The sequence below is a fragment of the Acinonyx jubatus genome, chromosome B1 (genome assembly GCF_027475565.1).
Source record: "Acinonyx jubatus isolate Ajub_Pintada_27869175 chromosome B1, VMU_Ajub_asm_v1.0, whole genome shotgun sequence".
Classification (NCBI taxonomy): Eukaryota; Metazoa; Chordata; class Mammalia; order Carnivora; family Felidae; genus Acinonyx; species Acinonyx jubatus.
In genome coordinates this window covers 146,273,050-146,417,228 of record NC_069382.1, presented here as the reverse complement: position 1 = coordinate 146,417,228, position 144,179 = coordinate 146,273,050, and the positions used below count along the sequence as shown (strand labels likewise).

Sequence of the window (144,179 nt, the reverse complement as noted above, 5' to 3'; positions counted from 1 at the left end):
TTGAAATGAATTACAAATTTGAAGAAGGAATCCTTATTCTTTTAACACTCACAGTATACAAAGTACTTTGAATTCTCTGAACCCTAGAAATGATAATAAGCATAGATAAAGGAATGAATTTATCTACTTATGAATAGGATAAATAATGAAGTGAAGGGTAGCAAATGCTACAAAATATAATATATAAATGGAATTTATTTCTAAATATGGGAACTATTAACAGTTAAAAAGTCAGCAAATCTGAGTCCCCTTAAAAAATGTAATTCTTTCTCCTTAATAATTCACTTCTTTTCAAACCAGATTTCCATCATCTTACTCACCGACTAAACTTTTTCCATGGGAATTCTTAAACATTCATGTCTTAGATGAACAATTGTGAGCTTTTTTTTAATTTTCTATTAAATATAATTTATTGTTAAATTGGTTTCCATACAATACCCAGTACTCATCCCAACAAGTGCCCTCCTCGATGCCCATCACCCACTTTCCCCTCTCCCCTACCCCCCATCAACCCTTAGTTTGTTCTCAGTATTTAAGAATCTCTTATGGTTTCAATTGTGAACTTTTTATCCTCCTTGGCACAGAGGCTATCCGCTGAGTAGGACAACAACACATAATTCCCATTCATTGGGCTCTCCAAAACTTTCCCCTTCTCCATAAAATTTTTTCAGTTACATACATGACTCCCTAACTCCTCCTCTCAGCCCATTCCCAGGCTTGGGAATCACTATCTGATATCAGTTCTTATTTGCCCCTTGTAGGTTTCTGTTTTTTATTGTTTCAAAGAGGTAACAATTCATTTCCATTTATCACTTTCTTCGCCAGTGATCCTATTTATGCTTAGAATATGCTCTGCTTTATTCCAAGGAACTCAAGAATTCCCTCTTCCATGTTTCTTTCTTTTCCAACATGCCAACAGACAAAATTCAGACTGTATAATAGTTATTTATTAAGTATATATATACAGATTTATTTAATGAGCTTCCATAATTTCTTCTGTATCATATCTTTGAATGTGACCGTCCCTTGATTCACCATAATAAAATGTTAGTGATTTGACAAATTCACAGTCCATAGTTGGTATGGCAGCTCTCTTGAGCAGCTCTCTTACAAATGTTGACTCAGGAAGTTCCACTCTCTCAGATTCTTTGCTTACAGTGATGGGACAATGGAGAGAATGTATGAAAGATAGTGAAGGATCTTTAAGAAGCCAGGTCTGGGAAGTGACACAAATGGCTTCTGTCCATGTTCTATTTATCACCTCATATTGGTGCAATCTAGCTGATCTAACTTCAGGAGACACTATGAACTGTAGCATTTCCATGTGCCCAAAAGAAGGAAATAAGGTTAATGAGCATCCAGCCCAGTCCGACTTTCTGGCCACTCATTATCCTTTCATTCACCTTCCCATGCATGAAACACATTCACCTCCATCACTAACCCAAAACTTTTAATCACTAACTGCATCAACTTGAAATCCAGGCTCTCAGGTTGCCATGTAGTCCTTCCCGTCTGATCAAGATGTGATGTCCCAGGCTCTGGAGACCTACTGAGCTAAAAAGACTAGGAAGTGACCCTCACCTAAACACATATCTAATTACAGTGGTGGAGTAGGGATAAGATAACCACAATCAATACTTCCATTTAGGAGACTAAGAAACACAGCAGTTGCTGGTTTGAACCAATTTTGAAATCCCACTGGGCAGACACTGCCCTGGGGAGAGGGAAAATCTTGATTAGGCTCAATTATGTTTTCTGGGGAGAACTCCACTATCCAATGTTCTCAACCTCTGGAAGCCTCCTCCTTATCCATTACTTTCCTTGACTACATTGGGCTTGGGTATTGGGCAGCAAACCCTGTTTAGGGAATGTACAGATTTAAAAGCCTGCCTACTGCTGCAAATTTGGGGATCTGCAAATTGTTTTAAATCCTAATATCAGAAATGTTTTTTATTGTACTTTTTTAGTTTCATTGGCAAATAATTTCTTCAAAAATTTAATACTTTTGGGGGTTTCTGGATAGCTCAGTTGGTTAATTAAGCATCTGACTTCAGCTCAGGTCATGATCTCATGGTTGGTGAGTTCAAGCCCCACATCAGGCTCTGTGCTGACAGCACATTCTGTGTCCCCCTCTCTCTCTGCCCCTCCCTGGCTTGAGCTCTGTCTACCTGTCTCAAAAATAAATAAATCTTGAAAAAAATTTTAATACTTTTCAATCTCTTTCCAATCAATTCCATGTGCCGGTAGCCACACCAATAGTTTTTTCTAGACATGATTTTGCAGTCTGACTTGTGTTGTTGCTTCACCCTATGATTTCCTTTTTACTTAATGGCAGCCACCTTGAATCTATCTTGAGCAAATTAGGACATACTCATAATCTGATCTTTTCCATGAGTCCCTTTATCCAACCATCAAGTTGTACTTAACTTTTTTCATTCACAACTTTTAGTAAGGCTAGCTCTTAGCCTTACTATTGTTTAGGGTTTAGACATTAGGACTTTCAAGCTTTTAAGGCCCTGAATTTCTATTCTCTCTTTCTCTTTCTTTCTTATCATTTCTACTTATCAGTTAGCCAATTTTCTCCTGGGATCATCTCTTTTTTTAACTATACTTTGCCAAATGAGCCAATAGTCTCCCAAAACACTGCCAACATTTGGTTTTCCAAATTCTTCCTGTAGAGTTTCCAAGCCCAATTGGCACATGGTCTGTCTTGTAAGGAAAAGCAGGTAACAAATGTACTGAAAATTTTGCCACCATATAACATAGCTACCCAGTAACTATTTCTTCACTATCCAGAGCCAATAGCTGAATCAGTGTCACATATTTTAGGGTTCTGTTATGGCAGTACCTCACTTCTGTTACCAATTACTGTGTTAAAAGGAGTTAACTAGGGGTGCCTGGGTGGCTCAGTTGGCTAAGCATCTGACTTCAGCTCAGGTCATGATCTCACAGTTCACAAGTTCGAGCCCCACATCAGGCTCTGTGCTGACAGTTCAAAGCCTGGAGCCTGCTTCAGATTCTGTGCCTCCCTTGCTCTCTGCCCCTCCCCCATGCGAGTGCACGCTTTCTCTCTCTCTCTCCTTCCCCTGCTCATGCTCTCTCTCTCTCTCTCTCTCTCTCAGTCACTCAAAAATAAATAAATCATTAAGAAAAAATTTTTTAAAAAAGAGTTAACTTGCCTCTTTGACAATAAACCTTCAAATAAGAGGAGCAGAACACAACAAAAATTGGTCTCCAGTTCATAATGTGCCCCAGGTAGCTCTTTCAGGTAACTCTACTCCAAATAATGACTCAGTTTTGGATTCCTTTCTTGGTTAGGGTCTTCAATCATACTTTAAGCCACTTGAACAGAAAGAGAATGTGAGGTAATAAAAAATACGTATATTGGACTCCACCCCCAATTCCTGGCAAAGAGCTCCTAAAACCCTTGTAATTTCCTAAGTGATAAGAACACTAGGTTCATCTCTTGTTCTAATATTTATCTTTGACCCTATCCCTGACACAAGACTCCTAAAACTCTCGTAAAGTGATAAGAACACTGCGAGCGTTTTTTGTTCCAGTGAGGCAACCCTGGGTGGGCTTGTAGATGGCTTCTGGATGGTGGTCATGACCAAGCCATGATTAGAAGCTTAGAATTTTCACTGCACACCCCCCCCCCCCCACACACACACCCTCTGCCTTCTTTAGAGAGAGGAGAGGGGCTGGAAATGGAGTTAATAATTGATCATGCTTATGTGAGAAAGCCTCCATAAAATCTTTATAGTGTGGGGTTCAGAAAGTTTCCAGGCTGGCAAAAACCACATGGGGTTAGTGATACACCCCAACTCCATGGGGATAGAAGTTCCTGTGCTCAGACATTCTCACACCTCACTCTGTGCATCTCATCTGACTATTTATACACTTTATCACATCCTTTAATAAACTAGTAAACATAAGGAAGGGTTTCTCTGAGTTTTGTGAATGGTACTAGCAAATTAATCAAACCCAAGGAGAGAGGTATTGGGACCTCTGATCTATGGCTGGTTGGTCAGAATCACAGGTGATAACCCTGGGCTTGCAACCTGTATCTGAAGGTAGAGGAGCAGTCTTGGACTGAGGATTTTGCCTGTGAGATCTGATGCTATCTCCACATACATAGAGTCAGAACTGACAAATTGTAAGACATTCATCTGGTGTCACAGAGAATTTGCCTGATATTGGGAAAACCTCCACATATTTAATGACCAGAAGTGTCAGAAGTAAATTGTTCTGTATGAATAATAAAGGAGACTCATAAAAGAGAAGCATATAATAGGGAAGAAATGGGTTTTTCATTACATAGGGGGAAAAAAACCCAAGGTTTTCCCTTTAGAGAGTACATACAAGATTGAGGAGACAGTTTTGTGGCCAACACTGGAAGGGGCAAGCATCACCTTCACTCATTGTCCATAAATCGGTCACTTGGCCCCAATTAATGACAAGAGAGGCTGTGAAATGTAAGCTTCCTGTGTGCTTAGTAAAATGAAAAAGTGTTGCTTAGCATGTAGCCACACTATGATAAAAAGAAAAAGCCCTGGACTTAGAGCAGTTATATTTGAATCCTGGCTCTTAGTTCTTTCTAAATGTTTGATCTTAGCCAAGTTAATTAATGTCTCTTAATCTTTGTTTCCCAATATGTAAATACTATTCAGGAAACATATCTTTAGGGGTGCCTAGGTGGTTCAGTCAGTTAAATGTCTGACTTCAGCTCAGGTCATGATCTTGAAGTTTGTGGGTTTGAGCCCTGCATTGGGCTCTGTGCTGACAGCTTGGAGCCTGGAGCCTGCTTTGGATTTTCCCTCTCTCTGTCTCTCTCTCTGTCTCTCTCTCTCTGCCCCTCCCCCATTCACACTCTGTCTCTCTCAGTCTCTCAAAAATAAATAAACGTTAAAAAAATTAAAAAAAGAAAACCTATCTTTATAAGGTCATAAGGATATGTAATTTGATTCTATATTTTATTGGTCAGGGTTATTAATACCAGTAACAGAAACTGACTCTAATTTTGGCAAAAAGTAATTTATTGAAAGGATTTTATATAGCTAAGAGAATTGCCAGGAAAACTAGAGCACCACAATCTGAAAGGGGGAAAGTACAAAGGATACTAGGCACAAGTAAGACCAGGGACCTATGGGCCATGAGGATCCTATTCCCACCGGTGGTGAACATCGGATGCCACCACCCACACAGCCACCCACCTCTTGGCACTGGATGCCATATGCCACACTGGCTCTACTTCTACCAATGCCATAGAACAGGATGCTGCTGCCAATGTCACAGTAGATTCTTCACCACTCCTGCCCTTTTGTGTCACTAGTTCCTGATGCAAAGTTGAGAGGATACAGCTAATTAGCTGAGCCCACAACATGCTCCTGTGCCATAGCTGAAAAGGAAGGTGGGATATAGAGCACGTGACTTTAGGGCTTCTGTCAAAGATGCATGTGGTGAATAATTCCCCAAGTATAAAAAGGGGATTTGCACTTGGGGCAAAGAGAACAACAAAAGATAAATATTTACTTAAGACACTTATTGAGCTGTATCTGACAATTTCTGTGTTCAAGGGATAAAAGCCAATGAAATAGTTCCTGCCTCTAAAAAGCTGTATATGGAAGTATTTTATGAATTTGAAAGCTCTCAGAAACTGAAGATCCTGATGTTATTGTAATAATTTTAATATCAAGATTATACTAATAGATTCTGAAGATATTTTTAAAGATTTATGTTGACGTATCCATCTAATTTCAACATTACTTTATTCAAACATATAAGAGCCTCCAAAATTTGACTTCATATGTACAATACTATTTTTAACTAACAGATTTTTTTTCTTAAATATGGAACCCTTCACGAATTTGAATGTCATCCTTGCACAGGGGCCATGCTAATCTTCTCTGTATCATTTCAATTATAGTATATGTGCTGCTGAAGCGAACACTAATAGATTTTGATGAAGGTTAGCCAATAGCAACTCCAAAGTTACAAAAATACACTATGTGAATGACTTCTATGACTTATTTCTCTTTAGCCAGTGAAACTGCAATTCCTAACATTATGCCCAGAATTCATGATCCCCAAAGACCACCAGGGAGCTGAGTCTGATGCAAAAGCAAAGAGCCTTTATTCGAGCTAGCTCGAGCTCAATCCCCTACCTGCACGACGCAGCGGTGAGATGCCGGAGAGAGCCAGCGAGTTTCAAAAGCACAAAGGTTTTATAGGGGTCTAGGGGCAGTTGGTGAGGTAATGGCTGTGGCCTCAGCCGATTGGCTGGGGAAGGGTCGTGGCCTCAGCCAATTGGCTGGGGAAGGGTCGTGGCCTCAGCCAATTGGCTGGGGAAGTGTCGGAGTCCCATTACGCAGGTCACCGGGCATGTTTTGATAGGGAAGTTTGAACGGGTGAGCGGGAGGTTACTCAAGGGGAGGAGGTGTGGTCTGAGGTTTCTGCGATTTTCCCGGAAAGGGACCATGTCGGGGACATAGTCACTCAAGGTGGAGGACACAGAACAAGATGGAGTCGGCCGGCGTAGTTCCGCTCTTTCACTAATGTAGCAAAAGAATTGCCTATATTTATATGGAGTCATATAAGTCATATGACTTACATGAGTCATATAAGTTATTCGAACAACTTAAGGGAGAAAAGGTGAACAAAATAGAAAATAATGTTGCTTGTTTTCTATTGTAAATAGAAACTTTGGAATTTCAGATGTTTCATTAAAGAACATAGTAGTTTTCCTACATTATGATATAAAAGAACTGTGGATCTCTGAAGAGTATTTCTTCCGACAGAGAGCAAAGGAAATGTTCCTCTCCCAGAGCAAAATTAGTAATTAACATTCAGTGAGTAGAAGAAGGAGCTTCTGAAAGTACTACCGGTTATTCTCAGTTACCTTGCCTATTATGGCAACGAACTAGGGAGTTTGTGACTTAGCCTGCCCCAGAAAGATGGATCAAAATGGGAGGTAGAACCAAGTCTCACAAATCCTACTTCTTTGGGAAACAAATCGTAAGGAACAGCTAACAACAATCAGCAACCAGAAGGCAAATGCTGAGAAAAATAAGCAGGAGCTTCTAGTTCCAGCATGATCAGATCTAAAAGGGTTAGCTTGTTCATCTGTCTTTGGGTGAAAATAATCATTTTTGCAATCGCAAAATCATTTTGAAATGCAATATGTATAAAAATTCACATGAAATAACCAGAAAAAAATACACATAATTACAACGAAACTAGGAAAGCAGCATTAGCAGCAGCATTTACAGAGTGACTGCAAATCAATTCACAATACTAATCAGTTTCATTAGGTAATCTTTCTGAATCTATTCCTTCTCAATCCACCTGGTCAAAGAAATAACTAACCTAACCTTGTTCACTAGTTAGAAGGTGAAATAAACCGTTGACAGCTAAATTATAATGATCATGAAGTGATATAATAAGCTTTTTCTTTCTCAAATGGTAATGTCTATATTTCCTCACCCCCCAAAACAAGCACATTCTTTTCTTTAAACTTTTGAAGCACTTTAATCTGTAGCCGAAGACATTCTTCAGATTCCCTCAGATGCAATTTGGCATTTTTCTCCATGACAAACATTCACTATCCCATCAATTAAGGAGCAATCAGTGATATTAAAACACATTGAATATAGTTATACATTCTGCATGGAAGCACAATATCCTCTTGATTTTTACATCCAACAGTTAAGAAAATGTTATTTCAGCTATTTCCTCTAATAGGCTGTGCTGTATATTCAATTGCCTTCTTTCTTTTATGATTGTTCAAAGGAAACAAGACAGTAAGAATACAGAGCACAGGGTAAGTGCAAGACAAATAATTTTGAGAGGCACTGAGCTCCAAAGAGAATCCTCATCCAAGGTCATTAATGATGATTAAAGAAAAATAAAATGATAGCTTCAACTTAAATAATTCTTAATGACAACACATTAAAGTCTGTTAATGCAGTTTAAGCCTCACTTATACCAATTAACAAGATAATTGCAAAGGAAAGTCCTATTTTTTCCTATGGAAAAAAAATCACCATATTTGTCATGGTAAAAGGTAAGGACTTTGATGAATATAGAACATCATTTTCTTTTTTCTACATTTATGTTTACTAATATAGATGCATCAGTTAGGGTTTTATAGCTTGTCCCATTATTATCACTTGCCAAACGAAAACCAGAATTAAAATGTAGCTACTGTGATATTTATTACCTTCCTCTAACCCTAGAAAGGATTTAAGAGCAGGGGATCATCAGAAGCTTAAGGATTAAATACGCTCATTTTCAACACTGATTTCCGTATTCTCTCTCAAATGACCCTAGTCCTCATACCTCAGGTTCTACTATCAAGTTATTTTAGACTATCAAGTTCACAAAATGGAATTAATCACCCTCTCCATTTCACTGCACATTATCAGTATCTGTGCAATGCCTTTCTCTTCTTACTTGGCTACTTTTATTTTATTATTTTTTCCATTCATCTATCATCTTCATCTCTCTCCCACTCTAGTATATTTAATATGTGCTTACTAGTCTGTCATTTCTGCTTATTTAGATACATGCATATCCTTAAAAATAAATGTAGTATTGTTTTCTAGGTGTGTGCATTTGATCTCCTTGACGGATATTCTCTTATAAATCTCATAGTTTCCTTTTTCCCACTTGTCATGATATTTAAATATACACCTAGCTACATATTAATATAGAATACTAATTCTTAGTGCTGCATGTAACTTAATTATATGTCTATCTCTCACTTTACTTCCCATTTACTTCCTGATAAACATTAGGCTCCCTCCATTCTTATTACCACAAACACTGCTATAAAAAGTGTTCTTAGTGACAGTTGCAAAAGACCTAGCATATAACTACTACATCATAGAGAGTATGTAAGTATGGTTAATTTACCAAGTACTTCCAGGTTGCTCTCTGGAATGATTGCACCAGATAACTCTCCCTTAAGCTGTGTGGGAGGTTTCTCATTTCCCAACATCCTCACCATGACTTAATATTATTAGACTTTCTAATTACTATTCTAATTTGCATTTTTTGATTAGTAGTATGGGCAAATAACTCTTCAGGTGTTATCAGCCCTCTGGGTTTCTCTATTTATTTATGTGTTTTCTCTTTTGACAGTAGAATGCAAACTTTATCAGTGCTATTATTGACTTCATCTTCTTTCCTGTTTGGTTTTATTAGAAACTTATCTAATTAATCTTTTTAAAGAAAAACTAGCTCTGGATTTTTACAGCAATGCCTGGCACATGGATGTTCAATACATATTGAATGAATGATGAGTAAGTGAACACATGACAAATGAATGTCTTTTGCTGCATAATAAACAGCTGCAGAACTCAATGGCCCAAGAACAAATGTTTATTCCTCTCATGGGTGTGCAGACTGGTCTGCTGTACATTGTGGCTCTGCTGAGATCTACTGGGCTCGGCTCCAGCCTGCAGTTTGGTTGAGGTTGGTGATGAGGAGAAACTCTCCTTTAGATTTTAAAAATATGTTGCTTAATAGGTTCCACGTTTTAAATTGCCTTTCTTTAAAGTATAAGAAATAGTACAGAACATTTACAACCCAGGAAGCCTAACAAAAAACCTTGCAGGCTTCCTTGTCAAGAAAATATCTTGAATAAGATCATAATTGATTTTTTTTTATTACAACTTAATATTCCCTACTTACATATTCTGACTTCCAAAGTAAAGAAGACTCTCCAGGGGTGCCTGGGTGGTTCAGCCGGTTAAGCATCCAACTTTGGCTCAGGTTGTGATCTCATGGTGCGTGAGTTCGAGCCTCAGTGCTGACAGCTCAGAGCCTGGAGCTTGCTTCAGATTCTGTGTCTCCTCCCTTGCTGCCCCTCCCCCACTCTCTCTCTCTTTCTCTTTCTCTCTCTCTCTCTCAAAAATAAATAAACATTAAAAAATTTTTTTTAAGTAAAGAAGACTCTCCAATATGCCAAATTGTTTTACTACAGACTGTCTTAATCTCTAGGAATATAACATCTACTCAAGGTTTGATATAAAAAGAGAAAACAAGTAAAGCATGTTTCAGGCATTTGTATGCAAGTCATCAAATGTGAAGGCATATCGCTATTCTGCCAGTATGCACGACCATACCAGTTGGTAACATTTTGACACAACTCCATTGGTAAATTGGCTCTACCCTGAGTCCCTCCCCACTGCCTCTCCACTGCCCCAGCCTGACCCAAATATACTCATAATCCCCAGGTGAAAAAGCACAGCCCCCTCCCAGGACGTGCTGCAGCACTTCGGCTGGTGTCTGCACTGATTGGTCAGTGCACTGTGCTATACTGTCTAAATATTATTTTATTTTTCAAATGTTTATTTATTTATTTTGAGAGAGTGAAAGAGAGAGAGTGGGGGGAGGGGCAAATAGAGAGGGAGAGCTGGAGAAGACTAAGCAGCATAGAGCCCAACCTTGGGCTTGATCTCAAAACCCTGGGATCATGACCTGAGCCAAAATCAAGAGTCCAATGCTCAGGGTACCTGGGTGGCTCAATCAGTAAAGCATCCAACTTCAGCTCAGGTCACGATCTCGCAGTTTGTGAGTTGGAGCCCCACATCTGCTGTCAGCACAGAGTCTGCTTTGGATCCTCTATCTCCTCTCTCTGCCCCCCCCCCCTCAAAAATAAACATTAAAAACAAAAAAAGTCTAACTCTTCACCAACTGAGCCACCCAGGTGCCCCTACTTATTATATATTTTAAATATCACCTCCGATTGGTAGGACATAGTGCATATTCACATGTACAACTTGAATTGTAAATAAATTCATGGTAGGTGTTTTTGGCCTTTGTTCCTCCGATAAATACACACATATACATATGACAAGTATGACACGTATGCTTACTCTCTGGAATCTCTGGGGTAAAGAAAACAGTCCAGTCTTGCTTTTCCCTAAAGTTGTTTGTATTAAAGATGCCTCTGGCAGTTTCTCTTCCAAACACAATGCAAAGCTTTGCTTCTTTCTTCCTTTCCACTCCTAGTTACCATCTGAATTCATTCCTTTTCTTGATCAAACACTTCCTCCTACGGTGTTTTCAAATAGTATATTTGTGTGTCAGCCTTCTGAGGTCTTGTGTATCTTACAATAACTTATTCAGCCTTACATATAATTAATTGGATAAAAAGTTCTAGCTTCCAAGTTCTCTTATTTCAACACTTTCTCTGTGCTCTTTCTATCTACAAACTGATATTATTCTTTTTTCTTAATGTTTATTCATTTTTTTTTTTTTTGAGAGACTGAGAGACAGAGCACAAGTGAGGGAGGGGCAGAGAGAGAGAGAGGGAGACACAGAATCCAAAGCAGGCTCCAGGCTCTGATCTCTCAGCACAAAGCCGGATGAGGGCTCCAACTCAGGAACCAAGAGATCATGGCCGGAGTCGGAGTCGGACGCTTAACCTACTCAGCCCAAGTGCCCCTATTATTTTTTAATCTCTCAAAATTCTGTCACTATGTCCTTTTTAAGTATTATTATTTAGTTTATTTATGTATTTTGAGACAGACAGAGACAGTGTAAATGGGGGGAGGGACAGAGAGAGGGTGAGAGAGGCAATCCCAAGCAGGCTTCGTGCTGCCATCACAGAGCCCCATGCAAGGCTCAGACTCACAAACTGTGAGATCATGACCTGAGTTGAAACCAAGGGGGACACTTAACTGACTGAGCCAAACAGGCACCCCTGTCACTGTCTTAACTTCTCTTAGTTTTTCAGTACAACTTTGTAACTTCCTTTGTAATTTCCTTCTGGAAATTTTCATTGACCTGATCTCACTGCTTACTAATTTGTTTCAAGAACATTCATTCTGATAAACAGTATCCACAAAACAGTAGCAAGGTATATCTGATAGTGCCTTTACTGTATTATTGCATCTAGCAGATTTTTCATATTCAATATCTTCAATTGGTCCTTCATAATTGATTTTCCTTATTCATGTTTCTAATGTTTTCCTTTAGTTCTCTATTATTTATTATGCTTTTTAAAAATTCTTATTTGGTCTGATCCATTCATTTGGTTTCCTCTTTTAAAGATTTATCCATTTGCTTACTTTCTTTTCATAGTACTTTCATTCCTTCTACTTTGTTATTTTTTTTCCTGTGTCCCTTAGGATCTGGAGTAATATCTAAATGATTTAATAACCAGATAGCATGGACACTAATCCTAATAGAATATTGAACTTATTGGAAGAGATAGATGCCCACTGTAACTACCTGATATAGTCTCAATGCTGAATGTTAGCCCAATGTGGGACTATCAGCTACCTTTGCTAGTTATACATACCATCATATGCTGATTAATATCTCCAGATTGCAAAATTCTTGGTTAAGTACCAAAACTCTCTGCCCAATGACCTAATTCTGATGTTGATTTGTCCTAAGTTGGTTGGTAGCATATTTTTGAAATCTTCTCCCTGCAATAATTAAAATTCTATTCACATTTTATTATGAACAAGATTTTTTAAGATCATAAAACATTTAAGATGTTAAAACACTTTCAAGAAAAGCCTGCAGTTATGAATATTCTGTTTATTATCCGGCAAGGGTATTATTTTTATTTCCAAATTAGATGATCTGACCCAATGTCAAAATTGTAATCATGGATTATTTCACATTGTTTGTTTGTTTGTTTGTTTGTTTGTTTTGTTGAGAGAGAAAGAAAGGGGGGGAGAAGGGGAGAGGGAGAGAGAGAATCTTAAACTCCATGCAGAGCTCAATCCCATGATCCTGGGGTCATAACCTGAGCCGAAATCAAGAGTCAGAAGCTCAATGGACTGAGCCACCCAGGAGCCCCTAGAGTTTTTATTTATGTCAAAATTTAACAAAACAGTGGTGAGCTTTATTTGACACTACAACACTTAACTGTTCTCTTTTAAAATATTTGGCTCTAACACTCAAGTGTCAGACTATTGCTTCTTAGGAACTTGCTTTCAATTAGCCTATCTTGCCACTAGATGGAGAGTGATGACCTTTGTACAGTCTTGTGTAACTAGCCGGCCTTAAAGATAGCTATTTAGGGGTAATGCATATGTATGGAGTCTTGTTTCAATCTAGCAAAAAATTAATATTCTAGTTTCAAGGGTGGATTTAAAACAAGTTGTTTCCCCTCTAAATCACTACATATGAATAAAACAAGGCTTCTTTTTAATTCCTCCTCTAAATCACCCTATATTTATGTGGGAAGAAAAGGGAGAATTGTTAGCCCCAGGAATAGTAAGTAATCAATCAATTGATGGATCGATCAATCAATCTCTTAATATTTCAGTCTGGATGCTGTACATGCTGCCTGCTAGGAGAAAAAGATGTGTGAACTGTTGTCCTGACAGGCCAAGGGCTCCCCAGAATTGATCCAGCCACATTAATCAGGAAAGGATAGTGACTCCATCAGCCAATTCTAGCAGGTGGAATGACAGCTGTCTGTTTGGACCTTTCAGGCCTTCCTGAATCAAAGAGCTCTTCCCTACAGAACTTCTCTCCTTTCAGAACTCTTACTGTTAGTGGCAAGACATTCAGAGCCTGGACTCATGCACAAGTAAACCACAGACCTCATCAAATTATACTGATAGATATTCAGACACTTACCATTCAAGTCTAGCATTTCCACCCAAATTGAGGTGACTGCATCATAATCAAGTTACATACTCTTACTTTTAAGTTAAAGCCTATAGGCTCAATGAAGTTTAATTTTAGAAACAGTAAAAGAAGAAACTTTCCTTAATACTTACTTGAAAGACAGACAAAGGATTGTGTACCTACCAATAACAGGGCTAAAGTAAGTGGTCACTAGATCTTAAAGTTACAATAAACATCCAAAATTTGTTTGCATGAGCAAAACAAATGTTACATTTCTCATTACTTCAGATAATGAATAAATGCATTGTTGAGAAATACTAGGGCAACGAGTGACTGTAATTCACTTATGGTGAGAATTAAAATGTTCAAACTCACTAGCAAAAGAAATTCTTAGTTAAGCTTTGTTTTTTGCTTAACTCTATCCCCAATGTGGGACTTGCACATTCGACCCTGAGATTAAGAGTCACATGCTCCATTGAATGAACCAGCCAGGCACTTCTGAAATTCTTAGTTTTTAATTGATGTGTCATTTTTCTTTTTAAAAGTACAAACTCATTAATCATGATTGATAAAGTTGGCTGTAAAGAATATAAACTGATATAAGTTTCCAAGAGGGCAATTTTGCAATAATTATGAAAAACTTCAACAGAATTCATACTGTTTGACGTAGAAATTTCACTTCTAGGAATTTATTTAAATTATCACAAAATGATAAATATGTATCAATATTTAAATTGTATACAAAATTGAAAATATGTATCAATCTAAAATCAAAATTCAAAGAATTGTTGAATAATTTATGATTCAGTGCTCTACTTCATATGAACCTACTTCTAATCTTTCTGTGTCTTTGAGGTTGGAAGGTAAAAACTACACTTCCCAGATGCCTTCACTGTTATGGCTGTGGATGGGTTTGTGTTCCACCAGTCAGGGACACTGGATCCACAGACACAGGACTCACAGCAGGGGCTGTTTTTGGTGCTGCAAACACAACAGGAGCCTGCATTATTCTGTCTCTGCCTCTTAGTTTGATGACTTCCCGGTGTCAGTGCTGCCTCGGGAATCAGGAATTAGCGGGCAAGTGGAAGTTCTTATAAGAAGTTCACTTAGTTCCTGCCATTCCAAAGAGTTTAAGCCATCGCACACCCAGTAATAAATTTCTGCTTAACTTAGGTAGAACAGTCTGCAAGTGAACCATATCCAACAACTCATTATACGGTGCAATTATGACACATCAATTTAAAAATCTCATTGTTGTGAGATTGTTGAGCACGATGGTCAAGAAAGAAATCTTTGGACATTTTGCAGTGCAATTTAGTAAATTTATTTAAGTAGCGCAGGGCAGGACTTGTGGGTAGTGATGAAGTTTTGGGGTGGTGGGGGGTTCGGAGCCAAAGGCCAAGAAAGAATTCTTGAAGGCATCTTTGGTGCAAAAAGGCGATTTTATTAAAGCACAGGGACAGGATCCATGGGCAGAAAAAGGTGCACTGCAAGTGTTGGGGGGGTAACCGTTTTAGGGAGTCGGGGGAGATAAAGTCTGGAGGGAGTTTCCAAAGAGGCCTACCTACTTTCAAGCTAAGGTTGTTTTTCCCTCTAGTAAAGCATTAACATTAAGACAGTAGGGAGTTCCTGGACTTCAGACCACAGATGGGACTGCCTCTTTCTTGTAAACTGGTGGACACTCCTATAGTTTAACCTTTGTTTATTTGTCCCTTCCTGTTTTGGGGTAGCTGGTAGTGTCCTAGGAATATCATACATGTCCCACCTGGGCAGGGGTGCTGTTAGCCTGGACTTTGCCCTCTGCTTGCCTCACACTCCCTCATCAGGTAGAAAGAGCTGCACTTTTGCTGTATGTAGCTAGTGCTTATATGCTTAGTGTTCAAGGGGGAGGGGATATGCAGGGAGTATTAGATCTTAAATGTCTTCTTCAAATTTCTACTCGTAAAACTACTTTCGGAAGATTTCTCTGGTGCTTATCATTCAGTTCCATATTAACTATCAATGAGATTACGTAAACAGTCATGAGACCCTTTAAGACTGTAGCAACCAGTACATATTTGATCCTTATCGGATCTATGCAAGCTATAGGTCAGCCTTCTGGGCTAAAGGTGAACATTTTTCTGCTTCTATCCCTCATCAACATTGTCAAAATTAAGATTTAATGAGGTAGGAGTAAATGCCTAGCTTTTTTTTTAACGGGCTCAATTTATTTTCCACTGATTTATCTATCATTACTTTCGCCAAAAACTGTTTTCTTAAAGGGCCTCTATGTCTTTAAGAGCAAACATTTAAATTTGTGTATTAAGTTCAACCTGGTTTTAGGGAAAATTACAAATGATTTTCTAACTCAGGGCACTAAAAAGATTTCCCTTCTGCTGTTCACCTTAAACCACTATTGCTATTCTAACCAATTTCCCTCCAAAGCATTTGTTTTTAGGAGTAATGCGGGTAATCATCTGAGGGAGCCTGTCCTTCAATCTTAAGACAGATTTGCTCAAACCCACATAAACGGTGCAAGACCCGCATATCTCCTGCTTCCAATTGTTCAGCGAATTCTTGGGAAGAAATGGAAGGTGGGAGGGTGGCTTTGTTTTTTTTTTTTTTTTTTTCATTTTTGTTAATCCTGAACAGTGAATCAAGTGGTCTTCTGCTTGTTATTTCCATTCCTTATAGGAGGATAAGGGAACAGTACAGAAATGCCTTTCCCTCTAATATAAATTACACTTGCCTGTGTCAAATGAATTAAACAAGAAGGCCATTAGACTGAGGTGGCTCTAAATGCCCTGTGGGCCCAGGTAAGCAAACCTAACCCTAAACTGGTAAATGCCTCAAGGTTACTAGGTCAAAAGCTAAAGACAACCAATCACAAACAACTCATTAGGCTTTAAGCTACAGACAGTCAATAATTTCCTTACATTGCTTCCGCTTTTTCCCTATAAAATCTCTCCCAGCTCCTATGGATGGAGCACCCTACCTACTTTTGGCTTGGCACTACCCAAATTGAATTGATTTTTGCTCAAATAAACTCAAAATGTTTACTCAAATGTATCCGTTCTACAAGATAATTCAGTCATCATATTTTCGTTTGAAAACTTTGTAAACCTGGGACCACACCAGTATGTTCTGAATATATTTGTAGACACCTTTGGGATAAAGGCTATGCAATGTAGGGGCGCCTGTGTGGCTCAGTCAGTTAAGCGTCTGACTTCTGCCCAGGTCATGATCCCGTGCTTCCTGGGTTCGAGCCAAGCATCGGGCTCTGTGCTGACAGCTCATATCCTAGAACCTGCATTGGATTCTGGGTCTCTCTCTCTCTCTGCCCCTCCCCCACTTGCACACTGCCTCTCTCTCTCTCTTTCTCTCTCTCTCTCTCTCTCTCAAAAATAAATCAACCTTAAAAAAAAAAGACTATGCGATGTAGATCAAAGCTAAGGTCAGTCATTCAGAAGATGGACTACAAGGACTGCAAGGCACTTTCTAAAAAATGTCACTTATTTTTTTTCTTCAACCTCTAGAAACGACTAGAGGTAAGAGTTAATCCTGTAAGCCACTTTGCAGGTCTTTCCAGGCTGCCATGACTAGGAGGCATTTTGGTATGCAGGCTAACATGAGATTAAGACTGGTTAGTTCTGGATTCAAGTTTCAGTTCTTTACATACTTTTGTTTGGCCAAATAAGTTAACCTGTTTCAGTTTCTTCATCTTTAAATATGAGATTATATGAATACCTTCCTCACATGGTTATTACAAGGATTCGGTGAAAAAATGCATGCAATTCCATTTTAGCATTTAAGAGTATAAGGTCCAGGGCACCTGGATGGCTCAGTCTGTTGAGCATCCAATTCTTGGTTTGGGGTCAGGTCATGATCCCAGGGTTGTGGCATTGCGCTCCATGTCAGGGTCCACATTGAGCATAGACTACTTAAGATTCTCTTTCTCCCTCTGTCCCTCTCCCCTATTCATGCTCTCTCTCCCTCTCTTAAAAAAAGGAAAAAAAAAAAAGGAATAAGGTCCTAGATGTATGTAAGTGGTGAAGAATTTGGCCCAAATTGAATTTATATTGCTTACAATCCTGATTCTTCTTTTATAATCATTATCTCTGTTAATGACATCTTTTAGATGCTTGTCAAGAACAGATATTATTTCCTTCTCTGAGCTACATATAATTTTGGTTCTTTTAAAATAAGCAACAAGAGGGATGCCTGGGTGGCTCAGTCCTTAAAGCCTCTAACTTCGGCTCAGATCATGATCTCACAGTTCATGAATTCCAGCCCCATGTCGGGCTCTGTGCTGACAGCACGGAGCCTGAAACCCACTTCAGGTACTGTGTCTCCCTCTCTGCCCCTCCACTGCTTATGCTCTGTCTCTCTCTCAAAAGTAAATAAACATTAAAAAAAAATTTAAAATAAACTAAAATAAGCAACAGGAAGAAAATTTCAGAGCAGCAATAATGGTAGGACATGTTACACAGGGATTTAATAAGTAAATACAAGGGAAGTTTAAAATAAAATGACTAGTAATAACAAAATAAATCTCCACCTTATTTCTAGATAATAGAAGCAGTGTGAACTCTTTTCTCTTTCCACCCAAGTAAATATCTAGTCAGGCCCAAGAAGCCTGAGCACTTATTGTGGGCAAAACTTTATGTCCTACTCCTCTTCCCTCTACAAAAACAAAGCCATGGTAAAACTACCACCAATAATAACGGCAAGAACAACAACACCGGTAATAAGAACAATAATGTCTGGCTTTTGAGCACTTGCTACAGTGTTGCCGGATACCACACGTGCTCTACTTGTGACACTTGCACAGTAACTCTCTGAGCTAAGTGTTCTGATTCCCACATACCCTCAGAGATTAAGACACAGAGTGGGAACAGGTTCATTTGGTCAATAGCTCCTAAATGGCAGAGTCTAGATTACAATAGAGAGCCTGATTCCAGAGTCTTAAAGAGGTCAAAATTTGCAGAGTTGGGTTGCCCACAAACCAAATTACTAGATACACGGAAGCCAATAGACTTATTTTAAAATGTAAATCCGAGCAATGCTGTTCTTTTGAATCACTTGAGATGCTAGCTAAAATGGCAGATTATCAGGCCTATGTCAAGCCCCTGAACATAATCTCTAAGATTAAGACTAAGAAGCTGCATTTTCAATAAAGTTTCCTTATGGATCTTATGCACAGTACAAGATTTGACTTTGGAAACTCCAAATCAAGAGGATCAAGTTCAAACTTTGTATTTTGGCACAAAAGCCAATGTCTTGAGCAGTGCCTGCCACAAAATGAACGTTCAATAAATACTTGTGAAAAAAATAAAAACAAAACAAGGAGGCAGAGAGAGGAGGAAGTGGAGAAGGTAGGACTGGCTGCTTAAACTTTAGATAAAATTAAGGCTTAAAACAGAAATAAGGAGAATAGACTAGATACCCTATAGAAATTCTGCCTGCCCGTATTAATTCTAACCTTCATTCTGCCTTCCACCTTGTTTTTCTTTCTCCAAAAGGTAACATAGCCCTGGAAAAACAAATGCAATGATTAACTAAGTATCAATTTGACTATTTACCTTTTGTTTTATTTCACTTATTTTATTTCTTTTGGGAGAATGCAAGTGAGGGAGGGGCAGAGAGAGGGGGACCGAGGATCCTAAACTGGCAGGCTGACAGCAGTGAGCCCAATGTGGGGCTTGAACTCAGGCACCATGAGATCAAGACCTGAGCTGAAACCTGGCGCTCAGCCAACTAGCCACCCAGGCACCCCTAACTAACTACTTAGGTTTTTAATGCTTTTTTTTTTTCTTTCCTTCTGTTTATTATACCTTTCTCTGCTTACATTGGCATAAGAACGCTTGTTCTGGTCAAATCCCTTTAGATGGAAGCATTAATTTACAGCTTGTGTTGAGGTCCTTCATAGGCATACACAGCCACACATGCACAAAAGTAGTGGCTGCACGTTCCAGTTAGCCCGCAAAGTTTTTTAAATGTTCCTGAAAATGTGGCCTGAATGCTACTTCAGAAAGCCTGGCACAATTGAAATCCAAACTTACCCAAGTAAGAAGTCTCCTAATGATATTTTTAAGAGCAGTTTTAGACTCACAGTAAAATAGAGAGAAAGGTACAGAGATTTCCCATGTACCCCCTGCCTCCACACATGGGTAGCCTCCCTCATCAACATCCCCCACCAGAGTGGCACATTTGTTACAAGTGATGAATCTATGTTGACACATTGTTATCACTCAGAGTCCATTGTTTACATCAGGGTTCACTTTTCACTACATTCTACAGGTTTGGACAAATGTATTTATCATTATAGTATCATGTGGAGTAGTTTCACTGCCTTAGAAATCCTCTGTGCTTCACCTATTCATCCTTCCCCACCCCTCCCCGCAACCACTGATATTTTTACTGTCTTAATAGTTTTGCTTTTTACAGGTGTCATACATTTGGAATCATATAGTTTGTAGCCTCTTCAGATTGGATTCTTTCAGTCAGCAATATGCATTCAAGTTTCCTCCATGTTTTTTCATGGTTTAATAGCTCATGTCTTTGTAGTGTCAACTGATATTCCATTGTTTGGATGTACCACAGTTTATTTATCCATTCAACTACTGAATGACATCTTGATTGCCTCCAAATTTTGGCAATTATGAATAAAGCTGCTATAAACCTCTATGTGCAGGTTTTTGTCTGGACATAAGTTCTCAGCTCCTTTGGGTAAATACCAAGGAGCATGATTGCTGGATCATACAGTAAAAGTATGTTTTTAGTTTTGTAGGAAATCGCCAAACTACCTTTCAAAGTGGCTATACAACCTTGCATTGTTACCAGTGTTAAAAAGATAAACTGAGGCATATTAAAAAATGTAAGAGTTTTTTGAGCAAAAATGAATTCAAAGAGGGCAGTGCCAAATCAGAAAGTGACTAAGAGACCTCCACTGATAGAAGCTAGGGGAAAGACACGTAGAGAAAGCGTGGAAGCAAAGAAAGGAAGTTGTTTGATTGGCTATAGCTTAAAGACTAGTTGGTTGTTTGTGATTGGTTGTCCTAAGGTTTTGATTTGAAAGGCTTGAAGCGTTTACAGGCTTAGGTTTTGATTTGCTTATGAAAGCCTCCATGGTGATCGCGGTGCCTCAGTTTAATAGCCTCCCTGTTTGATTAATTTAACAGAAGACGAGGTTCTCTATCCACGTCCAAGGGTAAAATGCAGCCAGGCCTCAGGAAGAACTCCAATTGAAAACTAGATTACTATAGGTCTAACAAGATGTGTGTTTTCCCATTCCTGCTTTTCTCTTTGCATTTGTTCTGTTTTTGTTGTTGTTGTTTATTTATTTTGAGAGAGAGAGAGGGATGCTGAGTAATATTCTATAATTGTATAATATAAATGTGTATAGAGATGGAGAGTAATATTCCATTATATATCTATATCTATATCTATATCTATATCTATATCTATATCTACCTATATCTGATATACCACCTCTTGATCCATTGATCGATCATTGGACATTTGGGCTCTTTCTCTACTTTGGCTATTGTTGATAATGCTGCTATAAAATTCAGGGTGCATGTGTCCCTTCAGATCAGTATTTTTGTATCCTGTGGGTAAATGAGGGTAACTACCTAATAGAACAGTTGCTGGGTTGTAGGATACTTCCACTTTTAACTTTTTGAGGAACCTCCATACTGCTTGCCAGAGTGGCTGCACCAGTTTGCATTCCCACGAATAGGGTAAGAGGGTTCCCCTTTCTCAGCATCCTCACCAATATCTGTTGTTTCCTGTGTTGTCAATGTTAGCCATTCTGACAGGTGTGAGGTGATATCTCGTTGTGGTTTTGATTTGCATTTCCCTGATGTTGAGTCATGTTGAGCATCTTTTCACGTGTCTTGGTCATTTGGATTTCTTCTTTGGAAAATGTCTATTCATGTCTTTGCCCATTTTTTAACTGGATTATTTGTTTTTTGGATGTTGAGTTTCCTAAGTTTTTAAGATATATTTTGGATACTAACCCATTATTAGATATGTCAGTTGTAAATATCTTCTCCCATCTGAAAGATTGCCTTTTAGTTTTGCTCATTGTTTCCTTCACTGTGCAGAAGATTTTTATCTTGACGAAGTCCCAATAGTTTATTTTTGCTTTTGTTTCCGTTGCCTCCAGAGATGTATCTAGTAAGAAGTTGCTATAACCAATGTCAAAGAGGCTACTGCCTGTTTTCTCCTGTAGGATTTTGATGGTTTCCTGTCTTACATTTAGGTCTTTCACCCATTTTAACTTTATTTTTGTGTATGGTGTAAGAAAGTGGTCCAGTTTCATTCTGTTGCATGTTGCTGTCCAGTTTTCCCAGCACAAGTTGCTGAAGAGATTGTCTTTTTTCCATTGGATATTCTTCTCTGCTTTGTTGAAGATTAGTTGACCATACAGCTGTGGGTCCATTTCTGGGTTTTCTCTTCTGTTCTATTGATCCATGTATCTGCTTTTGTGCCAGTACTATACTGTCTTGATAACTACAGCTTTGTAGTATAACTCGAAGTCCAGAATTGTGATGTGTCCAGCTTTGCTTGGCTTTTTCAAAATTGCTTTGGCTATTCAGTGTCTTTTGTGGTTCCATATAAATTTTAATATTGTTTGTTCTAGTTCTGTGAAAAATGCTGGGATTGCATTAAATGTGTAGATTGCTTTGGGTAGTATAGACATTTTAAGAATATTTGGTTTTCCAATCCATGAGCATGGGAAGTTTTTCTATTTCTTTGTGTCATCTTTCATAGGTTTCTATAAGTTTCTATGTCTTTCATAAGTTTTCTATAGTTTTCAGAGTACAGACCTTTTACCTCTTTGGTTAGGTTTATTCCTAGGTATCTTACGGTTTCGGTGCAATTGTAAATGGGATCAATTCCTTGATTTCTTTTTCTGCTGCTTCATTATTGGTGTATAGAAATGCACCTGATTTCTGTACATTGATTTTGTATCCTGCAACTTTACTGAATTTGTGTATCAGTTCTAGCAATTTTTTGGTGGAGTCTTTTGGGTTTTCTACATAGAGTATCATGTAATCTGCACATAGTAAAAGTTTGATCTCTTCCTTGCCGATTTAGATACCTTTTATTTCTTTTTGATGTCTGATTGTTGAGGCTAGGACTTCAAGTACTATGTTAAATAACAGCAGTGAAAGTGAACAACTCTGTCTTGTTCCTGACCCTAGAGAAGAAACTCAGTTTTCCTCCATTGAGGATGATATTCACTGTGGGTCTTTCGTAAATGGCCTTTATGATGTTGAGGTATGTTCCTTCTATCCCTACTTTGTTGAGGGTTTTAATCAAGAATGGATGCTCTTCTTTGTCTTTGCTTCTTCTGCATCTATTGAGAGGATCATACGACTCTTATCCTTTCTTTTATTGATGTAGTGTATCATGTTGATTGACTTGTGAATATAGAACCACCCTTGTAAGTCAGGAATAAATCCCACATGATTGTGGTGACTAATTCTTTTAATGTACTGTTGGATTTGACTTGCTAGTATTTTGTCAAGAATTTTTGCATCCATGTTCATCAGGGATATTGGCCGGTAATTCTCTTTTTTAGTATGGTCCTAGTCTGGTTTTGGAATGAACGTAATGCTGCCCTTGTAGAATAAGTCTGGAAGTTTTCCTTCCATTTCTATTTTTTGGAACAGTTTGAGGAAGAATAGGTATTAATTCTTATTTAAATGTTTGGTAGAATTCCCTTGGGAAGCCATCTGGCCTTGGACTTTTGTTTGTTGGGAGATTTTTGATTACTGATTCAATTTTTTTGCTGGTTATTAGTCTATTCAAGTTTTCTATTTCTTCCTGTTTCAATTTTGTTAGTTGATATGTCTCTAGGAATTTATCCACTTCTTCCAGATTGCCCAGTTTGTTGGCATATAATTTTTCATAGTATTCTCTAATTACTGTTTGTATTTCTGTGGTGTTAGTTGTGATCCCTCCTCTTTCATTTGTGATTTTACTTATTTGTGTCCTTTCTCTTTTCTTTTGGATAAGTCTAGCTAGGGGTATATCAGTTTTATTAATTTTTTCAAAGAACCAGATCCTGGTTTCATTGATCTGTTCTACTGGATTTTTGTTTGCTTCTATATCATTTATTTCATTTATTTCTGCTCTAATCTTTATTATTTCTCTTCTGCTGGCATTAAGCTTCATTTGTTGCTCTTTTTCTAGCACGTTTAGGTGTAAGGTTAGGTTGCATGTTTGAGATTTTTCTTCCTTCTTGAGGTCGACCTATATTGCTATATACTTCCCTCTTATGATTGCTTTTGCTGTATCACAAAGGTTTTGGGACATAATGTTTTGGTCTTATCTGCTATTCAGTCCACATTATGGTCAAGAAATGTTTAGCTTTAAACATTCATGTTATAGCTTCAGTCACGCAGAGAAAATGATTCCCACTCTTATTCCTGAATTCCAAATCCTGAGAGAAGTGACTTTGGACTTGTTCCTATTCCTACTTCATTTTCCTTAGCTGTGGCCAAGAGGTAACTATAACATACAAAAATGGGTACCAAGAGCTGTTTATCTGAGGGGCAGTTAAGGGCAGTAGGGTGCTGGAGCTGTCTTGTAATTGTTAGATTTTTAGAATTCTCAGAAATTCTGCAAGCTGGTTGTTTAGCACAGGGATTATTAAAAGTTAGATTATATAAAGGGATAGTTAAGTATATTATATTAAAAACAAAAGTAACAAATTCCAAAACTCACTATTTCCTAATTTTTCAATTAAAATTTAGTATTACCTATGTTCTTGAGGTTATTTATGTTTACAACCATTGCTTCTGCAGAGTGGAAATAATATATAATGGTATTACTGCATACTTCTCAACTATGTATTCAATGATGTGATGTCTCATTGGTAGCTTGAAATAGGTGATAGTGGAAGTATTTATGCCACAGAAGTTGGCAAACACTAGAAAGAAGGTTTCTGTTCTGGAGAGCCAGTTGTTAAATATTTGCCAGCTCACCCCTGGTTAAAGGAGTCAAGATCCCCCCTTACCTTACTGTCTACTACTTCTACTGTACTAGAAGATAAATTCCTTCAAACTGGTATGACAGAATTGATTCCAGTACAATAGTTTCTTCTATGAATTGTGATATTCATAGCATGATTAGAATTTGATTGTTTATGAAGCTTCAAAGATACCCACATACAAATATATTACTTATGGTAGAATTCGTTCTTCAAATGATTGACTTCCACCATTTTTCTAATCTTATCATCAGTGGCAATAAGGATAGAGGTGAAGTGCACAGATCCTAGAATCAAAAGAGGCAGGTTCAGACTCTAGTTCTGCAATTTCTTAGCTATGAACTTGTATCTAGTAATCTGTCAAATGAGGGTTAAATGCAAATGCACATAAAGCATTTTTTATAGTGCTTTTATCATTACTCAGTAAATATTGAATAGCTACCTTGGGACATTATTGTCCAAGTATCAGTTGCCTTCATCTGTAGTTTCCCTAACTGTCCCAACACGCATATATATGTATAAAACTCTCACCCATGTACAGCCTATAGCCTTGATATAATGGGCCTGTCCTCAATTTAGATTTTCAAGTTAGAATCTCAAATATATACTGAAAAAAATAAGTATTTTTGATTTCGTTTTCATGTTTATACTCAACAAATATTGGTTGAATAGCTCCTTGTTTAATACAATGGAAGGATAAAGCTATAGATAGTATAGGGACCAGACATTTCTAATTTTTCAAAAGATTTTAAAAATTGTTTATCATTTGTTTTCATAAACACTATATAAAGAATTGTACCATTTTGTCACTCAAATTGTATGCATTCCAATTGGGTTAAAAAAATAGGATGGCGGTTTTAAAGGTGAGTTACTGTTTACCAAGAGATGGCTATGAGTTTGGACACAAGGAAAACCCAAGTGTCATGGGACAACAGAACAGGCAGTGGTCACATGAGACAAACTGGGTGATATCTCAAAAAAAAATACATAAATAGTTTTCCTTTCTACAAATATACATACTTATAGAACACTGAGTAAAATTGAAGTCAATAAAAGAAAGGTAGAAAGAAGATGTCATGGTTAGGAGGCATGTTGGAATCCTTACAAGGAGCAATGAGGTGCCCAACACACAGCCTTTTAGGCAAATGCCACAAACACAAAAAATAAACAACTGGAACATAATTTGGATATAAGAAATAGCTCTGATTGCTTCATAAGTGTCACTGACTTAATCAGTAGCAAATCAGTTACTGACTTAATCTCTAGCAAATATCTCTCAGAGGTGGAAATTTCTCATTTCCTTCTCCTAGAATCAATCCATCATTATGGTGAGTTAGTGTTGTTTCATTTTTTTTTTTTTAACTTTGACTACTCTTTATGCCACTAACAGCACTTTTGTCTTCCATTCTTGACCCTGGAGATTTTTTTATTCACGGTCTTTGGCTTATCTATCACTTTTTCTGTGCTTCTGCATACTTTACTGTTTGTTGTTTTTTTTTTTTTTTGAGAGATAATTGATATATAACACTATATTCATTTTAGGTGTACAATCTAATGATTTGATATATGTATATACTGTGAAATTATAACCACAATAAATTTAGTTAATGTCTATCACCACACATAGTTACACACTTTTTTTATTGTGATGAGAACTTTTAAGCTTTACTCTCTTGGCAATTTTTAAATATGCAATACAGTATTATTACATATAGTCACCATGATGTACATTACATCCTTAAGACTTTTTTGTCTTCCAACTGGACTGGAAGTTTGTACGTTTTGACCACCTGTCCTTATTTTTCCTACCCTCTCATTCCTTGCATCTGGTAACCATTAATCTGTGCTCTGTATTTATAAGTTCAGCTTTTTTTTTAGATTCCACATATAAATGATATCATACAGTATTTGTCTTTCTTTGCCTGACTTATTTTATTTTATTTATTTTTTATTTTTTTCAATGTATATTTATTATTGAGAGACAGAGACAGAGTACGAGTTGGGGAGGGGCAGAGAAAGAGGGAGACACAGAATCTGAAGTAGGTTTCAGGCTCTGAGCTGTTTCAGTAGGTTTCAGGCACAGAGCCTGACATGGTGCTCAAACTCACGAACTGTGAGATCATAACCTGAGCCGAAGTTGGACACTTAACTGAGCCACCCAGTGGCCCGTATTTTATTTATTTTAATAGCATAGTGTCTCAAAGGTCCATCCATGTTGTTGTAAATAGTAGGATTTTCTTCTTTTTTTATATAGCTGAATAATATTCTATTGTGTACACACACACACTTATACCCCATATTTTATTTATCCATTCATTAATCCATGGACCCTTTGATTGCTTCTCCATCTTGGCTTTAGTAAATAATGCTGCAGTGAACATGGAGGTGCAGATATCTTTTCAAGATAATGTTTTCATTTCCTTCAGTTAAATACCTAGAGGCAGAATTGCTGGATCGTATGGTAGTATTATTTTTAATTTTTTGAGGAAACTCCATACTGTTTTCCATGGTAGCTGCACCAATTTACATTCCCACCAACAATGCATAAATGTTCCCTTTTCTCTATATCTACCCAACATTTGTTATTTCTTGTCTTTTTGATAATAACTGTTCATTATGAGGTGTGAGGTGAAACCTCATTGTGATTTTGATTTGCATTTCCCTAATGATCAGTGATGTTGAGCACTTTTCCATGTACCTGTTGGCTATTTCTTTTGGAGAAATGTTTTTTTCAGTTCCACTGCCCATTTTCAGTTGGACTGTTTTTTTTTCTTTTTTCTTCCTTTCTTCTTCTTCTTCTTCTTCTTCTGCTTCTGCTTCTGCTTCTGCTTCTGCTTCTTCTGCTTCTGCTTCTGCTTCTGCTTCTTCTGCTTCTTTTTCTGCTTCTGCTTCTGCTTCTCCTTCTATTGAATTGTATGCATTTTTTAAAATATATTTTTAATGTTAACTCCTTATGAGATATATGATTTTCCCATTTCATAGGTTACCTTTTCATTTTGTTGATAATTTCCTTTACTGTACAGAAGCTTTTTTAGTTTGGTGTAGTCCCACTCACTTATTTTTGTTTTTGTTGCTAAATCCAAAAAGTTATTGCCAAGACCAATGTCAAGGAGCTTACCCCTATGTTTTCTTCTAGGAGTTTTATGGTTCAGGTCTTACATTCAAGCCTTTAATCCATTCTGAGTTGATGTTTGTGTATGGTATAAGATAGGTGCCCAATTTCATTCTTTGGCAAGTGGACATCTAGTTTTCCTAGCAGCATATGTTAAAGAGACTACCCATTCCCTGCTTTTTTGTTTATCTGTTTTTTAAAAGTAACAAATGTTTATTTAGAAATGGATAAGTAATACAAAGTCTCCTTCCTTATTGCTTCTTCCTCTCCTTTTGAGCAAAAGAGACACAGATGGGGAATGTAGGAGAGTGGTAGGTGGAGAGGGACATAAGGATTGGCTCCCCACATTCTCTTCCCTATTTCCCATGATGACATCCTGTTGGGCAGAGGAGAAAAAACAGGCTCCAGCCCCAGGTGTATCTTATGGCTATCCAGAGGACAATGTCCACACGGCCAGGCAGCTGCAGCTGGGCTCAATGAAACTCTGTAACGACGAAAGAAGCTGGCAAGGGAATAGGATGGGGCAGGGGAGGCTACATATTTACCATCCCTCCTTGAAACAGAGTCCAAGCAGTGATCCAGCTGTCCCCAGTACCTGAGTGACCAAGCACCACCTGTGGGTGCTGTCTCTGGCTAAGAGGGGGAAAGTGTAGGAGGACTGTCTTTCAGCTAAAGAGACCTAAATTTGTACCCATTCAAAGGGAAAGAAGGGGGGGGGGGGAAGCAGCATTTTTAAAAAAGAACTGAAAAGTAGAACACCATCAGGTACAGTCCTTGAATTTCCCAGACCTGGGCAACCTCAGAGCTGGAGAACTGAGCTGGGCTCAAACCCTGGGTCTTTTCTGCTTCACAGATTTAATTCTGTAGAACCACGGGTTTCTAGGTTTTTCTTTTTCTCTGGGCTAGTCCAAGAGTGTCATGAGAGGGTCTTAGTACCTTAAGTCCCTTTTACTTTTAGTCTTGTGCCTTTCACAGCACTTGCTACTGGTTTTGTAGAACTCCCGAGTTCCAGCTCCCCAACTCGCTCCAGCTCTGTCAGCCTGGATTCCTATTATAGCCCCCCAAAACAAGCAAAATACTGAGAATGAATGACACTGAAGCAGAGACACTGGTATTCAGGGGCTGTCCCTGGGTTCTATGGGCCCTATGTCCAAGTACACACGTTGGAGCATTTGAGCTTCAACATAGGAGTTTTGGGGAACACAATTCAGTCCATAGCACGACCCTACACTAGAATGAGCAAATTGAGGATGGGGTTACCAGAACCCAGATAGGATAGTATTGACTGCTAGGAATTGGGGCTGTGGATACGGGGACAAAAATGACCTCTGGTAACCCTACATGAAGGGAGTCATGAAAATCAACAGTTCATTTCTTACTTTCCTCCTATTTTCAGATCTCATGCTTGTGCCTTCCATTGTTTGAAATCAACCAAAACCAAGGAAGGGAACCAACTGGGCAGTCCATATGGATCGGCTTTCGAAGGTACAAAGTAGGGTGGAGAGTGTGAAAAATGGGTTAGGACAGCCAGAGATATACAGCACATCCCTGTACCAAGATGCTATGAAGAAAAGAGAAGGAAAAAAGGGAAAAAACCAAAAACCCTAAAGACAAAACATTACTTAAAAGAAACTTACCTTCTCAGTAAAATAAAGAAAACAGTAATGCCTCTGGGGTTAGATGAATTGAGGTAAAATATAGCCAGCATTCAGAACTGACCAGCACAGAGTCAGTACTCAATAATGTGAGCTACCAATATTATTGAGAAGTAAGCAGAACAGTTTTGGAAGCCCAGATTTCTTTAAACATCCAAGGAGTAGATAATTATTTTTTTAAAGCTGTGCAAAACTTTGTGTTTTTTTTTTAATACTTATATTTTGAAAATCTATTTCCTATTGTGAGAATTAAATCAATATAATTTCTGTTAAAGGAGGCAAGGCTACCTTCTGTGGGATGCATAAAAACTAAAAGAAACTTGATGTTGACATATGGATGCAGGAAAAAGGGTTCAGGTACCTGGTTTCAAATCAGAAGATTAATACATTTCAAAATGTAAAATGCCCTCAATATTTAAATAGTATTCTTATTTTTATCGAGTTTTTTCTATTTAAAAATATAATTTTGCTCTTATTAAAAATGTTTATTGAATCTGATTCACAAGCTGGTTGTGAAGTTTAAATGACATAATACATGTGAAAGGTGAGTTCTAAGTAAATGCTAGTCAAGGGTTATTTTAAGACTCTATAATATGCTGGATTGTGCCGGCGAGAACTTAGTGCTACACCAAGAACTCTGCTGCATACATTCAATAGCTCAGCAGCATTTACTGTGGTATAGTTAAGGTGATCCTTTTTCATTCTTTGGCAGTTCCAGAAGAGCCTTCAAGCAATTCTTTACCAGAAAAGACCTAGTCTTACTAGGAACCAGATATGAATTCAGTCAAATTCTAGAAGGGGGTGCAGAACACATATTTAAATATATTTAATGATTCCCATCAAGCTATCTTTGAATTTTTATACTACTACTTTGGATGGGTTCAGGACATTCCCTCTCTAAAGCTTTGCTTCTGATTCTCTTTTCTAGCTTTCTGCTCTCCTCCTGAGGATTTTCAAGTCCTTTGGCCTTTCCTTTTTCTGGTCAGGCCAGAGAGACCCATTTTCCCTTGAAAGGCCTTTTTTTTTTTTTTTTAACTTTGTTTTTCCCCAGCTTTGTTGAAGTATAATTGACAAATAAAACTTGTATATACTTAAGGTGTACAATGGGATATACATATATATTATAAATGGTTATCATAATCAAGTTAATATATACACATCCATCATCTCACACAGTTATGCTGTGTTTGTTTGGGTGTGGTAAGAAAACTTAAGATCAAGTCTCTTAGCAAATTTCAAGTATACAATAAAGTACTGTTTTTTAAAATATTTGTTGATTTTGAAAGAGAGTGAGTAAGAGAGTGCATGCTTATGAGTGGGGGGAGAGTGCATGCTTATGAGAGGGAAAGAGAGAATCCCAAGCAGGCACAGAGCCTGACTTGGGGCTCAAACTCACAAACCATGAGATCATGGCCTAAGCTGAAATCAAGAGAATTGCTTAACCGACTGAGCCATCCAGGTGCCCCTACAATAAAGTGCTATTAACTATAATCACCATCCTGTATATTAGATTCCCTGAACTTATTCATCTTGTTACTGAATGTTTTTAGCTCTCCTGCTAATATTGTGTTCTGTTATGCTAAACTTCTTGTGTTATTTTATAAAAAGACAAACTTACAAGGCATAAGTAAAGATTATTTTCAATTACTATTTAGCTCTGATAGGATAATTATGGATTAGGGAAAATGGCATTTTGATATAACCTCAATTTTTTTGGCTGTTTCTCTTGCTCTTTCTTTAAAATTATTACAGAAAATCTCAAATATATTTTTTAAAAAGTAGAGAGGAGAGTATGTCTGTCCATCACCCATCTTCAGCCCATGAGCAGACTTGTTTTATATATGACCCCCATCTATAACCCCTGCTCTTATATAGTGTATTTTGTAGCAAATTCTAGATACCATATCATTTCATCTGCAAATATTTTAGTATGCGTCATGAAATTGCAAGAAGTATTTTTTCAACATAACTTATTATAGCTAAAAAAATTAACAGCAAGTTTTTAAAATTATAATTCAAAGTTTTCAAAGCTTGTTGATAGGTACATGTGAATATGAGTATATGTATGTGTGTGTACTCATGTATTCAAATTAGTCCCTAAATAAGGTCCAAGGTATTAGTTTCATAGAGCCGCTGTAATAAAGTATGAGAAACTGGGTGGCTTAAGACAATAGAAATTTATTCTCACAGATCTGGAGGCTAGAAGTCTGAATCCAGGAGTGGACAGGGTCATTTATGCTCCTTCTGAAACCTGTAGGGGAGAATCATTCTTTGGCTCATAGCTTCTGGTTTTTGCCTGTTACCCTTGAAGTTCCTTGGCCGCATCACCCAATCTCTGTCTCTGTTGTCACATGTTTCCTTGTGTGTCTCTATTACAGTGTCTCTTTTCCTTTTATATGAACACCAGTCATATTGGGTTAAGGGTGCATTCCACTTTACTATTACCTTATTTTAATGAATTACATATGAAACAACCCTATATCAAAATAAGTTTGCATTCTGAGGTACTTCAGGTTAGATCTTCAAAATATTATTTTGGGGGACACAATTCAACCTATAATGAATTATAATCATAGAATTATAATTCTAATTATATATTGTTTTATATTTTATGAATTATAATTGTTTTATATTTTTAACATTTCTTATAATACTCCTGTAGAGTTTCTTTTTTTTTTTTTTAACGCTTATTTATTTTTGATACAGAGAATGAACGGGGGAGGGTCAGAGAGAGGGAGACACAGAATCCGAAACAGGCTCTAGGCTCTGAGCTGTCAGCACAGAGCCTGACGCGGGGCTTGAACTCACGGACCGTGAGATCATGACCTGAGCCAAAGTCGGTCGCTCAACCGACTGAGCCACCCAGGCGCCCCACCCCTGTAGAGTTTCTTATTGCTAATGGTATTTGCATGGGATGGCTTAAAATATTCACCTGTGCTTTGCCTATTCTCTGGAGCATGATTTTTCAGCATGAGCACTATTGGCATTTGGGTAAGATAGTTCTTTGTTAGTGGGTAGGGGTGTGTGTGGGAGTTTTATAGGTTTGTGAGCCTTATAGGATGTTTAACAGCATCCTCGGCCTCTACCCATTACACGCTAATAGTGTGTCACACCTCTGTTGTGACAACCATAATTTTTTTTCAAAAATTGCCAAATATCCCATGGGGGCAGAATCATCCCTGGTTGAAAAATGCTGACAGACATTCTCCTGGGTTTCGTTTTTTGGCAAGATTATTTCATAGATAATGTGTTTCCATCAAGAGGCACATAAGATCTGATTGTCTTTGTTATGTAAATTAGTAGCCCTTAATAATCATTGCCTTGATCTGTACTTCATTAATGGTTGTAAAATTCTAATGTCCTAGTTCTGTGATTTTTTACTCTGATCATGTATTAGCTGTAATTCTTCCACAGATAAACTTTCCTTCATCAATTATTTGATTGGTAACCCCAAGATACAGTTCTAATTGGAAACAAGATCTATGAAGATTTCTCTTTGTTTACCAGTTTTCAAAATAATGAACTTGTTCCCTAGCATTATCTGAAGAGGACTGAGGGGTTTTTTGGAAATATTAGGGAATTTATGGATTGAAACATATTTCAGTGCAGTTTTATCTCCACCTATGCTCAAAATGGCTCATACTTGGCCATTGGCCTATTGGCCAGGGGGAGCCACTTTAGTTAGCAACTCTTCTGAGTCATTTTGACAGGATCCTAGAATTCTTTGATTACTGCTTTCCGGTATAGCAAGATGTCGCAGGTTCATATTGTACATTTGCCGTCTCTAGATCCGTATTAAGACTTGGGACTGAGTCTCCCTTACTCCTCACTCTATATAACCTTCCCAGAGCAAAAGAATCAAACTGCCTCCATCCCCCTCCACCCCGCCCCTGAGTCCACACACTTAATACATAGACACTTCAATCAGTAATATTGGACAGGGGTAAGGCAACTGAGAGTGGTGGTGGAGGTCATGTCTAATTGAAAAGTGTCTGATTGAAAGCATTACACTTCAACAAAACCATACAAACACTGTGTTGGTTCAAGGAAAGTCTTAGATCAGCAAGCACCAATTTGTAACCTGCGTTATAGGACCTAGACTTGGCCTAATTTAATGTTGAATATTGTGAAAAATATGTCTCAGAGACCCTAGATTTTATTGTCTTCCTCTGAAAGTGTTGATCACTTTGAAATTATGTATGCTTGGTTTTACATTTTGCAGGTGTGAATTTTTAGACAGCCCAAGGTGTTTTCATTCCTACCCTCTCGTGGGCTCAACCTCGAAATTCTCTCTTCTCAAATCTTGTACTGCTTTTGTTTTAGGCTAGGTCCCGATTAGGCTCTTACTCCCAAGATGTGGCCTGTCCCTCAAACAATATCTCAGTCACTTGTCTTCTCATTATCCATTATCTGGACTCCAGCTCATTGGTGTTTTCTTTGGATCCTTGACCATAACATGGCTTCTTTCTCCCTCAGAGCCTTTGTATGTGCTGTTCTCTGCCTGGAAGACCTCTTACCTCCACCTCTTACTAGGTTATCAGTTTCAACTTCAACTCCTCACCAAGGCCTTTCTAGTTTTTCTCATAGAAAGCTCTCCTCCCCAAGCTGGCCTCACCATAATAGCCTCTTACTTGTTTCTTGCATGGAATTCATCATGTTTTTTAATTTGTTTACTTATGCTTTGTCTCCCTAACTAGAATGTAGAGTCCAACTTCTTGAAGAGAGAAACAAGATTTTATACTAAATATATTTCTTAATACCAGAGTCTGTAACAATATTTGGGACTGAGTAGCATTTTAATGAATACTAGTTGACTGAATTAATAATTGAGTAGGACGTCATAGAACTTACTTACTTATTTACTTATTTATTTATTTATTTATTTATTTATTTATAGAGAGCACATGAGGGGGAGAGAGAGAGAGAGAGAGAGAGAGAGAGAGAGAGAGAGAGAGGTTGGAGAGAAGAGAGAATCCCAAGCAGGCTCCGCACTATCAGTGCAGAGCCTGATGCAGGGCTTGAATTCACAAACCACAAGATCATGACCTGAGCTGAAATCAAGAGTCGGATGCTTAACTGACGGAATCACACAGGCACCCCTATAACACTTTTCTTGATTCAGCCTTTTCTTACCTATTTAATATCAACCTAAACCAAACCATTGGTAGCTCTGTTACGTAGGACCTTTTTTCCAGAAAAACATCCTTTTATCACCTTTGCCCTTTCTCTCCTCATCTAGACTATTAATAGTCTTTTAGTTTTCAAGTAGGCTTAATTCCTTCTCCAGGAAGCTTTCCTTGACTCTATTCTGCACCCCTACCAGTCTGAGTAACATGCCCCTGAAGGTTACAGTAACATTCTGAGTTTACTTGAGGGAGTATTATCAATTGGAGGGCTGGAGGTAAATCTCCTGAACTTGAGCCATATTAATTACTGCTACTGGTGACCTTGGACACTTCAATTTCTTACTTCACTTTCCCTGTATGTAAAATCAGGTAATATAATCTAATTGGGGTTTTGGAAGATGAAATCAGATTGTGTAGGTCAAATTCTCAGAACAATACCTGGTGCACAGTAGGAAAACACAATTTTCAGCAATTATCGTTAGAGTGTAATTTCTTGCTAACTTATTTCTTCCATATATTATACTGAAAATTCCTTAAAGGCAGAAATGCTGTCCTGTTTACCCTTGATTCCTATGCATCTGATGATACATAGCTTAGTTTTATATTTACTGTTTTTCTTTCGTTTTTTTTCTACAAGCCCTCTTTAAATTCTTCCCATTGATTTTTCTCAATTTGTTACAATGGCCATCAAGAGCCAAGACTCTAGATTATTTGTCTTTGAACATGCTATTTGTTTTTATATAACAATGTTACTTTCTTTTCCCTCCAAATTTCCTTCCCGCGTAAACTTTACCGAGCAGTGAAGCAAAATGACATTTTCAGTCCTTTGGACCATAAACTTTATGCAAGTTTCCTTGCAGATTTTACCACATTATGTAGTTGAGTAATTTTTGGTCACTTCAGTAGTTTCAATTTCTCAATACTCTGTTTAAATCAACTGTGTACCCCAGCGCCTCAATAAATACCTAAATCAAATGTTATTACATGAATTACAAAGCTATACTAAAGTACAATAGAATTAATTTCCCCAATTAACAGCAAAACTAGTAGGCTTTTGTGACAAGTGAGCGGGTTGCATCTTGCGCTGCCTTTGGCTAACCCTAGGGCACCAACTATGAAAATCTATTTGGCACTAAGAGTACAAAGTGGCGGCGGCAAAGGGACCCGCCCAGATTTATCCTAAATCTCCGATTTCCAGAATTAGGAGATCCGCATAACAACCAGAAGCATCTTTTGTCCTCGGGAAGGTCCGTCAGTAGGCTTTTCAGGTGAGAAAACAGCGCCACCAGGGTGTACGCATCGCTACGGGGTGCTCAATAAACCGTAATTTCGGCGATCTAATCGCTGAAAAGAAAACTCAATCCGTGGACATCCGGGCTGTGGGAGACGAAGCGACGTGCTGACGTTATCACGTTTCCCTTGCCCACCCCGCGTTTCTCCCGCCCCTCTCCGCACTGTGACGGTCCCAGGGAGGAACGAAGCGTAAACAGCGCAGGGCATTTCGGGAGCGGGATTGTTTCAAGCAGGAAGCAGGCTCCATTTTAGCGCCGCCCGCCGTCGCCATCTGTTTCCCTTCCCTCCCCCTACCCCCCTCCCGTACCCAAGCCCCAACGGGAAGGCCGGGCCTAGGGCGCCAGAGGCTGGAGTGAAAGGAGAAAAGGGAGAAAGGGAAGAAGCGAGGAGAAAAAGGGTGAGTTGGGAAAGGTGAGCGGTAGAGGCCAAGGTGGGAAGCGCGCAGCCCAGCGGACGGACTGACGGACGTGCCCGTGCTACGGCTGCCGCGGCTGCGGCGCCCGCGCGGGTCGCGTCGAAGCGGCGGCGGCGGCAGCAGCAGCAGCAGCAGCAGCAGCGGAAACAGGAGGGGAGCAATGGCGGCCGACAGCCGGGAGGAGAAAGGTTAGTGCGGAGAAAGGTGACGGGCGGAGGCGACACTCGGGAATCGGTCGATGGAGCCGTGGTTGTCGTTGCGGGGTGGGGGTTGGGGAGGTTAGCCTGCCCCGCGCGGAGCCGATCCGTCCCAACCGAGACACTTGCACCCGCTGGAAGAGACTAGGCCTGCTCTTGCGTCCTCGATCTCCGAACCACCTAGCACTTCATCTCTCCTGGGTTGTTTTGTTTTGTTTTGTTTTGTTTTGTGTTTTGATCCTAATTCTCTTCTTTTTCCGTTCTGCAGTCCTGGGCGCGGCTGAGAGGGCCTGTTCTTAGTGGCAGGCCCTTGGGTTTATTTCCTGGTAGGATTATGCGGGTGTAATGCGTATTTTCAGAACGACCCTTTCTTTTAGGCAAAATTTTGAAAATCCTTAATGCCACGGCCAAAGCTGGTAGTCTTGTAAGTGAGCATTTTTAAGAAGTGGTACAGGTGGATTAGTAATCTCGAGAAATATCTACAAGTAATTTGTGGCTCTTCCTGTTAAATAGGCAAAGTGGCAAGAATTGCCCCTCTGGTTCCTCGAACACTTATTTTGGAAAACATGATGTTTGAAGCAATAATTATATGACTTAGACATGGCAAAAAAAAAAAAAAAAATCCTAGCCACTATTTTGATAGAAACACGTTGTGTTAGCTCCCAGAAGGTACAACCAGGAACAAATGGGTGTAATTTATAGAGAGCTGAAGGAGTAATACAGTTACAGTAAATATAGGAAAAACTGATGTTGGTAGAAAGGGATGTCATGTCTTTTGAAAAACCGACCTCCCAAGTGCTACAGATGTTTATGTATATCCTGGATCAATACCTGTCTGGAGAGTGGTCTAGTTTAGATGCTGCTTTTAGGGTCTTTTCTAACCTTAAGATTATCATGATTTGGGAAGGTTATAGTTAACAAAAATATGGTGCTGCTGCTGCCCTGTGTATACCTCACAGATCTCCTCTTCAGTGTGGCTAACCAACTTGGGGTGGGGATTTGTTGAATGGATTCTAGAGTCAAGTTGCACTAGGCCCACGATCTCTTTAGTTTTTCTCCTTAAGAGAAAGATGAGTCTTCATGCTTCATTAAACTGCTCTAGGATAGGGACAAGCTTGGAGCCTGGAGTGTGTGGAAGTATCTTTAAGAAATTGGGGCTATCTTAAACCAATTCAGTGATTAGGTTGTCGTAGTTTGACCTAAGTCTTAAAAAATGCACCCCTTTGAGAAGCACGAAAAGAATGTGGAGGTCGGGTTGCAAGGTGTTAGTGACAAAAAAGGGACTGCTTTTAATTAGTAGTAAATTTAGTTATTACAATAGATCATTTCAATCAATAAGAATTCATTCAGTCGACATTTGATTGCATCAGAATGTAATCTATGAGCTCTGTGTTGGAGTGAGTGCTGGTTGTGATCGGTAAGGTAAACCAAATACAAAATGAGTAAAAGTCCGTACTTCTCAAGGATTCATTGTTAAAATGAACACAGTTGTTAAATTAGTAATAGAGTAGATACAGTAAAGTGCATTTTGGAAGAAGAGTCATTTTTAAGTTTATTTTGAGAGACAGAGAGAGAGAGAGAGAGAAAGAGAGAATCCCAAACAGGCTTTGCGCTGTCATTCAACGCAGAGCCCGAAGTGCCCATGTATCTCACGAACCGTGAGATCATGACCCGATCCAAAATCAAGAGTTGGACACTTAACCAACTGAGCCACCCAGGTGCCCTGAAAGTAGGTGATGTTTTAAAAATTGTTTTAGAGATGGATTTAGTGATGAAAGTTCTTAAGAACATGTAATGCCACCTATTAGCAATACTTAGGGTAGTCATCCAACTTTTGAAAGAACTCACATTTTTGTAGTTTTTAAAAAAAGTTAATTCCCATAGTGGAGTTTATATCTCTTAAATCTTTGATATTAGTGCTTGTCTTTATAGATTAGCTCAAAGATGGTCTCTAGTGGGAAAGCTAGCAAATATAAAACCTATTGGAATTGCTTATTTAATTTTGTAATGGGAAGATTTCCAGAATAATTCATTTTGCAAATAAAGAAACTGAGTTCCAGGGTGTCTCACCTAACTTTATTTATCATTGTTACACAGCCAGAAAAATAGCCAGAATTAGAATACCCAATTCACTCTTCCTTATACTTCTGCAAGAAAAAGTGGGAAATGAAGTATTTGTCAGTAGTTACCTTATGCAACACATTATGAAATTATAAACTTAAGCCCTCTAAGAATCTTAGACTTCTCACAGGCCTTAAAGGATTTCATGAATGATGTAAAATCTTGATGAGAAATGAATTTAAATTGCAGACGTTTGCCGTTGGTCACAGAACAGTTAAAAGACTTGGTTATAGAGTCGTTGGATTATTGGGCTTTCTACATTGGCTATGTAATAAATAGACATTAACTTCTATTATACTTCTATAATACCCGTATTTAGAACCTGAAGCCTATATAACTGGACAAATTGCCAACTACCTCTGATTCCTGTGGTGATTATTTGTCCAAAAAATAGATTTGAAGGATACTAATACTTTATGAGTAATACAAATCTTTTCTATTTTAAATACCTTGTATGTGTTTTATTTCTTAAGGTCTTACGAAGTTCTCTCTGAAAAACAGTGTAAAAGTTCATCCAAAATGTGGAAAGTGATTTACCACTCTCATAAGTAACATGTTTTTCTACATTACTGAACGGAAAGCTCCATGAGGGCTAAGAGTAGGTCTATCTTACTCACCAGGTTCCTGACGTACAGTAATCATGACTCAGTGCCTTGAAGAAATGACTTGCAAGGTTGGACTTGGTTCATAACTGACCATGAGACATTTGCCTCTGCTATCCAAAGCCAAGGATTTTGTCGGTTTAAATTGTGTATGTATACACACAGTCACACAGGCAAGAGCACATAAATATGTACACACAGTCATATATACATACACATATTTTATGAACATACTTCAGCCCTGTTTATAGTGAGTCCTTAGAAAAAGATTGACTTTCTTGGTTCACTTTAGTTAGGGCTTTAGAAAGCATAGAGTATGTATTTGATAACCCAATGTATTTGTTTTACCCAAATAGAAATAGGATAAAAAAATTTAAAATACTCTCCTTAAACTTCAGATTGTATGCTTACTATGCTTAGAGCAGAAAATTTGGATGTGATGGGAAATGCAAGTCTCTACACTTCATTTAGAGGAATGACAGTTTTGAATGACAAAGTAACTGAGACTGGTCTAATGTAAAATGTAACAGAAGGTTAGGTTCCAGGAAATTTTGCTTCATTGTCAAAGCCGACTAAAACTATATTAAATGAATTAAAAGATATAATCTACTTTGGTGTTCTGTGACGTAAAACAAATGTGTAGTATACTTAACTGGCCAGTTTTCTTTAAATACTCTAGGTCTTTGTTCCCGACCCTCACATAAATAGCACTTTGTATCTCCTGACCCGGAGTTTCCAGGTCCAAAACAATGGGCTGCTTTCTCAGATAAAGGTTAATTTTCTACACTGATGTCCCTGGAGTTAAGGCTTGTGGCCTTCCTGGGCCAGGAATTGCAAGATTAAAGTGTAATTCTGGTATAATGGAAAGAGCACTACATTTGTATGCATAGTTGTGAGATTTTTGTTATGTCACTTCAGTTCTGTGGGCTGCATTCTGGAATTCTTGTTATATACCTAACCTTCTGGTGGTTAAAGTACTTTGAAAGCCAGTTAGATTTCCATTTTCCCATGATTATGTAAAACAAACTGGGGTACCTGGGTGGCCGTGTCAGTTGGGTTTCTGGTTCTTGATTTCGTCTTGGGTCACGATCTCTTTCAGTGGGCTCTGTGTGACAGTGTGGAGCTTGCTTGGGATTCTCGGTCTCCCTCTCTCTATCCCTGACCCATGCACGCCTGCGTGTACTCACTCATGCGCATCCTCACTCATGCACTCTCAAAATAAATAAACTTAAAAAAAATCCCCCAATAAAACAATAAAAAAGAAGTTTTGTTAGTCCTAACATCTTGAAAATTTTTGAACAAGCTTTAAAACAATGATTGTTTTTATTTTCTTTTGCCTCCTGTATCCCTGGAAAACTCAGTTTGGTAATTGTGACGGTAACTAAGATTGTGCTAGTTTGCACCAGTGATGATAGTGAGGTTCATGTACATCATATATTGTGAATGCAAAACATTCACAGATGATTGCACTTCTACAGAGGAGTCAAGCTAGCAGCAAGCCGCTTTGTGTTGTTTTTGAGACAATGTTTAAGTCCATCATTTAAGTCCACATGAAAATCTGAGTTTGGGAATCCTTGAAAATTTGGAAGATCTGACAACATGGTGCTTGAATTTTGTCAAGGCAGTTAATCAACTAGAGTTGAGTACGATTGTCCTCCTTACTGTTTCTACTCTTTCACAAAGTATCATGCATATTAAGTTTATTTGCAGTTATTTAACATTGTTATTCATGAGTTGCAGGCTTTTATGCATACTAGGGTCCAGCAGATAAAGTACTTCTTTAATAGTTAATGGTAGGTATTAGGTTAAACAAAAGGAAAAGAGCAAGCACGGTCTGTGTGCAAGCAGTATTTGTAAATGCACGTATTCATCCGGCATAAACCCAGATTGTCTCTTGCAAAGCCTTGACATGTTACTACCTCTCTGTGTCTTAACAGAAGACTATCAGGACTGCTCCAGCTGGTTGCTTTCAGGTGAGAATCTGGATCCCTAATGACCAAATAGTCCGTTCAAAAAATGCAAGGTCTGGATTTTTATATTAAATCCTTAAAGTTTTCAAAACAGTGTCCAAGAGCTAGATTCATGCAAGTTGTTAGGGTATAACTTTGGATGGATTTGAGTTTTAGCTGTAAATAGAAATACTGTTTAATGAGTAATTTTGTTTCGTTTGAGCTAATTCATTGTGACAGAATTCATTCTGTTGTGAAACCTTGAACAGTTTTTGAGTTTTTAAAATAGCTTTAAAAAAAATACCGTATTCTTTATGTAGATTTTTCAAAAAACATTGTGAAGTGCTTTATCTCATAGAAGTATATACTTCTATGAGTTATTTTTGTAGTATATGAATTGTATGTTCATGGAACTCTTAATGACATTTACTAATCTTTGTTCATTTTAGTATTAATATTCTTAGGTTGGGTGCTGTCAAGCTACTATGAAGGAATTGAATGTATATGAATATTTATACAGTATATTAGTGTATAATTTTCGGGCAAAGAGTGATTTAAAACTCTTTATTAAAGGTTTATTTAAAAAATTAAAATAAAAATTAAATTTGTTAAGGTAGTTTAAAGGTCATGCTAGAGAACTAGTGGGTGTTATTTTATGTTAGAACTATTTTTTTTTCCAAAAAGGATATGGCAGTGATGATTAGTATTCAGCAGTGGTAGTTTCTGAGAATATTTAAATAATCTTCATTTTCTTTATAATTAGTTCATTTTAGGGACGCCTGTGTGGCTCAGTCAGTTAAGCGTCTGACTCTTGGTTTTGGCTTAGGTCATGAACTCATGGTTTGAGAGCTCAAGCCCTGTGTTGGGCTCTGTGCTGACAGCATGGGACCTGCTTGGGATTCTCTCTCTCCCTTTTCCTCTGCCCTTCCTCACGTGCGTGTGCGCTCACGCGTGCTCTCTCTCTTTCTCTCTCTCTCTCTCTCTCTCTCTCTCAAAAAAACATTAAAAAAATGTCATTTATATTAGGGGTTGGCAAACATTTTGTAAAGGGTTATATAATAAATGACATTTTAGGCTTTGTGGGCCACAGAAGGGTTTGTCACATATTTTTTTGTGTGTGTCTGTCCCCCCCCCCCCCGCCCCTTTTAAAACACAACCTTTAAGATGCAGAAACCATTCTTATTTTTACCTTACTGGTTAAAAAAAGCAAGCCATAGGCTGAATTTGTTCTGCAGGCCTTAGTTTGCCAATACTGTGATAAAACCACAGTTAGATTATTGATGTCACGGAGTATAATACATAAAAATTTGTAGACCATCAAGTGAGAATGTAGTGTTTGATCCTAAAGTAAATTTCAAGATGTTACAGTGTCACTCATACAGGGCTTTCTGCTGCATTAATTGAAATTAATCTAGTGCACATTACTTTTTAATAATATTTTGGATTTGTTTTTGTGCCCTTATACTTTGTTTAAAGATTTTACTACTACTTCCCTTCTAATTTAACTATAGATTTTAGAAAACCTGAACTGGAGGCTTGTACCCCCAACTGTTTCTAGACAAGTGAATTTGGTCACCTGGCACTTTTGAGCTTCCTTTTCTCTATCTGAAGTAATGGATGATAAAACATACCTTAGGTGATTCATTTATGTATATAGGATATATGTAAAAGTAGTAAAATGTTAAAAGGAAAAAAAAGGAAGCATTGGTTAATATTTGTTGTGTTAAAAATTTGTAACTACTTAAAAAAAAATTTTTTTTTAATGTTTTTATTTATTTTTTGAGACAAAGAGAGACAGCATGAGCAGGGGAGGGGCAGAGAGAGAGGGAGACACAGAATCCGAAGCAGGCTCCAGGCTCTGAGCTGTCAGCACAGAGCCCAATGCAGGGCTCGAAGTCACACAGTCTGTGAGTTTGTGATCTGAGCCGAGGCGGGATGCTCAAGTGACTGAGCCACACAGGTGCCCCTGTAGCTGCTTATTAAAACTGCAACCAGTCTCTGCATTTGATTAATACACTTATTTGTTAAGGCTTTTTAAAACAATAATGACCTTTTTTTTAATAGGGAAACCATGATCTAATTTCATGCCTGAAATTTATATTGATTTAAATTAACCTGTACAGTTCATTCAGTGTTAGGTTTAGCACATGTAAAGTATATAATTTAAGGTGAATGTTCAGGCTTTTGGGTTGTTCTTTCTACTAATGGAATTAGTGATTTCATGAAAAGATGTGTGTAGCACTATGTTTACTTAATTGCTTATTTCGTTGTGATAATTGTTGTTTCAGAAATATAGTTAATTCTGTGAACATCTGTTGGATCCAGTGTTTTACTGATCAGAGAGCTAGAAGTAAATAAAAATTCATATGATGTATATATTTTAGAAAAACAGTAAAGTATACTCTTAACCACCCAAAGAAAGGAATTGCTATGCCATTCCAGGCAGTGTCACTTTTGATGTTCTTACACAGAAACTGTGTTTGACTCCAAATACTGAGATGTTACTTTTTCCTGTATCCTATGTAAGTAACCTTGCTTACTTTCCTATCATGCCTACATTGTGTTTTAGTTCTCTTCAGTCACTGATTTCTGTCTCCCTTTGGAGATATTTTAGTCTGATTTAATTGTTTATAGACCTCAGGTCAGGTTAATAACCCTTGCTATATATATAAAAAAGTAACCCTAGCTATACTTTTTTTTTTTAATTAAAAAAAATGTTTATTTTAGAGAGAGTGTGTGTGCACACACATGTGTGCGGGGGAGGGGCAGAGAGAGAAGGGGACAGAGGATCCAAAGGGGGGAATCTGTGCTGACAGAGAGCCCGATGTGGGGCTCGAGCTGTGAGATTATGACCTGAGAGGAGGTTGGACGCTTAACCAATTCAGCCATCCAGGTGGCTCCATGCTTGCTATACTTTTGAACGGGCTTTGCTTTTTGGCTTGAACCATAATGTAATTGTCCTAACCCATCAACGTTTATGAGTTCACATTTCTCTTTACCACACCTTGAATTTGGAAAGATACTTTTGACACCAGAATACTTAAGTGTTCAAAGCATTTACCATTAATTTTAGTGTATTATTTAAAAAAAATCAATTTAAGGTGGTAAATATTTGCATGTATTTCTTAGAACTTACTTTGTCCTGTTGTATACGTGGGAATGCAGTGACAAAACTGAGTTGTAGGTTTTCATGATCATTCAGCATGTTAATTGTAGTCAGTAGTTCTCTTGACTGAACAAGTTACACTTTTCAGAGTTGATACCAGCAGTTTCAAACGTTTTTGATTGTGTAGCACATCAATACTTTTTTTTACTTTTAATGTTATTTTGACATATTTTGGACAGAATAGATAAATGAATAGTACAAAAATTTTTTTTATCTTTGAATTATATTCCACAAATGTTAACTTTTTACCACATCGTTTTTCTTGAATTCATTCTCTCTTCTCTTTCTGTGTATATATGTGGATATATGCATATGCAGACACACTTTATTCCTGAACTGTTTGCCAGTTTTAGACATGGTGCTTCTTCGTCCCTAATACTTGAGTGTGTATTTCCTAAGAAATAGGATTTTCTTTAACTATAGTAGTATCAGAATCAGGAAATTAACAGAGTGGTACCATACTCTACAGACCTTACTTAAATTTCACTAGTTTCCCAGTCGTGTGCCTTGTTCAGTTATTGTGTCTCTTAAGTCTTTTAATCTGGAGTAGTTTCTTAGTGGATTGGTATTAGCGGATTGGTATTATTTCATGACCCTTTGTTTCAGTTTGATGTTTCTTTAAGTATAGGTTCAGAGTTTGCATTTTTTTTGCATTTTTTAATTTAATTTTTTTTTTGAGAGAGAGAAAGAGCGTGAGAGGGGGAGGGGCAGAAAGAGAGGGAGATGCAGGATCTAGGCTCTGAGCTGTCTGCACAGAGCCCGATGCGCGGCTCAAAACCCATGGACCTCAAGATTGTGACCTGAGTCGAAGTCGGATGCTTAACCGACTGAGCCACCCAGGCACCCCCAGAGTTTGCATTTTGGCTGGGAATATCACAGAATTGTTTTATTCTTAGTGCATCATGCCAAGTCTGTAATACTGATTTGACATACTGCTGGTGATGTTAATTTTGATTACTTGGTTAAGTTAGAATCTGCCAGGTTTCTCCACTGTAAAATTATTTTTTTCTTGGTAATCAATAAGTAGGTTGTGAGGAGTACTCACCATCCTTGGTAGGTGTGTGTTTATGTTACACACAAGTATTTCTGTTCTAATTTTTTATGCACATTTTAAAGCAGTTACAAAAATGAGAAATTAGAGGTTGAAGTACAGATATAGAAGTTTTTAACGTTTTCTCTTGTACTCCACTATGTCCCTTCATACCCTATGGAGTGGGTGTACACTACTCCTGGCTTTGTAGTCCAGAGTTCTGTATCATGTCCTTTATCTTGTATGGTTTTATAGAATTACTGTCGTGTCTTGATCCTGAAATAAAAGATCTTTGACGGTTATGTTTCCATATTTATGTAGACCCAACATAGTCAAAGATAAATGCTTAATGGTAATGATTTTTCCCTATTTTTAATTTCCTGCTTTCAGATGGAGAACTTAATGTTCTAGATGACATTTTGACTGAAGTACCAGAACAGGATGATGAACTGTATAATCCAGAGAGTGAACAAGATAAAAACGAGAAAAAGGGTATGTAATATTTTAAATTTTTTTGTTAAAATAAGGTTTTTTTTTAATTAAAATTTTTAAAAAATGTTTTATTTATTTTGAGAGAGAGGGAGGGAGTGAGCCAGGAAGGGGCAGAGAGAGAGAGAGAGAGAGAGGAAGAGAGAAGGATCCAAGCAGGTTCAGTGTTGTCTGCTCAGAGCCTGACATGGTCTCAGACTCATGAACTGTGAGATCGTGCCCTGAGCCAAAATCAAGAGTCAGATGCTTACCCAACTGAGCTGCCCCGGTGTCCCTAAAAAGTTTAAATAGAGATTTAATTTATTAAGAAAGTGACTTTGCTTTTGCTCTTGTTCCTGGGGTCAGTTAACACCAAAAGTGTGCAATCATTACAAACTGTGGTACCCAGTTCAATATGAATAAAAGTAATCTATTTCTTTTCAAACGTGTGAAATTTCTCAAACACATGAATTTATTCCAGTATTTGCAAACTATGGTTTCTTTATGATTAACTTTGCAGTAAAAATATTTCAGAAGACATTTTAAAGATAAGAGCTCTTTTTTCTCTCTGATACATACTCTTTGTTAATCTTTGGTGAAATAAATAGAAGACATAAAACACTTACATGTGTTCTTTAAATTGTATTTTTAAGGATCAAAAAGAAAAAGTGACCGAATGGAATCTACTGACATCAAGCGGCAAAAGCCTTCTCTTCATTCAAGACAGTTGATTTCTAAGCCACTGAGCTCATCTGTCAGCAATAACAAAAGAATAGTTAGTACCAAGGGAAAGTCAGTTGCAGAGTATAAAAATGAGGAATATCAAAGATCTGAAAGAAGCAAGCGTCTAGAAGCTGATCGGAAGATTCGTTTGTCAAGCAGTGCTTCTAGAGAACCTTATAAGAGTCAGCCTGAAAAAACTTGTCTCCGGAAAAGGGATCCTGAAAGGAGGACCAAATCCCCTACACCAGATGGTTCTGAGGTAGTAAATGTTATTGCAGATATAAAACAGAAAGCAATTCTTTTTGAGGCATTAGAACTATTTATTCAGTCTGACTTTATCTGTTATATGACTGCTGATTCCCTTTTTCTTTAAACATCAGAGAATTGGGCTTGAAGTGGATAGACGTGCAAGCAGATCCAGCCAATCTTCTAAGGAAGAAGTTAACTCTGAAGAATATGGCTCTGACCATGAGACTGGCAGCAGTGGTTCTTCTGATGAGCAAGGCAACAACACTGAGAATGAGGAGGAAGGGGTGGAAGATGTGGAAGAAGATGAAGAGGTAGAAGAAGATGCGGAGGAAGATGAAGAAGTGGACGAAGATGGAGAAGAGGAGGAGGAGGAGGAGGAGGAAGAAGAGGAGGAAGAAGAGGAGGAGGAGGAGGAAGAAGAAGAATATGAACAGGATGAGAGAGACCAGAAGGAAGAGGGAAATGATTATGACACTCGAAGTGAAGCTAGCGACTCTGATTCTGAATCCGTTTCCTTCACAGATGGATCTGTCAGATCTGGTTCAGGCACAGATGGATCAGGTACTACTCTTTGTATGTATAAGTTTCTCTTAAGAAAAAAAATTGACCTGATTTTATTTTTGAACATACTTAAATTGAATTATAAAATATTTAGAGATGTGGGATGTTAATAAGACTGTCTCATGATTTTTTTTACAATTATATGCCTTTGAGTATTAGAAATACATTTGAGTAAGGTTTACATATCTTAGTAAATGTGTTTCCCAACTTCATATTGTATTCTAAATGAATGCAAGTCTGATTGTTTCTCTATGGAAATGTATTTCAGGTTTTAAGGTTATAAATTCTTAGGTTTTCATACCTGTCAGCAGTTTGTTTAAACACTGATACCTGATCTACTTGATACTGACATGGAACCTGTCTGGTTGGCATTACAGTATTTCTATATCTGATACCTGTAGATTTCTGTCATTTGGCAATAGAAATCAAAACAACTTTCTTTTTCTCTTGGGAACACACACTGTTTTTCCAATTCTGTACCTGTGGATTGACAGACTTGCAGGGTCTCCCAAAGGCTGGTGTAAAAGTACAAGAGGTGGAAAATAAGAGTGTAAGATTCTTGTGGGGAGATTGGTTAAGAGTTGTCTTGGGTTATTCCTTCAATACTACATGTCCTACCACTTTATCCCTGTCTGATCAATGAGATGTAAATATAGGAATGGTAGGTAGTTGCAGTCATGAGGCTAAGAGGGGACCATCTTTTGGGGGAAAATTCAGAGTACAACAAGGAGAGGTCAGGGTACTTAAAAGAACCCTTGACATTATATGATGGTTACACATACTGTCATGACTGTCTTATGTCAAAATGCAGCCAGATCTGCTATATATACTAAATGAACTAAACTTTGGAATATAAGAACAATTCTATTCTTTTGTTATTACAGAATAGTTACAATTTCATTATTAATAGAGTTTTATCATTTTGATAGTACATTGTTAGTAAGTCACATTCTTAAAATTGTATAGGTGATAGAGCAAATGGCCAGCTATTTTCTAGTGATTGGCAACTGAAGTGCTTTCAACCTTTTGCTTACTGGAGTTCTAGGTTTCAGAGTTTAGACAGGATTTTAAGAGATTTAAAGAGTTAAACTGAATTCATGGGAAGTTAAGTTTGATATAAAAATTTGCAGAATCTTTTTTTTTTTTTTTTTAAGGTTTATTTATTTTTTGGAGACTTAGAGTGTGAGTGGGGGAGGAACAGAGAGAGGGAGGCACAGAATCTGAAGCAGGCTCTCCAGGCTCTAAGCTGTCAGCACAGAGCCCAACTCTGGGCTCAAACTCATAAACTGTGAGGTCATGACCTGAGCTGAAGTCAGACACTTAACCCACTGAGCCACCCAGGGGCCCCAAAATTTGTAGAATCTTTAATTCTGTTCTCCCGTTACACTTTTTGCAAACTGATGAGATGATGTATTTTTTGTAATTTATAATAATGGGTGGAAAACAAAAAGTGCATTGACAATATGAATGAATGTTTGTTCATTTATTGTGACGACTGTAGAAACATCTGTGGGGTAGAGGATATTTTATTATAGCCATCTTTGATATCCATGTTATGAACAATATTTCTTGTATGTCTTATTTAAGTCAAACAAAGGTGACTTATTTAAATTGGGTAGGACTTGAAACAATCTGCAGTTTTAATAAGCTCTTAGATGCTGCTGATACTGTATCAAGGTGCTTAATAATACTTCATATTTTTGTGGATAAGACATTTCAAATTCAGTGGTAACCAATAGTTTCATGAACCTTGATATCAAAACTATTTATAGAAGAGATTTATTATCATAAAAGAGATACCTGGAATTCTTACTTTCCTTATTAAAGGGAACTATTGTCTTTGGAAGATCCCTTATGTGGGACATGTTTCAGAGACTGTATTGTGGGCAGGAAGTTATTCTTTATCATGGAGTAGTTTCTCATCATAATGTGTGAAAGAAAAATGGGGGTGGATTTGGAACTCCCTAATTAGGAGATGTCTATTTTTAAACATGGGGGATCACAGTTTAGTTTCTGTGTCATGAATTTTCTAGATTCTAGTTTATTTTACCTTATTTTTTTCTCAGAATCTTTGGTAACTTCTTTATAAAAGTGACATTTGGTGGTCATTAAAGGTTTATTTGTTAGATGACTTTCATTGTTCTTTTGATCTGAAAATAGTAGTTGGAAGAGGCGATCATAAACTCTTAAGATCAGTGGGAGTTATTTTTAATGGTATTTATTTTAAAAGTTTAGAAGCTTTCTCTTAACAATTTTTTTTTTCAACTTTTTTTTATTTATTTTTGGGACAGAGAGAGACAGAGCATGAACGGGGGAGGGGCAGAGAGAGAGGGAGACACAGAATCGGAAACAGGCTCCAGGCTCTGAGCCATCAGCCCAGAGCCTGACGCGGGGCTCGAACTCCCGGACCACGAGATCGTGACCTGGCTGAAGTCGGACGCTTAACTGACTGCGCCACCCAGGCGCCCCAGAAGCTTTCTCTTAAAAAAAAATAACAGTTGGGCAGGGTCTTAACTCTTCTTCTCTTTTTTCTTTTTTCCTGTATCATGTTAGTGAGATTGAACCATAAAGTATTGTTTTTAAGCAGCAGCAAGAGGTGTATTATCATTAGTGATCAGTTCATAATGCTTATTAGACTCCTACATATTCAAAGAGAAAAAAATGATAAAACATGCTAGACTTTTTAAATAAAAATTTAACAAGGTTTTACTTTTAATCTCTGTGAATTTCCTATCCATTGAGTCACCGAATTGGGTTTCTGCTGAGTGCCAGGCACTATGTAGGAATGTGTAGTCAGTGAACAAAACAGACATGTATGAGAGAGATTTAGGATTTGAACCTCCTGACTCTCATCTATTTGGGTGAGATTTTCAGCCATTTTATACTAAAAAGCTTTAGTCTGTTCTGTTGAAGTCTTCTACTTTGCCCTGAGGGAAAGGATTCTGAAAACTTTTGAAAGTTGGGTATCATTTAAAGCAGGCAAGCCTGGAAACAAATGCTTTTATCTATAGCTGGTTATTTGAGATACCATTATGCCCCCGAGGGATGCTAGCTTTAAATGGGCTTGGCTTTGTAATTGTGCTTATATGTGCTGCTTTGCTCTTCTCTTTCAGCCCTCCAGTAGGAAAACCAGCCTCACTCACAAGCTTATTGTTATGTCTATTTGGAGAGGCCTCAGAACATAAAAAAAGGGAAAGATGCTTAAACTAAAAGAAAAGGAATTTAGAATGTCTTTGGGATTTTCCATCTCCAGACTAGTTAGATCTGGAAGCCCCATTCAGTAGTAAAATACTTTTTCTGTTTGCTCCTAAGAAGAGCGCTCAGGGCTTAAAGAGGACTTGCATTTGAACTAGGTTCTGCACCCAGAAACTGGGACCCTGGCCATGTTGCTTAACCACTCCTCTTTTCTGTTTCCTTTTCAATAAATGCAAATAATGGCTTTAAGTGTTGCATGAGTTTGTTATGAGGATTAAGGAGATAATTTAGCTAAATCTTTTTAAGTAGGTAACTCTTTATAGTCATTCTATAATATAAAATTTTATGCGGGATCATTGATCATTTTTCTGCTGTTTTTATACAAATAAATTCGTGCATTTTCTCTCCATATTTGTTCCTTCTTATTTCCTAGCTGAAAAGTAAAAGAGCTTATAATGGTATAACTAAAATACCAATAAACAGAGACAGGAGAGCCTAATCCATTTTAGGTCTTTGTTTTTAAGCTTAATGAAGTTCCAAATTAAAATGGTTCTTAACTGACCGGTAATGTAAACTTTTTGGATCCACTGAAGATTCCTAGCTTTTTAGTAGAAATACATAGGCTATCAGTAAGATTTTAGGAATAAACTTTAAATTGAATTTGAAGAAAAGACCAGTAATCCAAGAAGGAAGTGGACAAGAAGAATGAACTCGAAGACACATGAGCAAGCAGTGGCAACCAGAAAAGCAATCACCAACTTACTCTAGTGTATTATTATTAATTTTTCTTTACATTGAAAACCTTTGGGTTCTAGGGCTCATCAACACCTAAGAATCAGAGTTGGAATTGTAATGAAGAATGATAGTATACTTTTTAGAGAGAGACTTGGAACAGTGGTACCTGATATGTAGAAAGAAACAGTATATTTTACTCAAACAAAAGCTGTATTTGCAGATTTCCCCCCCTCTTGGAAAACTTTATTCAAAGGACTACCTTTATATATAGGATAAGTCATTCTCAGTTATGGCCATGTGTTTTTAATTTAAGTTGGTGGGAGAAACATGTTTCTGTGTTTGAACAATACCTTTGAAATGGAACACCTTCTGAGGAAATTGAGGGATCAGGGGAGAGATTAGCAATGACTATTAGAGATTGTGCAGAAACCAGGCACGTGATACGTTCTTGTTTGAGTACCTGTCTTGTAATGTTTTTAAAAATCTCATTTGAATTCTTTTTAGATGAGAAAAAGAAGGAAAGGAAGAGAGCTAGAGGCATCTCTCCAATTGTTTTTGATAGAAGTGGAAGCTCTGCATCAGAGTCCTATGCAGGTATCCTCATTTTACTTTCATTTGTGGTCATATCTGACTGATTCTGATGTAATTTGCTGTAGAAAGTGTGGAGGCTGTAGTTTAGTGTGAACTTGTTGATGTTCATTAGTATTGATTTTTGGCATGTTCAGTGTAATAATTCTAGAGAAAACTAAGCTTTTTCTTATTATTTTAATCCTGTTCTGTTACTGCTTAAGTGGAATTTCACTTTTTTTTTTCTTGGAAGATGATGATTCAGTGACTAGTTTTCTGAGTGGGAAACTGTTCAAATATACATTATTTTTAAAAAATCCAAACAACCCAAAAAACAAAACACTCGTACACATTGAGAAGTATTTTTTTGTGTGTGTGGGTGCGCCAGGAAGAATAATTTGTCTTGAATGAGAACTTTATGTGACAAGACTGTAGAAATTTTGTCTTATCTCTATTAAAGCTCAATCTGAACAAATGTACTTTGGCTAAATACAGGTTCAGAAAAGAAGCATGAGAAATTATCATCTTCCGTTCGTGCTGTCCGAAAAGGTATCATTTAAATTTGAAATTGTTTTCATTGCATGCTGCATAAAGTCATTATTTTGCCTTATTAGTTCTCCATTAATAGTTGGTTTTAATGTAGTAATGTTCTGATATATTGCATTAAAGAAAAAATTAATGATGTAGTTTTACATAGAGACAGCTCCACATTTACTTCTTACTGCATACCTTTTAGAACAGTAACAAAAATCTCAGGATATTTTATGGTTTTAGACACCGTGGATAGTATATATGTTTTTAATAGCATAATCGTCTATTTAAATGAATGATTTTGGGAAATAAATCTATAAAATTTGTAGCCATTTTCATACTTAAATATGAATCTGATATATCGGAACATCACTAGATTAGGTTTAACTTCTTGCAGAATGCTGGTGTCTTTTCTTAGCTTTGCTCTATTATGTGTTGTGGCTTAGCTTTCCAGGTTGAATGGGTGATTATGAATTTTAAAAGTTTAGCTGGGTTGTAGAGGGCTAATTTCAGTTAGTACAGCTTACACGTCTGTGATAATGGCTTCTGGTTAATCAGTTTGGGTTTCTTTTTTTCAGATCAAACCAGTAAACTCAAATATGTCCTACAGGATGCAAGATTTTTTCTCATAAAGAGTAACAACCATGAGAATGTGTCTCTTGCCAAAGCTAAGGTATTAGCATCAGTTCTGTTGAAACTATCCCAGTCTTGAAAATTTTAAGTGTGAAGGTAGACTTGAGTATCTTGAGTGGTATACTGTGATTTTCATTAGAGCTTTAAAGATCCACAGCCCACTTGCCACTTAAGGTCTGCTTTGTGGCCATGTAAGCGACCTAATAGTAATTTGAGTTTTCTTTTCAGTCTTGAAGGTGATTTTAGAAGTCAGAATATTTGATATTGAAGAATTATGTATGTTTTATACTTCGTACTGTAAAAGAGTATTTTTTTGGATTTTTGTGTTTCTGTTTTCAAATGCTAACTTACTGAAGTAACGTTTTAAAAGTTTCTGCAACCATTTTTTGTTTTATATTGATGCTGGTTTTACACCTTGATGTTGTTGAAAAGAAATCATTCTTTTATGGGGAGTTTCTTTTATTTTTAGAAGTGACATCACTTGGACTTATTTATTTATTTTATATCACTTGGATTTAGAAGAAAAGAGAAAGAGTTAGCTAAAAGGCCCACCCAAGCAAGGCTTTACAAAAAGGATATGTCCAGTTGCTGTTAGGATGTTGTAAGATATGAATTTTCTTTTAAAATACCTATATTTGTTACACCGTTACAAAATTTTCCTTTTCTTGATTTAAAATGAATCATAGCCTCTACTGATTTTTAGAAAATTAATAATTTTTCAAACCATATTTTGTCAGTATTACTGTCTTATATTTGTCATTATCCATCAAACTAGATGGAATAATATACCAAGTAGCTATCCCGTGGAAGTTTATTCTGTTTCTCTGCTAGAGTGAATTTAGGCAGAAGTAATTAAGCACTTAGTGTGAATGAGATCTAGTTTGTAAGACTAGACTGACTGAATTAGAGCTTCTGCCTTACCTTACCATGCTATTTCTTTTGATCTTTTCACGAACAAGTAATAGATTACAATGCTTTAGAAATTAGTAGCTTTGTTCTTGCTCTGTGTACAACGGAGGCTTTTTTTAGTCAAACTATTAATGTCTAAAAATTTGAACTTAAATAGGAAAAATGAGAAATGCTAGAAACCAGACAGAAATTTTCCACTTATAATTTACCAATATAGTATTTTTAATTATTTTGATTAAGCAGTTTAAGGAGAAAAATGTACATGCTGTGATTCACCTTCAAACATGTTTTTACCCACAGTAAATCATTGTGATAATTAAAATAATTCTAGGTGATTGTTTCTATTATGTAGAATTCTATCTCATAAGATTTGACATCCTTCCCCCAAAATCTTTAATGATTTTGTTAAGGTTGGGAATTTTCTCCATATTTTTCTTGAGTTTTTAATAAATTAGCACATTATTTTGACAGCTGATAAGTAAGACCTTTCTTAATTATAGCTTACTTAAATTTAAAATACAGCAGTATCAGTAGCCTTGGTCTTTTGCAGATACAATTGCAGTGGTGAAAGATTTGCATTAATTTCAGTCTGTGATCTTTATGTTATTTGTGTAGGGTGTTTGGTCCACGCTGCCAGTAAATGAGAAGAAATTAAATGCTGCATTCAGATCTGCAAGGAGTGTTATCTTAATATTTTCTGTCAGAGAGAGTGGAAAATTTCAAGGTAAGGATAAAAATAATTTGGATATATAAAAACATCATTTATATTAGGCACCTATTTATTGTGATTTGATCCCCTTAGGATTTGCAAGACTTTCTTCAGAGTCACATCATGGAGGATCTCCTATACATTGGGTGCTTCCAGCAGGAATGAACGCTAAAATGTTGGGAGGAGTTTTTAAAATTGACTGGATTTGCAGGTAAATTATACATTCTAGTGTAGATAATTAAATCTGCACTAAATGGCTGCCAATTGGGACTAATGTTAAAACTCCACAGTTTTTTAGCTTTAATTTATTCTCTCTGATGATTACACTCTTTTTTCAGACTCATTCCTAGGCTGATTTGGATCCAAAAAAATTAACAGTGTTAAAGTTAAACATCAATACGTTTTGCTTATCTTGTTCACTGTCTTTATATCTCCTATAGGATGTAAAGGCAAAGGTTTATGTAGTCAGGAGTTTTATGTAGTTTATTTGTACTCTGTATTAGTAATATAGCAGTAAGTTTGTCATGAATTAGACAATTGCTTGGAATGTTACCTGGATAGATCTATGTGATTTTAGTGATTTAACGTGTCATTTAGTAACTGGTATAGGAAAATAGCCACTGTTTAACTTGGCTCATATTTTGGAGGTAACTAATTTAGTTGTGAACAAGTACTTTTTCTTAAGGAAATAGCAAAACATGTTTAGTTGGTATTATATTTTGAAAATGGTAATTAAGATTTAAATATGTTTATTAGAAATAACTGAGTTATTACAACTATTGTTATGTTCTTACTGAATATGCATTGTTAGAAAGTGATAAAAGAAGTAAATTTAGGTGATACAAACTTTAACACTTCATGAAATGGACACTCTCCTGTGGAGAGCTGCAAAATGGGGCAGAAGGCAGAAAGCTTTTAATTTTTTTTAATGTTTATTTTTGAGAGAGAGGCAGAGTGCAAGCAGAGGAGGGGCAGAGAGAGGGAGAAATATAGAATCTGAAGCAGGCTCCAGGCTCTGAGCTGTCAGCAGAGAGCCCCATGCAGAGCTCAAACTGAAGAATCTTGAGATCATGCATGACTTGAGCCAAAGTGGGACACTTAACTGAGCCACCCAGGCATCCCAGAAAGCTTTTATAGGATAAAGAACAAGAGAGAGACAAATAGAAAATGTCTCACTAGCTAGGGCTACGTTGTCAACCTCATTTGGGGTGAGAAAGCCCAGACTCAAGGTGGCTTGGTGTTTGGGGATTGGCTGATGGGGCAGCTGATTGGATATACTGCATTTCTGGTCAAGCTGAGCGCATACAGGGACACAAAAGTTAGACCTAAGCTTCTGTTTGCTGACATGACACATCCAGCAGGAGCGGCTACATCTTGGGCCTAGAAAGTTATTTTAACATAAAAAACTAAGTATTTGAGTGAACTTTATATGGCATGTACACATCTATTGCCTATAAAATTAATTTCAGTAAAAAAATATTACTTGAAACAGACCATATGTATTTTTTATAAGTTGAAATTAGCTTAGGTGTCGGATTTTGATGAGGATGGAAGAATTGGATAAGAATGAAAAATGCTATTCATACCGGTCTGGAAGGCAGACTAGGAAGAGCATGGAAGAGCAAGCAGAAGCCATGGGGCTTAGGAGATGGTAAAGCGGTGGGGGGGGGAGGGGAAGGTATGTGAGTGGGGCAGGGAGTCCTTTTTTTTTTTTTTTTTTTTAATGAAACAGATGATAAAAGATAGAGATGAACAGTAATGTGGGCCAGCCAAAGGAGTTAAACTTTTATGTATGGGAAAGTGAAGAACTGTGAACATACATAAGCAATAATACAGTGAAAATAGTATATTAGGTTGATTGTTGATAGAGTAGCAAAACTGCATAAAAATATATCATCATTACTTCTCATCCCATCATTACTTTCTATAGGGAAAAATTGGAAGCAATCTAAATTCTTCCATATAGGAAACTGGTTAAGTGAATTACGGTTTGTCGCTTAAATGTAATACACAGAAGTAATTATCCATGTGACAACATGGAAAAAACAAATGAAAAATTGCATAATTATAATGTTGGAATGCAGTGTTAGGTTGGTGAGGGTGTCAGTGATAATTCCCCTACTCCATTATACCCAGGATTTATAAATAAAAATTTATGGCTCTTTAGAAATTAAGGTTATAATTAAGTTATACTTCTATTATAATCAAATTAAGATTATAAAATTTAAAGATCTGGTGGCAGTTTTTTGGGAAAACAAGGTGCTTGCTATTTCTTAGCAGAGATAGACTTATTTATTTGGATGTCTATAACTGTATAAAAACCAAAGAAGTTTGTTAGTCTGTGGTTTTATGACTAGAAACATTATTGGTGTTACTGGAAAGTATTTGGAGATAATGTTGTCTTAGGATTAGTAGACAAAATAATTACCCATTTTAAATTGGTTGCAGCTAATTTTGTTTTGAATGTTACTTGTTCTATTAACCTTCATTTCCCAATTCTTGATAAGGAAATTTGTTTTTTAATTTCAGAAGGTGAGCTTAATTTATTCACGTATTGTCTTCCTCACTGACTTATTGGCTATTTTACCAACTTGTTTGATATGTGTTCACTAACAAGAGGTACAAACCCAAAATACTAACGTTTTGTACAGAATTTTGGGTAGTAAAGTTTCTTTATTGTACTTAAGTTTATGTTGACCTGGAAAGAATTTTCTTTTCCTTTTTTCTTTTTCCTTTTCTCTTTTTCTTTTTCTCTTTCTCTTTTTCTTTTTGAGAGCATGTGTGCAGGAGGGGCAGAGGGAGAGTGAGAGAGAGAATCTTAAGCAGACACCATGCCCAGCACAGAGTCCCATGTGGGGCTTGATCTCATGACAGTGAGATTATGACCTGAGCCAAAATCAAGAGTTGCATACTTAACCGCCTGAGCCACCCAGGTGCCCCAAGAATATTCTTTTCTTTTTTTTTTTTCATGTTTATTTATTGAGAGAGAGGGAGAAAGCGAGCGAGTGTGCACCAGTGGGAGGGGCAAAGGGAAAGGGAGAGAAAGACTCTTAAGCAGGCTCCATGCCAACGCAGATGCTGATGCAGGGCTCGTTCCCACAAACCATGAGATCATGCATGACCTGAGCTGGATTCAAGAGTCAGACACTTAACTGACTAAACCACCCACGTACCTCAAGAATGTACCTCAAGAATATTCCTTTTTTTTCCTCTTTATTGAGGATTTGTTTATTTATTTACTTATTTATTTATTTAAATATATGAAATTTATCGTCAAATTGGTTTCCATACAACACCCAGTGCTCATCCCAAAAGATGCCCTCTTCAATACCCATCATCCACCCCCCATCAGCCCTCAGTTCTCATTTTTTAAGAGTCTCTTATGCTTTGGCTCTCTCCCACTCTAACCTCTCTTTTTTTTTTTTTTTTCCCTTCCCCTCCCCCATGGGTTCTTGTTAAGTTTCTCAGGATCCACATAAAAGTGAAAACGTATGGTATCTTTCTCTATATGATTTATTTCACTTAGCATAACCCTCTCCAGTTCCAACCACATTGTTACAAAAGGCCATATTTCATTCTTTCTCATTGCCACGTAGTACTCCATTGTGTATATAAACCACAATTTCTTTATCCATTCATCAGTTGATGGACATTTAGGCTCTTTCCATAATTTGGCTATTGTTGAGAGTGCTGCTATGAACATTGGGGTACAAGTGCCCCTATGCATCAGTACTCCTGTATCCTCAAGAATATTCTTAAAGAAAAACTACAACTTTAATTTTTAAAATACTCATCACTTAGTTCAAGAGTAGTTTTATAATGAAGAATTCTGAGGGGCATGTAATATTACGTTGGTATTTCCTTGGGTAAGTCTATTGTATTCTTAAGTTTTGTGTATAAAATGAGAATTACATTTGGTTCAGTTAAGAGGATCAAACTTTAAATATAAATGCTGAAGGCTTTCTATCAGTAATAGTAATTGTTATCAATATTTTTTCTTTTCAGATATGATAGTTTTGATAGACTTATTTAAGCACCCTTTGGATTTAATAATAACTAGACTTAAGTTTATTTAGGTGTGGTCTCTCGACCACTTGTGTCAGTAGTATCTGATCGTTAAAATGCAGAATCTTAAGTCACACCTCAAACCTCTTGAATTTCTGATGGCTCATGTATTTTGTAGGCACACTGAAGTTTAAGATCACATGGTGTGTGTTAGCAGATAGGAGAGGAGCCATAAAAAGTGACTTAAGTTATCACTGGGAATTACCTCTAAATAAGGCTATACTCTATAAAATGTCATTTGTCCAGAATTAAATTAGCATCTACTGATGCTATTTTATACTCACCCCTTCCATGTTCATTCCACTTAGCCCATTTTCTCTTTTCTTTTAGAATTTCTCCATTATTTCTTTTAACTTTAGTAGCCAAACTTCTATATAGTACATAAGAGCCTTTGTACAGTTGTATGTTCTTTTGTTAAATTTGTCCCACTTAACCAAACCCCTTAAATCAGCGAGTTACTTCCATGTTCTTTGGATTACTCACAATAAAGCTGGTCATCTGTAGTTGTCTTCATTACACATGTCAGTTTAAAAGGTAACTTTTAGGATGTTTATTCTATAACTACGATGACTGTGGTCCTGTAGTTTCTCTAAATACATTCTGAGTCCTATTTTGCTTAGGGCCTCATAGTTCTTGGTGATACTCTGGTAGGTATGTATTTGTCAACACACACAAAAAAATATCTGTAGAATCTATTTAGAACCAATGCCATCGAGAAGCTTAATCCCAAGTGACTCAACCCAACTCAGTGTGTGGTTTTATGTTGGTCCTTCAGTATTTCATTGCTAATATTTAAATAACAGTGGTAACTTTCTGCAGGAACAATTTGTAACTTCCTATATTTTGGTGGCTTGTAGGTTATTTATTCCTCTCCTGTAACTGTTTTTTAACTGGCAATTTAGAGGGAAAATCTAAGAAAGTATTAAAGTACAAAGAATTGTTACTAGAGATTTCCTCCTGGATACCCTAGGCTTTGGTATAGACTTGTTTCTTTTAACTTCTGAGAGCTGAGAAGTTAAAAAAACAAAAAAAAGTGTGTGTATATATTTTGTATACATATAGGTATACATTCTTGAGCCACTTTTGGTGTGTGAAGTAAGATGTATATTATTACACTAAGAATTCAAGCTTTTTAGTAATACCTAGTGGGTATTTCCATCATTCATAGCCCACTTCCCCCATATATTCACATGATCACCACCACAGAGCATGCCACTGTGTTAACTTTAGATACACTTTACTCTTCCCCAAAGTTTAAAGAAGTTATAAAATTTCAGCATCCTATATTCATCTTTAAGAAAATTGGTGTAAGAGTAGAACAAATGGCTATATAGCTTATCCACTAGACCAGGTTGTTTGTGTTTTTTCTTCTCCATTATACCTTTGCTCAAGCTCTCTCATTGCTTCAAACGTAACCCTTCCTTAGCTCTTACATTTGGCTTTTCCTGGGTCACTTTTCTTTCAGGCATATTCCATATGCTACTTCTTCCAGGAAGCATTTTTTGATTATTTTCTTTCTCTCCAAAATAGATGTGACCAGCAAAACTTTCATGTGCTCGTTTATTCTTCTTTGATAGCTGTGGAAGAAATTTACGAATGCAAGCAGCTCTTTATCTTACTCATCTTTGTATGTCTTTGGGCTGAGCAGTTTCATGTGTATTGTAGATACAATAAATAATTCTTTAACGCATTTATTTAATTTGGCATTACTTTGCACACACATAGATAAAGCCTTGTTAAGTGCTGTTAACTTGATTATTCCTTGACAATTAATAGGAATGAATTGCATTTAGCATTATGCTAGGTTGATAAAGAATATAAAAATACAGGCTGTCTCTTTTAAGTTGGTGAGACCATTTTGCCCTGTGGTTCAGAGTTTAGAGCCTGAGTTTCTTTAAGTTATATAAGTACTCACCTAAGTGGAGGGCATAATTCGTATGTGCAGACATACGAATTTGTACGTATAAACATTTGTATTGTTAAGAGCCATTCCATGGGTGATAGGGAACTATTGTCTTCCTGAAAAGGAGAGGACATTGGAATCTGGGAGAGCAGTTCTGAACGAAGGATAGGGGACACTTACTTTCATTTGGTATTAACTATCTGATGAAGGTTCAGCTCTTTGTTGATTAGTTAATAAAAAATGCGGTTGTTTACACAGAAACGAGCTAACTAAACATGTTATATGTCGTTCCATTTGCACACTATTAAAAACAGGTATGAAGTGTAGGTGGTGATACTGTTGTTTATAAGCTGAAGAATTCAGCTCAGGCTCAGAGGAGGGAGAGAGAGAGCGCGTGAGAGCGAGCGAGCACGCGCTGGGGTTTAAACCCAAACTGTGTTGGTTTCCAAGCTCATGTTCTTACACACTGTATTATTTAGCTTATTTTTGAGAACACTGGAGAATGTGGAAAGAACCCTTCTCTTAAAGGTGCTCCCTCTCTGGGGAATGAATGCTTCTAGCCTAAGTAATTCTTTAAATTTTAGTCACGTTTAAATCAGGATTAACTGCTGAAGTAATGTAAGGTCCCTAAAGGATTCTGCAAAAGAATATAATTGGTATTACTTTGTATTTAGGCGTGAATTACCCTTCACTAAGTCAGCTCATCTCACCAATCCTTGGAATGAACATAAGCCAGTAAAGATTGGACGTGATGGACAGGTTTGTTGTCTTACTTGATTATTTAAAACACATACATTTAATCATTCCTTTTAGAGAATTTTATTGAAGGACACTTTTAAGCCATTTTTGAAAGAATTCGTGTGAAAGATTAAGGGAAAATATTCTTATTTGGAATTCACAATCACTGTGGTTTTGACCAATTAGTAAGACCTCCATAAATGTTGAAAGATAGGTAGCTTTATATGGTACTTAATACAATTGAAAGAAAAGTTTTTGATGAGAAATTCTGGTCCTGATTTTAAATTGTTTTTCATTATGTTATTTACTGCACTTTGTATAATTTTAGAAATGCCATTTAACATCTTTGCTGAAGTTTTCTAATCAGAAGGAAGCTATATGAAAAGTATATGTACCCAGGTTTTCAAGTCTGCAAATGAAATTATAAGTGTAGTGATTTAAACCTGAATCTTCTACATGTAACTTTGAACCAGAAGCGGTGTGCTTTCATTACTCATAAATGAAATTGCTGGTGGTTGAAAATAAATCTTCATTTTAAAAAGCCATACATTAGTCTCCCTTTGTAGTTTTTGTAATGTAGTTTTGTAATGTATTTTGGCACACTAACATGTTTTTCCTCCGCTGAGTTAAGGTAGATAACTTTGTCCTGATATTTTTGTATTTTGCACAAAGAAACATTCCTTTGTTTGCAGAGGATGATTGTCATAGAGTTTTAAGCAACTGCATTTGTGTATTTAACTTTGCAGATTACATACTTTTAGTTTTTACCTATATATAAAAAACACTTTTGAAAGGTTTTTTAAAACCTTTCAAGGAAGTTTATTGGAATCCTGTATGATCATCAGCTTTGAGAAGGAAGTCTTCAAGTCGGTTTTTGTTCTTGTACTTCAGGAAAATACAAGAAGTCTATTGAAAATTTCTCCTGTTTTCGTCTTGTAAATTACTACTTTCCTGTTCTAGGAAATTGAACTTGAATGTGGAACCCAGCTTTGTCTTCTATTTCCCCCCGATGAAAGTATTGACTTGTATCAGGTCATTCATAAAATGCGTCACAAGAGAAGAATGCATTCTCAGCCCCGATCAAGAGGACGTCCATCCCGTCGAGAACCAGTCCGGGATGTGGGAAGGTTAGAAACGTTCTTTGGACTGATAATAGGCACATGTATCAGAATAACATGATGGAGGAATGTGATTCGTCAAAAGTTTGTCCTGCGGTAAAGAAGAAAGAGAAAATCCTCAAATCAAGCTGCATGGACTAGTTTGTGGCTTCATTGAGGATTTCACATGGTCACCTTGGTCTCAGTCATTTTTCAAGAGGAAAATGGGGATCTTTCCTTATGCAGAAAAAAATTATTTGCTAAAGAGTGATAACCAGTTTAAATTAGATAGTTTTCTGATAATACAGTGTATACAATTGCAATGAGGTAGGCCTTTGTTGCTCAGAACAGGCTAGAAAGGAGGAAGAGAGAAGGAAGTCTTTATTTGCAAAAATTGTTAATATTTTGTAAAAAGCCTTTTCTTTCAGGTGTGTCTCTGGATAAGCCTTATCAGATATGGGACTTTTATAAAGGATCACTAATGTTTTTTCAGAAGATGACGCCTCATTTAGAGGATAAAATATTTTAAGTTATTTTGATATTCAAGAGGAGCATTATTGGGACTGTTTCAAATTTTATCACCGTGATGTGTTAACCCCATTGCCAAATATTCTCTAACATGTACCCAGTGAATTCACACATCTTGCTGAGCTTCTGAAAACAATAGGTTCTTTCCAAAGGGGATCAAGTGGCCCTGGGAGACCCGGCAACAAACCGAAAAGAAGGGCTGTTGCTGTGTCTGTTTACAACTTTTCCAGATGCTGGCAGTACCTGTGGACTTAAAATGTTTTTTAGAGGATCGTCATGGTTATTGATCACTACTTTATGAACTAAGCAGCATTTTCCAGGAAAAGGGGGTTTAACTTGTTACAGAATTGGAGAAGTCTTTGCAAAGGACTGATTTAAGCCCTTCTACCCAACACCTTCCCCTGTGTAGATTTGCATACAGCTAAATCTAAAATATTCTGCTAAAGACTGTTGGATGTATGGTTGATGGGATGAAACCTTTGGTTAAGTTTCCTTTTGGTGGAAACATCCTGTGGTAGGTACCGATAATCCAACAAGAGTCCCCATTTCTTTGAGCTTAAAAAGGACACTGTCAAGTAGGTAGGAGGACACCTGGCAGAGCCCCCTTACTTTTGGCCTTAAAGGACTGAACACCAAGATGTCTTTTGAAGTTTAAGCTAAGAGGTTTCCAGTGCAATACAATATATACAAGTGAAGTTTTTACCTCAGTTTTGCAATGGACTGCAAACTATACTTATTACACCACTACACCTTCTCTCAAGCCTGCCAGGGCCTCCATATATGTATGGCTTACAGCTTAAAGTCAGTAGTTGGACTACTATATGAACTGTTTCTATCATGTTTTATACCGGTCGTAAATGCACTCCCCAAACTACAAGAAAGCGGTATGTTTATTTTTTAAACCAGCTTTTAATTTTCTTAGTCTTATTTATTGTAGATGCAACTGTTTTTATTTTGTTGGGGAGGGCGGGGGCTTGGGGTAATTGCACTTTGCAGTTTGAGTGAACTTGTCTTGGAAAAGTTAATGAAAGCAGTTGATAACTCAAAGAAACAGCTGGAAAACTAGTGATGCCAGGTTATTATATAGACTTTTTATTTGACAGTAAGGGTAAAAAGATACATTTATTGCCAAAAAAACTTGGAATTCTTGTTTTTATTTTGTGTAGCTCTTTATTAAATGCTAAATAAAGTGAAGTGTACTTCATGATGTATTACATTAGCCATTGAGATTTATGGGAGACCATAAAGAGCAGCCCTCTGCAGACAGTAAAATTTTACTTTCTAAAGAATATATACTTTGAACTCGTTTTATGAACTCTGTTAAATTGCTCCATTACTTTCCAGTTTTATTTTAAGGCATTGTCTCTGGAAAAAATTCCCTTAGTTTTTAAATGTTATTAACTATAGAAATTAGTTTTTCCAAGTATTAAGATTATCAAAACTTTCCTGTAAAGTCACTTGGAATAAGTATCAAATTTTCTGTATGATCATGTGAAAAGCATAATTTTGTGCAAAGCAAAAGAAGCAAGAAATAATTAATTCTGTGTAGACGTCTTCTAAAGATGGTATTAATAAGTTTGAATATATAGATTTTAGAGTTACCTATTGTGTAATGGTGATAGTTTTTTTTTTTCTTTGTTTTTTCACGTGAATGGAGACTTTATTTGGGAAAGTGTTAAATTGGATGTTTACGTTAGTTTGAGAGCAGCTCATTTACTTTTGTTTAGAATACTAAAATGTGATTTACATATTTTGAGCAGACCGCTCTTTCCAAGTTTTTCATGATAGCATGAGATTATAGAGCATATCTACTTCCAGCAATACATTCAAGGATTGATTTATATAGTAATTAGAGGAATTAAAATTTAGAAATTTTAAGATTTGCTCACCAGAAATTAGGATGTTATTTTAAAGGAAATAATGGGCTATTCTTTGTACTTATTTCTGTCAGAAACTCTTGCATTGCTGTTTGTTCTCCCAGCAGTTTTTGGTTTAATTTCTAATGTGTCTAATTTGTGTAGGCGTCGACCAGAAGATTATGATATTCATAACAGCAGAAAGAAACCAAGGATTGACTATGCCCCTGAGTTTCACCAGAGACCAGGTTAATATTTTATAATCCTGCAGATATTTGACTTAAAATTATGAAACAACAACAAAAACAACAACAACGACACAAAAACATTTATTGTAATCCTGTAGTTCTAAAAGTGAGAAACCTTTAGGACATGACTGCTTAAATCATAGGAAATTATCAATAGTTGTCACTTAAATTCTACTTCGTGAAGGTTATCTATTTTAGTGTGACTCATCATCATCTGTTAATTACCTGATGTTGCTAATTTACAATTATTTCACAAATGGAAACTGCACATGTATTTTAAGATTAAAGATGATTAGGGAAAGCAGCCATCTTACACTTTATTATGTTTTTCATTTTCTGTAATACTTAGTATTTCATGTGGTATATAGCTTTATTTGGAAACTGAAGTTATGCTATGTTTTTTTTAAATAAAAATCGTTCACATGTTTTTAGAGAGGAATGAGAAATATTTGGTTTATAATCTAGAAGGCAGCTTTCAGCTAGTCTTATCAGAATTTAAAAAGGCAGAGTTTAAGAGATGGTACTTATAATACACTTACAAAAATTAGGCAATTTGGAAGTTGGTATTAGTGAACATTACAGCATTTTTTGGCTTGATAAACCTCATTCTTCTCCAAAATGGATATTCCTGAGAGTGAAATTAGTTTTTCCTCAGAAACATGAGCACTCAAATGTTTTTACATTTTAATTTGCTGAGTCCTTCCATCTTTTAAGATGGGGAGAAAGAATATTTCTTTTTTTGTCATGGTTCTTTCACTTAAAATGTATACATCTTCATTTTTGGGACTTGTTTTTCTCCCCCTTAAGTTTGCATTTTTAAAAACTGTCTGTGGTTGACTTAGCAGAGCTTGTGAATACCTAAGGTGGAAAGTAAACGTTTGTTTTTAAGGAAGTCCTATTACAGTGTCCTCAAGATAATTCCTCTGCCCTTACTTTTCTTATGGAGCAGAATGAAGAAATTTTCTATCTAGCGAGAATTGGGGTGTGGATTTAGAAGATTCATATGAAAACCTCTCTAGCAGTTTATAATTCTGTGGTATCAGTAAGTTATTAGTTACTTTCTAGATTATCTTGTAATCTAAGAAGAAAATCTGAAAATGGAATAATACAATAATAGCATCACTTAATAGCATCACTATATTTCATGGAAAGAATTGAAATGAGTGGTAAGGAAGGTTTAATTATAATGCCATAATAAAAAATATAAATTTGATTTACTAAAATGCTTGATGTTTGAACAGGGTATTTAAAGGATCCACGATACCAGGAAGTAGACAGGTAAGTTGGGTTCACTCTTGCTTAGTTTCAAATTACATTCTTAGAACTAGTTTATGAATTACCTGAATTTAGTTTCACAAATCTTATTCCCAACAGACGATTTTCAGGAGTTCGCCGAGATGTGTTTTTAAATGGGGTAAGCATTTCATTTTATACATTTAATGTTCATAAAACCAGGATCTGATTTATTTTATAGTTCTGGGTTTGATTTTTATTATTATTGACATTGTTATTTTTCATTTTAGTCCTACAATGATTATGTGAGGGAATTTCATAACATGGGACCACCACCACCTTGGCAAGGAATGGTTTGTATTTTTTTTTTTTTTTTTTTTGCAAATTATTTCACTTCATTTGCAGTTTCATATATTTTGAATGCTTATTTGGAAGATGACTGTTACAGTTACCCATTAAATAAATTGTTGGAATCTATTTTTACAACTAAAAACTAGTGAGTAATTTGATTTGTGTTAGTAGTACAAGTTTAGTAAGTGTTATAGTTTATTTTTGTAGTAGCTAGTACTGCAAACTGCCTGGGTTCAGATACCTTCCCTTCTTAACTCTGTGATCTTGGGCAAGTTTCATAATAGGTTTCTTTCTTTGTTTTCTTTATCGGTAAAACTCAGAGGGTATTTGTCCATTCTTTGGCTCATCAAATTAATGTACTCATTCTGTGCAAGGCACTCTGCGTGAGGCTTGGTTGGTGAATGAAATCGACATTGTGCCTGTCCTTTTGTGGCTTGAAATTTAATGAATATCAGTGTTTACTCTATGGGATTGTCAAATAATTTATAAAATACATGTGAAGTTTAGTAAAGTGCTTGATCCCAACACTCATTAATTTTTTTTTCTGTAAAATAAGGTTAATTAAATGCTGTTCATAACTGTTAAATTCTTTTTCCTGTAAGAAAGCTGAATATTCTTCTTAAGGTATTGAGGATAGCTGAAGAATTAATTCCCAAGAAATAAAAAACTTAGAAGTTTAAATAGTTCTTATCTTTTTTTTTTTTTTAATGCTGCCTGTAATGTGGCTTCTTTATCTGACTTGTTGCACTTAAGGTACTGTGTACAAGATAGATGGATTAATAAGATTGCTTTCCTTAGATTCTGTGAAAATTTTTAAATGTCAAAATACTCTCTTGGCACTAACTAGGAAAGTAACCTTTGATTTGCTCTTACACATTTTATAATGGCATTTTAAAGTTCCTTAGGTTCTGGAGATTTTTTGTTTTGTTTTTTTTTTTTAAGGGTAGATGTTAAGATTAAGATGATTGATTCTAGATCTAGGATGCCTGATTATGGTGTCCAGCTCCACCTTTTTACTAGCAGTGTGATCTTAAGTTACTTAACCAGTTGTTGGTGCCTCCCTCAGTGCTTAGGACAGTGCCTGGCTCATTGTAAGCACTGATTAAGGGTTTACTGTGTTCTATGAGTATTTAAATGACACGACATGAAAGTGTAAACATATTAAATCTTCTTTTTTTAAGTTGGTGTATTTATTTTGAGAGAGAGGGAGAGAAGAGTGCACGGTGGGTGCATGGTGCGTGCACCAGCAGGGGAGGGGGGAGAGAGAATCACAAGCAGGCTCCACACTGTGAGCATGGAACCCTGAGGCAGGGCTTGCACTGACGAACCGGGAGATCATGACCTGAGTGGAAATGAAGAGTCAGATGATTAACCGACTGAGCCATCCAGGAGCCCCAAACATGTTAAATCTTCAAGGATGTGTAATTAGTTTGTTACGCACATATTTCCAACAAGCACAACAAGAGGGTATTCTGACAAACCCTAATTCTGTGGAAGTAAATGGGTAGTACAGATTATTAAATTATTTGTTTGGATAGTGGAATTCTAAAAATGGTTTATTTACACGGATATTTGGTAGATGCTTATGGAAGTGGTTTCTTTTCTTAGGCTCCTTATCCTGGAATGGAACAACCTCCACACCATCCTTACTATCAGCACCATGCTCCACCTCCTCAAGCTCATCCCCCTTACTCAGGACATCACCCAGTACCACATGAAGCAAGATACAGAGATAAACGAGTAGTAAGTGCACGAGAAGGCAAAAGTGTGAAGGAACTACCTTGAATTCTGTAGATAATTTAAATGTGGGGATATTCTTACTCCATACTGTTTTGGAGTAATTCACAACTTGTTTTTATTAAGAATGGCTAATTCCTTTGGATTATTTAAATAGACTTATTTCTTTCACTGATCAAACAAACTGCTCAAGTGGAGGCAACTTCTACATATAACTCTTAGGTAATAGTGTCCTAGGGATATGGTGAATTAGATTTTCTTTCTGTACTGGGGTCTTCAGTTATAAATAATTGTGTAATTTTTATTGTAAATAGGTATTTTTAAGCTTTCTGTATATTCTGACTCAATTTTCATAGATTGGATGGTATGTATTAAGTTAGTTAACCGATCGTCTCTGGTCTTATTTAGTTACTTGTTTCTCTGATAAATTTTGTCAATTCACCTCCTCTGTCTGACTCTTAAGAGAATGCTAACAAGTAACAGATGTTAAGAAAGGCAGATGGATAATTTTCCTTTAGTAATTACTGGTTCTAATAATTTGATATGGTTGATGTGAAAAGCATTTTTTGATCTTTTCAAAACAGTGAATGAAAGACAGTTCTAGTTTGAGATTTATGGGATTTTTTTTTCCATTATACTAGTTGGGTTGAGTTTGTTTATTAAATGGTTGATACTCCTTTTTTTTTTTTTTTTTTCCTTTCCCTAATAATACTTTCGTTTTTTAAACTGAAATTGTCTCCTGGCACTTGTTAGCATAATTCCTTTGTATATAAGTTTGGTAGTCTTAACGTAGTTAGGTTGTTAAAGTAAGATGTACAGTTTGGACACCTTCTTCAACCCTCTGTCACCTCCCCCCCGCCCCCAACCAATTTGAGGTGATGAGTCTTTTGGCTGAGCCAAATAAACATTATCTTCCCACTTAGATGAAGAGCATGCATATTTGAGAGGGCCAGTCAGAGCAGTAGTGGCCTAGCCCGTTTTTGAGATAACTTTTTGTCTGTTATTTATTTTCTTATTCTCATAAAGACAGTAACTTTTCAAAATCAGATCCTATTAGGATCTTTAATATTCAGTGAAACAATCTGAGAATCCTAACTGACTAATAGATGTTAATAGTTTTTTTTTTCAGTAATACAGGAAGAAATATACGGCTTATGTATGATGAAAACTTAGTTGGCTAGATGGGTTGTGGTACTTTTTATAAATGATTACATAATTTTCAAAATAGGAGTTCTTTCTAAGATTCTTTTACGAAAAGGTATTATTGTCCTTTTAAGTTTTATGCATCTGTTTGTAATTTTTTGGTTAGTGTATATATTTTATGCTAGTATAATATTCATGTATTCAAGGTATGTGAGGGTGGAATTGTGTTTTTGAACACAATAATCTGAATATTTAAGCTGACTTTTGGAAAAAGACCAAGTTCAGTAAGTAAAGGTGAGTTGAGAACTAAGAGTAGAAGGCTAGAGCAGGGATTAAGCTTAGAAGTAGTCACAATGATACCTTGCACCTCACTTAGACAGTTGCTCATCTTACCCTCTCTTGTTCTCCCCAGCCTTTCATGTATATTTAGATCTATGTGGAGTAGACCTCACAATCTTACTAAAGTACATATTTTCTTAAAATTCTAATTTTTTTAAATAAAAATTTTTTTGTATTTTTTGAGAGAGAGCGGGCTGGAGAGGGGCAGAGGACTCCATACCCAGCATGGAGCCCGATCTGGCGCTTGATCCCACAACAGTGAGATCATGACCTGAGCTGAAATCAGGAGTCGGATGCTTAACCAACTGAGCCACCCAGATGTCCCTCTTCTCTTAAAAGTCTATCAAATTTCGAAACTTGCTTGTCATTAACAATGGTTTAGTTTGAAAGAAAATCTGGAATGTAACAACTCCTAGTTTTACCTTAAGAGGGCAGACTTGGTTCAGGTTGTAGAGTCAAAGGAGGAAAAAAAGTAGGGTTCACCTGTTGGAGAAAAACATGGATGATATTTAGCATAGTTGGCATCAGGCTTGCATCCATGATAGTTGATCGTCATCACTAGGTGATTATTTTGGCTTAAATCTTAGTAAAAAGAATTGGCTAGAAAAGTCAGTAGAGTTGTATAAGAAACTTCCTGAAGTGAGTTGTTGCAACAAGGTTTGAATAATCACTGTTGTGGGTGACTAGTTAGGTGTCACAATCTTTTTCTAAGCAGTGTCAAAATTACATTCTGTGAATTAATGCATTAGTACATTTCTGTAGATTGTTTCTCCATACTATACAGTAATTACAGTAGGGGGACTCATAGGTTCCGTTTGATTTTTGACATACCTAATCCATTTCTTATTTTCTAGCATGATTATGACATGAGAGTGGATGATTTCCTTCGTCGCACACAAGCTGTTGTCAGTGGTCGGAGAAGTAGACCCCGTGAAAGAGATCGGGAGCGGGAGCGAGACCGCCCTAGAGATAACAGAAGAGACAGAGAACGAGATAGAGGACGTGATAGAGAGAGAGAAAGAGAGCGATTGTGTGACCGGGACAGAGACCGAGGGGAGAGAGGTCGATATAGAAGATAATGCGCTTTTGGAAGCACTGATTGTTTAAAGATAAAGAAAATCTTGTATTTTTTTTTTTTTGTGTGTGTTTACAAGTAGTAAATTTATTTTCAGCGGTCTACTTAAAGTTCATTGTGTAGAAGGGTTTATTATATCCCTTTTTGTTCCAAGCATGCAGTATAATACGAACTGGAAAAACTCAAATCCTCCAAAAATGCACAGTTGACAATTTGAGTTGACACTTTTATTAAAGGAGCAGAATGGAACAGTCCAAGAATGTAGATATTGATTCATTCTCCATAAATGTTCATCTACTTATAGTGTGTTCATCCTAGAGTTATTTTTTGTTTGTTTTCTTTTGGATCTTGATTGATGACTGCCATGATATTTTGCTTTGATGTGTTTCTAAATGTAGTTGCACACGGTTCAGTAAAAATAATGCTGCTATCAAGTATGCAAATATTGAAGTATGATGGTTTGACAGTATGGCAGTGTTGTAGCAGCCTCTTTGTTTCTCCCTTTACCTCTTTTTTTAACCTTAAAAAGTCACTTTTTATTTTTCTTCGGTCTTCAATGATGAGAGCAATATTAAGAAGACATTGCTGTCTAATTTTTAATCTTTTTAAATAAAAAAATTCCTATGTTCAGTAGCATGGTTGATGCTATCGTTAGCCTTCCCCTCCAACTGTATACATTGGCTTGGAATGTTCACAACTTATGTGTGTGGCAGCGGAAGATATTCCATATTCTACATTGCTACTGTTTTGTATAAAATAAATTGGTAAAGATTGACACTTACCTGTTGTACTTCATTTTTGTCTGGATGCCAGTTTGTGTTCTTAAGAATTACTGGACATAAAATGATGCTTTATGTTTGGGTACTATAAGAACCCTGATTGCCACCCTCCCATTTTTTGCATATTTTAGCAGAACTGATTGAACTGGGCCAATTAATTTTAAAAGCCTACTTCTGTTTCTAATATAAGAACTGATGGTGTGTGATTGAGTTAGTATTTGATTAAGTATTTATTCATCTGATAACATTTTTGGATCTAGTCTGGTCGTAGGATTGTTTTCTTATTTCAGGTTTTTCTGTTTTCATCTTTGATGAATAAATTATTTTACAGATGTTTTTCTGTTTTACTTTTAAAATACACTTTTGTAATTCAACTTCTTACAGTTACATACTTTAAATTAACCATCAATCGTTCCTAGTGGTAACAAGCTATATAAAACAGAGGGCCACACAAAACAGTGTATAAAAGCCTTTTTTGTATTTCAGCTTCTTGAGTTATACTTGAAATTTTGATTTTTATTAAGTTGAACTTTTTAGGCATTGGGATATTTAAATATTTGGCCACTTTTTTTTTTCTGTTTTTACATAGTGTTGCATTTACTGTTGCACTGTGTACCAAATCATGATCACAGTTCTACAGAAACTTAATCTGTATTGGTCTAAAAAGGGGAATGCAGGAATTTCACTCTTGAAAGATGTTTAAAGCTACCAGGATACTGCTTTTATGTTCACTGTATTATGTTCTCCCTGGGATTTGGAATGTTTTTTCCATGCATTCATAATTAGTAGTTTTATTTACCTGTTTCAGAAATAAAGCCTAAGGATTTATTTTAATTATGTGCAGTGTAGTAGAGAAGAAAGAACATTTAGCTGGGGTTTGGGGGGGGGGGGAGGTTAGGAAACCTGGGTTCTGGTTGCAGCATTGCCTTTAATTGGACTTAAAACAGTTGATAATATAACTGACATTTGTTGGTATTCATCAATAAGGTACAGAAGTTAATAGCTAATGGTTTTCTTCAAGTTTTAAACTGAAAATTTCTGGGGCGCCTGGGTGGCAGTCGGTTAAGCGTCTGACTTCAGCCAGGTCACGATCTCGCGGTCCGTGAGTTCGAGCCCCGCGTCAGGCTCTGGGCTGATGGCTCAGAGCCTGGAGCCTGTTTCCGATTCTGTGTCTCCCTCTCTCTCTGCCCCTCCCCGTTCATGCTCTGTCTCTCTCTGTCCCAAAAATAAATAAACGTTGAAAAAAAAAATTTAAACTGAAAATTTCTAAGATTTAGAGGAATCACCAAAAATGTTATTTTAAGAAATAACCAGTTACGCAACATTAGGTAATACTAAAGTCATTTTCCTGAAATAATAGTAATAAATTGTAAATCATCGAGTGCTTAGTATAAAAAGGCACTTTGTGCTTCCGTTACTTATTTCATCCTTCTGTAACATCTCACTTACTGTTTTTATAGATGGGGAGACAGGCCCAGAGAGATTAAACTTGCCCAAGAGTACAAAGGTAGCAGTTGATGGAGCAAGTGTCCATCCATATTGTATCTAATTTGGTCTTTCCAAAGAAGTCACCTCATCTGTTTTGGAAAGAAAGAGAACATAAATTAATACATGTTTAAAACCAGGGTGCTAGGTTCTCCTAAGGATATTAAACATTTTCTTAAAGCTTTCTTACTATGGAGAAGTTATTCCTGGAGTGTGTAGTCACTTAGATGTTAACCTATGCTTTATAAGCTTGCTATCCAGTTAATTTATTCTAAAAAATTAACATTTATTGAGTTCTTATTAATTATTAGGCATTCTGTATACTTACGTTAGCTCATTTAATCTTCACAAGAATTGATTTCTAATTTTTTTTTGTTTGGATGAAAAAACTGACAGGAACATAGTGTGAAAGATTGCGTTATAATTTTTCCCCTCTGCAAAGGAGCCATAATAGTAAATAATTGAAGACATGATCGTTTTTCTTACTGGGAGAGGCATGGTTTCTTCTGTGTACTCTACGATGTTAATTCTAAAAATCTCTAATCAGTAACATATAACATAGGTTCAAGTAAAAGAAATTTCAGTTATTCAAAGTTTAAAAATCAGTCTGGGATTTTATTGGCTAGAGCAAAAGTTCAAGAGTGTGAATTCAGGTGTATCACTTTTCTTGGTTTTGCTTTCCCTCTATGCTTTATTCTTAGTCATAGTCTTTTTTTTAAAAAGTTTTTTTAGTTTATTTTGGAAGACAGTACAAGTGGAGGAGGGACAGAGAGAGGGAGAGAGAGAATCCTATGCAGGCTCTGCCCTGTCAGCACAGAGCCTGACACAGGGCTTGAATTCATGAACTGTGAGATCATGACCTGAGCAGAAATCAAGAGTTGGGTGCTTAACTGACTGAGCCACCTAAGTGCCCCAGTCATAGTCTTAAGTGTTCTATGAATGTCCATCACCATCTCCAGGCTTCCATTATCCATATACTTCTCAATGTCAGAAAGAGAGAGATCAGTTTTCCACTATGTTTCTATAGCATTTCCTCAAAAGGACTCTGAATAGCCATGCTAGTTTCATGGGGCCAGCTCTGACCTAATGTGTGTCCAGGGAAGTGGGTTCTTTGACCAACCGGTGTGGGAGGCAAAAGAGGCAGGAGATGATAATGGTCAGCTCCAGAGGAATTCTGTCAGGAAGGATGGCTTCCAAATGGTGGACAGAGTAACATATCTGATAAAACTTAATGTGTGATCTCATACAGAACTAACATCCGAATGTCTTCACTTTTCACTCCCTGAGAGTATTTTGTCATAGGCATAGCTTCCTTTTCCTGGATATCTCTTTTCCTGCTGTAGAATGCATTGGTCACTCTTCTGAAGGACATAGATTCTGCTTTGCCATACTATTGTAAATGATCCCAAGGGATGTCGGATGTATGGAATACAAAGAAGGAAATGAGAATTGTTGCCAGCATTTCACTGACTTTGCTAGAGTTCCCCGACTCAAGGTAAGGGTGACACGTAAGTCATTTTGTCCTGAATTTTAGAATTGTTTGGTTTGGATAGAAAATGCCTAACACAATTTGATACACAAATTAAAAATGAGGCATATGATACTATGGGGGCAAAATTTTATTTTTTTGAGGGGAGGGGCAAACTTTCAGACCTCAGGTTCATTGTAGTGGGGATAGGAATCTTACGAATTTAATTTATAGTAATACAGGTCATCTAATATTTTTGCCTCTTTCCGTGACCCTAAATCTTACATTTTGTGTTTTCCTTTCAGTTTTTTCTGTCTCTTGTGTGGCATCTGAAAGACTGTTCAATCCTACTAACGGTACTCAGGGTGTAACAGGTCAGTAAATTATTGTTCTAGATTTGACTTCCACTGATGCCACTGAAAGGAACTTTATTTTTAAATTATATGGCCAGAACACTGGAGGCTACAGTTAGCCTCTCAAAGTTTCCACGGGACTCTGGTTTGAAATGTAAGCTTAGTTTTTGGCTGGAAATATTGGATCACTTGGCACATAACTGGCTTATAGAATGCAAACATGCCTACTTCCCAGTTCATTTGTGGTGGTATTTCGGAAGCGTATGAGAATCGTGGTACAAATTAAGACTTTAAGTGGTTTTTATGGGAAGATTCTCTAGATGAAGTATTTTTTGTCTATTTAACTTGAGAGAGTTTTTAACTGAGATCTGTGGAGATAGAATGTTACTGGGATTAATTTTCAGCTCACAATACTTAATGTGTTTTTTTTTTTTATTTTTGTGTTTTCAAACTTTAAACGCATATAAAATATGTACTGTACACAGACTTTCTTTGGGGGATTTTGGGTATGATTAAATCCCATTTTTGTCATATCTTATTTCAAAATCACACCCATGTCCTGTGTAGAAAACCTCATGCAAAAGTGGGCTGTTCTCATACTTTGCAAGCAGACATATTTAGAAACATACATTACCTTTAGTATAGCAGCTGTCTGTTACCACTGCCATGAGGACACACAGTTGAAGAGTTTGAGAACAGATTCCACTGACTCCTTTTATTAATAAATTTTAAATAACGGTTATGGTGAACGTTACTGGTTTCCTGTATGGCTCTGTTATCCTAACAGTTCTTGAACTATCACTGAAGTATCCCTTCCCCCCCCCCCCCCCCCCCCAATAACCCATGTGGTTCAGAAATAGCTGGCTCTGCCTTGTATTCGTTTTTTCCCACAGGAACTCCTAAATCAGTCTGGGCATGGCATTCCTTTTCCCCAAGACTTGGTTTAGAACTGAGCAGTTTACCATACATATGCCAATGAATGCTATGAGAGTTTTTCTGAGGATTTCTGGAAAAGAGATTTACTTGCTCTTAGGAAAGAGACAGTAGAATAGATACTTTTTCACCTTAGGGGACTGACTAAATTATGTGACAAGCCTGAAGTTGTTAGAACTATTTTGTCAGCTTCAGGAAACTGGTTTAAGATAAATCCAACAAATAAGAAGACAAAGCCAGAAATATCTTGCGTTATAGAATAGAACTTTTTTTTTTAATGTTTGTTTATTTTTGAGAGAGAGTGTTTGCGAGCGGGAGGGGGGCAGTGAAAGAGAGAGGAAGACAGAAGATCTGAAGCAGGCTGTGCGCTGACAGAGATCCTGATGTGGAGGTCGAATTTAGGAACCGTGAGATCATGACCTGAGCTGAAGTCGGACAGTTTACTGACTGTGCCACCCCAGGCCCCCCATAGAATAGAACTTTCTTTAATCTTTGAAGAATTTTTTTTTTTCCCCACTGGACCTTGACCTAAAGATCCTTTATTTTTTATTTTTTAATTTTTTATTTTTTAAGTTTATTTTTGACAGAGACAGAGCATGAGCGGGGGAGGGGCAGGGAGAGGGAGACACAGAATCAGAAGCAAGCTCCAGTCTCTGAGCTGTCAGCACAGATACTGATGCGGGGCTTGAACTCGCGGACCTCAAGATCATGACCTGAGCCGAAGTCGGATGCTCAACAGACTGAGCCACCCAGGCGCCCCCTAAAGATCCTTTAAACAAGATCAGAGACTTACAGAAACAAAAACTATTTGGGAAGAGATCATCTGAATAAAGTAGAGGGTGAGGGTGCAGGATTAATAGGGACAAATAGATTTTGTTAAAGTACATTTCTGCTCGTCTAGAAATCACACAGGGATAGGTTTTACGACTGGATTCATGAGACTCAAGCATGGATGGGGGCAGAAAGGTGCTCAGAGCACATTGGAGTTGCATAGTAAAAAATAAGGTAAAGGAGGAAAAGCAAAAGAGAGCTTTTATGATGTCACATTTAATTCTCACATCATCTCTGGTAGGTGCCTCAGACTTTATTGCCAGCATGCAGTAAAGTCAGGCTTTGAGCCTCATTGTTTTAACTCAGTAGCCCACAATCATATTTTTAAAAATTTATTGAGGTAAATTGACATATATTAGTTTCAAGTGTACAACATAGTGATTGTCATTTGTGTGTATTGCGAAATGGTTTCCACCAAAGTCTAGTCACTGGCACTTTACAAAGTTAATACATTGTTAGTAACTATATTCCCCATGCTATACACTGTATCTCCATGACTACTTTTATAACTGGACCTTTGTACTTCTTTTGTTTTTAAGTTTATTTTTTATTTATTTTGAGAGAGAGGGGCAGAGAGAGGAGAGAGAGAGAATCTCAAGCAGGCTCTGCACCAAATCTCAAGCCGGCTCCGCACCAAATCTCAAGCCGGCTCCTCAAGGAGCCAGTTTTAGGGCTTGAGCCCATGAACCATGAGATCATGACCTGAGCCGGAGTCAAGAGTTGGACATTGTTTTTTGTACTTCTTAATCGCCTTCACCCCTGTCATCTCCCATCTTCACCCCCTTCACCTCTGGCAGCCACCAGTCTGTTTCCTGCATCTGTGAGTCTAGTTTTGTTTGATTGTTTTTTTAGATTCCACATATAAATGAAATCCTATGGTATTTGTCCTTTTCTGTTAGACTTGTTTCACTTAGCATAATACATTCAAGGTTTCTCCATGTTGTTGCAAATGACAAGATAAATATTCCTTTTATGGCTGAGTAGTAGTCCTTTTTGTGTGTGTATATCATATCTTCATCTGTTTATCTTTGATTGATACTTGGGTTGTTTCCATATCTTGACTATTGTGAATAATGCTTCAGCGAAAATGGGGGTGCATATATATATCTTTGAACTGGTATTTTCGTTTTATTTGGATAGATACCCAGTAGTGGAATTGCTGGGTCACATGGTAGCTATATAATTTTTTGAGGAACCTCTACACTGTTTTCCGCAATGGCTATAACCAATTTACATTCCCACCAACAGTCACAAGGGTTCCTTTTTCTCCATATCCTAACCAACACTTACTATTGCTTGTCTTTTTTGGTAATAGTCATTCTAACAGGCGTGACTAATACCTTGTGATTCTGATCATTAGTGATGTTAGTACTTTTTCATGTACCTGTTGCCTACCTGTATGCCTTTTTTTGGAAAATGTCTGTTCAGATCTTTTGCCCATTTTTAAATTAGATCGTTTGTTTTTGTTTTTGTTGTTTTGTTTGGTTTTTTGGAGAGAGAAAGTGTGATCAGGGGAGAGGGGCAGCGGGATAGAGAATCCCAAGCGGTCTGGTTCCATGCTCAGCATGGCGCCCAATGTAGGGCTCAACCCCGGGACACTGAGATGATAACCTAAGTCAACGTCAAGAGTCAGACCCTCAACCAACTGGCCATCCAGGAGCTCTGTATGAATTCTTTATTTGGATATTAGCCCTTTATCAGGTACATGATTTCTTTCTACTTTCTGTACGTAGAGATCCTTTCTACTATTCTGTATGTTGACTTTGCATCTTGTTGGTGGTTTCCTTTCTGTGCAGAGGCTTTTTACTTTGGTATAGTCCCACTTGTTTATTTTTGCTTTTGTTGCCTTTCCTTTTAGAGTCCTATCAAAAAATCATCACCAAGACCAATGTCAAGGAGCTTGCCACCTGTGTTTTCTTTTAGGAGTTCTATCGTTTCAGGTCTTAAGTTCAGGTTTTTAATCCATTTTGACTTAACTTGTGTATGATGTAAAATAGTGATTTTAGTTTCATTCTTTTATATGTGGCTGTCCAGTTTCCCCAGCATCATTTATTGAAGAGACTGTTCTTTCCTCATTGTGTATTCTTGGCTTCTCTGTTGTAAATTAATTGACCATATATGCATGGGTTTATTTCTGAATTCTGGATTGTGTTCCATTATTCTGTGTTTGTTTGTTTTTGTTTTTTTTTTAATGCCGGTACCTTACAATTTTAATTATTATAGCTTTGTAATGTAGTTTGAAATCAGGGCGTTGATGCCTCCAGGTTTGTTCTTGTTTCTCAAGATTGCTTTGACTGTTCAGGGTCTTTTGTGTTTCCATATAAATTTTATGATTATTTTTCTATTTCTGTGATAAATGTCATTGTAATTTTGATAAGAATTGCATTGAGTCTATGCATTGCTTTGGGTAGTGTGGACATTTTAACAGTTCCCATCTGTGAGTACAGAATATCTTTCCCATTTATTTGGATCTTCAGTTTCTTTCAGCAGTGTCTATAGTGTTCAGTACACTGCTCTTTCATTTCCTTGGTTAAATTTATTGCTAGGTATTTTATTCTGTTTGATGCATTGTAAATGCGATTGTTTTCTTAATTTCTCTTTCTGGTAGTTCATTATTAGTGTATATAAATGCAACAGATTTTTTTATATTGATTTTGTATACTCTTCACTGAATTTATTAGTTTTAACAGTACCCTGAGAGCATCTCCATAGGCCTCTAGAAGTGTGCCAGACCAGAAGCCTAGACCTCAGGCCAAAGCTCCTATGTACATAGGCTTCTTTCTCAGAAAGCCCACAGATGTCTTTCTGTCTGCTATCTGTGCAGTACTATGGGGACTGGAATCTGCTAACAACCACCTAGTTTGTAGTACCCAGGAATGCAAGCCCCACAGGCCTCCCAGGGCCAAGTGAGCCAGGGGTTTCACCTGAGTTGCAGCTGTAAAATCAGATGTAAAAACAGATGTAAAAACCGGGGCACCAGATGAATGTAAAAACTTCCCTCTGGGAGATACTGGCACTCTGGGGAGTGGTAGAGGGAGAGTGTGAAGATGACAAGAAGAGAGGGAGGAAAATGTCAAAAGTGGATCCCAGCAGACTCCATCCCCTGAGAGATCCCCAAAAGCCCCTGCCCTTCTGGCCAGTGCTTTTAAGGTCAGCAAATGAATTTCTTCCACATAAGGTCTGGTACCTTTTCTCAGATGGCTGCTTCTGTGCTTTGTGGCTGTTTCTGCGCTAGGCCCTGTGGTGAGTGAGTCTGCACATAAGTCCTTTAAGAGCCGTTTCTAGTTCATTACAGTCCTTTGAGGCTTGTGGACGGGAGTCCCATTAGCTTTCAAGGCATATGTTTTGGGGGTCTTAAAAGTTGTTGTGTCTAATTTGGGGGGCTAACCCTTTGCTTCTCATGAAGAAGCTTCAGGGTTGTGCATTCCCTCCCAGTTGTGGTTCACTGCACTGGGGGTGGGGCTTATGGCGAGCCTTGGGTCTTAGGCTCTGCACTCTGCCTTAATGTCGCTTCTTTCTCATTTGCCCAATGTGAAGGAGTTACTCAGGTAGTTTTCAGGTCTTTCTCGGAGGAAATTATTACATACGTAGCCGTAGACTTGGTTTGTCTGTGGGAGGAGGCAAATTCAGGATCTTTTCTGTGTCACTGTCTTGAACTATCTCCTATAAAAACACTTCTATTTAGTTTTCTTAGAGCTTCCCTTAAAAAATGGTGAACAAATATGAACTAGTGCAGATTTTCAAAGTATGTTCAGTATAGCATATCTGTAAATTTACATTAATTCAATTTAACAACATATTAAACATTTTCAGTGGGATACTTTGGGAGATAAAAGGACAATCTCTGCCCTCAAGGAGATTAAATCTTTTTTTTTTTTTAATGTTTATTCATTTTTGAGAGAGAGAGACAGCATGAGTGGGGGAGGAGCAGAGAGAGAGGGAGACACAGAATCCAAAGCAGCCTCCAGGTTCTGGGCTGTCAGCACAGAGTCTGACCGGGGGCTCGAACCTACCAATGGTGATATCATGACCTGAGCCAAAGTCGGACACTCAACTGACTGAGCCACCCAGGTGCCCTGAGATTAAATCTTACATGGAGATAAAGTATATAAGCAAGAAGAATATGAGTATAAATTCAAATGATGAAGCAGGATTGTTTGGGGAAAATGGGTGAGATTTAGAAATGCTACATGTAAGGTGGAGTGTTGGAACATGGGAGAGGACTATAGTTGAAAGTGTATTCAAAAGCTATGTTAGAGCTAGATTGCCAGGAATTATTTGCTGGGAATGGTTTTTTTATGTAAAGTAATAGCTGTAGAAAAAGTACTGTAATTATCTCTTGAAATTACAAGAGTAGTGCATGCCCCTTGAACAAATACTAAATTAAAATACATAAAATGGGAGTCTCACTTTCCAGTCGAATCTCATTTCCATGGGTAGTGTGTTATCAGTTTGTTATTTATTATTCCAGGCTTTTTCCCCCTATATTTCTGTAATCATCTGTATACTTATGTTTTAAGATTATTGTGTTAGAGAATAATAAATATTTCTGTAGATAGCTTCTTTGCACTCAACAGTATATCATGAACATACTTCTGAGTTAGTGCATATTGACTGCCTTTTTTCTTTAAAAAAATTTTTTTTTTAAATTTTATTTTAGAAAATGAGAGAGGAGTGAGTGGGGGAGAGGGGAAAAGAGAGAGACAGAATCCTAAGCAGGGGTCATGCTCAGCATGGAGTCCGACTCAGGACTTGATCCTAGTACCCTGGGATCATGACCGAGCTGAAATCAGAAGTCAGACGCTCAACTGACTGAGCCACCCAGCCATCCCTTTTTCTTTTTAGTAGCTTCATATTTTCTAGTGTATAGATGAACCAAAATGTCTTTATCTGTTTACTTATCCTTGGGCAGAGAACTTCTAAATGTTGCTATTGCATCTGTGCTGTAATGGATATTCTTGCACATATATTTTAACACTTATACTATTTTTCATAAAATACTGAATGATACAATTTGGTCATTTTACATTTTCATAGGTATTGTCAAGTCATTCTCCAAATAGTTGTACAGTTTACACAGTCTCTGAGACTTGCCCATTTACTATATTTTCTTATCAGTACTGGAAAATATAGAGCCATTAAATTCCTGCCATTCTAACAAGAGAAAAACACTATTTTCATTTTTGTATTAATTTGTATTTCTATAGTTATTTATAAGTTTGAGCATCTTTTCATAATTCATTTAACTGTTTATATTTCTTTTTGTGGCAATTGTCTTTTTGCAGTCTCTGCTCATATATTTATGAGTTTACTTTTTTATTTTGCTTTATGCATATGAATAATACACATGAATATTAATGGTTTGTGGTATGTATTCTCTACCAATGATAGGTTTCTGTTTGTTTATGGTATCTTCCTTCATATAAATGTTTAAAATCTTTCATATAGTTAAATATGTAAGTAGTTTATTTATGAGTTCTTGATTTTCTACTGCTTTCATCTCAAGTTTTTTTTACATATTTTTAAATTTTAAAGTTTTGGTTTTTTTTGTTTTTTGCATTTAAAGATGTAATATTCAATTTGAAATTTGTTTTTGTGAGAATATGGTATTGAGATCTCACTGCATAATTGTTCCAACATGATTTATCATTGAGAAATCATCCTTTATTTTGTGTTTCTGTTTATTGTGGCAAATTCTACAATACCTTATGATTGATTTTTTTTCTCAGGAAATATTTAGATTTTTAATACTGATCTTATATTTGGTTATCCTAGAGAATTTAAAATAATCTGTGATAATTTTTTATTTGTTGTGTTTGATTTTCTTCAGTACCACATTGCTCACAAATGATGACAAATTCTCCTCCTGTGTTCCAAATTTTATTTATTTTTTTACATTATTTTCTTATTGGCTAGGACTTCCAGTACCATAGTGAATAGTTCAGATTAACAACTAAACATTCTTGTCCAGTACTTCAAGGATAATATTTCACTGGGGAAAGGAAAAAAATAAACACAACTTAGCAAAATCCTGGGAATTTATAGTTGTGATTAGATAGATCAAATGGTATATATGGGCTTATTGAAAAAGAAGTGGGGCATCTGGGTGGCTCAGTTGGCTAAGCCTGACTTCAGCTCAGGTTATGATCTCATGGTTCGTGGGTTTGAGCCCCGCATGGGGCTCTGTGCTGACAGCTCAGAGCCTGGAACCTGCTTCGGATTTTGTGTCTCCCTCTCTCCCCGCCCCTCTCCCGCTCACTCTCTGTCTCTCTTTCTCAAAAACATAAAAAAAAAAACATTAAAAAAAAGAAAAAGAAGTATCTTCTGACAATCTGCCTTATTTAACCATTTCAGTTTTGGTTTTTACTGATGGTTATCACATCTCTAGATAATGGTATGTAGCTCTTCGAAGATTTATAAAGTTTAGGGGTGCCTGGGTGGCTAAGTCGGTTAAATGTCTGGCTCTTGGTTTCAGCTCAAGTCATGACCTCTCGGTTCATGGGTTCAGGCCCTAAGTCCAGCTCTGGATGCGCTGGCAGTGCGGAGCCTGCTTGGGATTCGCTCTCTCTGCCCCTCCCTTGCTTGCTCACTGGGGCACTCTTTCAAAATAAACAAACTTAAAAAGAAAAACAAAAAGACTTCTAAAGTTTAGATAATGTATGTGTGTTGAATACATTTACCTAACCCTTGTAAAACTTTTTACTTCCTTTCAAATCCTTCCAGTTTTTTAGTCTCATTTTCTCCACTGAGAAACTGCAACCACTGTTTTGTTTTGTTTTTTGTTTTTTTTTTAAGAGACAGCGTCACTTGTCTCTTCATTTTTAAGATCAGGACATTGGTTCTTCTATCCTTCCACCTACCTCTCTACCTCCATTAACCTCCTGCCTTTACCTAACTACTCTAAAATACACTGCTGCTTTTACATTTTCAAGGTCAGTGACATTTGTATTGCTTTGTAAGCATAAAGTTTCTGTCTTTATAGTTTGATTCTTAACAGTCAATAAATACAGTTTTCTTTGCTTTCTTTATTGCAACTATTACTCCAAAGCCAAATAATACCGTTTACTTCTTTACATGTTCCATGTTGTGACACCCATGCTACTGAATGGTTAATATTCCTAGGGTAAATTTTAATTGGATTTCTTTTCTTTCCCCACCGCCATCTTTCTCCCTTCTTCCTTTTTCCTCTTTCTTCACCTCTTTTCTTCCTCCTCCTCCTCAGCACCCCCACCCCATAATTTTCTTCATCATGTCCTCACTTTTTTCCAGTTTCTCAGTCGTCTTTTCCACTCATTTTTAACTAAGTCTTCTGCGAGCCATGTGTCATTCTTTTCCAACTTGATGGTGCCTACACTTGGCACAGCAGTTTCCCTGTGAGTCCACTGTTTGGTGGTTCCAGTTTCTTTTTTGTTCCTTGGTTTAGAGTTTTGTTTTATTGAAGTAAATTCACATAACTGCCTGAGAAAGTATAATAGTCATTAGTGCTGTATAGCATGTATCTTTCTCCCCTGCACATACCACCCAACTTCTAGGCACACTGTAGGTTTGTATAGTTCTGCTGCCTAAAAGTTAACTTGCTTTCAAGTTTAACTTTTCAGTGAAAAGCCTCTTTTCCTGTCTGAGAGTCACTAGAAGTGTTCCAGATAGTGGCAGTTCTGTCAGTCTGGTTTCTAGAATGAGGGTTATTTGACACAGAACTCTCAGTATAACTGCAGTGGACGTATAACATGAGAGAGAAATACACCTTTATTGTTTTAAGCCTGGAAGAGTTTTGAGTGATTATTGCAGCATAACCTAGTATCCTGACGGACGTCGGAAAGATATGAGTGTAACTCCTAAAATATTTCAAATTATATTATTTTCTGAATGCTTGATAGTTAATTTGGAGAGATGTAAAATTCTATATTAAAAGTCCATTTCCTTCTGGAATATAAAGACATTGTTATGTTGTCCTCTTGCATTTCTTGTTGCTGATGATATGCTGATGGCAGTGCAATTCCTATTCCTTTGCTGGTCATGAAAATTTTCCTCCTCTCAAATCTTTTAGGATCTTCCATTTATCCTCGTTTAAAATGTCATAGTAATGAATATTTTATGCATCCAGCTTGGCTCTCCATTGGCTGTTTCTTTTTGAAGATTACATGCATGTCTGTGTTCTGGGAAACTTCATTGCATTGGTTTGCTAATAATTTGCTGCTTTTTATTTTCTCAGTTCTTTTTTTCTTCATTTGATCTTAGTTGGACCTCTACTTTATTAATAACTCACTTTATCTCATTTCTCACATTTTCTGTCATCTTTGTTTTTTGTTTATATATTCTAAGAGATTTCCTTATATTATGTTCCAACATACCTTTTGTTTTCACCTATTTCAATTTCAGCCACTGTGTTTTTTTCTCTTATAAGAATGTGTCTCTTAGCTTAGTTACCCCAGAAAGCTGCAGTTAAGAAAAGGACTTGCATGTTAGTGTTTTGTTTCTAGAACTGATTCCATGAAATAGGAGTGTAGGACAAGGAAAGTGACATAAAGAAGGAGGGAAAGTCAGTACCAGGGTATGTTACCAGCCTGGTCAGTACTGTGGAGAGTTGGTTTCTATCCTCCTGGGACCATTTCAGGTGGTATGTAGAATGCTTCTTAGATTAATTAGGCCACCTAAAAAATAGTAGAGGAAGGAGAGAATGTATTATTGGCTCTTGTCCCCCATTTGTCAAGGTTGGTGTAAGGTGCCAGTAACTCTCTGCCATATTTGGATGCATGTGGTCAACATAGCTGCTCATAGACGTCCCACAGTCGCATCAGAGAAACTCCGGGACAGAAAGCAAGATTGTTCAGGACCGCTGGCTAGTGTCTGGTTATCTCTTTAAGGAAGTTGGTTTGACTATGGCAGTGGCTGAAGGATGGTTGGGGAGTAGAAAGCAGTGGAGAGGTGAGGTAGGGCAAAATGAGTGCTAACTATAGTCCACATTTTGCAATGCTCATATCCCTTGGTGCCCTCTATTGAGTACAGTTAGTTACAGTGTTTTCAATATGGTGGCCAAGTTCATTCCCCTTTACCAAAGGGAATTAGTGGGAACAGGCTTTGGTCCTAGCTACTGCAGCTGGCCCTGAAGGAATAATAAAGTATCTATCATCCTCCTCCCCTTTTACAAATTTCTTGTTTCCTTCTCTCTGGGCCTGCAGTTTGGCTGTTCTGAACTATTAGTCTGATGGGATGACATGAGCCTTCATCCCCAAGTTACCTTAGCATTATTCGATCATGGTTGCTGCAGGTAAACTTGTAAGAGTTATCATTAGGCAATGATTTCTACCACTCTGAATTTTAGGCACTCCTCTACATCTCCTGGGTCTTGGAAAAATCTGTTTTTCCTACCATGTAACTGTGATCCTGATCAGGGTAATTGTCAAAGTTAGTTGTTCCCACTAATAATAACTATTTTCTTTGCCCATTGTCCCACTGATACGAGGAGTCCAGAATGAGCAAGTCATAGCTTTAGGTGAGTGGAAACCTTACTGTGTCCCCTGATAGAAATTTCTCTACCAACCTACCCCCAGAAGCAGAACCCAGAAGAATCTGGGAGATTCAGGATTTTCAGGCTTTTTCCCCTCACCCCAAGTCTCCCAGGGTTTCATTCTTTTTCTATCTAGGCCCTGACTCTCGCACAGGAGGCCTGTTGAAGTTGTGAGTTGAGTCTCTTTTGTAGCTCTGCTACCTTTGCAATTCTAAACCTGCTTTTCTGCTGCTTCAGAAGAAAAGAGTCTAAACACTGCCAATGAGAACTTCTGACTTTGACAGCATGTTTTGATTTGATGTTTATTTAAACTGACACTGTCATTTTTTTTTTACAAGGCATAGAAAACTGTAAACAAAAGCCATTTTCACTCTGTATAGTATTTAATTACCATTGTGTCCATACTGTCCATAGATCAGTACTTTACCATCTCCCAATTCTTTACTCCCCTGTGTGAATCATAAGTTGTTGATTTCATTGAATTCTAGAAGTTATCACTCATGTTATAGTTATTGCTCATGTCATCAGCAATGAGATTGTTATTGCCAGTTACAAGTTAATTGTCCAATTCCCAAGTCTTATTTTGTGGCTCTGCTCTTATTTCCAGTTCTGTTACAGACTGTCTCAGTCTGTGTTCTCCTCGAAAACAGAGCCTGAAATGAGGATCAGAATGTAGTAGTTTATTTTAAGAAATCCAAGGGTTACAGGAGTAGGGAACAGGGAAAGGTAAACCAGGAAAGTCCAGAGAAAGGAGGAAAGTACATTACCAAGCTGATCATCACTGTGAACAATTGGGACTTAATCCAGCTGGGACCTGACTACCTGAAGTATAGGCGAGCACTCCTACTGAACATACTGCAATTATATACATGTGAGTGCTAGGTGAGGTTCTTCAGCAGTATGCAGTGGTGCCAAAGAAGTCATAGTGCAGAAGCTGAGAGATCTATGCTGTTAGGTTACAACTGTGCAGAAACTCCTTGCCACAGCAAAAACTGGAGGAGGAAAATGGGCTGAAGAGATATGAGGTGGGGCATAAGAGGTGTGAAATATATGAGTCCTCCCTTTTTTCTGTTCTGTTTTACAGTATATTATTTATATGGATGAATATTTTGGATATCTATATTTGCTAAAACAGTTAACCTTTCACTTTTTAAAGTTATCCTTTTTCACTGTGTCCTGAGGGGGAGAGAGAGAGAGAGAGAGAGAGAGAGAGAGAGAGAGAGTGTGTGTGTGTGTGTGTGTGTGTGTGCGCGCGCGCGCATTCATTTTGACTCACAGGGATCTCTGCACCAGTGAAGGACTTGTTAACTGGCTAGTTTTTTTTTTTTTAATTTGAGATTTTTATTTCTGACTGATGTTGACTTTTATGCTAAGTATGTGTATATTACTAGACATTACTAAGTACTATAAATGTCAAAATGAAAAAGGCTTTACTTGGATGTGGTACATTGATTCTGGTTACTTTATTTCATCTTGGACTGTTTATTTCATTTCCTTTAGAAAAGGACTCTTAATTTTTTTGTGGTCAGTGCGGGGAGGAGGGGGGATTAAGGAGGGTAGAAGTGTATGGACCACAAGTGTAAGTGTCTAGAAGCTGATATGTATATATATTTTTTCCTGTACCAGTATCTAGTCCTGGATCATATGTTGCATTTAGTTATCATACCTCCTTAGTCTCTTTTAATCTGAGATAATCCTTTGGGGTGTTTGTTGTTGTTGTTGTTTCGTTTTGTTTTTGTCTTTCTTAATTTTAACACTATTGATGAATTATTGGCCAGTTATTTTATAGAATGACTTTCAGCTTAGGTTTGTTGGATGTTTCTTTATGATTAAATTCCAGTTGTGCATTTTTGGCAAGAATATGACAGAAGTGATATGCTCTTTTCATTATGATTTTCATGACTCATATAATGTTAATGTATCTCATTAATGGTAAAATTAACTCTGATCACTTGATTAAGATGATGTTTCCAGGTTTCTGCACTGTAAAGTTACAATTTTTCCTTTTGAAATTAAGTATTTTGTGAGGAGATACCTTGAAACTGTGTAAATACCCTGTCATCATACTTTGCCCTCTATTTTTATTTATTTTTTTTTTAAATTTTTTTTTTCAACGTTTATTTATTTTTGGGACAGAGAGAGACAGAGCATGAACGGGGGAGGGGCAGAGAGAGAGGGAGACACAGAATCGGAAACAGGCTCCAGGCTCTGAGCCATCAGCCCAGAGCCTGACGCGGGGCTCGAATTCACGGACCACGAGCTCGTGACCTGGCTGAAGTCGGACGCTTAACCTACTGTGCCACCCAGGTGCCCCTGCCCTCTATTTTTAGTATCCATTAATTATTAATTGGAATTAGAACATAAGGAAGAGCTTCCCCTTTCCTTTATTTATTTATTTTTGTTTCTGTCAGTATAGATTTATGGATATTTGATTTATCCTATGGAGTTTTATCCAAAACTATCATTATTAATTTTTTACGCTCAAATTATTCCAGATTTGATTCATTGGAGCCCTCTCCAGTTGCTCACTACCCTTTTGATGTGTTCCCATCATTTAATGTACTTAAAGATGATTCATGCTCATCTTGTAGTTTTTCTTGCCTTGAACTAAAATCAGTCATTTGTCCAGGAAGCTGTGGTTCCTATTTTTGAGGAGTAATACGCAGAAATTAAGATCTGGGTTGTAGCTGTGCTCATTGTTGCTGGGATGTTACTGTTTCTAGGCCCTTCTTAGAGTTGAGAAAAATATGTGTACAGTATAACTTTTATTGGCAGTTCAAGAGAATAGAAACATTTTGATCATTCTAATAAAAAGGCAGGAAAAAGAGAATGCAGTGAGAAAAAACATGGTAATTAAATGTTAAATTGTTACAGATAAGTGTAAACTAGTATTTTAATGTAGTTGCTTTCATTTTCATTTAATGTATTACTTTTACATTAATTTAAGTATGAATCAAGTAAACTCATCTATTAAGAAAGATTGTTTAATCCACCTTTTATTTTTGTTTAAAATGAAAATAACTAATACAGAATGACCTTGAATTGTTTTATATATGTGTCTGTATTTAGCCAGTGCTAAGTGAAAATTAATGTAATGCTGTTAATATCAAAGTAGAATAAAAGATGCACAGTATGAAATGTAATAAAGAAAAACATTTCTGTGGATAGAAGTAATTCACTAAGAATTAACAAATAAGAAAAATTGTAAGATTTCAGTATACTTCGGAAACCAGTAAATCAAGCAAACAATAAATTAGTATGAAAATTGTTTTTGTAACAAAAGTTGAAAGTTGATTTTTTTAAAAAAAGTTCAATTTTTTTATTTTGAGAGAGAGAGGGGGTGGGGCAGGGGCAGGGAGTGAGGGAGAGAAAGAATCCCAAGCAGGCTAGGCTCCATGTTGTTAGTGCAGAGCCCAACGTGGGGCATGATCTTTCAACTGCTAGATCAAGACCTAAGCTGATACATAGAGTCAGATGTTCAACCTACTGAACCACCCAGGCGCACCGGAAGTTGAGTATTTTGGCAAAACAAGTAACAAGATTCATCAGTTGAATTCGGTAGCTCAAAGGAAGTATGTACATTCTTTTCAAGTGCAGATGAAAAATTTTGTACAATTGAACTTAGACATGGTCACAGATAAAACCTCAACAAATTCTAACGTATCTATGTAAAACAACTCTTGACTATAGTGCAAGAAAATTTTAAAAAACCATTAATTAAAAGGAATATCCTTCCCCCAAACATGTACATTAAGAGTTCTATTCAGTGTAGTGGACTGAGTTGATTTTAATGGACTCCACGCTTTTCCACTTCTGCTTCAGTCGCATGCATATACATCCTGAAGAAAAGACAACATAGAACAACATACACAGCCAAGTCTGAAACCACGAAAGGATATCCACCGATTGTTAGGTTTAATAAAAGGAAATTCCATGAATAGATGCTTGTAGGAAGTATAAAAAAGTGGTTTTGGGGGAGAATAAAAAAAACTTTGGGGCACCTGGGTGGCTCAGTCGGTTAAGCGTCCGACTTCGGCTCAGGTCAAGATCTCACAGTTCGTGAGTTCGAGCCCCGTGTCAGGCTCTGTGCTAACAGCTCAGAGCCTGGAGCCTGCTTCACATTCTGTGTCTCTCTCTCTGCCCCTTCCCTGCTCATGCTGTGTCTCTCTCTGTCTCAAAAATAAACATTAAAAAAAAAAATTAAAAAAAAATTTTTAAAAAGGTAAGTGCCTTAACAATAGGCATCAAAATTTACACTATCTGTAGAGTGCAGTGACTTCAGGCCAAAAAACTTAAATTATAATGAAATTGGTGATCACGTTAAGCTGCAGCAAAGGAGGTCAGAAAAATTGTGAATGGATGCTTTCACAATCCAGGACATGTGCAGTGTTTGCAGAGATCAGTACCTATTGAAGATTAATTCATGAAAACCACATGAGATAACAACTATACAAAATAGGATGATTTGCACCTAAAGATTGTAGACAGAGGAAAAAAAGTGTTTAGACATGAAAGGGTAAGTTAATATAAGAATGGAATGAGTTGAGAAAGATACATAAAATAACCATTCCAAAATTCTAGAAATCAGAAATTCATTTATTATATGAAATTTAATATTATATGAAGTGAAACTGAACTGAATGGATGAATAGAAGAGCGAACAAGATCAGCTGTAGATGGAATTAGTGAATTTTCTGTTTTCCTGACTGAACCTTGACTGATAGAGCCCCCTAGACCTAAAGGCTCTAGGAATTTAGAGTAAACTGATTAAAATAGAGGTGTTACATGCTGACTGCCTACATTAGAGCTCTGATGGTTACCTGTTGTACTTCGAAGGCTTTTTTGTTTCTAATTGTTCTCCTGGCATTGATCACCTATCCTATATTTTATTGCAGCATCTGGGATTGATTTCAATGTCTTTGCCTCAATTAAAAATTTTTAAATAATTTTTTTAATGTTTTATTTATTGTTGAGAGACAGAGAGCACAAGTGGGGGAAGGGCAGAGCAAGACAGAGACAGAGGATCTGAAGTGGGCTCTGCACTGACAGCAGCGAGCCTGATGTGGGGCTCAAACTCAGCCATGAGATCATGACCTGAGCCAAAGTCGGACACTCAGTAGACCGAGCCGCCCTCATTTTTTTTTTTTTTAAGAAAGAGAGAGAGAGATTGAGTGCACAAGTGGGGGAGAGAGAGAGAGAGAAAGAATGAGAATCTTAAGCAGGCTCCACACTCAGTGCGTGGAGCTCCCTGATGTGCTTGATCACACAACCCTGGGATTGTGACCTGAGCCAAAACAGAGTCAGACAGTAAATTAACTGAGCGACCCAGGTGTCCCCTTGCCCCAGTTTTTATTTCATTCCATTCTGACTCTCAAAACCTGCATGTCCTCATTATGATTGATCAGTCATAGCTCCAAAGTTCATCTCTGACTTAGTATTTCTAATTAATTGTTGCTAGTTTATATGATCTTATTTTTGATCGTATAATCAATCTTTGTTTTTTTGCCACTCTGGGCCCTGTCATCCATGACCCCAGAATTCTGTATTTTTTAGATAATAAGTTTACCCTTTGCAGCTTGTCTTCACCAAAGAAGAGTCAGTAGAAAAAACACCACAGTAGACAATGTGTGCAGTACGTGCAAACAACAAACCTGAAGAGACAAAAAACATACAAAAAGATGGCCAATTAAACCCAATAAACTGCATTTCCATATGTTTTGCATTGGTAAAATAAATATCCACCATAGGAGAGGCACCAAATAACTGGTGACTCTAGAGCTGGTCTGATGGCTCTTTCGACAGATTGGTGATGGGTGCAGAGATGGTTTACACATGGCCTAACAGAATGACTCCCTCTAACTATGACTGGGCTACTACTACTGATACAAAGAATCTAGCCTGCTCCTATGTCTACTTGGATTATACTTCTGGAGATCAATGGGGCTGAAGATTCGGTGGGCCTCCTTCATGCTTATCTTTGTCAGGGCTTCATATAACCCCCATTTCACAGACTTCACTTTAAAATTATTCATCTGAGTTGTATCATGGTGCAGTACCCAAAGGTACAGAATCTTTGGGGTGCTAAAAAATGAGAAATTTGAAATATCTGCCGTGCCAGTTTTCAGTTTATTGTGTCTCAGCTTCAGATTCAGCTTTGTGATCTTGAATCTGGACCCTGTAAACATTTCTTCTTTGCTAACTGGATAAATGTCAAGCTTCACCAGCAGAGGTCCCTGGAGTGACGTTTATTATTATCTGGTAATTTTTGTGAGTATTATTGGATTTTAAGAACATATATTTTTAAAAATGTACTTAAAAATTCTAAAGATACTTTTAAAAATATAAGAAATCTTAATATTTGTATTACTTATTTGTATTACTTATCCTTTTATTACTTATTTGTATTATCCTTTAATAGATACTGCATTCTATATGGAAATCAAAACTCCTACACAGTTCCTGATGTAGATGGACCCATCTTCCCTGTGTTATTTTCAAGATTAACTTCATAATCACTTGATTTTTGTCTTTGACCTCTATGTTGCTTACAAAATTCTGACTGTAAGCTGTATATTTGAAATAAACAGTATTAACACAGAGATTATAAAGATGAAAAAAGTTACATCAATCCTGTCATTCTGTGTAACCGCTTGGAGTTTTTGTGTTTAAATTTTTTTGGACAACTTAGACATTTGAAAGCTGTTAGGATTGATCTTGAAGAAACAACCACATGGATAGTATTGTAGTTTTTGCAATGTATAATGGGATTTTTGTGACTCTGTTCAATGTATCTTTATGTTTGCCTCTTTTCCTAACTCTATGTATATATATTGCTTTATGTGAAACTGCAAAATTAAAGTGAATAAGAGGATTCTTTGATCATGTATGATTGGACATAGATTTATGTATCTGATTATATGGTCTAAAACTTGCAAAGATCAATTTTTTTTAGAATAAAACTGTATTTATTACATTTTAATATAGTCAAAACACATGTTTAAAAATTACACAATTAAAAACATTTTTAATTTCTGAATGCAATTATAACAGTGACATAAAATTATTTTATTATTAAAGTGATTTTTGGTAATAACATTATACACTGTATGATGAATATATTGTTAAAACTTTACCTTGTATACCAAATATACTACCTAACCCATTTTCTGTTATTTTTGGTGTGGTTTACAGGTATTATTTCAGTGTAGATTTTACTTAAATTCCATGTTTTTAAGCCACTGTAGTCAACTTATAAAAATTACTTATCAAGCTAAAATACAGTGTAATAAAATTACACTTAAAGTAATTTAATTCCCTTAACACAAATTATTAATATGTATGCAAATATAAAGAATAGGTGCTTAACTCAAGGACAATGTAAATAAAAGCAATTTTGCTCGTGCTTTAGGTTTGCTTTATATTCAAGTCCTGTGGGAACACTGCCAGAAATGCTGTTTCCCACAAGGGTTACAACACTTAGGAGAAAATAATTACAGTTAATTTAGATTTTGACTGTTTGCACTTTCATTTTTATTTGAACAAAACTGTTGGTAAAGCCTTGTATTTAACCATTATTCTAGATTTATAAAACTGATCTTTTAGAAATTATGTTATGTTAAAGGCATCCAAATTGGTCTATAAAATACTAGCTTATCTTCTTACCAGAGAAGGCTCCGAGGAAGCCTGGTATTATTAAATACCTACCTTTCTGGTATTTAATTTCTAAGTGATTAAAGCTTTGAAAATTGTTGTTGTTGCAGAGCAGAAAACATTAAAATGTTTTCAGTTTCACTGATGCTTTTATCCACATTTACATCCAGCACTTAGATACATTATGATATGCACAGTTATCACAGGGACAGTTTGCATTATTTATGTGGCTTTTAGTTTATAATGAGGTTAATTATGCACAAATGCATAATATATACAGGAATGTAGGTGCATTTGCAACAATGCTGACTATACCTCATTTCCACCTGAAAGACAATGACAAGTGTTATGAAGTAAAAAGAAAAATCTAAGAGAAAGTACTTCTACTTGAAACAGAAAACACCTAAGATACGGTGTTCTATACATAATCTGCATTTTTATTGAGATAGTTCGTATTCATGTAGTTTCTCAACAATCTGTAAGCAAACTCTAACATCCAGTATGTTTCAAAGTACCTGTCATTTCCATATAAGCAAAAAGGCCTGAGAAAAAAATGTTGGGTATTATACCATGAATGAGGCAATATAGAGGGGGCCTTGAAATTATGTCTACTAGAGTGGGGGGAAATCTATACACACCATTTCTCAATTATAGTAGTTACTTTGCAACAGAAAACCGTATTTTTATATTTTTTAATTTTATTAAAAAAAATTTTTTTTTAACGTTTATTTATTTTTGAGACAGAGACAGAGCATGAACGAGGGAGGGTCAGAGAGATAGAGGGAGACACAGAATCCGAAACAGGCTCCAGGCTCTGAGCTGTCAGCACAGAGCCCGACGCGGGGCTCCAACTCACGGACCGCGAGATCGTGACCTGAGCGGAAGTCGGACGCTTAACCGACTGAGCCACCCAGGCGCCCCTAATTTTATTTTTTAAAATTTACATCCAAATTAGCATATAGTGCAACAGTGATTTCAGGGTAGATTCCTTAGTGCCCCTTACCCATTTAGCCCATCCCCCCTCCCGCAACCCCTCCAGTAACCCTCTGTTTGTTCTCCATATTTATGAGTCTTTTCTGTTTTGTCCCCCTCCCTGTTTTTATTTTATTTTTTCCCCTCCCTTATGTTCATCTGTTTTGTTTCCTAAAGTCCTCATATGAGTGAAGTCATAAGATTTTTGTCTTTCTCTAATTTCACTTAGCATAATACCCTCCAGTTCCATCCATGCAGTTGCAAATGGCAAGATTTCATTCATTTTGAGCCGAGTAATACTCCATTGTATGTGTGTATATATATGTATATATGTGTGTATATATATGTATATATGTGTATATATATGTATATATGAGTGTGTATATATGTGTATATATATGTATATATGTGTATATATGTGTGTGTGTGTATATATATATATATATATATATATATATATATATATACACACACACACCAACTCTTCTTTATCCATTCATCCATCGATGGACATTTGGGCTCTTTGCATACTTTGGCTATTGTGGATAGTGCTGCTGTGAACATTGGGGTGCATATGCCCCTTCAAAACAGCACCTCTGTATCCCTTGGATAAATAACTAGTAGTGCAATTGCTGGGTCATAGGATAGTTCTATAATTTTTTGAGAAACCTCCATACTGTTTTCCAGAGTGGCTATGCCACTTTGCATTCCCACCAGCAGCGCAAAAGAGATCCTCTTTCTCAGCATCCTCACCAACATCTGTTGTTGCCTGAGATGTTAATGTTAGCCATTCTGACAGGTATGAGGTGGTATCTCATCGTGATTTTGATTTGTATTTCACTGATGAGTGATGTTGAGCATTTTTTCATGTGTCAGTTGGCCATCTGGATGTCTTCTTTGGAGAAGTGCTATTCATGTCTTTTGCCCATTTCTTCACTGGATTATTTGTTTTTTGGGTGTTGAGGTTGATAAGTTCTTTATAGATTTTGGATACTAACCCTTTATCTGATATGTCGTTTGCAAATATCTTCTCCCATGCTGTCAGTTGCCTTTTAGTTTTGCTGATTGTTTCCTTCGCTGTGCAGAAGCTTTTTATTTTGATGAGGTCCCAGTAGTTCATTATTGCTTTTGTTTCCCTTGCCTCCGGAGACGTGTTGAGGAAGAAATTACTGCGGCCAAGGTCAAAGAGGTTTTTGCCTGCTTTCTCCTCGAGGATTTTGATGGCTTCCTGTCTTACATTGAGGTCTTTCATTCATTTTGAGTTTATTTTTGTGTATGGTGTAAGAAAGTGGTCCAGGTTCATTCTTCTGCATGTTGCTGTCCAGTTTTCCCAGCACCACTTGCTGAAGAGACTGTCTTTATTCCATTGGATATTCTTTCCTTCTTTGTCAAAGATTAGTTCCCCATACATTTGTGGGTCCATTTCTGGGTTCTCTATTCTGTTTCGTTGGTCTGAGTGTCTGTTTTTGTGCCAGTACCATACTGTCTTGATGATTACAGCTTTGTAGTATAGCTTGAAGTCTGGGATTGTGATGCCTCCTGCTTTGGTTTTCTTTTTCAAGATTGCTTGGGCTATTCAGGGTCTTTTCTGGTTCCATAGAAATTTTAGGATTGTTTGTTCTAGCTCTGTGAAGAATTCTGGTGTTACTTTCATAGGGATTGCATTGAATATGTAGATTGCTTTGGGTAGTATCGACATTTTAACAATGTTTGTTCTTCCTATCTAGGAGCATGGAATCTGAATCATTTTCCTTTTTTTGTGTGTGTCTTCAATTTCTTTCATAAGCCTTCTGTAGTTTTCAGTGTATAGCTTTTTCACCCCTTTGGTTAGATTTATTCCTAGGTATTTTATGGGTTTTGGTGCAACTGTAAATGGGATCAATTCCTTGATTTCTCTTTCTGTTGCTTCATTGTTCGTGAATAGGAATGCAACCGATTTCTGTGCATTGATTTTATATCCTGCAACGTTGCTGAATTCATGAATCAATTCTAGCAGTTTTTTGGTGGCATCTTTTGGGTTTTCCATATAGAGTATCATATCATCCGCGAAGAGTGAAAGGTGACCTCCTCCTGGCTGATTTGGATGCCCTTTATTTCTTTGTGTTGTCTGATTGCAGAGGCTAAGACTTCCAATACCATGTTGAATAACAGTGGCAAGAGTGGACATCACTGTCTTGTTCCTAACCTTAGGGGGAAAGCTCTCAGTTTTTCCCCATTGAGGATGATATTAGTGTTGGGTCGTTCATATATGGCTTTTATGTTCTCAAGGTATGATCCTTCTATCCCTACTTTCTTGAGGGTTTTTATCAAGAAAGGATGCTGTATTTTGTCAAACGCTTTCTCTGCATCTATTGAGAGGGTCATATGGTTTTTGTCCTTTCTTTTATTGATGTGATGAATCACATTAATTGTTTTGTGGATATTGAACCAGCCCTGCATCCCAGGTATAAATCCCACTTGGTCGTGGTGAATAATTTTTTTAATGTATTGTTGGATCCGGTTGGCTAATATCTTGTTGAGGATTTTTGCATCCATGTTCATCAGGGAAATTGATCTCTAGTTCTTTTTAGTGGGGGTTTCTGTCTCCTTTTGGAATCAAGGTAATGCTGGCCGTATAGCAAGAGTTTGGAATTTTTCCTTCCATTTCTATTTTTTAGAACAGCTTCAATAGGTGTTAACTCTTCCTTAAATATTTGGTAGAATTCCCCTGGAAAGCCATCTGGCCCTGGACTCTTGTTTTTTGGCAGATTTTTGATTACTAATTCAATTTCCTTATTGGTTATGGGTCTGCTCAAATTTTCTATTTCTTCCTGTTTCAGTTTTGGTAGTGTATCTGTTTCTAGGAATTTGTCCATTTCTTCCAGTTTGCCCATTGTATTGACATGTAATTGCTCATAATATTCTGTTATTATTGTTTGTATTTCTTCTGTGTTGGTTGTGATCTCTCCTTTTTCATTCTTGATTTTATTTATTTGGGTTCTTTTTCTTTTTGATCAAACTGGCAGGTGGTTTACCAATTTTGTTAATTCTTTCAAAGAACCAGCTTCTCATTTCATTGATCGGTTCTGCTATTTTTTTGGTATTGATAGCATTAATTTCTGCTGTAATCTTTATTTCCTGTGTTCTGCTGGTTTTGGGTTTTATTTGTTGTTCTTTTTGCAGCTCCTTAAGCGTAAGGTTAGGTTGTGTATCTGAGATCTTTCTTCCTTCTTTAGGAAGGCCTGGATTGCTATATACTTTTCTCTTATGACCGCCTGTACTGCGTCCCAGAGGTTTTGGGTTGTGGTGTTATCATTTTCATTGGCTTCCATATACTTTTTAATTTCCTCTTTAATTTCTTGGTTGGCCCATTCATACTTTAGAAGGTTGTGCTTTAGTCTCCAAGTGATTGTTACCTTTCCAAATTTTTTCTTGTTGTTGATTTCAAGTTTCAGGGTGTTGTGGTCTGAAAATATGCATGGTATGATCTTGATCTTTTTGTGCTTGCTGAGGGCTGATTTATGTCCCAGTACATGGTCTATTCTGGAGAACGTTCCATGTGCACTGGAGAAGAATGTATATTATGCTGCTTTAGGATGAAATGTTCTGAATATATCTGTTAAGTCCATCTGGTCCAGTGTGTCATTCAAAGTCATTGTTTCCTTGTTGACTTTTTGATTAGATGATCTGTCCATTGCTGTGAGTGGGTTGTTGAAGTCTCCTACTCTTATGGTATTACTAATGAGTTTCTTTATGTTTGTGATTAATTGGTGTATATCTTTGGGTGCTCTCACATTTGGTGCATAAATGTTTACAGTTGTTAGGTCTTCTTAGTTATAGAGTCCTTGATTATGATATAATGCCCTTCTGCATCTCTTGATACCGTCTTTATTTTAAAGTCTAGATTGATAGAAGTATGGCTATCTTCGGCTTTCTTTTATTGACCATTAGCATGATAGATGGTTCTCCATCCCTTATTTTCAATGTGAAGGTGTCTTTAGGTCTAAGGTGGGTCTCTTGTAAACAGCATATAGATGGATCTTGTTTTCTTACCATTTTATTACCCTACATCTTTTGATTGAGCATTTAGTCCATTGATGTTTAGAGTGAGTACTGAAAGATACGAACTTATTGCCATTATGATGCTTGTAGAGTTGGAGTTTCTGGTGGTGGTCTCTGGTCCTTTCTAATCTTTGTTGCTTTTGGTATTTATGTATGTATGTATTTTCTATATATATTCATCTTTTCTCCCTTCAGAAAGTCTCCCTTAAGATTTCTTGCAGGGCTGGTTTAGTGGTCACAAACTAAATCCTTTAATTTTTGTTTGGGAAACTTTTTATCTCTCCTATTTTGAATGACAGCCTTGCTGGATAAAGAATTCTTGGCTGCATATTTTTCCGATTCAGCACGTTGAATATATCCTGCCACTCCTTTCTGGCCTGCCAAGTGTCTGTGGAGAGGTCTGCTGCAAACGTGACCTGTCTTCCCTTGTAGGGTAGGGACTTTTTTTCCCTTGCTGCTTTCATGATTCTCTCCTTGCCTGAGTATTTTGTTTAATTGACTATAATATACCTTGTTCATGTTTGGTTTTTGTTGAATCTCATGGGGGTCCTCTGTGTTTCCTGGATTTTGATGTCTGTGTCTTTCCCCAGGTTAGGAAAGTTTTCCACGATGATTTGCTCACATAACCCTTCTACCCCTATTTCTCCTCTTCCTCCTTTGGGACCCTGATGATTCTGATGTTGTCCTTTTTAATGAGTCACTGATTTCTCTAATTCTTAAATCGTGCTCTTTTGTCTTAATCGTCCTCTTTTTTTCTGCTTAATTATTCTCTATAAGTTTGTCCTATATTGCTGATTCTCTGTTCTGCCTCATCCATCCTTTCTGCTGCTGCATCCATCCATGATTCCAGCTCAGTTACAGCTTTTTAATTTCATTCTGGCTATTTTTTACTTCTTTTATCTCTGTAGAAAGGGATTCTAATCTATTTTTGACTCCAGCTAGTATTCTTATCGCAATTCTAAATTCTGGTTCAGACATCTTGCTTGTATCTGTGTTGGTTAAATCCCTGGCTGTCGTTTCTTCCTGCTCTTTCTTTTGGGGTGACTTCCTTCGTTTTGTCATTTTGAAGGGAGAAAAGGAATTAATGAGGTAGAAAAATTAAAATGAAAAAATTAAAATAAAAAAATATGAAAGTTAAAAAATAAACACTCACACACACACACAGAAAATCTAATAAATGGTGCTAGATCCTAGGTGTGTTTTGGTCTGGGTGTTGATAGTGATTAGACAGAAAAAAGGGGGGGGGGGGAGGAAATCATTTGAGAATTTGAAAGAGTGAATACACTGAAGTAGACTAAAATGAGATGATTGGAGTAAAATAGAATTTGAAAAAATTTACACAAAAGTGAAGAATATAGTAGAAAAAAATTAAAGAAAAATATTTTTAATAAAAACTAAAAATGAAAATGAATTTTTTCTTTTTGTATTCAAAAAAAGAAAAGAAAGAAATGATTGAAAATTTGAAAAAGTGGATACAGTGTAGTTGACTAAAATAAAATAATGGAAGTAAAATAGAATTTGAAAAAATTTACATAAAAGCAAAAAATATAGTAAAAAAATTAAAGGAAAATATTTTTAATAGAAATTGAACATAGAAATGAAGTTTTTCTGCATTCAAGAAAAAGAATAGAAATGAAAAAAAAAAGGAAAGTGTTTGAAAATTTGAAAAGGTGAATACACTGAAGTAGACTAAAATAAAATGATGGAAGTAAGAGAGTTTGAAAAAATTTACACAAAAGTAAAAAATATAGTAAAGAAATTAAAAATATTAAAAATTGAAAATAAAAATGAATTTTTCTTTCTGTATTCAAGAAAAAGAAAAATAGTGTAGAGAAAAAAAAAAGAAAATTGAATAGATGGACCTACAGATTGAAATAGGAGTGAAATTACTTCCTTTTCCCATAGAAGTCAGACTATGTAGCGCTTTATAGTCCATAAACTAAGTAGGTGGTGAGACTTGTGTTCTTGAAGAATGAAGTGGCCTCGTTGGGCGGGGCTCATTGTAACGGCTCCGTTCTCCACTAGATGGCACTGCTAGTCCACGGGGGTGGATTCTTTTGGTGCTCGTAGGTGTGTATGCATGCGCATGTGTGGGGGAGGTGAAAATGCCGTCAGACAGCTACCCAGTCTCTAGTATCGGATCTATGTTCTCCCCGATCGGCAATCGCGCACTTGTCCTCTGTCTTCAGCTTTCATCTGCTCCCTGCTTTTTCACTGTTCATGACCAGGCCCCACCCAGGCAGTACCTCTCTCCCAAGTTTTGTATCAAATGCGGCTTTTTACCCTGGTCTCTTACTTCTGAAGGACTGTGGCTTTGACCCGTTCTCCCCCTCTGTGGGAGGGTGTCACTGAGCAATGGCCAAAAGCTGGCTGCACCCAGGAACGCTTGTGGGACCCTGCTGCTGCCCGTGCCCCGAGACTGTGGCCAGGTGCCTGCCTGCCCCATAAAAAGTTTGCGAGATAGTGTAGCAGCAGCTTTTCAGGGATTATGGAAAATCACAACACATATCTGGCACCAGGCTTCACCCTTAACGACCTTGTTCCAGCACCAGCAAATGTGGCTGTTTTCTGGGGTCTGCTGCGACCGGTGGCTTCAGTAGTCTCCACCAAATGTCCTTTCAGCAGTGGAACTGATTTTCCCCGTGTGGCCTGAGAACCTCCCGGACCCCACTCTGTTCCTGGCGATTCACCCTTCTCACCAGAGCACCTCCAGGTATCGAGCTGTGGAGTTGCAGACTTTGCGCTCCCCTTGTTTACAGTCTTAATGGAATTTAAACCCTCTCCTTTCTCCTTTCTCTTTTCCCTTTTTAGTTTAGTCCCTGCGGCTGTTTCTAATTTTCCACTTTCTCTCCAGCTGCTTTTGGGGAGGGGTACTTTTCCCGTACTCCTCCCCCTCCCAAGTCGCCATCCTCTCTTTGCCTGCAGAAGTGGCTCCCTGCCCTCCACCGGCTTCTCTCTCCCCCAAGTTCACCTCTTCGTGCCACATACCTGCTGAATTCTGTGGTTCAGGTTGTGCAGATTGTTGTGGTAATCCTCCAATTAGTTTTTTAGGTGTATAGGATGGTTTAGTGTTGGTCTGGCTGTATTTCATGGATGCGAGACACACAAAAAACTTTCATGCTGTTCTGCCATCTTGGCTCCTCCAATATCTCAATAACTTGTATTTGAGTTCACAGATTCTTCTGCTTCATAGAGTATGCTGTTGATTATCTGTATTCGTTTTTTCATTTCATTCATTATATTCTTCAGACCCAATATTTCTGTTTGTTTGGTCCTCATATAAGCAAAATATCCTCTTTAATTTTTTTCTAACTTTATCTTTGGCTCATTTTTTTATGATTTCTATCTGTACTGAAACTCCCATTGTGTACATATATTGTTTTTCTGATTTCATTGATTTTTCTGTGTTCTCTTAAGCTTACTCTGCTTCCTTAGAACAATCTAATTTGTAATTTTTGCAGGCAATTCACAGATTTGCATTTCTTTGTGTTCTTTGGTGGTGTCATATTTCCTTGACTTTTCTTATTCCTTGAAGTCTTGTGTCAGTTTTCACATTAAAGAAGTGATCATTCCCTCCAGGGTTTGCTGACTGGCTCTGGGGGAAAAAAAAACACCTTCACCCGTCGGTCCAACTAGCTTTCTCAGTCCTTTTCTATGGATATGTCTGCTCCTTACTTCTTGTTCCCTCTTGAGGGGATGTCTTCAGATTGTATGACTTATCCTAACCCACAAAAACAGACCTAGTGTTGAGAGCTTCCCATTCATTTTCCCTAGGGCAGAGCCCTGAAATGTTAAAGTTTGTATAAACTCTCCCAATCCCACAGATTCAGGCCAGCCTTTTTCACTTGCCCAAAAGCTGTCTACAAAGGCTTAGTCTCACCACAATGGGGTCATGCACCTTGAGCTATCAAGCTAATAGGAGTGAGGTACATGCAGTGTTGGGGACAACTGTGGGCCTAGCTGGGGAAGGGAGGTATGAAGATGAGATGTCCCCAAAAGCTGGTAGGCAGGCTTCCTGATGGAGTCCATAATTCTTGCTGATATCACTTCAGAAAACAATTGCTAATAATCAAAAAGCTCAAAGAAAGCTGATGTGGATAACATAAGATTAGAATATCAGTCAGGATTCATGGGCCCATTTCAGAGAATACAGATTTTAACATATACGAAAAAGAGCGTTAACATATTTTACCCAAGACTGACATTCTCTGAAATAAACTTTTTGAAAGTCAGGAAAGTTTCTTTGTATAAAGCGGGTAATGAGAGTGTAAAAATGAAAGTAGGGATGTTAGAAAACTATTACAGTAAATCCAAGTTGGATATGAAAATGGCTAGGTTTAAAGTGATAGTAGCAACTGACAGAGAAGAACAGATCAATATATAACTTGGGAGTAGAACTTATAGATACGGTGATCAATTGAATAATTGCTCAATCCTGTTTTTTATTAGATATGATATTGGAAATGATAATGTTATTATGATATATTTCTTACTGACTAATTCCTTGTATAAAATCAATTTTTTTTAAGAAAAAATTTTTTTATTTTTTTGAGAGGGAGAGAAAGAGAGACAGAACACAAGTAGGGAAGGGGCAGAGAGAGAGGGAGACACAGAATCGAAAGCAGTCTCAGGCTCTGAGCTGTCAGCACAGGGTCCCATGTGGGGCTCGAATCCATGGGCTGTGAAATCATGACCTGAGCCGAGGTCAGACTCAACCGACTGAGCCACCCAGGCGCCCCTAAAATCAACTTTTTAAGCAAAAGGATTATTGAATAAAGTTATTGTCCTAAATATCATTGGACCCATTTCTACATGGGGTGGTGGTTTCCAGGTGTAGGGATCCAAGAAAAAAAAAAGAAAATAGAATTTTACATTATAAAAAGTTTGTTAGAACAAGAAAGTAAAGAAAATAGAATTGAATGTGCTGGAAGGAAGAATAAGATTATTAAGGTATCTTCTTCATGACTTGCCTTTATTCTGTTTCTTTTCAACATAAAATGAATCTGATCTAGAATCAGAACTTGAATTCATATATGAAGTAATAGCAAAAGAAAAAAAATATTTTTTTCTCTTAAAGATAGATGTGATTTGACAGAAAGGGCACTGAATTCAGCATGAGAACATTTGGATTTAAATTTTCTCCCCGCCCTAATGCCTCTGGCACATATACTCTGCTTCTGGAAGTAGGTGATAACCTCTTTCCTCTAGAATTCCTAGCAGAGTTGTCCGTAAGAAAAATACTACACAGACCATTCTGTTCAAAGGAACTTAAGATACCAGAGAAAAAGTTACCAAAATACCCAGTCTTAACTGAATATGCTTCACATGGTGATGGATTTTAACATCGTTTAGAATTTATTCTCAATTTGTGTTTAAGCCTTTTTGTTTTCATATCCTCTAAAAGAAGTTTTAAAACTCTCATTCTATTTTCTTCCTAACTCATTTCGTTGTTTGTACTGATTAAAAACATTTTTTTAATGTTTGTTTATTTTTGAGGGGGAGGGAGAGAGAGAACACGCGCTCGCACGAGTGGAGGAGGGGCAGAGAGAGGGAGACACAGAATCTGAAGTGGGCTCCAGGCTCTGAGGGGTCAGCACAGAGCCTGACGCATGGCTCAAATTCACGAATCACTAGACCATTACCTGAGCCAAAGTTGGATGCCTAACTGACTGAGCCACCCAGGCGCCCCAACTGTATTGATTTTTTTTTAAAACAAAACAGCTGCATTTGGTAAAACCAACTATGTACTCCAAAGTTCAGCTCAACCTACTATAAATTGAGAAAGTCATGAAAGAGATCTGTGGGATTGTGAACTTCATGAACTTGGTTTAAGCCTCGGTTTAGTTAGAGCAAGAGTTGATCATGAGGACTGTAAAAGGTTTCTGGGTTCTTTTCATGCTACATCTATATTTCTTCGACTCTGGAAGAACTGGGAAAATACTTGTGTGGCCCTTGGATTTTAGTCACTGGATTAATTTAAAAGTTATCCTGGATCAACTCCAGCTTCATGGGCATGAGGTAACTGTCCTGGTACCTTCACCAAGTTATCTGTTTGATCATACCAAGATTCCCTTTAATGTGGAGATCCTTCAACTTCCAGTAACTAAAGAAACTCTCATGGAAGAGCTCAATGGTATTCTCTATGATGTTTCCTTTGAACTGCCAAAACTTTCATGGTGGAGCATGCAAGGAAAATTGACAGAACTTGTCTACAGGTTTTCTAGGACAGCCAAAAGAATGTGTGAGAGTGCTGTCACAAATAAGGAGTTACTCAGCAGGCTACAAGCAGCTAAGTTTGATATCTGTTTAGCTGATCCCTTAAGCTTTTGTGGGGAATTGTTGGCTGAGCTCCTCAATATTCCATTTATATACTCTTTTCGATTTTCTTATGGGAATGTCATTGAGAGACTCTGTGCTCAGCTTCCTATCCCTTCTTCATATGTTCCTGGCATCACATCAGGATTGACAGACCGCATGACTTTTGTACAGAGACTAGAGAATTGGTTACTGTACATAGTGACTGATATTATGTTTTTATATTTTGTATTTCCGGAATGGGATGACTATTACAGCAAGGCTTTAGGTAAGATATATTTGCATGCATTAAAGATTCTTACTTCATAAGAAAAAGGGTGCCTGGGTGGTGGAGTTGGTTAAACATCTGACTCTTGATTGTGACTCAGGTCATGATCTTGTGATCATGAGATCAAGCCCGAGGCCTGCTTGGGATTCTCTCTCTCTCTCCTCGCTCTTTGCTTCTCCCCCCACTCATGCACTCACACCTGTGTGCTTTCTCTCCCAAACACTTAAAAAATAAAATAAAATGTAAATATTTACCTGACGATATAAAATCTTAAAAAAGGTATTTAAAACATTTTTTTGTATGTGTTTTATTTATTTTTGATAGAGTACAAGTAGCAGAAGGACAGAGAGAGAGGGTTAGAATCTAAAGATAGGCTCCAGGCTCTGAGCTAGTTGTCAGCACAGAGCTTGATGCAGGGATTGAACCCACAAACTGTGAGATCATGATCTGAGACCAAGTCAGACATTTAACTGATTGAGCCACTCAGGCGTCCCTTAAAAAAATATTTTTAAGTGAGGACCCAAGCTTTTTAAGTAAAAAACAAAAAAAAAAAAAACAAAAAAAAATTTTTTTTGGTTTTGGATGATTGATTTTTTACAAATTATCACAGGAAGAATATTCTCTATGTATACACATAAATCCTGGTTGCTGCTACTAATGTTTTTGGAATATCTAGAAAACTGTGTGCTGAATTTGACATAATTCTGGACTATTCCTCTCTTGTTTAGTTTTGCTTTTATACAGTCTGGTTTTTGGGGGTTTTTTTTGTGTTTTTTTTTTTTTTCTTGATCGACTTGCTTTTTCTCAGGCTTTCTGTTTGCATCCAATTTAGATTTTATTGCTGGTTGCAGGGTTCAGCATGTGATAAGCACAAAACTAGAAAATAAATAAATATATATTGGTTTCATATGCAGTTCTCTCCCAATGGCAAAATGTGATTTTTTTTTTCCCCTAAAAGACCATGTTTCCAGATTATTAAATCCCACTGTTTTGTTTTTTTTTTTTGTTCTTTTCAAAATTGCATTAGAGGTCAAATTGTGAGCTTTGACCCTGAGCACACTGTTTCTCTCTTATTTCAGCAATTCCTTTTACCTCTTTATATTCTACATTCCCATACTATAGATTAGCTCAATGGGAAGTTCCATTATAATTCTTTTTCCAGGGGCGCCTAGGTGGCTTAGTTGGTTAAGGTGTCCCAACTTCAGCTCAGGACATGATACCACAGCCTGTGGGTTCAAGCTCCTCATTAGGCTTTGTGCTGACAGCTCAGAGGCTGGAGCCTGCTTTGGGTTCTGTCTCTGTCTCTCTCTGCCCCAACCCCCTCCCTCTCTAATAAATAAACATTAAAAAAAATAATAATAATAATTCTTTTTTCCAAAAGGTTAGGAAGTTTTTGCTGTTACGGCTTGTCTTGTTTTATATTACAAAGAGCAATATAAATAGGGGCGCCTGAGTGTCTCAGTCAGTTGAGCGAGTACCGACTTTGGCTCATGTCATGATCTCGCAGTTTGTTGGTTTGAGCCCCGTGTTGGGCTCTGTCCTGACAGCTAGGAGCCTGGAGCCTGCTTCGGATTCTGTGTGGAGCCTGCTTCGGATTCTGTGTCTCCCTCTGCATCTGCCCCTTCCCAACTTGCACGCTCATTCTCTCTCTCAAAAATAAACATAAAAAAAAAAAGCTATAAGGATAGGAAGTATCTTCATTATTATTTTATGCTTGCCTAGTCTTCCAATTTACAAGTCTGCATATTTTGGACATCTTACATCCTTGTCTTTCTCTTTAAAGTATATTTTAAAAGCAAAATCACTCTTCTCAACAACTTGGTCCCTGGGCATTACTACTGGCATATTAACAGTAACAAAATAATCACTTACCCTCCCTATGAAGTTTTTCTATGTAACCCTAAAGATTTAGAATATTAATACCTTAAGTGTAAATTTTAACATGGCCAAATAACTTATCAACTATTACCGTTGAATCACACTTCCTTGTGATGGGAGACATTTTCACATTATACATATTAGTTTCACTTTGCTTTTAGGTTTCTCTCTATTCATTCTTCTCAATGCCAGAACAAAATAATGTCAGGAAAAAAACTCCCACATAAGATTCTTCAGTTATATCTCTGGAGCTTAAGAGTATAAATTCCTACTATGTTTGTTTATTATAAAATGTTTGTAGATAGCCTTCTGCATCTTTCCTCTCAAATGAACTTTACGGAAAGTTTATGAAGCATTCTATGTGTTTACTGAGTTAAGTTTACACTGAATTCAGAGATCAATCAGGGGAAAACTGACCTCTTGCACATCTAAAGTTTTTCAAAACAAATTTTTATTCAGATCTTTTTTATAACAATCTAATATTTTACCATTCTTTGCTAAAACTCTTACTTATTTCTAGCATTATTTTTATAGTCTAGTTACCATTAATATCTCTTTTTTATAGTTATAAAGATAAAGGAGATCCGTTGGTGCTTTTGTATTTCACTCTTGAATTCAGCAACCTAAATATAATCCCTTAGCAACTCTACTAGTATTTAAATTAGATTTAGATTAGACTGACAATTCATAAAAAGCCAGTAAGTAATGACAGTCATTTTTTTTGTTTCAGAAGTTGATCTCACTTTTTGGTTTGTTTTGGAGGGTTGTTTTTTGTTTTTGTGTGATTTTGTGAGAGTGTGTGTGTGTGTGTGTATGTGTGTGTGCTGCGTATTCCATTGACTGACTGCTCCAGTAAGATTATGAGTAATAGGTGATAACCAAAACTCTTTTCTTGTTATGAATTTTTGCACTTTTACTGAGATACAGTTGAGGTATAACATTTTATAAGATACTCATCGCAATGATTTGAGAGATGTATTACTGTGAAATGATTACCATAATAAGTTTGCACCCATTACCTTACATACTTATAATTGTTTTCCTTATGGTGAGAACTTTTAAGATCTACTCTCTTAGAAACTTGCAAATAAACAAAATAGTATTCTTAGCTATAATGATTATGTTGTACACTATATTCCCCAGTATTTATGATCTTATAACTGGAAATGGACATCTTTTGACAACCTTTGTCCCATTCATCCACTCTACACTCTGCCTCTGGCAACCACGAATCGGATCTCTCTTATCATGAGTTTGATTTTTCTAGATTCTGCATATAATCGATATCAAACAGCATTTGCCTTTGCTGATGAAGTATGCTGCCCAAAATATGCCAGTGATTAGTTCAAGATAGTATAAGATCTAACACACAGCACTGTGACTTTTTCTGGGCCTTCTGTGGATGGAAGCAGGTGCTTATTTCTTCTAGATTTGGCCCTAAAAACATGTGGACAGAAACTGCTATGCCCATCACTTACCCATGGTCAGGGGCCAAACAGCAAAAGGCAAAACTGAGGAAAGGTAACAGTATCTCATCTTGGAGACATTTTCTGAGTCATGAATAAAGCGGTGAGTGATCTGTTGCTGGATCTAAGTTGTCTGTTTATTTCTGGTTCCAGAAACTTAACATGAAGTTTTGGAACCTCTTTTATAGTGAACCATCATTGATGGAACATGACTTTGTCTCTGATTCTTAGCTCTTGGCACCCTAGAATATTCTTTTTGGGAATATATCAATAATCTGAGAAAGAAGAATGTGAAGGCTTGATAGGTAGACGGAAAACATTTCTTTGACTCAGAAGTTTAAAAATTCTATTACTTTAGTAGAATAAAGTTATTTTTTATTTAGGTTATTCAGAATTTAGGATCTTCATTATGTAATGTATTCCAAGTATTTTTTGAATTATTTTTGAAAAAAATACAACCCATAATTCTTATACAATCATTAAATGAATCATAAATATATACATGTATATGTATGCATATATATACATACACATATATGTATACATATACATATATATATATACATACATATATATATATATATATATATATATTTTCAATCATTGAGGAGGAAACCAGTTAAGAATGCAAGTGTGGTTCAAACATATTTTGAGGAGCTACTTGTAAACAACTGGGGGGAAAAAGTAATGTTAGGGTAATACTACTAAAGTTAGACACAAAACTGCTTAATGTCATATAGAGCAATAAAATCATAATTTGGGGGATGATATTTTCTACCAGACAGGAATATGCAAGCTAACATTTAACCTAACTATATGTGGACTCAAAAGTAAATAGGGAATCAGTAATAAAAAAGTAAAATATAGGCACATTCTTCTAAAGAATTAAATAATTCTTCCATCATTTATTGTTTAACAGTGTCTCAGTATGACATCAAAAAGGCATGCTGTGGTTTCTTTTGACTTCCAAATTTGAGACAATGGTTTCTAAAAATCTCTTTATCCAAATCAATTATTTTTACTTCCCTTGTACTATATTGACTTCATTTCAATAAATTGCATTAAGTGTCCTAAATTAATCTCTCAGGAATGGAGATTCAACAGCAAAAAGATATTATCTTGTCATGAAGAAGTGAATCAACCATTATGACCCAGCAGTTCTACTCTTAGCTGTGTATCCACAATAAATAAAAACATATGCCCACACAAACATATACATGAATGCTCATAGCAGCATTACTCATAGTAGCCCAAGATGAAAACAACCTAAATGATCATCAACTGATAAATGGATAAAGAAAATGAAGCATATCCATATAAAGAAATCTTATTAAGCGATAAAAAGTAATGAAGAACTGGTACAGACTACAACATGGATGAACCTTGAAAACATTATGCTAAGTGAAAAATGGGAGCACAAAAGACCATTTGTAATTTATTGATATGAAATGAGTGAGATTATTCTGGAACAGACCAATACAGACTGAAAGTAGAGTAGTGGTTGTCAGAGGCTGCGAAGAAGGGGAAACAGAATGACTGCCAATGGATACAGGGTTTTTTAGAGGGGGTAATGAAAATATTCTAAAATTAAATAATGGTGATGGCTGCATAACTTTATGAATATACTAAAAACTACCGAACTGTGTATTTTAGAAGGAAGTATTGTATGGCATATAAATTGCAAAACTGTTACAAAAAAGGTGGGGCGAGTGAAGCATTACACAAAGAGAAGAAGATTACATCCGTGGCTGACACCAGGAAGTCACTAAAATGGAGTATGTACTGAGTATGAAGTTGGATTTTCAATACCATTGCCATTACCAGAATCAAACCCATAAATTACTGAGATTTGTTTGTGATTGCTTATACAGATAGATTGTCCTGGTCAATTCAAAATCCCTCATATTTTCTGATCAAAATTTTAGCATATGTAGAATTATTAAGGAGAATATTTAAAAGGCCTTATGGTGGAAAACTATATAGTTACAATTTCCTCGTATCAGCAATACTGAATATATATTTCAAAAGGACACAAAACCTCTGGGTAAGTTTCCTTATACCATAGTAATTGACTAGAATTCAGAAATAAAGCTCTGGCTCCTAAATAAGGAAAATCATTTAATTCAGCCACTAATTTGAGTTTTTATTCTGTTATTGTTCAATTGGTTGCCACATCAGTTGAAAGGTACTCCTTTGTTGCTGTCAGTCAACTAAATATGTCAGAATAGCTAATATTTTGCCACCAAAGAGGACAAACTCTTGTGAAACAGGAACTTTAATTTTTGCATAGCAAAGGAGATAAGACTTTTCAAAAATGTATTAAAAGATTTCTATTCCTGGCTGGGTGTGATTAGGTGTTTATAGCACACTTGAAAACACGAGAAGACAGATGAATTTCAAAGGTCAGTTTTTAAAGAAATCAAAAGGCTTTTGGAGCAACAAGAATGAGATAAATTGTAATTCCAGAAGAGTCAGAGACCCTACTACAATGAGCCAAGGATCACTGCTTGTTTCTTATCCTTTGCTGAGAGTATTTGCCAATTCTGAGCATGAAGTAGGGCTCAGGCTTAGCTGAAGAGACAGACTCCATTGGCAGGAGAAAGCAGCAGGCTTTTGGTCTTGTTCTAGACTTAAATCCTTGCTTGGTTATTCAAAATCTCACTATTATGTGCCTTCAGGGGGAAAAGGTGAATTGATTTTGTATGGTTTGCATGGGCCCAATATTGGTTCTTTAAAGATTTTTCTTAGAAAATTAGATGGTCAAACATTTCCTATTTAATATACCAGTTTGTTTTCCATTATCCTTCATTTTTATTCAGGAAAACCTGCCACATTATGTGAGATTATGGGGAAAGCTGAAATGTGGTTGATTCGAACTTACTGGGATATTGAATTTCCTTACCCTTATTTACCTAACATTGAATTTGTTGGAGGACTGCACTGCAAGCCTGCAAAGCCCCTACCGAAGGTAAATAAGTGTGCTTATTTTTGATTGTTTAACTTTTTATCTCCTGGAATTATTTCTAGTTTATTATTTATAATGTTTAATCCCTAAACTGAAAACATAGACACAGCAATTAATGGACATTATTTTCTTAGACTATTATACTACCATAGGTATCTTATAACATTATCATGGCAACCACTAGTGATGTTGTTCATCAGCTATGCCACATATTTGCTAAGGATGAGATTCCTAGCCCCTGAGTATAGTGGAACCATGGAGTACTCTGCACAATGAGACTGAGCTAAAGTGGTATGTATCCCTTCTAGGCCCACTATTTAATTGTCAGATCTGGTTACTACAGAGTTCTCTTTTCCTTTGTTATGTCAAAGGGCTACAGATAGTAGCTACAGGTAGTGTTCTAGATAATATGTCAACCTGAGTTCCCGATTAAAGAATGGATAAACCAGCTGCAGCTCAATAGATAAGGATTCAACATAAGAAAAAAATAAATTGTTGTCTTAGGCCACTGAGATTTTGTAGCTGCATGTTATTTAGCATAACCTAGTCTTAGAAATGGATAATAGTGGGGAAATTATAATACTCTGAGAATATTTCAAATAGAGATATAATGGCCCATCCAAAAAACCTGGCAAAAGTTCAACAATGATGAACTGTTTGGTTTTAACAAAGACGAGAAATTAGACTGAAAAGGTTATCAGGAGATAGTTTATTAAAAAAACAAAAAAACAAAAAAACAACAAATGGGCAATACTAAGTATTCTTCAAATTTAAGATCAATGAAAGATCAGTGTATAATTCTTAAATAGCAATGTGATACAGCTTACCTTTTGATAAACATTGACTATTGAATTGTTTGGAATGAAGCAAGATTTAACACAGGGAAATGAGCTGAGATACAGTTGCAATAATTCCTGCAAGAGACTATAGAGATTCAAGCTATAATATGATAGTAATTTTTGAGTAGAAGTAGAGAGATTTAAGAAGTACTTACAAAAAAAATCATTATGATTTGGTGATTGGCTGGAGGTGGGGATTAAGGGAGAGAGTTCGAGAATGAATCCTTGGCTTGTTGTTTCTGTGTATATGTCTTTGTTGGTTTCTTACAGGCAATTAGCAGAGAATAGTGGCATTTACTAAAGTGAAGAATTAAAGGGGAGCAGCTGTGAGGGAAAATAATGTGTTCACATTTGGGCATGCTAAATTTGAGGTACCAATGCGATGTTAAGTAAGCAGCTGTTGAATACAGTGTCTTAATCTCAGGGGATAGGCAGTATTTGTGTTTTTCTTCTTTTAATTTTAATGCACTGTTTTTAGAGCCATTTACATTCACAGCAAAATTTAGCAGCAAATATAGAGAATTCCCACCCTTTCCTGCCTCTTTCTTACACACAGCTTCTTCCACCATAAATATCCCACACTAGTGGGGCACAGTTGTTACAATCAATATCAACCAATTTCCATAACTTAAAGTTAACTCTTTATGTTATATATATTATAGGTTTTGATACATGTATAATGTCATGTATCGGCCCTTATAGTATCATACGGAACAGTTTCACTGCCCTAAAAATCTCCTATTCTCCACTTATTCATCTATCCCTATCCTTAAATCCCTGGGATCACCACTTTTTTACTGCCTCCATGGTTTTGCCTTTTAAATAAGCAATGGTCTTAAATTAGGGATGTCAAGGGATAAAAAAAAAACATGATTTCATATTGGGTGCTTATCGTGAACATTAAGTTACCCAGAGTAAAAACAGAAGTTGGGGTGGAGCATAAGACTATGAACTAGATGCCTCTGTGAACGGGGGCTGTTCCTAAAAGATTGACAATTGGCATTAGGAATCATGGGTTATTGATATTGATATGTTTTTATGATTAAAAACATAAAGATGAAGATACTTTTTTAAGGCATAGTAGAGGAAACTGTTGGAAATACAGTCAGAAGAGAGGAGAACACAGATCAAGTGTCTATCTGGACCCTGACTGATATAAGTATGGTAGAATGAATGGAGTATACTTAAAGGATTATAGGGCAAAATCCAATTTTCAGTAAGACCAGAAAGTATATGGAATACTCATCGAAGAGACAGAATATTTGGGAATTTTTAAACCGTGTAACAGGAAGTTTTACTTTATTTTATTGTATAAATTAATATTTTGACAACTTAAATAATATTGGAAATCCATTCTATATTATTCTAAACTATTGCTTTTGCTCAGAAAGTAATCACTTAGGGGCATCTGGGTGGCTCAGCCTATTAAGCTCCAACTATTGATTTTATCTCAGGTCATGATCTCACATTTTATGAGATCAAGGTCCATTTTGGGCTCTGTGCTGACCTTATGGAATCTGCTTGGGATTTTCTTTCTTCCTTTCTCTCCATCCCTCCCCTACTTGCTCTCTCAAAATAAACAAACATTAAAAAATAAGTAATCACTTAAATATTCTGAGCCTTCTTTCAGTTATTTCATAGTTTTTGATAAAATATCCATGCACTGTATAGATTCAATTCTAAAGACAAAGAAAAAACTGTCAGGATAGTGTAAGATTTACTTATAGGCGTATTTGCTATATCTTAATAATTCAGTACTATTCAGAACCCTCCTATTGCCTTATTACTGATACCATAACATACCATATGTGTTTACATAATCTATGTTTGTGTGTGTTTACATAATTATTTATTTCACCAGTAATATATGTTTCTCCAATGCAATCTTATTTCCCCTATCTCTTCCCACCAGAGCATAGTAGGACCCCAGGGACACTACAAAAGTGTACAAACACTAACTCAAAAACAGCACACAAATGTGGTTATTATTTGTGGAAAGAATCAAGTTTTATCAGATTTTGTCATGTTTCTTTCTGTTAGAGCCTCAAACCTCATGATTACTTCACTTTTCATCCTCATTATGGGTTACTTTGTACATTCACATTGACTCTTCTATTTGTAGGTAACATACATTTAGTGTCCTTAATCTGCTTTTTATAATTAGGGATATTACTGAAAATCCTGCAATATTCTAATACCAAAACTAAACACCTGAATTATCCAGGGAATGAAATTTTGTGAAAATGCTTGCATATTAAAGAATTAACAAATAGGTGGATTCTGAGTAAAACAAATTGCTCTCCATCATGTGGGTGATCTAGTCAGTTAAAGGCTTGAACAGGCTTATTTAGATTTTAAATTATTATTACAATATCATATAAATATATGTAGGAGATAAATATTCACTTCCCTTTTTTGTCTCAATAATATATATATATTATTACACCACTCCTAATAATCTACTCAGTGTGATTTTTTTTCTCACTGATTGTCTCACTAACTTCTGACATCACTCTTATCCCATGGCAGGCTTTCATATACTCAGTTCTTTTTCTGGTCTTACTACTTTTGTTCTATTGTTCACATCATCTAGTAGGAGATCAGAGCAATCATTTTACATATTTCATGTTACATATTACATATTATTATCTGAGGTACTCCCAAGTATTTCCTTTTATTTTCCAAAGTTCATTAATTATTTATGAAAGATATTCTTCTACATACATTATAAAATATTTGCCGATTTCTCAAGAAGATTTTGCTGTAATTGAAAATTAAAGAGACTGTTGGGTTTACATATTAAGTCAATCCATCTATCATCACAGTGTGATAGTTAATTTTATGTGTCAGCTTGCCTGGGCCAAATACTTAAATATTTTGTCAAATATTATTCTGGGTGTTTCTGCAAGGTAATTTTTGGATAAAATTAACATTTAAATAGGTGGATTTTGAGTAAAGCAAATTGCTCTCCATTATGTTGGTGAACCTCTGAAGGCTTGAATGAAACAAAAGTCTGACCATTCTGAAGCAAAAGAGAATTCTGACAGCAGACAGCCTTCAGACCTGAAAGACAGTATTGGCTTTTCTCTGAGTCTCCAGACTGATAGCCTATCCTGCAGATTTTGGACCTGTCGGCCTCCATAATCATGTGATCCAATTCCTTAAAATGAATCTCTTTCCTGTCTTCCCCTTTCAATCATCATACATTTTTTTTTTCTTGTCTTACTTGATTGGCTTAGTTTATTTAGTACTTGAAAATGGGATAAAAAGATTGCTTTTGACTTCAACATGATTAAATATGCCATTTTTATCTTTAATGCAAAGCCATATATTTCCATAATATTATTGTCACTTACAGGTATTATAGGTATTTCTGTGTTACTTATCTGATAAGTTGCATGGCTACCTGATTTCTAAATGTGGTACTGGAAGCTTATATAAAGTACAAATGTAACCAAAAGAAAATTTAAATTTAGAAACAGAAAAAAAGTAAGTATGCCATTAGCATATCATTATTCTGGCTGTGAATGAAAATAAAGGTTCATGATAATCTTCTTAGCATCCAAGGCTAAATATAAAGTGAAGTACCAGAAGAATTTAACTTAAAGCAGTAATCAAATGCCACATTTGGGGCATTATGGAGAGGATGTTAGAGGCAGTAGAGAGTACTAAGTATGGTCACTGGCTGTACAGTCAACAAGCTTCACTTAGAAATTTGGTTCTGCCGGCTACTGCTGTGTAGCATTGGACAAATTACTTAACCTCTCTGAAACAGCTCTCCCATGTGGAAATGTATACATATCTCTTAAGTTCACCGTATATCTAAGTTAAATAATGCATCCAAAGACCTCAGCACATGGCAGGAGATAACACATAGTCAATAATTTGTAAACACAGGCACACACAAACATACCTCAAAAGTGTTTAGAACACATTGGAAGGGAATCTCCAAAGTAAATTCTTTTTATTTGCCTGATAACCAGTGATCATATTTCATACTCCAAAATGGTTAACATGGAAAGACAGAACTGTTCAGTAATTCAAACACAGTGCTAAAGTTATATGGCTTTCTTGTTCTTGTAAGCTCTAAATTTTCATTATTACAAAGACTGTTTTCTTTACAGGAGTTAGAAGAGTTTGTCCAAAGCTCTGGAAAGGATGGAGTTGTGGTATTTACTCTGGGTTCAATGATCAAAAACCTCACAGAAGAAAAGTCTAATCTAATTGCATCAGCCCTTGCCCAGATTCCACAGAAGGTCGGATAATCTTATCTTTTTTTGAGGGGCAGCCATTTTAAAATCCATGAAGTTCTCCTTAAAAATCTACTTAATGAATGTTAAGAAAAGCTATTAGTATTGTTAATATCAATTTAACTGAACTTTGAGGAAAAAGTATTAAATGATAGAGAGGGCCACTAAAAACATTTGATTATTTTCTTGCTTTAAACTTGGCATTACTATCAGGAACACATATTGTAGTATTTTTATTTTTACTAATAGGATAAAATAAATCATTCACTAATCTGAAGCAATCTGTTGGCTCTATGTCTAGGATTTAAGGCTTCTATGTAATCTAATCTTATTTTGTTGTTCTTGTTTATTTTTAAGTCTGAGGCACACATGCCAGTTATAACGAATATGATAGTAAAGGAAAAGATATTTTAAAAATATGAACTTAATTCATAATTGGGACATAATTGGGACTATATATAATTGGGACTTTTAATTGATGGTTTTGAACCAGGTCCTGGTTTAGCCTGGAACTGACAGCTTAGCTTCCTAGAATACTCCTAAATAAGGATTCTCTTAAACAGTTAAAAATTTTAGTAATACAGTAAAAAATTTTTGCAGTTCACTCTATGATGTTCCTAGCAAAATCTGATTTTTAAGTTAATAGCATTCTAGGTTATAACTTAATAATGTTCTTAAACTACCAGGGATATTTTTTTGTTTTCTAGCTTTAGTCAAAATAGACAATTACATGTATTTTTAAGTTCCAAACAATCATGACAGTGCTTAAATTCATAACTAAATTCCTTTGGAAAATTGTGTGTGGAAGCAGTACCCATTTAAATATTTAATTTTTAAAAATCTTCATAAAAGTATTAAATTTTTAATTGTATTGAAATATGTTTAGAGGTGACATCAAGGTAAAGTAGGAAGCACCAAGGAAGCACCTAAACAGCAATTATACTAGCAAAAACTGTGAAGTAACTGTATTAGAACTCTGCAGTCTATCTGAGCACTTGCAATTTGCGGAGAAATATTGGCTGATCAATTGTAATTAATTTTGGTCAATTGTAGTTAATTTTGGCATTGCAGGAGCTTCAGATCCTGTATCACCCAGCCTCATGGCAGCTAACCTGCCTGTATTACTGTGTGATTTGGTGGAGCCAAGATAGACAAAAAGGATCTTATCCTCTAAATATTATGATTCTGCATTCTGATTGCTAACTACTGCCTTCCATCCACTGATATGTAGAAACAAAAGTTGGTCATAATTATTTCAACACCCATTAGTTGAAGCAGCACTGTTGTTTTTTTTTTTTTTTTCTTTTTCCCTCTTTTCTCTGCCTGTGAGCCAGACATTAAGGAATGAGGCCATTCAAAACAACCTGACATACAATGGAATTTAGAAAGCAATATCCATGTCAAGGGAAAGATACAGGTTGAAAAAAAATGCTTTAGATATAGAAGATCTAAAGCATTCACCTCAGTCTGATTCCTAGCAAAGAGACACTTTTCAATAATGAAAATAAATAAGCCTCAAACCCTAAGGAAAGAGGCTTAGGGGCACTGGGTGGTTCAGTTGGTTGAGCGTCCCACTCTTGATTTCAGGTCAGGTCGTGTTCCAAGGTCATGGAATCAAGCCCTGCATTGTGCTCCATGCTGAACATGGAGCCTGTTTAAGATTCTCTCTCTCTCTCTCTCTCTCTCTCTCTCTCTTCCTCTCTCTCTCTCCCCCTCTGCCCAATACCCTGTCTGTATGCTCTCTCTCTAAAATTAAAAAAAAAATTGCCTAAAAAAATCTGATTTCCAAAGTTATTATATTGATTACAAAAATCATTTGTCCAGTTCTCAACAACAAAAAAAGTGACAAGGCATACAAAGGTATGTAAAACTATGGCCTATCAAAAGGACCAAAATATATTGAGAGAAACCGTTCCTTTTTTTTTAAGTTTATTTACTTATTTTGAGAGAGAGAGAGAGAGAGAGAGAGAGAGAGAGGGAGAATCCTAAGCAGTCTCCACACCAGCAGTGTGGAGCCCAACACAGAGCTCAAACCTATGAACCGTGAGATCATGACCTGAGCCCAATCAGATGTTTAACCAACTGAGCCACTCAGGCACCCTGAGAGAAACCATTCCTGAAGAAGCCTAGCTGTTGGAAGTACTAGATAAAGAAAACAATTGCCCTAAAGATGCTCAAATAGTTAAAGGAAGACCCTGATAAAGAGAAGAAAATGATGTAGCAACAAAATAAGAATATCAGTAAAGAGAAGGATATCATAAGAATGACCAAAAAGAAATTCTGCAGCTAAAAATTACAATAACTGAAATAAAAAATTCACTTCAGGGATTCAAAATCAGATATGAGCTAGCAGAAGAATCAACAAACTTGAAGAAAGAATAATTGAAATTATCAAGACAGAAGGACAAAAAGAAAAACAAAAGTGAACAAAGCCTAAAGGACTTATGGGATAGTATAAAGTGGAAGAATAAACACACTCTGAGAGTCCCTGAGAGTAATGGGCAAAAATAATTTGAGGAAATAATGGCTTAAAAGGTCCCAAATTCAATGAAAGACACAAATCTAAAAATCCCAGAAGCTTAATGAATTTAAAGTAGAATAAACTCAAAGGGATCCACACTAAGATACATAATCAAGTTGTTGAAAGTCAAAGACAATGAGAGAATCTTGGGAAGCAACTCAACACATAAAAGGTGACTAGACGATTTCTCAACAGAAACCTTGAGGCCAAAAGGTAATGGGTTGATATATTCAAAGTGCTGAAAGAAAAAATTGCCAACTGAGAATTTCATTTCAGGCACATTTCTTTCATATATGAGGTCAGAAATTAAAACATTAACAAATAAACAAAAGCAAGGGAGATCATTACCACTAGACCTCCCCTGCAAGAAATGAAAGGTCTTTATGGTGGAAATGAAAGGCTACTAGACAGTAACACAAAATTGTGAAAAAATAAAGATGTGCAGCAAAGGTAAAAACTAAGGCAATTACAAAAGCTAGTATTATTGTAGTTGTAATTGTATTCGACTTTTTACTTTTTTTCTTATTTATTTTTTTAAATTTAATTCATTTTTTAAATTTACATCCAAGTTAGTCAGCATATAGTGCAACAATGATTTCAGGAGTAGATTCCTCAAAGTCCCTTACCCATTTAGCCCATCCCCCCTCCCACAGTCCCTCCAGTAACCCTTTGTTTGATCTCCATATTTAAGAATCTCTTATGTTTTGTCCCCCTCCCTGTTTTTATATTATTTTTGCTTTCCTTCCCTTATGTTCATCTGTTTTGTCTCTTAAAGTCCTCATATGAGTGAAGTCATATGATTTTTGTCTTTCTCTGACCAACTAAATTCGCTTAGCACAATACCCTCTAGTTCCACCCACATAGTTGCAGATGGCAATATTTCATTCTTTTTGATTGCCAAATAATACTCCATTGTATATATATACCACCTTTTCTTTATCCATTCATCCATTGACGGACATTTGGGCTCTTTGCATACTTTGGCTATTGTTGATAGTGCTGCTATGAACATTGGGGTGCATGTGTCCCTTTGAAACAGCACACCTGTATCCCTTGGATAAATGCCTAGTAGTGCAATTGCTGAGTCATTGGGTAGTTCTATTTTTAGTTTTTTGAGGAACCTCCACACTGTTTTCCAGAGTGGCTGCACCAGCTTGCATTCCTACCAACAATGCAAAAGAGATCCTGTTTCTCCGCATCCTTGCCAACATCTGTTGTTGCCTGAGTTATTAATGTTAGCCATTCTGACTGGTGTGAGGTGATATCTCATTGTGGTTTTGATTTGTATTTCCCTGATGGTGAATGATGTGGAGCATTTGTTCATGTGTCTGTTGGCCATCTGGATGTCTTCTTTGGAGAAGTGTCTATTCATGTCTTTTGCCCATTTCTTCACTGGATTATTTGTTTTTTGGGTGTTGAGTTTGATCAGTTCTTTATAGATTTTGGATACTAACCCTTTATCTGATATGTCGTTTGCAAATATCTTCTCTGATTCTGGTCGGTTGCCTTTTAGTTTTGATGATTGTTTCCTTCCCTGTGCATAAGCTTTTTATTTTGATGAGGTACCAATAGTTCCTTTTTGCTTTTGTTTCCCTTGCCTCGGGAGACGATGTGTTGAGTAAGAAGTTGCTGCGGCCAAGGTCAAAGAGGTTTTTGCCTGCTTTCTTCTTGAGGATTTTGATGGCTTCCTGTCACATTTAGGTCTTTCATCCATTTTAAGTTTATATTTCTGTATGGTGTAAGAAAGCAGTCCAAGTTCATTTTTTTTGCATGTCGCTGTCCAGTTTTCCCAGCACCATTTGCTGAAGAGACTGTCTTTATTCCATTGTATATTCTTTCCTGCTTTGTCAAAGATTAGTTGGCCATACGTTTGTGGGTCCAGTTCTGGGTTCTGTATTCTGTTCCATTGATCTGAGTGTCTGTTTTTGTGCCACTGTATTCCTCTTTTTAAAATCTTCTCAAAAATTGAATTGTATTCTACTTTTTAAAACCTTCTCAAAGATTTTTTAAAATGCATAAATAGCCATTATTAATCTAATCTATTTTTATAAACATAATGTATAAATGTGTATTTTGTGTCATCAGGAACAGAGAGTGGGGGATGTAGCTATGAAGGAGCAGAGTTAACGTATCCTATTGTACTTTACAACTTATAAGCCAAAAAGTAAATCACAAGAGTAATTACAAATACTTTGAAAATGAATGAAGACAATACACCAAAATTTATGAGATGCAGTGAAAGCAGTGCTCAGAGGAAAGTTTATAGCTATAAATGTCTACATTGAAAAAGAGGCAAGATCTAAAGTCAACACCTAATTTTACACCTTAAAGAACCACCTAAAAAGAACACCTAAAAAGAAAGCTAACTAAACCCAAAGTTACTAGAAGGAATGAAATAACATTAGAGCAGAAATAAAACAGAGTAGAAAAATAATAAAGAAAATCAGTGAAACCAAAAGTTGGTTCTTTGAAAATATCAACAAATTTCTGAAACTTCTAGCCAGGCTGGCAAAGAGGAATTAAAAAAAAGAAAAAGAAGATGCAAATAATTAATATCAGAAATGAACCTGGGCAGATTACTGACTTCACAGAGATAAAAAGGATTATAAGAGCTTATTAGGAACAATTGTATATCAACTAATTAGACAACCTAAAAGAAATGGATAAATTCCTTGAAAAACACAATTTACTTTAAAAAAGAAACAAATATTTCAACAAACCTATACCAACTCAAAACATTGAATTGGTAATCAAAAACCTCTCAATGACAAAAGGTCTTGGACATATAGCTTCACTGGTAAATACTACCAAACAGTTAAGAAATAATTAAATAAACTAATGCTTTCCAAATTCTTCAAAAAAATTGAAGAGGAGGGATCACTTCCTAAATGGTTCTGAAGCCAAATCTGCCCTTATACAAAAGCCAGATAAAGATAGTAAAAGAAAATAAAATTACAGACCAAGATCCCTTGTAAATATAGATGTAAAAATACTCAATAAAATATTTGCAAATAAAATCCACTAGAAAAAAATTAATTATTTAAAAAAATGATATCCACTATAATATTGAAAGGTGTTTCACCATAAATGGGATTTATCCCAGGAATGCCAGAGTAGTTCAGCCGAAGTAAATTAATCAGTGCAATACATCTCATTAATACTTATGAAGGAAAAAAAAAAAAATCACATGATTATTTCAACTTACCCAAAAATGGAATTTGATAAAATCCAACATTCTTTAATAATAAAAAAATCTCAGAAATCTAGGAATAGAGGGTAAATTCCTCAATATATGATAAGGAGTAAACTCGGAAAACCCATAGCTAACATCACACTTAATGGCAGAAACTAAAAGTTTTCTCCCTAAAATCAAGAACAATACAAGGATGCCTAATCTCATTGCTGCTATTTAGCATTGTACCAGAAGTTATGGTCTGGGCATATTACACTAGAAAAAGAAATGAAAAAGCATCCAAATTGGAACAAAAGAGTAAAATAATGTTTATTTGCAGATGACATCATCCTATACATAGAAAATCCCCAAAAATCCACAAAGAGCTAATAGAGCTAATAATCAAACTCAACAAAATTGTGGAATCAATACACAAAAATCAGCTGTGTTTATACACACATATTTGAACAATCTGAGCATAAAATTAAGAAAACAATTCCATTCCCAAGAGCAACCAAACAAATCAAATACTTAGGAATAAATCTAACCAAGGAGGTGAAATATTTGTATGTTGAAAACAACAAAACATCCTTTCTTCAAGAAACCAGAGAATATCTAAATAAGTAAAGTCATACCATGTGCATGGATAGAAAAACTTAACATGGTTAAGTTGTCAACATGATCGAAAGCAATGTACAGATTTAATGCAATGCCTATCAAAATTCTAACAGACTTTTTTGTACAAATGAAAATCCAATCCTCAATTTCATATGGAACTGCAAGAGCCATAAATTGACAAAACAATCTATGAAAAAGGATAAAGTTAGAGGACTCCCATTTTTCAACTCTGAAATTTGAAATTTACTATAAAACCACAGTAAATTAAACAATGTGGAACTGGCAGAAGAGACATATAAACCAGTGGCATGAAAGACAGAATAAAAGTTAACCCTCACATATATGATCAGTTGATTTTCAACAAAGGTACAAGACCAGTAGGGAAAGGAGAGTCTCTGAAAAAGTGCTGGTAAAATCCTGATATCTACATGCCAAAGAATGAAGTTAAAACCCTATCTTACACCGTATACAAAAACTAACTCAAAATGGATCAGAAACCTAAACTTTAGAAGAAAAACTATAAAACTTATAGAAAACAATATTGGAGGAAAACTTCATCACATTGGATTTGGCTTTGATTTCACAGATATGACACCAGAGGCATAGGCAACAAAAGAAAAAAATGAACTTCATCAAATTAAGAACTTTTGTGCATCAAAAGATACTACCAAGAAAGTAACACAACATACAGATTTGGAGAAAAGCTTTGTAAATCATGTATGATAAGGGATTAATGTCCACAATACATAAAGGACACCTAAAACTCAACAACAAAAACCCAATTCAAAAATGGAAAAGGACTTGAACAGATATTTCTCCAAAGAATATATACAATGGCCAATAAGTACATGAAAAGGTGCTCAACATCATTAATCATTAAGGAAATTGCAATCAAAAGCACAAAAGATATAACACTTCAAATCCATTAGTATAGCTATTATTTAAAAATTGGGAAATAACAAGTGTTAGTGAAAATGTGGAGAAATTGGAACTCTTGCACATTGTTGGTAGGAGTGCAAAATAATGTAGTAGCTATGAAAAACAGTTTTGTTTTTCAAAGAATTAAACATAAAACTCTCATATGACCCAGTGTTTACATTCCTACCTACATATCCAAAAAAAAACCCAAACAAATGAAATCAGGGACTCAACGAGATATTTGTACACCAATGGTCATAGCAGCATTATTCACAACCACCAAATAAATGGATAAACAAAATGTGGTATATACACACAATGGAGTATTATTCAGCCTTAAAAAGGAAGGAAATTCTGATATGATATAACATGAATGAACCTTGAGGACATAATGCTAAGTGAAATAAGGCAGTCAGAAAAAGACAAATACTGTATGATTACACTTAGATGAGGTACCTAGAGCAGTCAAATTCATAGAGACAGAAAGTAGAATAAAGGTAACCGAAGTCTGCCAAGTGGGAGGAATAGGGAGTTAATTGTTTAATGATACAGAGTTCATGTTGGAGATGATGGACAGACACATTTGAGTTAAAAATAGTAGTAATGGTTCTACAATATTGTGAATGTATTTAATGCCACTGTATTGTATACTTATAATACATTAAAATGCTAAATATCATTACATATATTCGACCACAATAAAAAGACATTGCTTCTTTTTTAAAAAATGTTTTATTTATTTATTTTTGAGAGAGAGAGAGCACAAGCAGAGGAGGGGCAGAGAGAGAGAGGGAAGCACAGCATCCGAAGAAGGCCCCAGGCTCCAAGCTGTCAGCACAGAGCCCAACGTGGGGCTCAGTCTCACGAACCATGAGATCATGACCTGAGCTGATGTCAGACGGTTAACCAACTAAGCCACCCAGGCACCCCAATAATACTTGCTTCTATGTCACTGTCAAGTTTATAACAAAAGTTCAAAACACTTACAAATTCCTAAAGGGAATCTAACATCCTTCTCCTTTGCCTCTGGAAACGTTGTTTAAAAAAATTCCCTTAACCACAAAGGCCTAATAACACCAATATGTAGTTATTCCATATACAGATTGTCTGTTTTTGTTTCTTCACCTACTGAGAATGGCCCTGATGATGACAGTCTATTAGGATTATTGCAAGCATTTGAAAACATAGTTGCCGTTTCAGTGCTTTAAACATTCATTACTTAATCATTTAAGGCCTTATTTTGTTCATTTGTTACAGGGAGGCATTGAACTAGGCTAATTCTGAGTAAGTGTCTCATTCTGAAAGGATGTGCTTCTGAAAATCTTCTAATAGATTAAAGGTATTTATTTTAACAGGTTCTGTGGAGATACACAGGAAAGAAACCAGACACGTTAGGACCCAATACCCGGCTATATGAATGGATTCCCCAGAATGATCTTCTTGGTAAGACCAAAGAGAAGCAAAACTCAACAGAGCTGAATGAGGGATCCTCTGAATGATAATTTAGTAACGGATCAATCCAACAAATTTGTGTTAAAAACAAGCAAAAAACTCTTTAATTTCTTCTGGAACTTGTTAAAGAAAAAATTCTTCATGATACTTGTTAAAAACTGTGAGGCACACTTTATTCAAGACCATTATGATGAATGTAGATACTTGTTCATGGACTTCTGCAGTGAAGCAGAGAGACTGGACTCAACTCTGAATACAATAAGAAAAAGTGGGGATCTTATAGCCAAGGAGCAGAGTGGGGGTCACTGGGCAGAAAAATACTAAGAGGAAACATCAGGGCAAGGGAGGGATTCTGGCTACACCAACCTAAGCAGATTCTTGCCGAAAACAGACCAGGGTCATCAAACACCACCTGGGGAAAGTGAAGGATGAGGAAACCAATCAGATATAAATATGGGTGATCAGACACCAAACTGGGGGAGTCTAGCTAAACTGATTTAGTAGGATTCTTGCTAAAATTGGGCAATGCAGAGAGAAATTCAGAAGCTCCAAAATCAGAGCCTAGTTGAGAAGAGAGTTCAAAGAAATTTGACTAGAGTTTGGTCAAGGAGCAAATCTTTCCCGAGCTCTAAATTACAATCAAAATATAATTCTCCCATTTATGACTCCTCAGAGTCAGAGTCAACACACTTTTAGATCAGGCTCTCATTAACTCTTGCATAAAATACTGCAGCAGCCTCCTGGTTCTCTATATCCACTTACTCCCACCTCTCTTCTTTCCTCCTCTGTTTGAAAAAAAAAAAAAAGTGAGAATCCTATTCACCATCTCTAATATTATAAATGTCTCTATACTACTATAAAATCAAATGAAAAATCCCATTTTATTAAACAGAGTGCTTCATGAACTTCCCCTAATTTATCTTCCTAGACTGTTATGCCAACATTCTCCCACTGAAACCCTGTACCTCCCACCGCTCCTTCCCTTATCTATACAAGAATTTCATTTTTTAAATCCCTCCATCCTTTTTTTTATTAATTCCCCACCCCAATTTGTCCAACTGGCAACTACTCTCCATCATTTAAAGTCCACACAGACCTTAGAGGTTTGTGAAATGACTTACTTGCTAGAGTAATTGCTGCTTAGCCTGGAATAACAAATTGCTGCTTTCTTTAGATCTTATAGGAATTTATATATGGTCTCATGGCACAGAATTGTGTAGAAGATGCTGCCTAAATCATAAGAGACTTTTAAAGACATAGAATGGGTGCCTAGGTGGTTCAGTCAGTTAAGCATCCGACTTTGACTCAGGTCATGTTCTCACGCTTGGTGAGTTCAAGCCCCATGTAGGGGTCTGTGCTGACAGCTTGGAGCCTGGAGCCTTCTTCGGATCCTGTGTTTCCCTCTCTCTCTGTCCCTCCCCAGCTCATGCTCTTTCTCTCTCTCTCTCTCTCTCAAATAAATAACCATAAAAAAATGGAACAAACTGAGGGTTCCTGGAGGGAGGGGGGGAGGGGGCTAAATGAGTGATGGGCATTAAGGAGGATGCTTGTGGGATGAGCACTGGGTTTTATATGAAAGTGATGAATCACTGGATTCTACTCCTGAAACCAATACTACATGGCATGTTAACTAACTTGAATTTAAGTATATGTTACCTAATTGAATCAATGGTTTATAGGTGTCACGATTTTCTGTTTCTGAAGCTCTCACAATTTGAATAATGATACGTTTTTTCCTCTTAGGTCATCCCAAGACCAGAGCTTTTATCACTCACTGTGGAACCAATGGGATCTATGAAGCTATTTACCATGGGGTCCCTATGGTGGGAATTCCCATATTTGGTGATCAGTATGATAATATTGCTCGTATGAAAGCCAAAGGGGCAGCTCTTAAAGTAGACTTACATACAATGACAAGTTCCGATCTACTTAACGCTTTGAAGGCAGTTATTAACAACCCTTCGTGAGTATAGAATATATTCTTTTCTGGGAAGCATCTGGTGTTTTAAAAGGAGTAAATTGTTTCATTCAATTTTTAAACTGACACTTTTTTGAGATGGAGAGAGAGGGTGCAAGTGAGCAGGGGGCAGGGAGAGAGAGAATCTCAGGAAGGAAAGAGGGAGAGAAAGGAGGGGGTGAGAGAGAGACAGAGAGAGAGAGAGAGAGAAGCAGGGCTCACCTGAAACAGGGCTCGTGTTCACCGAAAGTGGGGCTGGAGCTCACCGGATGTGGGACTCAAACTCACCGTGAGATCATGACCTAAGCCGAAGTCAGATGCTTAATGACTGAGTCACCCAGGTGCCCTAAGCTGACACTTTTAGGTAATCAACAGCAAATAACTAATATCAGATTCAATTGTTTTATACTTCTCAAATTTTATGTAGGCCTTTTGATTCACCTACTGTTAATAGGTAATAGATTACAACCTCAAAGAAATACTGTTTATTTAAAGAAAATAAATTATTGTTGAAGAGACACAGATCTTTATTTTTTCCTAACAATTTTATTGTTTATTTCTTTAAAATTGCAAATATTACCAGTATAAAGAATTAGGCAATATAACAAAAAATAGAGAAATAAAAATAAAAAATAACTTTCCTGATGCAGATATAACTAGTTAGCAGTAGAGAAATACTACTTCAGATATTTCCTTTTGCTAATCTATAAATAGGGAAGAAAAAGAAATAATTTTATAAAAATTGGATCATGCTACTTTTTGATTAAAAAAATTCTAGGGGCGCCTAGGTGGCGCAGTCGGTTAAGCGTCCGACTTCAGCCAGGTCACGATCTCGCGGTCCGTGAGTTCGAGCCCCGCGTCAGGCTCTGGGCTGATGGCTCAGAGCCTGGAGCCTGTTTCCGATTCTGTGTCTCCCTCTCTCTCTGCCCCTCCCCCGTTCATACTCTGTCTCTCTCTGTCCCAAAAATAAATAAACGTTGAAAAAAAAAATTTAAAAAAAATTCTATATTGGGGTGCCTGGGTAGCTCAGTAAGTTAAGCGTCTTGACTTCAGCGCAGGTCATGATCTCACAGTTTGTGAGTTTGAGCCCTGTGTCCGGCTCTGTGCTGACAGCTCAGAGCCTGGAGCCTGCTTCAGATTCTGTGGCTCCCTCTCTCTCTGCCCTTCCCACATTTGCATTCTGTCTGTCTCTCTCAAAAATAAATAAACATTAAAAAATTTTTTAAAATCCTATATTGGTATATACTAACTGAAAACAAGAGAAAGAAGATACAATATAATTGAGAGATCCAAACATCAAGATGGAAGACCCTAGCCTGTCTGTTGCCTGGCAAAGGTCAACCTTATAGAGCCCTCCAGGAAAGAAAACAGCTCCAGAAAAGAACTAGAGTCCACTTAACAAATTTTAGCAACACATCAGAACAACAACAACGACAACAACAACAAACTGAAAATAACATCCCAAGAAGAAAAGGAATGTAGATTCATTTTGCTTGCATCATCCCACTAACACTCCAGCTCAAACTCAGGCAGGGAAGAGGGGGCCCCTTATCATTGGCCTGCCCCTCAATACTGCTTCCTATCACTAGCTCGTTCCTAATACCTTGCTTAGCAAATGAGATCAAAAGTCTGTATTCTCAACCTACATATTCTATATTTCTTTTTTTTTTTTAAGTTTCATTTATTTTGAGAGAGTGAGAGATAGCTCGTGAGTACACATGAATAGGGGAGGGGCAGAGAGAGGGAGGGGGAGAGAATCCAAGCAGGCTCCACACTGTCAGCAAGGAGCCCCATTCAGGGTTGAACTCACAAACCGTGAGATCATGACCTGAGCCAAAACCAGGAGCCAGAGGCTTAACCCACTGAGACAACCAGGTGTACCTCTACATTCCTATTTCTAAACTTTTTAATGGTATTTCCAATTAGCAAGTCTTTTCTCCCTTACTTCCAATTATTACTTAAACTACAAACAATTCTGCTGATAGGGCCAACATATCTAGAAATCTCTCAAGAGGAAATAAATTGTCATAGGCATTCTGTACTCGATATCATTTATGACAATTTCTTATATAATTATGTAATAACATAATTTTAGGTATCTCATGTTCTTAATGAATTTTTTCAAATTGCTATCTATGTATCCAATCTTTAGCTATAAAGAGAACGCTATGAGGTTATCAAGAATTCACCATGATCAGCCTACAAAGCCCTTGGATCGAGCAGTCTTCTGGATCGAGTTTGTCATGCGCCACAAAGGAGCCAAACACCTTCGGCCAACCTCCCATGACCTCACCTGGGTCCAGTACCACTCGTTGGATGTGATTGGGTTCCTGCTGGCCTGTGTGGCTACTACTATATTCCTGGTCACAAAATGTTGCCTGTTTTGTTGCTGGAAATGTGGTAAGACAGGGAAGAAGAACAAGAGAGAATAGTTTTCTTTAATAGTTTAGATAGAAAACAGGGCCCATCTGAATTAACCAGCCAGTGATTTGAACAGATTCCTTTCCTAGTTTTCCCAGTTCTTGTCCATTCCTCAGCTTATGAAGTCAAAGATCAAAGAATCACCCAAGGATTTCACCACATGATTTGGAGTTAAGATGTATAATACCTTATTCTTTGAAAAGAGAAGATAAACACATGGAGGTTCCTACTACTAAAATCCTAGTACTTTATTCACTTGTTTTAGCTCAACAAATTAGGATGGTGTTTGAGAACTCAGGAATGCAATAATAAATTCTATTTTCAGTACCAATCATATTAAACGTTTTCTAAATACTCAACATCATTTTGCATCCAGTATGTTATAATTATTGCATATTCTCTAAACTAGACAAAGCAGAAAAAAGCATGCTATAGCCAGAGGTTCCCTTCTAATAGAAATATTAGGAGATTCAAAGTTTCTACTGCTGTGAATCATGTTTTAAAACCATTAATTTCATTTCATATGACACATCGGTCTTCGTTCCCCTTGGAGTACAAAACACTATTTTTTGTCTTTGATTTGAAGATTGCCCTTGATTTAAAAATTAATAATAATAGTACCAGATTTGTACCATAATACTTTGTGACTTTAGAGAACTAGTTGATTTTGATTACTTAGAATTATAGATGGTATGGTGGAACAAAACCAAACAATTATAATTTAATACCTGCCCTTTACTCTTCCCACCAATTTTACTTATAATATCCATGTTTGGAAAGAAGAGACAAAACTATAACTCTTTAACTGCACTGCAGATAATTTGAGGGGGGGGATATGCATTTCTCAGAATTCTGTCTGCTGTGGGGATGATTTCTCCATCTAACAGAAATGCAGTGGGTTTTCCCATTTCATCCTTTCCCTTGCCCCAGCACTTCTGCTGGTCCTCTCAAAAACTGTACTGTGACCACTATACCAAGCACAAATACTTAGGCTTCTTGATAACCAGCATTCGCCAGAAATCTGCAGTAAGCATGAGGATATACATTGAATTTCAATAGAAGTAAGGATTCTCTCTCCCTTTCTTTTCTAAAAAAACTATCTTCCAGTACATCTGCCAGTTCTTTACCCTTGAGGTTGAAGAATTATTTAATCCAACTGGAATTATGTATTAAACAAGCTCAGTAAATGATTTACCACAGTTTGATATTTATAATCCAAGTTTAATAGACCTAAAATTATAGCTGCATCTTAGAACAATATAAGGCATTTGGAGGATTATCTGTGTTTTACAGGAATAGTGGCCTAAATAACAGCAAGGCAAACAATTCTTAGGTGTTAAATTAACAATAAAGAAATATAAAGAAACAACATATGTTCTCAATTTGATGAGGTTTGAAAATAATTATGATGCTTTGAAGAATAAAGTTTCAAAATGTAAACCCTAATGCTGCTTGGTTTAAGATCTATCAAAGCAATGTATCATAGTGCTGAATTATTTTATCTGGCAATTAGATAATGTGCTTTCCTATAATAGTCTTTAAAATCATAGTTTAAAGATATTCCTTCTCTTTTTTGTTACAAAATGACATAATATAAAGGAGTTAAAGTAAAGATTTGCATACCTTGTTAGCAATTCCCGAGTTTATTCAAAACAACTACCTTAACAATTAAAGGAATATATTCTACCTTGTGGAGATGAAAGCTTTTCTTAAAAAGAAACATTTGCCTATTTAAATAATCTATAAAGCATAATATTAAATACATAAACTCTGATAATAATTTTAGGTATACAAAGGCTAAATAAAACCATTGAAGCATTATATTTTTTCCAGTTTAAATTTTAATAAGAACACATTTTTCAGGAGTTGAATGACTTCTGGCTTTTCTAGTCAATTAAAACGTAGATCATAATTTAATTGAAAATGCTAATAGGTAGATGTAATTGTTTTGTACATGAGCACATATGTTAACACAAAGAATGTTCTACATGTTGTGAATAAAAATTCATTCATATTGTATGTTTTGATTTTTAAACTTGTTTGGCTTTTTCAATGAGGGATTTGTTTCTGTTATATTCTACATATTTTACCAAAGTAATGATTCACCTGCAGGCTCAGATCTACCATACTTCCTACATTAAAGGGAATAGTATTTGTGAATTTCTTTTTTGTATTTGTGGTATTTTATTTCTTAAAAAAATTAATGCTTCTTTTTGAGAGAGAAAGAATGAGAGAGAGAGAGTGCAAGCAGGGGAGGGGCAGAAAGAGAGGCAGACACAAAATTCAAAGCAGACTCCAGGCTCTGAGCTGTCAGTACAGAGCCTGATGCTGGGCTTGAACTCAGGAAGCATAAGATCATGACCTGAGCTGAAGTCGGAGGCTTAACTGACTGAGCCACCCAGGCACCTCTATATTTATGATATTTTAAACTGTTATAGTTGAGACTAAAATGTGTCTGGTGCCTATGGAACAGAAAAATGTAAGTTCCACAATTTACACTGAATCACTACGTGCCTTCTAATCTCACTTTTATTTTCTCCCCGGGTTCTTTGCTTCTCAATCCCACTTCAGTTCTGCCATTGTTCTGATTCTGGCTCTAAACGCAGCTAAAGAGACTGAAATCTTAATCTCTCACTTTAATTCCTGTCAATTATTTTTCCCAGAGACGGTCCTTTCATCCGCTCAGTTGAACTCCCTTCACATATGATACCAGAAATCCGTATGATACCATGAAACGCAGACACTTATTTTTTACTTTTAAAGTGATTTTCAGATTATCAAATCATGATTCTGTGATTAAGGGAAGCCACCCCTTCTGTCCTGGGGATCCTTTATGCTGATTAGCATGCCTCATTTTAGTTCCTGTCTCCTTTACAAGAACTCCTAGACATAAGAGTTTGTATTAACACTTTATTTCCAAGTATATGCTCCCATTTCTTTTTTGAAAAAATCCTATGTTGACTTTCTTTCATAGATGAGGAAATTCTTTCTTTATAGGAAATGGAAGAATTTGCCCAGAGCTCTGGGGAAGATGGTATTGCAATGCTTTCATTGAGATCAGTAATCAAAAATCTCACAGAAGAAAACACAAACATAATCAGTGGCCCTTACCCAGATCTTATGGAAAGTTAGATAAACTTTAAACTCTATCATACTATACATTGCTTTCTACAAAAGGAGGTAATATTTCAAAATGCACGTGTAACCAGATATCTTTTTACTCATTTGCTTAAATTCCGCAAGTCTTGCTTTGGATTGCTTTCAGGAAGTTATATGTTGTAAATTAAGGATACAATTTGGGCAGTATGGCTAGGAGCAAAAGAATTTCTAAATTCATCCATCAGGCAAGCTTTATTCCCATTGGAGGGGGTGGGGCAGTTTCTAGATAAAGTGTGAAACCTGCAAGAAGTTTCAGAGGGAGTCATGTTACTCCCACTACCTGTTAACCAGTGTAGAATTGGCAAAGTGTTGAGTTTACAAGCTCTGACTCTAGATTAAAATGACCTCTAACTCCTGCCGTTGCTCATATTCCCTCTTTTGCCAAACCAAATGCAGTGTAAAATTTGGGAATAGCATACTTATTTTATCTCCTGAGAGAGATTCATAGGCCATGATGAGTCCACTAAAACTCTGTGGAGTAGAGGAGAAAAACCAAAAGCCAGTCCAAAATCGCTAGTCCTTTTTCTACTTTCAGGTGGGAAATGGCAACAAAAATGTTGGGACATAGGTTCCTGAATTTAATGTTTCCTCACTTGCCCATCCAGAATGTGATCAAGCCAATCAATCCAATTTCTTCTAAAAAATAAGGTTAACAACTCGAACATTCTCAGCTGGGGTAAGAGTGTACAGATATACACTTGGTTAAAAAATAAGTGGGCAAAATTATGTCTAACCTAGGAAAAAGAAACAAACACTCTTCTCCCTCTGCAATCTTAGTGTTTTTCTAAAATTATAAGATCAGCTTTCTCATTGTTTTTGAACTACATGCCAGGCTCATGCCTGATCTAAACTCCTTCCAAGAAACCTACACTACTTTTATCACAGTGTTATTTTAGAAATGACCTAGCATATAGTACATAACAACTTGTAATTTTAAAAAATGCCCTAGGAGCACCGGAGTAGCTCAGTCGATTAAGCGTCAACTTCAGCTCATGTCATGATCTTGCCCTTAGTGGCCCCCCGCATCGGGCTCTGCTGACAGCTCAGAGCCTGGAACCTGCTTCAGATTCTGTGTCTCCCTCTGTCTCTGGTCTTCTCTGCTAGCGTTCCATCTCTCTCTCTCTCTCTCTCTCTCTCTCTCGGGTGCATATGTGTATAGAACGGTTATATCTTCTTGATGAGCTCACCCGTTTATCATTATATAATGCCCTTCTTTGCCTCTTGTTATCAGTTTTGGCTTAAAGTGTATTTTGTGTAATATAAGTGTAGTTGTCCCCCCTCTCTCTTTTTAAATTTTTATTTATTATTATTATTATTATTTTGGTTTCTACTTGCATGGAATATCTTTTTCCATCCCTTCACTTTGAACCCATGTGTATCCTTAAAGTGGAAGTAAGAAGCTTTTAGGCACCGTATAGTTAGCTGGGTCTTTTTTTTTTTTTAATCCATCAGGCCACCCTGTGTGTTTTGATTGGAGAACAATCCATTTATATTTATTATAATCATTAATTTGTAATGATTTGGTAATGCCATGTTATTAATTGCTTTCTGGCTGTTCTGTAGTTTTATTGTCCTCCTTTTGCTTTCTTTCTGCCTACTGCTTTCTTTCTGCCTACCTTTGTGGATAGGTGCTTTTCCATGGTTGTGTGCTCTGATTCACTTCTCTTTATCTTTTGTGAATCTGCTATAGGTTTCTGCCTTGTTGTTACTATTAGGCTTACATAAAACATCTTATAAATAAAAACAATTTATTTAAACTGATAACAACTTAAAGTCAATTGCATAAAAAGTTCTTCCCTTTACTCACCCCTTTTATTTTGATGTCACAATTTACCTCTTTTTATATTGTGTATTCATTAACAAATTATAGTTGTCATATTTATTTTTAATTCTCTTTTCCTTTAACCTTTATATGTATATTTACTATTTGACTACTGTGTTGTATATTTTCATATGTTTTCATTGAAAACATGTCGGGTAAAGGACTTTTTCATTTAATTTCAGCTAAAGTACTCCTTTTCACTGTTTCTTGTAATGTGGATGTGTAGTAATTTTTATTTTAAAGAACTCCTTTCATTTCAGCTAAAGAACTCCTCTCAGCATTTCTTACAAAGCAAATATGGAATAATGAACTCCCTCAGCTTTTATTTGTCTGGTAAAGTCTTTATTTCTTCTTCATTTCTGAAGGATAACGTTGCCCGATAGGCTGGCAGTTTTTTCTTCTACCACTGTCAATATATCCTTTCACTTCCTCCTGGCCTGAAAGGGTTTTGCTGAAAAAATTTTGCTGGTAGCCTAATGGAGGTTCCTTTATAGATTACAATCTTCTTTTCCCTGGCTTTCAGGATTCTCTCTTTGTCTTTGATTTTTGACAGCTTCATTATAATATGTCTTTGAGAAGATTATTTTGAATTGTAGTTATGGGTGATCTATTAGTTTTGTTAAGTTGGATATCCAAGTCTCTCTCTGGTTTGAGCAGGTCTCAGCTAGTATTTCTTTAAATGAACTTTCTGCCTCCTTCTCCCACTCTTCTCTTTCTGGAATTCCAATGATTCATTTATATGTAGATAAGTTTTCTTTTTACTGATGTTCTATAGACTTTTTCCACTGTATTTTTTTGTTTTTTAATTCTCCTCTGATTGGCTTATGTCCAGATTCCTATCTTCTAACTCACTAATTCTATCTTCTGTTTGGTCGATTCTGCTGTTGATGGTCTCTATTAACTATATATATATTTTTTATTTCATCCACTGTATTCTCCAGATCTACAGTTTCTATTTGATTCTTTTTTATTTCCATCTTTTTGTTAAATGTGTTATTTTCTTCATGTATCATTTTTCTGATTTTATTGAATTATTTATGTTTTTTTTTTGGAGCCAAAAAAGTTTCCTTAAAATGGCTATTTTGAATTCTTGATTGGGTAAGTTGCAGAATTTTGAGTCTTTGTGATAGTTACTGGACAATTTTGTGACCTTTTGGTGATGCCATGTTTCCTTGATTTTTGATGTTCCTTGGAGTTTTGCATTTGAGGTTATCGGTCACCTCCTCCAATTTTTACAACTGCTAACAACTGAGAGATACATTACATTGGTTTTGCTTATATCTGGGGCTTTCTCAGTGTTGTATGGATACACTTGTTTCATGCTTCTTGCCCCCTTTTGTGGCAGAAACCTTAAGCTTCTTATGTCTTTTCCAGATCTTAAAACTCATCAGGCCAGCTGCTTGAAACTTTGCTTTTGTTTTCCTAAAGAGACACTACGGTTCAAGTTTGTGGTTTCTCTCTTGCCCATAGACCTTGGCCAATTTTCTGTGCACAATCCCTTTCTAGCAGAGCTACTTTTACTGCCAATCTCAGATGTATGTCCAAGTAGCCATTCACAGAGTTGGGGGAAGTGTGAGTTTGGCCTTTGAGCACTGAAAAAAAATTAAAACTAAATAAAAATCATTTCAAGTGCTAAACGTACTTTGATTATTGAAGTGTAAGTGCTCAAACTAGTTTAAAGAATATTTGTTGGCAAATGCTCACCATATTTTAATTAAATGTGATTTACTTCCTACAGCTTCATCACTCACTGAAAACAGAAATTCTAGATTTGAATCTTAGAGTCCAGCTTTGATCAGGTTTGGAGAGATCAATAGTGCTACATCCATCCTTAGAATCCCTCCTTATGCAGGCAAATTCCTCCAAAGGGAATGGCCAGAATTTTGTGTTTCGAAAATAAATCACCTCAAAAGGAAATTTACATTAGATTTTAAATTTGATTATGGTATATGGAGCTATTTAGGAAAGTTGTTTCTTTCACAACTTACAGTATTTTTTCCTCGTGGCTTTAAAGATATTTTACTTAGATCTTCTCCCTCTATACATATCCTTCAATAGTGAAAGTTCTCAAATGCAATTCATCTAATGAAGTTAAAGTCTTTGAATAATTATTCTTTCAAAATTGTAGGCTATATTGTGTTATTGAAAGTATTTTTATGAATAAGTTGTATATAAAGCTATTTTCCCCGTAAACAAAATTTAGGTTCTCTTTTCTCATTCTTTCTATATTTTCTCAAAGCTCTTTTTTTTATCTCATCTCTTTAACATATAAACACTGAGTCTTTCAGCAGAGGTGATATTAAAAATGACTCCTCTGTGTTTTAAGTAACATAAATCTCTAATAAATGACAAAATAAAAAATTATAAAGATATTGGGAAAAATTAGAAACCAATTCACAAAGATTTAACAATTCCTCACAAAAATTATTTCATGATGAGTTTTCTATAAGGAGAGACGTGTAAATATCTCAGTTGATCAAGAAGTTCATGATCTAAGATCTATAATAACAAAATAGTCTTAGTCTCACAGCCTAAATTCATTTCAAAATAAAACTCTAATGATATGTTCCTGCCAGGGAAGTTTACAACAGGATTTTTTTTTAAGTTCATATAAAAAGTATGAGGTAATTTTAGGGAAAAAATAACATTTTTAAACTGGTACATATAAGTTTGGTATATTTCCTAATTAAAATTATCAGTAAAAATTATCTCACTCCAACTTAAACTATAACAAAACCCTTAGGATTACAGTTACTTAGTATTTTCTTTGCAATTCAGATCATTAAAGATCTTTTCAATGATTGTCCTTAAGAATATCTTTTTTTTTTAAATTTTTTTTTAACATTTATTTTATTTTTGAGACAGGGGGAGACAGCATGAACGGGGGAGGGTCAGAGAGAGAGGGAGACACAGAATCTGAAACAGGCTCCAGGCTCTGAGCTGTCAGCACGGAGCTGTCTCCAGGCTCTGAGCTGTCAGCTTGAACTCACGGACTGCGAGATCATGACCTGAGTCGAAGTCGGACGCTTAACCGACTGAGCCACCCAGGCGCCCCAAGAATATCTTCTAATTACAAATTTGTCATTATTTCTTAACCAAACGTCCTTTCCCATTTCTTATCTTTCTTAAAGTAATTAGGCATTCAGTGGAATTCTAATTCCATGCTTTAAAAAATAGTTTTGAATGAGAAATATATGGAAAAGTCTTTATCCCTTTTAAGAATATAAACTCCCAACTCAAAGGAACCAGCATATTTAATGAAAAATATACTTACACTTGAAGACATCTGACATGAGTTTCCTTAAACAAGGAGACAACCAAATAAGCAAAAAATAGAAAAATAAAACACTGTAATTAGCTTTTTCAAGCACACACACACACACACACACACACAGTGTTCTTTCTTTTCCTCAGATAATCTGGAGAGGTCTAGAGGAAATGACCATGTATCTAATTCACCAGCCCCCAGCTAACATACCATAGCACTTTTTTCTGAAACTGGGGCTAAAAATGTGAAGAAATCATTACTCAAATAATAAAGTGAGGCATTTCAAATCACATATTTTATTTTCTAACTTTATGCTTTGGTTCATTTTTTTTAATTCCCTAAATCAGACATTCTTTTGATTATATCTGTTATTCACCACAGAATTGCTAAAAACCACTGATCTACAGCCAGTGAACTTATCTGTTATCAGTATTATTTGTACAATGTTAATAGGTGCATCCTGGCATGAGTGTAAACTATTTTGTTCTTTATTAGGGGAAAAGGGTGCTTGCTTTGTTTTCTTAATCTTAGGAAGTCTGGAAAAATAAGAGGGTGTACACTCTCTCAGTTCAGTAAGTCACCAAACATCTATATTAAGAATATTCCTGGGGTGCCTGGGTGGCTCAGTAGGTTGAACATCCGACTTCGGCTCAGGTCATGATTTCATGGTTCGTGAGTTCATGGTTCATGTAGTCAGTTCATGGTTCATGACAGCTCAAAGCTTGGAGTGGGCTTCAGATTCTGTGTCTCCCGCTGTCTCTGCCCCTTCCCCCCTTCCCCCATTTGCTCTGTCTCTCTCTCTGCAAAATAAATATACATTAAAAATATTTTTAAAAAAAAGAATATTCCCTTGCCACAAAGCTTCTTCAGTTTCTGCTTTAATTTGTCTACTCAAGACTATTCCTAGTTGTTTGCACTGCTTAAAAATAGGTTTGGACTTCCATTTCTGGTCCTTATGGTGTTTTGTGGGCAGACTAGACCTCTACTGTAAATAAATAGAAAATGCGAAAATTATATATAACAATTATTTTCAGACATTGAATATTAGGCATCACAGGAAGATGATAACTAAAAGAAGGTAAACTAATGAAGTGAATCTTAAGGTCTCTCCAGTTTTCTGACTATAGCCACTATGTAATTTGCAAATTCAAAATAGCCCACACTATTTTCTACTGAAAATTAAGATACTGAGAAAGGGCTTTGTTTTGACATGCAAAAGTCAGTTTTCACACATGACCTTAAACTATCTTGATTTTAATACCAATTTATATCTTTCAGCCTTATCAACTGTTTTAAATGCTAAAATTCCAGGTTAATGGAATGTGACCTTTCCACAGAGCCCATGCAGATAAGAAAGATAAAGTAATTCTCAGTATACGTGGCTATTGCTGTCAGGGAAAATAGCCAGAGTGGAAAGGATCCAATTTGGGAAACTGGCACCCTCAACTATTCCATATCAGGGATACAGTGTTCGACTCTATAGCTAGCAGATTTGACATTCTTGACACTCAGTTTAAATAGTAGTTAGATCAGCTTTGGTAAATAGAAGTCCATACATGCAGGCCTAAACATGGCCTTACTGTCTGCTACGATGGTCACTTTGTTAATTTGTTATTGGGGCCAGCACTGGAATGATTGTTTATAGAGACTGGCTGAGTGATTTTGCCTACTTTAGTGTTTAGCACCTATTCCATGATGGATGTTCTCTGGTGGGCATTAACATGGCATCTCATGGTCAAGGGTTCTAACAGGGTTCTGAAACATGCCAGGATTTCTTTTTTTCAAATGCATGTAATTCTTCAGTCCAGATGGCATCATCTGGCTGTGCTGTTATTCTCCTAGGCTTGCCAGGGATTCCGCACGTATAGAATGTGCAAAGCCTTTTTGGCTGCCTATATATTTTACCCTTAGCTCTGCCTGCTGTATATAACCATATCCATAGCTTTACATGGGTTAGGACTGCCTGGTTGCCACTCTGACTTTACTGCTCATTGTGATCATTGTGACCACTTGGCTTCTAACAATTGAGTGCTATCAACTTGTTTTTGAGCTGTTTTGCAACTACAAACAGACCTGGCCATCAGAGGACACCACACTGAGCATTCCTTATAACTTCAGTCAGTATACAATCACTGGCAGATTTTCCAGATTTATGTAGCATCTCTATCTTAATATATGCATTTCTCCAAACCCTTTGATTCCTTCTTCCACTGTTTCCCATGGCACTTCCAGCATGTCAGTTTCACTTTGTGTGGGCCATTCCTTACCACCGCTTCCTGAAGTGTGAACAAAGGTATTGAATTCTATGTCCTGAGAGAGAGTGCGCCAAAATAAAACTATGCTTCCTTCTGCAAGCTTATATTCCACTTTCCTAAATCCAGTCCCTCAGCATGTAGTTCTCTATATAATTTCCCAGTTCCTACTAGGAGATATTGGCTATGTCCTCCAGTTCTTTTGAGTTTGAGTAATATCTTCCTCGTTACAACTGGCGGCAAATGATCCAGCTCCAAAATCCAATCTCAGTGTCTACTCTGATTCCATTCTTGATTCCATTATCAAGCTGAAGATAAGCTTGCAGGGAGATTATTAAGGAGTGGTCTTGGAAACAAAGTCTGTGAAAATGAAGGATTTGAAGAAAGATTGAACAGTGGAAAAAACAGAGACAGGGCACCTGGGTGGCTCAGTTGGTTAAGCATCTGACTTTGGTTCAGGTCATGATCTCACAGTTTGTGAGTTTGAGCCCTGCAATGGGCTCTGTACTGACAACTCAGAGCCTGGATCCTGCTTTGGATTCTGTGTCTTTCTCTCTCTCTCTCTGCCCCTCCGCTTTTCGTGCTCTCTCTCTCAAAAATAAACACTTTAAAAAAATTTAAAAAGATGGAAAGAAAAAAGAAAAAAAAAGAGACTTACAGTATCCCTCCCCTTATCCACAGTTTTGTTTTCTGTGGTTTCAGTTACCCCTGGTCAACTGCAGTTCAGAGGCAGATGATTCTTCTTACATATCATCAGAAAATCAAAGGTAGTCTAGTGCTATATCGCCATGCTTACATCATTCACTTCACTTCATCTCATCACATAGGCATTTTATCATCTCATGTTATCACAAGAAGAAGGATGACACAGTACAGTAAAATATTTTGAGAAAAAGACCACACAGAACTTTTATTACAGTATATTGTTTTAATTTTTCTGTTATTTAGTTACTGTTGCCTAATTTATAAATTAAAACTTTAGCTTAGGTATGTATGGATATGGAAACATAGCATATACAGGGTTTGGTACTATCTGTGGTTTCAGGCATCCACTTAGGGTCTTGGAACATATCCTGGCAGATAAGGGGTGGGGAGACTACTGCAATGAAGCTTCAGCCTAGGTCTCAACCAACCCAATCTGAAAGTAAGATCACCTTTAAGAGTTTCCCCAAATTGAAATGGAGAGGCAGGCATTGGATATGGGCTGCCCCAGGAAAAAGACATCACTTTAGACTACATAGTTCTGTTCAGCAGAAGCAGCTCTTAAAGGAAGCTGATAGACGAGAGCTGTCAATCTTCTCATCAGCGGAGGAATAACTTCTATATTCCCAAAAGGAGAATCTGGGTAACACATCAAACATCCACCAAAGGGCATTGCCATATTAAAGGATGTTGCAACTCTGTAGACAATGCTTTGCTTAGAATCTTCTGTCCAAATCCTTTTTAAGAGAGAATCTCCTCTCATTTCAAGTCAACAGATTATTGACAGCAAGAAAACAAACCTATTCCATGACATGAGTCTTCCCCTTTCTACTTCTAATTTGAAGAGACTTCCTGATAAGATTTTTAAAATACAATTTACATGGATTACGAAGGTAGACTGCAAAACAAAGTTCAGAAGATACCTAGAGGATAAATACTTTGTCAAAGTGTTGAGGAAGTAAAACTAACATAAGAATTTTGGGGAGGTAGCATTTTCAAATGAATGAAAGTAATTTAAGTGGGACTCAAAGGGCACCCAAGTATGGATAAAAAGAAAAAAAAGTAGTAGTAGTATCTACAGTCAGAAAAACAAAGGCAAAGAAATGAAATAGAGCTAAATATAACGTGTAAAATATGGAAGAGGAAATTCAGAAAGCTTGTTTGGAAATGCTCAAATCAGAATAGATTTGCTCTAACACAATGCTGCTTTCTTATCTGAAGATTCCCTATATGCAAGGTAGTTTCTTTCTAGCCCAGTGATAACAGTATTTCCAGTGATACTGGGATTAATTAGAGGCACATACAAATACAAGATCATCTACCCTTTTCCTTATTTATTTGCTTACCGAAACCTCTACTGTTAGTTCATACCAGTTATATTTTAACTACTTAATTCATTCATTCCTGTGTGTGAATGATAGCCGCATCAGAAGTTAAGAGAGGTTTATAAAAAACGATTCATTTTACCAGAATATCTAAGAAATGGACTTATCTTTCCGTGCTGTATTTTTATCTCAGCTGTGGGACCTGTGGCAAGGTGCTAATGTGGCGATTGGAATAATCACTAAATCAATTTAAAGACAATACTATCTGAATTTGCTCAGAGGGGTCATGAGGTGACTGTTTCATCCTTGCGGATTCCACCACACCATCTGTTCTGAAATTTGAAGTGTATCCTACATCATTTACTAAGAATGAATTTGATTTGCTTGTCATGAAAAGTTCAAGATGTGGGTATATGAATTACCAAAGAGTAAAATGTGGACGTATGATTCAAAAATGCAAAAAAATAAATATTCTGATACTTTTCCAAAGCTCTGTGAGGGATGCAGTTTTGAACAAGGAACTTATGAAGAAACTGCAAGAATATAACTTTGATATTATTTTTGGAGATGCCATTTCTCCTTGTGGTGAGTTACTGTCTGAATCATTTAACCTACTTTTGGTCTACCGTCTTTACTTTACCACTAGCAATATGTATGCAAAACTGTGGAAGGCTTACGTGATCTTCCTTTGTACCTGCTGTCATTTCAGAACTTAATGACAAAGTGATAATTACGAAGAGGCTGACAAATATGTCGTATTACTCCTATATTTTGACTTTGTATTTGAGACCTTTAATAAGAATTGGGATAAGCTTTACAGTGAAAGATAAGTCAGTAGTTTATTTATTACATTTTATCTAAAGTAGGTGGAAAGAAACCTTATTTTATATATACTGTACATAGATATACTACACATAGATACATAGATATAGATGATATAGATGTAGAGTTTATATATATATATATATAATTTTAAACTAAAGAGAATTTATATTTTCTTAGGTTTAGTGTTGAAATGGATATATAATAGTTTCTCAATCAAAATTTATCAATCATTCAAGAGAACTTGTGTAAAGTAATCTAGAACTCTGTGACACTAGAGATGTCCCTCCACTTGACATTGATTTACTATATTAATATTCTTAAGGTTTTAATTATTTAAAGAGCACTGTGTTTTTCATAAATCCTGATGTCTCTGTTATTTATTGCTGTGTAACCCACCATCTTGAAACTCAGGGTTTAAACCAAACATTATTTGCTGATCCTACAGACCAGCAATTTAGGCTGGGCTCAAGGGAATGTTTCTCTTTTGGGGCTTTCCTGGACTCACTCATTAGGCCCCAGCTAAGGAGGAATGGTCCAAAAAAGTGTCACTCACATGGCTAGGGTTTGCTAAATTATCAGGACACTTTGATTCTCACTTCATATGGCCTATCCAAAGACAAGCATGTGCTTTTTCCAGTGATAGTAGAAGTCCACAAGAGCTCACATGAAAGTTCTAGGCCTAGGCTTAGAAGTCATACTATGTCACTTTTGCCACTGCTATTGGTAAAACAGGTCATGAGGCAAATCCAATCCAAAGTTTGGAGAAATAGCCTCCACATCTTGATAGAAGAACTTGCAAAGAATATGTAGCTATTTTCAATGCACTACAGGAAGAAACTTCATTCAATATACTTATAAAATCAATGAAGGTCAGTTATGAGGAAACATATTTTCCAAGCCTCTTTCTGTTTTAAAATATTCTTC

The 144,179-nt window shown here is 36.5% G+C and overlaps 2 protein-coding genes and 1 non-coding gene across 10 annotated transcripts; 2 read left to right on the top strand and 1 right to left on the bottom strand.

The window, feature by feature from the left end:
- Positions 1–5,843: 5,843 nt before the first annotated feature.
- Positions 5,844–5,950, bottom strand: LOC113601032 (U6 spliceosomal RNA). The gene has a single exon (XR_003422162.1). It is a non-coding gene; the product is annotated as a U6 spliceosomal RNA (small nuclear RNA).
- Positions 5,951–35,969: 30,019 nt separating this feature from the next.
- Positions 35,970–71,623, top strand: YTHDC1 (YTH N6-methyladenosine RNA binding protein C1). 7 transcript variants are annotated; one of them, XM_027057857.2, is made up of 18 exons: positions 35,971–36,372; positions 41,042–41,077; positions 45,640–45,741; positions 46,371–46,699; positions 46,821–47,250; positions 51,685–51,774; positions 52,243–52,296; positions 52,857–52,951; positions 54,436–54,544; positions 54,623–54,740; positions 61,172–61,256; positions 62,196–62,362; positions 64,882–64,964; positions 66,206–66,242; positions 66,339–66,378; positions 66,488–66,550; positions 68,157–68,291; positions 70,622–71,623. In XM_027057857.2, the coding sequence occupies exons 1-18, from the start codon at positions 36,345–36,347 to the stop codon at positions 70,844–70,846; spliced, it is 2,226 nt and encodes a 741-aa protein (XP_026913658.1). In that variant the 5' UTR covers positions 35,971–36,344; the 3' UTR covers positions 70,847–71,623. The 7 variants fall into 7 exon arrangements, with proteins under 7 accessions (XP_026913673.1, XP_026913658.1, XP_026913652.1 ...); XM_027057851.2 differs by having other exon boundaries at positions 66,315–66,378; XM_027057872.2 differs by lacking the exon at positions 52,243–52,296 and having other exon boundaries at positions 35,970–36,372; positions 66,315–66,378.
- Positions 71,624–83,510: 11,887 nt separating this feature from the next.
- LOC106977028 (UDP-glucuronosyltransferase 2C1-like) lies at positions 83,511–132,062 on the top strand. Of its 2 annotated transcripts, none has more exons than XM_027057908.2 (6): positions 83,511–83,623; positions 111,609–111,757; positions 116,718–116,849; positions 125,428–125,515; positions 127,268–127,487; positions 129,634–132,062. In XM_027057908.2, the coding sequence occupies exons 2-6, from the start codon at positions 111,635–111,637 to the stop codon at positions 129,911–129,913; spliced, it is 843 nt and encodes a 280-aa protein (XP_026913709.1). In that variant the 5' UTR covers positions 83,511–83,623; positions 111,609–111,634; the 3' UTR covers positions 129,914–132,062. The 2 variants fall into 2 exon arrangements, with proteins under 2 accessions (XP_026913709.1, XP_014929988.1); XM_015074502.3 differs by lacking the exon at positions 83,511–83,623 and adding an exon at positions 104,385–105,445.
- Positions 132,063–144,179: the final 12,117 nt, after the last annotated feature.

Coding starts and splice junctions, on each gene's coding strand:
- YTHDC1 (XM_027057851.2), top strand. CDS start 36,345: ATGGCGGCCGACAGCCGGGAGGAGAAAG. Junction 46,700..46,820: donor CTACACCAGATGGTTCTGAG/GTAGTAAATGTT, acceptor TTTAAACATCAG/AGAATTGGGCTTGAAGTGGA. Junction 68,292..70,621: donor GATACAGAGATAAACGAGTA/GTAAGTGCACGA, acceptor CTTATTTTCTAG/CATGATTATGACATGAGAGT.
- LOC106977028 (XM_015074502.3), top strand. CDS start 104,725: ATGAGGACTGTAAAAGGTTTCTGGGTTCTTTTCATGCTACATCTATAT. Junction 116,850..125,427: donor TTGCCCAGATTCCACAGAAG/GTCGGATAATCT, acceptor TTATTTTAACAG/GTTCTGTGGAGATACACAGG. Junction 127,488..129,633: donor GCAGTTATTAACAACCCTTC/GTGAGTATAGAA, acceptor TCCAATCTTTAG/CTATAAAGAGAACGCTATGA.